This window comes from Salvia hispanica, chromosome 1 (assembly GCF_029641045.1).
Source record: "Salvia hispanica isolate PSC_SH4W2 chromosome 1, Shi_PSC_v1, whole genome shotgun sequence".
NCBI lineage: Eukaryota > Viridiplantae > Streptophyta > Magnoliopsida > Lamiales > Lamiaceae > Salvia > Salvia hispanica.
Genome location: NC_142692.1, coordinates 50,222,564 through 50,361,924, shown reverse-complemented (window position 1 = coordinate 50,361,924; position 139,361 = coordinate 50,222,564). Strand labels below are relative to the sequence as shown.

General features: G+C 35.1%; 19 protein-coding genes, 2 long non-coding RNA genes and 1 pseudogene across 34 annotated transcripts in view; 11 read left to right on the top strand and 11 right to left on the bottom strand.

Moving 5' to 3' along the window:
- The window catches only part of LOC125223283 (uridine 5'-monophosphate synthase), a 2,765-nt gene extending 815 nt beyond the window's left edge, over positions 1–1,950 (bottom strand). Inside the window, exons 1-5 of the mRNA XM_048126361.2 lie at positions 1,418–1,950; positions 719–1,061; positions 550–633; positions 126–208; positions 1–48 (exon numbers count right to left, since the gene is read on the bottom strand). The exon at positions 1–48 is cut by the window's left edge and continues 40 nt beyond it. Of these exons, the coding sequence (XP_047982318.1) occupies positions 1–48; positions 126–208; positions 550–633; positions 719–1,061; positions 1,418–1,884 (1,025 nt within the window). The 5' untranslated portion in view covers positions 1,885–1,950. The remainder of the gene's footprint in view (positions 49–125; positions 209–549; positions 634–718; positions 1,062–1,417) is intronic.
- A 4,468-nt stretch (positions 1,951–6,418) lies between these two features.
- Positions 6,419–9,441, bottom strand: LOC125218684 (E3 ubiquitin-protein ligase DIS1-like). Of its 2 annotated transcripts, none has more exons than XM_048120411.2 (4): positions 9,231–9,441; positions 7,861–8,092; positions 7,069–7,455; positions 6,419–6,912 (listed from the first exon to the last, which is right to left on the bottom strand). In XM_048120411.2, the coding sequence occupies exons 2-4, from the start codon at positions 8,068–8,070 to the stop codon at positions 6,592–6,594; spliced, it is 918 nt and encodes a 305-aa protein (XP_047976368.1). In that variant the 5' UTR covers positions 8,071–8,092; positions 9,231–9,441; the 3' UTR covers positions 6,419–6,591. The 2 variants fall into 2 exon arrangements, with proteins under 2 accessions (XP_047976368.1, XP_047976367.1); XM_048120410.2 differs by having other exon boundaries at positions 9,236–9,439.
- A 7,492-nt stretch (positions 9,442–16,933) lies between these two features.
- LOC125185109 (uncharacterized) lies at positions 16,934–22,162 on the top strand. Its single transcript, XM_048081593.2, has 10 exons — positions 16,934–17,153; positions 17,244–17,398; positions 18,390–18,677; positions 18,956–19,085; positions 19,922–20,029; positions 20,151–20,253; positions 20,330–20,455; positions 21,123–21,316; positions 21,543–21,670; positions 21,789–22,162. The coding sequence occupies exons 1-9, from the start codon at positions 17,101–17,103 to the stop codon at positions 21,631–21,633; spliced, it is 1,248 nt and encodes a 415-aa protein (XP_047937550.1). The 5' UTR covers positions 16,934–17,100; the 3' UTR covers positions 21,634–21,670; positions 21,789–22,162.
- Positions 22,163–23,495: 1,333 nt separating this feature from the next.
- LOC125185111 (ATP binding microtubule motor family protein) lies at positions 23,496–27,978 on the bottom strand. The gene is made up of 16 exons (XM_048081595.2): positions 27,847–27,978; positions 27,574–27,694; positions 26,822–26,924; positions 26,659–26,702; positions 26,391–26,420; positions 26,178–26,300; positions 26,056–26,081; positions 25,872–25,953; positions 25,250–25,291; positions 25,143–25,176; positions 24,918–24,993; positions 24,636–24,843; positions 24,465–24,556; positions 24,135–24,249; positions 23,881–24,060; positions 23,496–23,795 (listed from the first exon to the last, which is right to left on the bottom strand). The coding sequence occupies exons 2-16, from the start codon at positions 27,685–27,687 to the stop codon at positions 23,661–23,663; spliced, it is 1,404 nt and encodes a 467-aa protein (XP_047937552.1). The 5' UTR covers positions 27,688–27,694; positions 27,847–27,978; the 3' UTR covers positions 23,496–23,660.
- Positions 27,979–30,616: 2,638 nt separating this feature from the next.
- LOC125220078 (agglutinin-like protein) lies at positions 30,617–38,185 on the bottom strand. 5 transcript variants are annotated; one of them, XM_048122204.2, is made up of 8 exons: positions 37,865–38,185; positions 35,273–35,636; positions 35,067–35,196; positions 34,020–34,332; positions 33,782–33,868; positions 31,770–32,474; positions 31,535–31,686; positions 30,617–31,205 (listed from the first exon to the last, which is right to left on the bottom strand). In XM_048122204.2, exons 1-8 carry the CDS (start codon positions 37,886–37,888, stop codon positions 30,836–30,838), a joined length of 2,145 nt encoding a protein of 714 aa, XP_047978161.1. In that variant the 5' UTR covers positions 37,889–38,185; the 3' UTR covers positions 30,617–30,835. The 5 variants fall into 5 exon arrangements, with proteins under 5 accessions (XP_047978161.1, XP_047978162.1, XP_047978163.1 ...); XM_048122205.2 differs by having other exon boundaries at positions 31,770–32,456; XM_048122206.2 differs by having other exon boundaries at positions 34,080–34,332.
- Positions 38,186–49,267: 11,082 nt separating this feature from the next.
- LOC125220445 (annexin-like protein RJ4) lies at positions 49,268–53,122 on the top strand. Its single transcript, XM_089062355.1, has 6 exons — positions 49,268–49,366; positions 49,510–49,655; positions 52,022–52,243; positions 52,317–52,529; positions 52,618–52,707; positions 52,795–53,122. Exons 1-6 carry the CDS (start codon positions 49,294–49,296, stop codon positions 52,996–52,998), a joined length of 948 nt encoding a protein of 315 aa, XP_088918481.1. The 5' UTR covers positions 49,268–49,293; the 3' UTR covers positions 52,999–53,122.
- A 3,354-nt stretch (positions 53,123–56,476) lies between these two features.
- LOC148934075 (uncharacterized) lies at positions 56,477–58,768 on the top strand. 3 transcript variants are annotated; one of them, XR_016135106.1, is made up of 7 exons: positions 56,480–56,772; positions 57,195–57,250; positions 57,677–57,751; positions 57,824–57,892; positions 57,969–58,009; positions 58,253–58,308; positions 58,551–58,768. It is a non-coding gene; the product is annotated as an uncharacterized LOC148934075 (long non-coding RNA). The 3 variants fall into 3 exon arrangements; XR_016135107.1 differs by having other exon boundaries at positions 56,481–56,772; positions 57,707–57,751; XR_016135104.1 differs by having other exon boundaries at positions 56,477–56,772; positions 57,195–57,751.
- A 5,425-nt stretch (positions 58,769–64,193) lies between these two features.
- On the top strand, positions 64,194–64,903 carry LOC125220446 (uncharacterized). The gene is made up of 2 exons (XM_048122615.1): positions 64,194–64,586; positions 64,652–64,903. Exons 1-2 carry the CDS (start codon positions 64,194–64,196, stop codon positions 64,901–64,903), a joined length of 645 nt encoding a protein of 214 aa, XP_047978572.1.
- A 2,869-nt stretch (positions 64,904–67,772) lies between these two features.
- On the top strand, positions 67,773–71,359 carry LOC125222296 (cytochrome C oxidase subunit). Its single transcript, XM_048124818.2, has 7 exons — positions 67,773–68,465; positions 68,698–69,014; positions 69,515–69,667; positions 70,212–70,304; positions 70,427–70,485; positions 70,697–70,790; positions 70,959–71,359. The coding sequence occupies exons 1-7, from the start codon at positions 67,946–67,948 to the stop codon at positions 71,169–71,171; spliced, it is 1,449 nt and encodes a 482-aa protein (XP_047980775.1). The 5' UTR covers positions 67,773–67,945; the 3' UTR covers positions 71,172–71,359.
- On the bottom strand, positions 71,238–73,864 carry LOC125222297 (uncharacterized). The gene is made up of 5 exons (XM_048124819.2): positions 73,597–73,864; positions 72,580–72,685; positions 71,977–72,095; positions 71,778–71,899; positions 71,238–71,680 (listed from the first exon to the last, which is right to left on the bottom strand). Exons 1-5 carry the CDS (start codon positions 73,600–73,602, stop codon positions 71,386–71,388), a joined length of 648 nt encoding a protein of 215 aa, XP_047980776.1. The 5' UTR covers positions 73,603–73,864; the 3' UTR covers positions 71,238–71,385.
- Positions 73,865–76,391: 2,527 nt separating this feature from the next.
- LOC125218484 (uncharacterized) lies at positions 76,392–81,874 on the bottom strand. 3 transcript variants are annotated; one of them, XR_007175964.2, is made up of 6 exons: positions 81,555–81,874; positions 81,107–81,175; positions 80,933–81,008; positions 78,918–78,970; positions 77,105–77,216; positions 76,392–76,619 (listed from the first exon to the last, which is right to left on the bottom strand). It is a non-coding gene; the product is annotated as an uncharacterized LOC125218484 (long non-coding RNA). The 3 variants fall into 3 exon arrangements; XR_016137124.1 differs by lacking the exon at positions 78,918–78,970 and having other exon boundaries at positions 81,486–81,863; XR_007175963.2 differs by lacking the exon at positions 78,918–78,970 and having other exon boundaries at positions 81,555–81,861.
- A 1,659-nt stretch (positions 81,875–83,533) lies between these two features.
- Positions 83,534–84,825, top strand: LOC148934074 (uncharacterized). The gene is made up of 2 exons (XM_089062174.1): positions 83,534–83,793; positions 83,880–84,825. Exons 1-2 carry the CDS (start codon positions 83,534–83,536, stop codon positions 84,823–84,825), a joined length of 1,206 nt encoding a protein of 401 aa, XP_088918300.1.
- Positions 84,826–84,882: 57 nt separating this feature from the next.
- On the top strand, positions 84,883–87,187 carry LOC148934073 (uncharacterized). The gene is made up of 3 exons (XM_089062173.1): positions 84,883–86,107; positions 86,192–87,084; positions 87,182–87,187. The coding sequence occupies exons 1-3, from the start codon at positions 84,883–84,885 to the stop codon at positions 87,185–87,187; spliced, it is 2,124 nt and encodes a 707-aa protein (XP_088918299.1).
- A 20-nt stretch (positions 87,188–87,207) lies between these two features.
- LOC148934072 (uncharacterized) lies at positions 87,208–87,855 on the top strand (annotated as a pseudogene).
- Positions 87,856–89,347: 1,492 nt separating this feature from the next.
- Positions 89,348–90,115, bottom strand: LOC125220449 (F-box protein CPR1-like). Its single transcript, XM_048122617.1, has one exon. The coding sequence runs from the start codon at positions 90,113–90,115 to the stop codon at positions 89,348–89,350; it is 768 nt and encodes a 255-aa protein (XP_047978574.1).
- Positions 90,116–90,811: 696 nt separating this feature from the next.
- CHR24 (chromatin remodeling 24) lies at positions 90,812–99,884 on the top strand. Of its 2 annotated transcripts, none has more exons than XM_048120151.2 (25): positions 90,812–91,006; positions 91,110–91,214; positions 91,332–91,430; positions 91,680–91,760; positions 91,899–91,985; positions 92,105–93,132; positions 93,218–93,348; positions 93,441–93,495; positions 93,610–93,738; positions 93,865–93,972; positions 94,082–94,137; positions 94,230–94,320; positions 94,732–94,854; positions 94,943–95,020; positions 95,620–95,829; positions 95,910–95,981; positions 97,120–97,200; positions 97,287–97,405; positions 97,577–97,688; positions 98,118–98,186; positions 98,526–98,620; positions 98,700–98,834; positions 98,972–99,037; positions 99,131–99,260; positions 99,544–99,884. In XM_048120151.2, the coding sequence occupies exons 1-25, from the start codon at positions 90,913–90,915 to the stop codon at positions 99,667–99,669; spliced, it is 3,480 nt and encodes a 1,159-aa protein (XP_047976108.1). In that variant the 5' UTR covers positions 90,812–90,912; the 3' UTR covers positions 99,670–99,884. The 2 variants fall into 2 exon arrangements, with proteins under 2 accessions (XP_047976108.1, XP_047976106.1); XM_048120149.2 differs by having other exon boundaries at positions 91,899–92,012.
- A 1,456-nt stretch (positions 99,885–101,340) lies between these two features.
- On the bottom strand, positions 101,341–105,208 carry LOC125223474 (protein kinase STUNTED-like). Its single transcript, XM_048126639.2, has 9 exons — positions 104,866–105,208; positions 104,598–104,677; positions 103,410–104,172; positions 103,077–103,325; positions 102,805–102,971; positions 102,643–102,722; positions 102,419–102,566; positions 102,092–102,241; positions 101,341–102,013 (listed from the first exon to the last, which is right to left on the bottom strand). Exons 1-9 carry the CDS (start codon positions 105,068–105,070, stop codon positions 101,774–101,776), a joined length of 2,082 nt encoding a protein of 693 aa, XP_047982596.1. The 5' UTR covers positions 105,071–105,208; the 3' UTR covers positions 101,341–101,773.
- Positions 105,209–117,734: 12,526 nt separating this feature from the next.
- LOC125219677 (protein JINGUBANG-like) lies at positions 117,735–119,388 on the top strand. The gene has a single exon (XM_048121720.2). The coding sequence runs from the start codon at positions 117,912–117,914 to the stop codon at positions 119,151–119,153; it is 1,242 nt and encodes a 413-aa protein (XP_047977677.2). The 5' UTR covers positions 117,735–117,911; the 3' UTR covers positions 119,154–119,388.
- Positions 119,389–121,059: 1,671 nt separating this feature from the next.
- On the bottom strand, positions 121,060–129,037 carry LOC125219407 (O-fucosyltransferase 30-like). Of its 4 annotated transcripts, none has more exons than XM_048121376.2 (3): positions 128,528–129,037; positions 123,520–123,952; positions 121,060–122,615 (listed from the first exon to the last, which is right to left on the bottom strand). In XM_048121376.2, the coding sequence occupies exons 1-3, from the start codon at positions 128,568–128,570 to the stop codon at positions 121,571–121,573; spliced, it is 1,521 nt and encodes a 506-aa protein (XP_047977333.2). In that variant the 5' UTR covers positions 128,571–129,037; the 3' UTR covers positions 121,060–121,570. The 4 variants fall into 4 exon arrangements, with proteins under 4 accessions (XP_047977333.2, XP_047977337.2, XP_047977335.2 ...); XM_048121380.2 differs by having other exon boundaries at positions 121,060–122,540; XM_048121378.2 differs by lacking the exon at positions 128,528–129,037 and adding an exon at positions 124,597–125,018.
- A 390-nt stretch (positions 129,038–129,427) lies between these two features.
- On the bottom strand, positions 129,428–131,800 carry LOC125219408 (O-fucosyltransferase 30-like). The gene is made up of 3 exons (XM_048121381.2): positions 131,563–131,800; positions 131,011–131,425; positions 129,428–130,096 (listed from the first exon to the last, which is right to left on the bottom strand). Exons 2-3 carry the CDS (start codon positions 131,421–131,423, stop codon positions 130,063–130,065), a joined length of 447 nt encoding a protein of 148 aa, XP_047977338.1. The 5' UTR covers positions 131,424–131,425; positions 131,563–131,800; the 3' UTR covers positions 129,428–130,062.
- Positions 131,801–134,058: 2,258 nt separating this feature from the next.
- LOC125221933 (glycosyltransferase-like KOBITO 1) lies at positions 134,059–138,937 on the top strand. Its single transcript, XM_048124278.2, has 11 exons — positions 134,059–134,461; positions 135,147–135,296; positions 135,979–136,031; positions 136,208–136,316; positions 136,399–136,533; positions 136,706–136,750; positions 136,975–137,162; positions 137,315–137,456; positions 137,910–137,956; positions 138,095–138,182; positions 138,270–138,937. Exons 1-11 carry the CDS (start codon positions 134,141–134,143, stop codon positions 138,546–138,548), a joined length of 1,557 nt encoding a protein of 518 aa, XP_047980235.1. The 5' UTR covers positions 134,059–134,140; the 3' UTR covers positions 138,549–138,937.
- Positions 138,938–139,018: 81 nt separating this feature from the next.
- The window catches only part of LOC125221934 (uncharacterized), a 3,436-nt gene continuing 3,093 nt past the window's right edge, over positions 139,019–139,361 (bottom strand). The window contains exon 3 of the mRNA XM_089063824.1: positions 139,019–139,342. The gene's annotated coding sequence lies outside the window, so the exon portion shown is untranslated. The remainder of the gene's footprint in view (positions 139,343–139,361) is intronic.

Below are 139,361 nucleotides of genomic sequence, written 5' to 3'. Positions count from 1 at the left end.
ATATGAGCATTTACTATATCTGCCCAGTCCAGTATACGGAAGACACCACTGTACAAACCAAATAAGACTATTAACAAAACCACAAGATGAACTTTATTAAAAGAGAAATCAGTAGAGCTTCTTACCTTTCGTACTGCATGGTGACTGTGTTACCAATGTCAGCAAACTTGCGATCTTCAAAGATCAAGAAGTTATGTTTGTCTGCGAGCTTCAGAAGATAAAGAAGAATTAGTTCTCAAAATTTATTTAACAAGCACATGTAGCCACTCAAACCCTTTTAATCTCCATTAGAGATAGAGTAATGTACAAGAGGTTTCCAGATATTTATGGTATGTTTTCTATCTTCTTCTACCTTTTAAATATTTTTCTTATTTGGGTGGCAGGTGTGGGAGATTGTAACTATAAATTAGATAGCCCGTGGTTCACAGGTAAAGCATGGATGACAGGCACCCCGAGAAAAATAGAATCAGTCAATTTTTAAAATGTTTGCACTGATAGCTACAGTTATACGCTAAATGTGAAAATAGCACTTGGAGAGTAGGGATATACCAAGCGAAGTTTAGATCCAAAATCAGGTGTGAAATCAGGTAATATATCAACATGGGTTTTTAACATGCAGATCTCAGGTCCAACCTGCAAAAGTACCCAACATGCAGATCTCAGGTACAATAACCATATTTATTAAATAACTCACTGAATCATTCTTACGTTCCTTTACCTTGTCTGCAATATCAAGCAACTCAGCAGCAGTAGCAACATCAGCAGCCAAGCACAAGTTAGATTCTTTCGTCTTCATAATCTCAAACAACTTCCTCCCTGTAGGATTCTTTGCCAACTTTGCCCTCTCTTCAAATGGAGCTCTGAGTGTCAACTTTGTGTCAGCTACAACTGGTGTAGGAACCGACACTTGACGATTTTCCTCCAGGAACTTAATGACCATATTTTCTGTCTCCTCTGACACTCTCCCTTTCTCCTTCAATATCCTCACCATTTCAGTCAGCTTCACCATTGAATGAAGGGTGATTCCATTTTGTGCCAAATTTTCCCTGCCCCCTTGCTCTCTAGGTATAAGATAGACAAAGAAGAATTTATAAGAAAACCACTGAAGCAAGAAGCTCAAGCATACAAAATAGAACACTCACATCCTCTGTAACCAAAAAAGTATAGATGAATCAAGTAACATGAGAAGCAAATAACATCAAACTGAAACAAGTTCATAATCAGCAAATAAATACCAAGAATTTCACAGACAACTTAAAATCATGAGAAACAACAATAAAATATGTATACTTTCAAACTGAAATCCAGCCTCGACCACACAACAATTCGACATACAAAACACATGATCCAACAGTCCAAGCAAAGAATGCACAATTAAAGCCAAAATAAAGCAAATTAAACAAATCAGAATACTGACCTATCAATCATGACGACGGCGTCAGTGACTTTAAGGCCGACGGCACGGAGCGGCGCGGCGGTCTCAAGGACGGAGGCGCCGCTAGTGACGAGATCCTCAACAATGAGGCAGAGTTGATTTTCCTGGAAAGCCCCCTCGATGGCCTTGGCGGTGCCGTAGGCCTTGACCTCCTTGCGGCGCATGAGCATGGGGACATTGGAGGAGACGGAGATGCAGGTGGCGATGGGGAGAGCGGTGTAGGGGACGCCGCAGATGACGTCGTAGTGGGCGGAGGAAGGGACGGTGGCGGCGATTGTGCGGGAGATTTGGGTGAGGAGGGAAGGGTAGGAGACGATGAGGCGGAGGTCGATGTAGATTGGGGAGGAGATGCCGGACTTGAGCTTGAAATTGCCGAATTTGACGGCGGCGATATCGTGGAGCTGGAGGATTAGCGACTCCATTGATTGCGGCTGAGGAGGAGACGACATTGTAGTCCACTGAGGGTTTTAGTGCTGACTCAAGTGACGGCGACACTTTGTTTTCCTCTCACTAGATAATACTAATAGATTAGGGTATAAATATATTTCTTCTTTAGCACTACTAGCATCCTCTTCTATTAATTATCATATTGTAATAAAAATATGTATATTGAAAAAGTTTGATCAAATATAAATCCTATTTTTATATATAAATATTAATTTTATAATAAAATATTAAACCTATAAATAAAAATAGCATTTCACGATTGATTTCTCTTTTTTAGTTATTCCATTGTAAATGATTTATTTTTATTTTAACTAAAATAAAACATCAAATTTTACTTATTTTATTCTAACTCGTATTTTATTCTTTTTTTATTTTATTTTTTATATTATTTTATTCTTTTTACTTGAGTTAATAAGGTATATTGACGTCTAATATCACGAAACTTTTCAAAAAAATTGTTTTTGCCACAAATTTTGAACTTAGCATATAATATCACGAACTTAAAATGAGATGTATAATTATATAATCAAATCAATATCATTTTTCAGTGGTAACCATATCTAGGGGTGGAACTTGGGTATCCATGGGTACCAGACTCAAAAAAACTGGGTACCCTAACTAATGCACACCCAATATCCTACTCGATATGTTTTTCGGGTACCCAATCACCCGCCACGTGTATCCAAACCCGATAATTGGTTACCCAAATACCCGACTTTTTACACATATTAATATTTTTTTAAAAAAAAATTAAGAATGAAAAATGTAGTATTAAATTTTTTAAAAGAGTAAAGGTCAATTTTGGTCCTAAACATATGACCAAAATACGAATTTGGTCCAAAGCATTCAATTTTTGAAAAATAGGTCCATAACAAATGAAAATGTCGACGAAGCAGTCCTTTTTTTAACGGTTATAAAAAAACTAACGGTCAACGCTAATTGCACAGTGGCATGACCGTTAGTTTTTTTACGAAATCGTCAAAAAAGGACCACTCCGACAAGTATTTCATTGTTATGAATCTCTTTTTTCAAAAAGTGAATGTTTTGGACTAAATTTGTATTTTGGTCATATGTTTAAGACCAAAATTGACCTTTACTCTTTTTAAAACAAGAATTCTCTTTATTCACTGTGAATATTTTATTTTTCTTTTATTTTGTATGCTAATTATGTCTTTTTATGAACTTAAAAAATGTCAATTGTATTGCCGAGGAAGGCCAATGACCAACCGAAAAGAAAAGACAAAGAGGATTCGTAGACGGCAACGTAATAGATACAGAGACTTGAAGAAATAAATAAATGGAATGAGAATAGAGACTCTTTAATAGAGAGTCGGATGATTGACTTATTTATAAATGTTAGAGAAAAATAACCTAATTAATTATAATTGAATAATAATTTATCCAACACCCAACAATCCTAAATGGCTAAACCTAATTAAAAATTACCTTAAACAGTAAATTTGGTATTCGGGTAAAACCCGATTGGGTTACCCAATACCTGACTTATCTTAAATTTCACTACCCGATCTCATACTCAATCCCATTTTATTGGATAACAAGTGTCCAATATTCGACGGGTATCAGGTTGGGAATGGGTAAACCCAATATCCTTATTCTCACCCCTAACCATATCACATGTGATGTACTAATAAATAAAATATAGTTAGATTTTGTTGTCAATGGAAAAAATCTAATAAATATTTAAATCCGTGATATTATATGTCAAGTTTAAAGTCGGTAAAAAAATAATTTTTTAAAATTTTTTGTAATATTAGATGTGAATATCTCGTTATAAATATCATTTTTAAAATATATGTAAAAAAAAAGTAATTAAGTCATGATGGAAGGAGTAAATAATGAACATATAAAAACTAAATAAAAAATTAACGACAAATAACGTGGAACGGATGCAGCACTTATTCCTCATTAGGTCGATTTTACCAATGAATGAGGGCATTAATACCCATAGTTACTTTTCATATTTTATTCGATTTTGACAATGTTTTAGGGCATAATATTATTCCTCTTTTATTTATGCGTTTTTTCCATTGACTGAGGGCGTAAATGTGATTAAGAAATAAAGCCACCTGACGTAATCGAATTTAATTGGCCACACCAGAGGCGGGCATGGGCCACCTGCGCCCTAAAGCAATTTAGGCTCAACGGTTAATAAGGATTAAAGGTCAATCCATGTGCATTACGTGGGACATAATGTTGATTGCTTTATTTTACTTTTTCTTTACTATTTTTACCACTATTAGCAGTACTTGTTTTATCAATATTCGTTTCAATAGAGTCGTTGTAATTTCCCAACTCCATTTCTATAATTCAGCTCTTTCTTGATAAAATTTAGTCGTTTTTTGAAAATTCACATTTTTATATGGGATCATTTTTATGTAATTATGCAAAAGGGTATTACGTCAAATAACACAAAATATATTTAATTTATATACTTAGAGGAAATATTTAATAAGACAAAATGATAGTATATGAAAAAAATTTAAAAGATGTAGATATGGAATCGTGATTTTTTGCTGGAATATGAGTAATAGTTATAGAAAATATTTAAGAAGATAGTATATGAAAAAATTTAGGATATCCAAAAAGTTTAGTTGTCGAGATTTGGTGCATGTTTCACGGTCTCCAGCGGGCACAACACAAGCCTTGGGTATCCAAAATTTGGTGGTGGAGACTGGATAGTGATAGTCTCAATGGTGTATCAATGATAAGAGGGACGTCTGTAATATCTGTTAATTGTCGTTCTATTATTCAACGAGTACAAGGTTTGTTATCTGATTTTGATTCAGTGGTGGTTCAACATGTGCATAGAGGATGTAATTTTGTGGCAGACTTTCTATCACATTTGCCTACACATTGCAAAGGGGAGTCTATGTCTTAGAGGAGCCCCCGGTTGGACTTAACCCTTGGCTGCTTCATGATAGGGATGTTTCATGATAGATTAGGTGTTTTTTACCTTCGTTAGACTTTATTGTGACCGAGTATATCCTCGCTTTCTCTACCAAAAAAACTTAGGATATATGATTAAGATTACAGTGTGAATTTCACAATTTCATTTCTTTATTCATGATTTATATATACAATAAGATATTAGTATAAAATAAATATCACCAACTCATATCCTAAGGGGTATTCGGTTTGCAAGATTATATCTCAAGATTAAATTAATAATGTGTTTGGTTCATGAGATTTAGTCCATCAATTCAATCAGATGAATAATCATAAGATAATTAGTCATAGCTAATTAGTTATAGATAATTAGCCCCCAATTCAATTTCACAACACAATCCTAAATTATATCTTGGTATTGTTTTATTAAAAAACTGAACACCACCTAATAGATAAGTAGGGTCTGCTAAAGAATAAAATTATGAAACTCTCACTCCAATAAAAGAAAATCATGGTTCTATATCCAGATCTTTTTAAATCTTTTTCTATTAGTCTATAATTTCGCCGCGTTTTGTGTTATTTGAGTTAGTTAGAATGTGTTACACACTGATTCGGAATTTTTTTTTTAAAAAGTGTTCGGGTGTGATTTTTGAAACACGCCTAGTCTTGTTTTACACTCACAATTCTCTAAAATCTTGTTTGATTTTTTTTCCATTTCCTCACCATTTTTTACATTTATTTTATAATTTCTTCAACTTCTTTCAAAATTATGACCCCGCGAAAATGAGAATTTCATTAAATAACAGTGCCAACAATCACTCCTAAGTGTAGATTTCGAATTTTTGATAGTTTAAAATTTTTATATATATTAAAAAAATAGTATGAAATTTGAACTTAATAAAATAAATGATGAATTAAAAAAAAAGTGATGGGAGTGTAGGTTTTATTTGATTCAGCATCATTGCCACCTCTGTCATCCTATGTTCACTTTTGTTGTTGTATTCGCAATAGTGTACTGAAAATAATGGAGTATGTTTTTGGACCAAGTTTGAGTTTCAATGTATGGCCATAATTTTTTAGAGGCCATTCTACTAGAAATAGTTCTATCCTTGATACTTACTGTATTTATTTAGACGGAAGGTTGGAGAAAACAAGCAAGAAACAAATTCGTAATGAGATTTCTTTTTTCAAATAACACTAAACGCGCAAATTAACTCAAAATAATATAATGGGAAATTAACAACGCTAATCTCCATCATGAAACACATATCATTAGCAGGCTCAGGCTCGCCTCAAGAAATTTATAGTGAGCTCTTGCTTGGTTCAAGTTCGGCTCAAAAATTATTTGTTTATCTCGAGCCCGAGCATGAGTTTGCATATTTCTGGTAACTACTATTCGAGCTCACTGTAAAACTGTCAAACAACATGTTCGCAAACATATTTACCAACATGCTCGTTTAAATCCGAGCCAGAATTGGGAGGCTCAAGCTCAGCTCAACAACCTTATCGGGCTTGAATTCCTCCCGTTACTAAATGAACGAAAGAGATTTTCATCAAGTTGAGCTCCACATAGCTTGCAAGGTGTTGGGTTCGCGAAAGGCTCAGCTCTATCCACCATGACTAACAAAATTGGTGCCAATACACAGTGATGAAATTATGAATTACTACTAATATTAGTTTCTAGAAACAAACTCTTTCACCATGGCTTCACCAAAACAACAATACTACTACAAATTCATTGATGCATAGACAAGCAAAGAGAGTTTGCCTCCTAAACTTCAGACATAAACATGGCCTTTACACTACTGCTCCTTCCAGATCCTACCGGTGACTCTGAGTTTCAGCTCCTTTCTGTCGCCACCAGAGAAGAAGAGCGCCATGTTTCGTTGAACGATAAGACCATCAAAACTGTCGCGAACCTTACGGTGGCTCTCCCTGATGCTCCGGGGAACTCCCTGCCACACCACCTTCCTTCCGTTACCTCCAACCTCGAGGCTGTAGCTGTAGTTTTTAGCCTCGTTGTCATCACCCATGAACCGCAGAAATGCAATGTACGCTGGTGCCATTCCCAGCTGAAACGCTTCGAAATGCAGACAGAAATACTGCCCGAAACAACTGAAAACCTGCACGCCATGAGAGAGAGCAATTGAGTGTGAACTGCAATAATTCGTTATGGTCGAAAATTTATAACCAATCCCGAGTTTGGGTTTATTAATTCATAGTTATGATTTATTAATCGCAGTTATGATTTAAAGCATGTGGGGTAAAAAGGTTATTACCGTAAGCATCCACGTGGCGTTCTCGACCTCGTGAGGATTGGATTTGACATAGCGATGGTTGAAAGTGCTCCCGTTGTGCATGTCTACTTTGTGGTCGTCTTTGAGGTGGCTGACAAGAAACGGAATATCACCAACTGCAGAGCAGTCTGAGCCAGCGTAAGGGCAATTGTAAGGTCGAAAAGCACATTGAGATTCATGCTTAAGCTTGCTGTAGTATGGATGGATGCCGATACACCCAAAACCTTGATATTTACAGGGAAGCTCAAGAGACGCAGCTACCTTCTCCAAAGCAAGACATCTGATGTTTCCGAGTTCATGTCTGCACGTTGGACAGCGGTTGTGCATCCTAGGTTTGCACGCAGAACACAATGTGTGACCGTTGGAACACTGCACAACAAATACAAGAGTGATCAATTAACAAAACATGACAAACCAAATGAAAAACAAAAACACAGCACACTTGTTAATAATTAAAATTGCAACCAGGTACAGGAATATCCTGCATTTGTAAGTACCATAATGCAGTTTTAGTACTACAAAAGCTCAAAGCAATGATGAAGTTTGTTGAGACAAAAAAAAAATCATCATCTTCCCCTAACTAACATGTAAAAGGAAAATGACAGCATCATATTATCTTTGTCCTACTAAAACTGTAGCTCCCCTAATTAGTAATGATACCTGTCCAATTATTATTTCAGCAGTTCCAATCAAGGACACAGATGAGAGTATGTGAATAAATTAACTATTGATGCCACAATTTAAGTGTATATTTCTCCAATTATATAGCCATACCTGACTAATGGGAGGGTACATGGCGTTCAAGCAAACTGGACAGTCGAGGAGCTCACGAACACCGCTTGTAACAGCTGGATTAGGCTTTAGGGCGCTTTGAGCATTCTCATTCACATTCTCACGAATGTCTAACACATCTTCTTTTGGGGGTGGATCAATGACCTCGGGTTTATTTCGAGGGTCATCGAAATAGGAAGGTCCACTTGCCATAGGCAGCACACACGATTATAACCTACAAGCACAGCCAGATTATGTCAAAATCTACATCACATTACATTACATCTAGAGCTGTCATAAGTAAATGTGAAAATCCTAACAACACAAGGCAAGAAGCCCAATATTCGTGGTGTAAAAACCCAACCGCAGTCTCTATGCGGACCGTACAACACAAAATCATTGCAAATATATCTCAATTTCATGAGGAAACTGGCAGAGACTTGAGTAAAAACAGTCTCTCTATCTATTTCCAACCATTACTCAAGCACAGAGACATTGAAATCTAAGACAAGAACATAGACTATAGCAAATATAACACAGCTTCTTAGAATCAACTGCTAAACCCTTAACACAATCTCTTTGTTCTTAGTGCTAACAATTCCAGCTAAAATAGCCAATGAGTAAATCCCAAATAGTTAAGTACTAGTATATCATAAATTGTACTGTAAGAATTTCAAAATCTTGCTCCCACTTCACAAAGTAATGGAATTCAAAAATGACACCAGCAAAACCTTAGCTGTCAATGATGAATAATAATAATCATTATTAGCCCCAATACATAGTGATAGGGACTTAGACTTTTACCGTGAGCTGACAATCTCCATATTATCATTTAACTTATTTTATAATTTATTTGTTAGGATTTGATTTAGTTTCTATAGTTGTTAGGATTTGAGCTGTTTTACATATACTTGTTAAGATTTGTTTTGCTTTCCTAGATACTACTATCTTTTTATATCTCCACATATTATAAATTTGTGGGGGAATATTTGATTAGACTCAAGAATGAAGAATTAAAATAATTTTATCATTCTCACGGTTATCTCGATCTCTCCTCCTTTTCTTCAAACCTCACGTTTTTTTTTTTATCTCACATAGCTTCTAATAAAAGGATTTGAATGACTTGATTTTGAAGATCAGCATAAGTTACATTGAAATCCTCCATCTCAATTGTAAATGAAAAGAAAAGAGCAGTCAATAAATAAACAAATCAAGTCTGCATATTAACCTAGAGAGATGAAATTGAAAACCAGAGTTGAAACAGCAAGAACAATTAGCATAACCACTCACACACAAAATAAAGAAAATAAGCATATCTAAAGAGATTAAGGGGCAAACAATAAGAAGATGATACAAATAAAAAGAGAGATTACCTTACCTTGACTGTAAAAATAAACTGTTTTGAAATTAAAAATCTGTAGTGCTCGTTCTGGGACACCAAGATTATGAGAAATGTGAATTATGTTGAGAGCAAGAAGAAGAGGAAGAGGATTTTGGAGTTTTGTGGTGGGCTGGCAAATGGCATGTAAGGATGGAAGTTGGAACAAATGGGAAACGGACAAATGTATATTATATCGATAGCATTCATTCAGCAGCAATAAACACAAGGAAATTTCGATTCAAATTAAAGCAGCGTTTTCTAGGGGGCATTTAGCACATCTACACTAGAGACAAAATGCCGAATTCAAAGCAAGACTCCATTTTTTTACCTCTATTTTCAAAATCATGACTATTTAATCATCACTCACCTATAATAATAGTCAACGGAGTGTAAATTTTTGGGTAATTGATCATTATTATCACAAATTTTGGATTATTCTCATGAACTTGAAATTTAGTCACAAAAATTTTATTGGATTTTTCCCACAAAACCCCAAGTTAAAACAAATGTGGCAATTTAAAGCTAATACATCATTTAAATCTATCAAAATTGACATCATTTTGATACTAGTTCTTTTTTTTTTTGAATCCACCTCCCCTCCCAACTATCAATGCTCTATCAGCCCACCGTACCTAGCAGACCTTTTTTCTTGAATAAAAATCAACATCTACAGTAGTAATTGGCATTGTTTTCTCTGTCAAAATCAACACCGACTTTAATAGGATTCCTCAAGAGGGTAATCTTCTTCTTGTAATTCATTTAAGAAATGTTTTGAATTTTGGATTCTTTGTGAATCGTGTGGCTGGCTATCTGATGGTGGTGATGTGGAGCTTGCTTAGTGGGTTATAGGGTAAAAAATCTATAAGTATATACGAATATAATAAAATACTCCATCCGTCCGCAAAATGTTGTTCATGTTTGACTCGATGCGGGTTTTAAGAAATGTGAAGAAAATGAGCGTCAAAAGTTAGTGGAATGTAGGCCCAACATTTATATATTACTCCCTCCGTCCACCATTAGGAGTTTCGGTCACTTTTGCGCACCCGTTTTATAAAAATAATAAAAAAATAGTTAAAGTGGAAAAATAATAAAGTAAGAGAGAGAATAATGTTGACAAGAGTCTTCTCAATATTAAATACTCTTTACTTTACCATTTCTCCACTTTAACTATTTTTTATCATTTTTATAAAATGGGTGCGCAAAAGTGACCGGGACTCCTAATCGCGGACGGAGGGAGTAGTTTTATAATAGAATGTGAGTGTAATGAGTTGGTGGAAAGTAGGTACATTTACCAAAAATGAAAACAAAAACAAAAAAACAAAAAAAAAACAAAGTGAACTACATTTTGTGGACGAATCGAAATGGTAAAACTGGACAACATTTTAGAGACGGGGAATATCTAAAAATACCATTATCTCCAGGATAGGTGACGAGTTTGTTTGGTATAATAGCAATGGTCTGACCACAAGGAAGTTGTCAGGATGGAAAACTAAAAAAACGAGACAAAAAATGTCGTAAAATTAAATGACTGCAATAAAAAACAAAAACAGACCCATCACTAAAGGGATAAAAGCTACTTCTAATTTGATTTGGATTGCTAAATTCATGCATCCAATTTCCTGAACGAGCTTCTATATTCTAGGGATTCTAAGATGTTTTGATAAATTAATCACGTATCCTAGGCTTTGCTTCCCTCACAAATTTATTACCCAAGCTAGATAGGAAAACATGCATATAATTAGCTTGTAAACCGATCTAACAATCCACTCCTCCTAAACTATAAATATTAGTTAATGAGACATTGATTATAGGCTAATATTGAATTTCTTATAGTTTCCAAACTATAAATATTAGTTAATGAGACATTGATTATAGGCTAATATTGAATTAATTTGTTTGAAACAAACTAACAACTTTGAAAATTAAGCACTAAGAGGAACTAAATTAACACAAGAAAACTCAATCCAACCAATAAACGGAAAACAAGTGTATATTAATTCATACTACTAGATATGAGCAGTGGCGGAACCAGGATTTAAAAACGGAGGGGGCGGAATAAAATAATAAAATAATAAAATATTAAATATAACACTTCAATATGTTTTTTTTAGCAAAATGAAAGTCTATTACAATTCAAGTAGCTCTAGCATCTGTTAACCGAGACAACTGATTTCTACGGGTATCCATATCTTGAAAACGTTTCAAGATTCTTTCATTAGAAACACTAGCAAAGACTCTAGCATCTGTTAACCGAGACAACTGATTTCTACGGGTATCCATATCTTGAAAACATTTCAAGATTCTTTCATTAAAAACATTAGCAAAGATGGATCTTTCATTTTATACTACTAAACTGTCATTCAACCACTCATCTCTCATCCTATTCCGCAAGTCAGTCTTGACAAATTTTATTGCTGAAAATATTCTTTCAACAGATGCAGTCGCTACGGGTAAGATCAATACCAACTCAATTAGACGATAAACCAACGAAAAAACTTTATCTTTCTTGGTTTCAACAATCTTCTGAGATAGGATAGCCAAATCTTCAATATCATTCAATCGTGCATCTCTTCTCACAATATCAACAAAAGTTTCAAGTTGTTTAAACAATTCAGTATGTTGAGTCGATGTGAAGTCCTTTGGATAAAGAGTAGCAAAGTGAACAAGCTTGTCAACATTAAAAGCAGCGAAATCATTTTTTGGATCGAGGCATGATATACAACTTAGCAAGTATGTGGATGTTATTTCAATTGAGCTTGGGGCGGTAATGGTTATTTTTTTCGGTCAACGGGGCGACGTCGGAGGCAACGGATGGGGCGGATATGGAAAATATACATCCGGGATAAGGGAAAATTAGTCGCATGGTGGGGGCGACCGCCCCCACCTGCCCCCACCTGGATCCGCCACTGGATATGAGTAATCCGAAAAATTAGTCATACTCACACATGATTTGATAAAGATATTCTAAATACAAACACCAAGACGTACAAATATTTGGATCCAGATAATCTTTTATTTAACGACGTAAAAGATGCAAAATAAAAGAGAGAGAAAAAAAAACTTATTCTTCACGGGTAACCGTAAATTATCATATTTCAGACCATTTTTTATGTTCGTAATAAGTAGGATAAAAGGCCACATAGAAAATTATGATATTTAGTAGTGCCAAATAGGATAAGAAATCATTTAAGTTAGTCGGATATGATGATTGACCTGCCGTGGAAAATAACAACACAAATTGTAAAGTTTGTGATATTTTAGACCCGGCTTTGTGGGAAATACCAAAATTTTGTCAATGTTGATGGTTTTAGAGACAATATCCCTTTCTTTTTTTAGATTATCTCATTAAAAATGAAACATTCATTAAAATGGAAAGAAAATTATCTCTACTTTTTATCAGTTTTATTTTTTATTCATTAACTTACAAAACAACAATACATAAAAGAGTAAAAGTCAAAATTGGTCCTGAACATATGACCATTTTACGTTTTTGGTCTTAAACATTATCTTTTGGATTTTGTGGTCCTGAACATATGGAGGAAATTAATCTAGCCTTAAAGGATTGCGACGCTTCTAAGGCCCCGAGCTATGATGGTTTCAATTTCAAGTTTGTAAAGGAAATATGGCATGATATTAGGCAGGAGGTTTATGATCTCATTTTTGAGTTCTTTGATTTTGGAATCTTTCCAAAGGAGATTAATCAAACATGGGTTGTTTTGATACCAAAACTGGATGGTGTTGTTGAAATTAAGGACTTTCGGCCGATTAGTATGATTGGAAGTATCTACAAGATCATCTACAAAATCTTGGCTAGAAGACTCTCGAAGGTGCTGCCAAGCCTTATTGGGGAATCACAAACAGTTTTCATCAAACACCGACAAATTCTTGATGGGGCCCTTATTGCAAATGAGGTTGTTTGGTGGGTAAAGAAAAGTAAGCAAAAGGTGGCAATCTTGAAAATTGACTTCCAGAAGGCATATGATACAATAAGATGTGATTTCTTGAATGAGATTCTTATTGGCATGGGATTTGGCGACAAGTGGACGAGATGGGTGATGGAATGTGTGACCAATGCTTCTATGTCAATTCTTATTAATGGATCACCCACCTCATCCTTTCAGTTACAGAGAGGACTACGGCAAGGGGATCCTCTTTCGCCATTTCTCTTCATCTTGGTGGAAAAAACTTTCAACCGGCTTGTGAACAAAGGAAGAGAATGTGGGATTCTTGAAGGTATCAGCATAGAGAGGGATAGGATCCCACTCACACACCTCCAGTTTGCAGATGATACAAAAAGTTACTCCAATGCTTCGCATTGATGACTGGGCTAAGGATTAACTATGGAAAATCTGTCCTCATACCTTTGGGATGTGAGAATCAACTTATTGAAGAACTCTTAGCTACAATAAAATGTGGGCTTGCAAAATTACCAGTTACCTATCTTGGTATTTCGTTGGGAGCTAACCCGAGAAAGATCCTCACCTGGAAGCCCATCATCGAGAAGGTGGAAAAGAGGCTTGCAATGTGGAAAGCAAATACTTTGTCCAAAGCAGGAAGATTGGTCCTTATCAAGTCAGTTCTCAATAATCTTCCAATTTATTACCTTAGCCTCTTCAAAATCCCAAAGAACGTGGCCAAATGCATTATTCAAATGCAAAGGAGATTTTTTTGGGGGTAAAGGAAAACATCAAATGGGAGTAACCTGATTGCTTGGGATGTTATTCAGAGGCCTATTAATCAAGGCGGACTCGGTGTTGGAGACTGATAAGACCAATTTCATGCATTGGTTATGGGATAAATTCTGTAATTTCCCGAGTATAACAAGGTTTTGTAAGCCAGGTGTGTAAAGAAAATGATAGATCCATGAAGAAAGGAGAAGCTTGCCTGGAGAAGGAGGCTGGCAGAGAAAGTGAGCAGAAGAGAGTTTACCAGACGGAGGAGCATCCTAGATAAAGGGCAGAATGAGATATACAAGGAAGGATCTAGAAGCTCAACTCCTTATAAATAAGAGCACGCGGCGTACATGAATCATCATCCTTTTAGCTCTTAGCTCAGTTTTCTCACACTCTACACACACACTTGGGGGATCAGTTTGAGGGTTTTTAGGGTTCATGTTGAAGAATCAGTCTGTACGCGAGGCGAAGATACAATTTAGTTTCTGTTTTAAGTCCCATTCCCGAATTTCCCGAGACTTCGCTGTTCGAAGCTCGGCCTTATTTTGTCAAATCTCTGTTGAATCTGCACTTGTTTAGCTATGTAAGTTTTTGCTATGGTTTCGTTTCATGTTATTTCTGCTTTCATGTTTACTTTGGATGCTTTTAGCGGTTGATCTGGGTTGTTGAGTTGAATTGTGTGGAGATCGTGGTTGATCGGTTGAATCTGATTGAATCTGTGTGATCGGAGATGGGAATTGCTGTGGTTTGTTGTGGATGGCTTTGATTCAGAGCGGATGAAGCGTCCAGTGTTTGGATCTGTTCGTTTCTGCATGGTTTTGATGTTTAGTTTCTTTTCTCTCATTTACCTCGTCTAGCGATAGTATATCTGCTTAATTTCAGTAGTTAATCGTATTTAAATGGTTTAATTTAGCTTGCTCTGTTTCGTTTGATAGTTTACTCTGTTTTTCTCTGCATTTTGTGATCAAGGAAGATGAAGCTAGTTGTTAGTTGAACCTTTAGTTAGTTATTTTGCAGCTTTTCATTCGTACCTTGCTAATTTGGGAAATGGTCCCCACGATCTATCTTACCTCTGTCTAGGCATTTTTAGGAAAAGTTGTTCATCAGGTCTAGTAATATGTTATCGCTGGAATGTTATCTTGTTTACATCTTGTTTTTTGTCATGCATGTTTCAGTTATGTTTGCCTAGGTCTAGCCGTTAGAATAGATTATTACATTTCCCCAGTCTAGTAGTTAAGTCTGAACCCCACAAAATGCGTGGCAGCAACCAAAACCAGTGTCCAAATCTCTTGCATGTTTACTTACGCTTCATCTCCGTGGGATTCGATCCCTACTTCCTTATACTAGCTGTTAGTACTGTGGGTTGAGGGTTTTGAAAGGCAGGAACCGATTGTGTGCCCAACGACCGATGGTTTCAAAGGTCCTCTGAGTTCCTAGGCCCCGTGATCTAGCGGATTCTCTGGATTTGAGAAGTCTGATTTATTTACATACACACGAAAAAAAATTTGCGCTCTTCAGAGACATTTTGATCAGAAATGCAGCGCTACTATTTAAATGGTGGTGGAAATTCTCAGATAGTCAAAACCCCACGTGGAAGAAAGTTGTCAGCTCCATCCATAATAACACTAGGCATATTGGAGACATTCAACAGATTGGAGATAGAAGCGTCTCAAGCACTTGGGGCCAAATTATAAACTTCTCGGGCTTTAAGAACGAAGTGCGGGAAGTGGCAAAGAGAGGAATCCAAATCAAAGTGGGCAACGAAAGGAGCACTAGATTTTGGCTTGACAACTGGATTGGGTTTGATACCTTAAAAGATCTCTTCCCCAGGCTCTTCAACATTTCTACTAAGCAACATGACTTTGTTGGTGATATGGGTGGTTGGGAAAATGGTAGATGGAGTTGGAAGTTCACCTGGAGAAGGAAATTGTTTGTCTGGGAGGAGGAATTGGTTGAGCGTTTGTACCTTGCCGTGGATCACAACTCCTTGAGTGAAAGAGAAAGTGATACAAGGATTCGGACCTTCCATAAGTCAAACTTTTTCTCTGTCTCAGATTTTTACTTGCAGGTTTTCCATATCCTGGGAAGAGAAAGCAACCAGTTTCAGCTTGGGAGATTCGCGTGGAGAAATGTAGCTCCACCACGTGCAAAACTTTTAATTTGGTTTATTTTACAGGGCAGACTTAATACCAAGGATAGGCTATTCAAGCTCGGCTTCCCAGATGTTGAAGATAATCTTTGTGCCTTTTGCAAAGAGCATCCGGAAACGGTTTCCCACATCATATTTGGATGCAAATATTCAAGTAGCTTGTGGTATATCTGATGTAGCTGCTGGAACATCTCCTTATGCTTGCCTATGGATCCTATTTTATGCTTTCTCTCTTGGTTGAACACACCCTTTCGCAACTTTGATAAGAAGATTTGGACCTCGCTTTTTTATGTTGTCTCTTGGTCCATTTGGTGGCTGAGGAACAAGGTGATTTTTGAAAAGACGGAGCCAAATTGGGATGTTGAGAAGAAGCTTATCTTATGGAGATTGGGATCATGGACTAAAGCTTGGTGTCCGGGATTTCTATTTCTACCAAGTCAAATGAGCGAGGAGCTGCCCAAAGTTAGACGATGGACCGGAAAAAGTTAGGCAAAAAGGTGATGGCCGTTGCTAAGGTGACCTCTCTTTGTACTCCTCCCTTTGTTTTCTGTGTGAGCTTTTGTTGGATTCTTTTGTCCGTTCTTGTTAGTTTAGGTGTTTTGGCCCTATAGCCTTTTTTAGTTTTTTGTTTTAGACTCGTTTGTCTTTGACTTGCTCACCCATTCTAAGTGCGGTTTGAGCCTTTATTTTATCGAAAAAAAGAGAGGGAGTAATACTAAATAAATTCGATAGAAACTTACTGTAGTCCTCAAGTAAAAATCTCATATTTTTTGCACAAGTGGATGTTATCGGGTTCTAAACTGTGGTTGCTGTACCCGACCCGACCCGGCCCGGCCCGACCTGACCGATAAACCCATTGAAAGTGAAACCTGACAGCGGCACGGCACCACCTTCTTCATCATCCCCTTCACCGTGGAGCCAAGCCCTCATTTCTCTACGTAAAATCGATTGATTCAATTCCTTAAACCCCAATTATCCCCTAATTTAGCAACTAAATACGACTCTCTCTTTTTCTGGGCATTCCCTTACCCGACAGAATCATGCCGGACGTGCATTCCCTCGTGAATGAGTTCGTAATCAAGCTCAACAAACGGTATTCATGATAGATGAATCAAATTCAGTGATTCCCCTAACACGCCTACTTTTTTGTTTGATTTATTGCTCGATTTCTGTGCAATTGCAGCCAAATCGAGGGTTCGAAGATGACGGCGAAGCTTACGGCGGAATTGCTCCGTTCCTTTATATCTCAGCAGAGGCTGCCGCACAGTAACCAAGCTGGGGCTCTCATTGATGCCGTGAAGGCGGTTGGGGAGAAGCTCATCGCTGCTAAACCCGTTGGTATGTTAACTCTCCTTGTTCGATTAATTAAGTCACCTGTTAGTTGTTCTTCCGCTTCCTTAGAATACTGCTTTTTTCCATCAATTGTAAACCTGATCGAAAAGGAATAACTTCGGATTAGAAGAAGTTATGTTTAGATTATTGAAGCAAGTGTTAAATGTTCTGTTGCCTTTCTGAATGATCACAATGACCAGTTTCAGAATGATAGTGAATGGTTGTTGATAAAATGCCAGCAATATCTAGGCTCCTCTAGTGGAATATCTTAGCTTCTCAATTTTGTTAGATTTTAGTACTCGTATTATCAAATTTTAGGTTGCTGCTTGATCAATTCAATCAAACTGTATTGGAAGTGTTCTCCATTATATCTACGGCTGTAAGCTTTGAATATCTTATATTGCCACTCATATAAATAAAATCTGACCAGGATAAACTGGGATATGGAAGTGCAAGGTGATCCCTAGTCGGAATTCTTCAAGCGTTCTGTGTTTCTTTGATCTAGCTACCTGTTCATGGTGGCTGATTATGATATTCTTTTGTTATCTTCCAATCTGATTGTTTGTCAACAATGATACCATAATTGGGGACCTTTGGAATTCAGATGTACTCTTGTCAGATACATGCGAGTTAGTTTAGTTTAGATCTTCAGAGATTGCAGGAGTTGATTAGTAGTATGATGCATTGATCAATATGGCAGTATCATTGCGAGAAAATTTTTGTTATAGGAGCGCCTTTTGCATTGCTATAAATATTTAATGTTGCTTCATTGCTTACTTCTTGCAAATTGCATGGATAACACTGTTTGGCTATTCTAGCAGTTCTTATTGTTGGCTAGATAAAAATCTTTATTTGGCTATTTAAGCTCCTAGCTGCTGGTTCCCTGTGGATAGCATGGGAAGCTCTATTTGGTTATTCCAACATCAAGCAATTCTTATTTCCGTCTGAATACTTCCAGTTTTTGTACCTTGATGGCGATGAGCGATTTTGGTTGCAGAGTTGGCTGCTGGGAATGTTGTCCGCCGTGTTCTACATATAATACGCGAAGAAGATATTTCTCTTACTAATGCTGCTGTTGGTGGATTGAATTTGGCATCTGAAAGCGATGATGATGACGGCAATGATGAATATGATCGTCCTGTTCTTTCAGCTTCTGCTGTAGCTGCCGCTGCAAGAAATTCCTTAAGGCCACCTTCGTTGCAGACTTTACTTGAGGACATACCTCATTCAGCAGCTGTTCCTCATCCCTCTTCTTCTGGGGGTGATTCTGAAGGAAAAAGCAAATGTATATTCTTTCACTCTGATTGCACAAGAATCTTTTTGATTTTCAAGAAACATGATCTCTTTTTAAAAAATATATAAATCTGTGATTAGATTTATGTCATAAATTTCAAATAAATGAATGTCTTCTTTTAAGGGTATTGTCTTCTAAGTTTGAATGGGACGGAGTGGGGTATATGGTAAAGAAGGCAGTTTCATTTATGTCATAAATTTCAAATAAATGAATATCTTCTTTTAAGGGTATTGTCTTCTAAGTTCTTATTTATTGTTTCTTCCTTCCAGCTGCTGATAAGAACTCAATGACACGGAAACTGAAACACAATGTCATTGAGGTGGTTAACGAACTTATTCAAGAAATTTCCACTTGCCATGAACAGATTGCTGAACAAGCAGTGGAACATATACATCATAAGTATGCATTCGTATCCCTATACGACCACTACCTTCATATATTTACACATTACTTTATTCAGTGATCTTAGTTGGGGACCTGGAGTAGTAATTTTGCAACACCTGGCTTTTAATGCTTCAGCTAGTTTGGCTTAGTTGGCTTATTTAATAGTAGGGCAAAGATCAATTAGACTTACTTAATACTAGGGCAAAGATCAATTACTTGAGGCTTCAAATAGAGATAGATTGTTTGTCCCTTTTGTTTCTTTTGTAATCAACTGATCATGGTTATGAACTTAAACTAAATCCAAGTCTAGAGAAGTCATTAGATTAGGGTTTCTTTGGCCCTGCTTATTGCAGTTATGTAAACATATGCAGTATCAAGAGATAGTTAATACTAAGCATAATTCATTGTATAAACTATGAAGTTATGATTTCAAAGTGAAAACTGAAAATGTTGATCGTTATGAGTCAAAGTAAGCTAATATTGACAGTGGTGGCCCCAAAACTTCCACCTTATAATTCTGATAGTAATAATTAATCTCCATACTAAGAAACTAATGTTTCAACCTTTTATCATTTCTTACAAAAGACACGTATAATTTGTTTCATTTTTCACACATCTTCGTATTTTTTGCTCCATGGTTTTTTCCTTGTAAAACCCTATACTAAACTTGGATCACATGTTGTGCTGAATGTCTAGTCAATTCTAGTCTGTTTACCTTATAATGATCATATTAAGAAAGCTACTTGGCACACTTTCTGTTTTCTCCCACATCGTTTTGTTGTTGGCTTGGTGCATTTAATAACTTGAACTACAGTTAGCTCAAGTACTTGTTTTCTCCTTTCATTTTCCAGTGAGGTCATCTTGACGCTGGGCAGTTCACACACAGTAAAAGAGTTTCTACTTGCTGCAAAAGAAAAAAAGAGGTCTTTCCGTGTATTTGTCGCCGAAGGTGCTCCAAGGTAGAATGCTTGAATAATTGACTTCCCTTTGCAATAGTTTTTCACCTTAGGCAATTAAATGACTAGTATCATTGTTTTTATTTTAATTATTTATGTTTATTTATGTTTGTTATCTTATCAGATATCAGGGGCATGCTTTTGCAAAAGAACTGGCTGCCAGTGGCCTACAAACTACGGTTATTACCGATTCTGCGGTTTTTGCCATGATATCCCGTGTCAATATGGTACATATGATGATTGCATTAAACTCTATATGCTATTATTATTCTGCATTTGATTGGAAAAATCTTTCACTTAAAGGTTATAGTGGGAGCACATGCTGTCATGGCTAATGGTGGTGTTATTGCTCCTGTGGGGTTAAATATGGTTGCCCTAGCAGCTAAAAGACATGCTGTTCCTTTTGCAGTACTTGCTGGAGTTTATAAGGTATTGTGCTGTAGGTCTCTAATCTATCTCTATGATTTATTCTTTCCCCTCTGTGGATTTTCAGTAACTGTATCTATTTTTACCATGAATTGAATACAAGATTTGTGATTGGTATTTGAGCATAAGGTAAGGTCTGATGTCAGATGACATGACTATTGGAAACCGATAGGAAATAAATATGGCCTTGAAACTGGGTAAGGCTTTTACATAATGATCTTAGGAATTGCTTACCAGTCTTTTTTGCTGTAGCCAGCTCTCGAATTACTACTTTGCAAGAGGTTAGAGCAGGATAGAGACATCAATCTAAGTTCAAATCTTGTTTATCAACAAGGAAAACTTTTTGGTAGATTTAGATACGAATTTGGGTGAGACCTAAATTGTGACACTGGGAAGAAATTTCCATGTTCCTTGTACTCCATTGAAGCGTAAATCATCATGGGTACTGTGTACTATGTAGTAGGTACCTTTTTATTTTTGTTTAGCTCCACGATTCCCGAATCTACATATGATAATTGGATGTCACTAATATAATCAAAATCTGGTTGATGCTTGACATTTCTGCTTTATTATACTAGATTAATGTTGCTTTGCTATTATTTCCTAGCTTTATATATGGTGAAACAGTTTAAATTGCCTCTGCTTCCTTGCTAATTGTTTAATAATACAGCTGTGCCCTCTGTACCCTCACAACCCAGAGGTCCTGTTGAATGAACTGAAGTCTCCATCTGAGTTGCTGGACTTTGGAGAATTCTCAGATTGCTTGGATTTTGGTAGTGGCAGTGGTTCACCTCTTATTCATGTTGTGAATCCTGCATTTGATTATGTGCCACCGGATCTTGTTAGCCTGTTTATTACCGACACGTAAGTGCATCTTGGATAAAGTTCAATAACATGGTTACAGATCTGCAAACTTTAACTTATCCAATTTGAAAAATAAATAAATGAATTCTAATGCTTCAATGCAAACTGGTTTTATGATAGCATTCATGTATATCATGTGACAAAGGTTTTATGTTTATGCCTCATCTTGTTACATTATAAAATCTCTGTGCTAGACATCCCCACTGACAAATTCTTTTTTATACAGTGGTGGTCACAATCCTTCATATATATATCGGCTCATTGCTGATTTTTACTCGCCCGACGATTTGGTAGTGCGACGGATATCAGCTTCTTGAAGATCACTTTTTGCTAACCATGCTCTGAAACATGTTGGTAAGTCATAATAGATCGTCCGCCATCTTATCTTAGTAAAACAGATATAATCCTATTTTCATAAAATTGAGTTCAGTTCATTCTTCATATACTTTACCGATCCTATTCTATTTGCCAGTGAAATCTAAAATTTAGCAGATCCGGGTAAGTAAGAAATTCAAGCCAAGATGGGAGAAGGTTGATCTTGCAGTAGATTCGATTCAATAGAGCAGGAGTAAATACCCCTGAGAATTGAAGTCGTCGAAATTTTGATGGTCATGTTTGCTGTGACGAAGACAGTGTGACATGTCGAAGTATTGCATATGTAGGTCATTCCTGGATGGTGCGAGGAGCAAAACATGCCCTTTCAACTTGTAAACAACTCTGTAACTGAGTGAGTTTAATTACGTATGAACATCATATCGAGCCTTAGCCGTTTTCTTCTTCAGTGAAAATTTTGGGATATGATTTGGCCTCCTTTTTGACAAGAGTTGAAGCTGATTTCTTTAATAATTACTCATGTGTATGTGCATTCATAAGTATATCTGCACTCCCAAATTTTGATGATGTGTAGAATATTGGATTAAAAGAAACAAAAATACCCGACAACTATAGTTTACAAATGATTATAATTTTGATTTTTTTTTCTTTTTGATTTATAAGTATATCTGCACTCCCAAATTTTGATGATGTGTAGAATATTAATTGAATTATCCATTATTTTCACGTGTTTATCTAATGAAATTAACTCCGTCTACCAAAAATAGTTCCATGGACGACATGTGTTTTAACGTTAAAGTGAGATGAGAGAAAATAGTTTCATGGATGACATGTGTTTTAACGTTAAAGTGAGATGAGAGAAAGAGAAAAACTGAGTAAGAGAAAATGTGCATATAATAGAAAAATAAATTGAGAAATTTTCTGTTTTTTGGCATGGGATTAATCTCGGTGAATGAGCTAAAATGGAAATGTGAGACTATTTTTATGGAGGGAGAAAGTATTAATTTTCGATCTATTCATAAATCATAATTGTAAAAATATTGTTAAATGTATTTGTGCATGCACAAAGTTGTGGGTAGTGGACATAGAGAAATGATATGCTACCTATCTTATGTGAGCATCACTCTCGTTTGACACACATTTAACGTTGTTCGTTTTGATTTAAATATTTAATTTGATTCGAGTACATTAAAAAATGTTACTGAAGTTTTTAATTTCACAAAATTAATAAAAATCAAGGCTCGATTTTTGATTGTTTACTAATTTATTTGAAATTATAGAGAAAATGAACAAATTGAGCTTTGATTTTTATGACTTTTGTGAAATTAAAAGGTTTAATAACATTTTTTAATATATTAGAATCAAACTAAATATATAAATCAAAACGATTAACGTTAAACGTGCGTCAAACGAGAGTTGTGCTCACATAAGGAGCAAACATAAGGTATGTAACATATCATACATCAGTGGATATATGCACACGTATAATGTACTAAATGCTTAAGTTTTAAGATGCGGATGCACTTACTATAACAATTGTATCAAGCATATAGAGATATTGCAAAGCTTAGTTGAGAAGTATAGATTTTTTTAAATCAATACAGGGTCTGGCTAGTTTAGGGGTTTCATAAAGAAACATGACGTTGATTAAAAGCATGCACAACGATTTTTGCCCGCCCAAGAAGAATAAGAACTATGCCTTCCGTCATACTTCAGAATTTAAAATGAAATTAATAATAATAAAAAACTATTTATGATTGATGAATTGAAATATTTTTAAACTCGAAACTATAACTGGAGGCATTCATGAAAGGAAAACGAATTACTAACTTATTTGGTTGAGAAAAACACAAGCATGCATACATTTCTCACTAACAAAGATCATCAATCGAGCTATAGAAAGATTACCCAAGTCGTATAATACTATAATCTATAGACTTAGGGCAGATTCATCCGTTAGTTTGGAAAAAAATAATTCCAGATATTCACATACATCAATCATAGGCATTCTTTAAAGAATTTTGCAGTTGTCAAGGTTGGCAAAGTTAGGTTTCAAACTCGATCCACGTCTACCATGTTGAATAATGTCGGATTCAGCAGCATGTAGCTTTCTTGAGGCCTTAAGAGTCTCATTCTCCTTCTTAACCTGTCAACAAGAACATCATATCTCACAATATTTAACAAACTTAGTAATACATGTCTCGACTAGATTGAGCAAAAACGACGCTCACCTCATCAACCGTAGCAACAAGCTCTTCGACTGCTTTTTGCAGTGATGAAATTGTTATTGATGTAACATCTTCATAAGCTGACTCCACTTCTTCCACCGAGTTGGGATCAAAGAAAATTCCTTCGAGAACAAATAGCTGCTCGAGTAGTTGGACATCTTCTGGTTCCATTCTCTCAGCCAACTAGATCAATGAAGAAACAGAACTACTTAGATACAGTAATATATGCGACACCAGATATAGAGCACATAGCCAACCTTTGCTAATATTCGCTCTGAAGACTCGTTTTTGGTCGAGGACACCTCTGGAGAACTGATGGTATCTTCATCTTCTTTTACATTAAAGTGTGCCGATTGCTTTATGTGCTGTGCCCTGCTCAAGGAAGATAGAATAAGGCTATACGCATTACTATGTACTACAAAATGTGGAGCACACATACAAGTTATAGCCCAAAAATCATATTAACGACTTACGGATACCAACTATATTACGATCATGTTTCCTGAAGCAACAAATGCAATATCTATTTCTTTAGAACTGAGAGGATATTATTAGATAATAAAAAACATCAAGGAATATTTGCATACCTTGCACCAAAACGGAGAGTGGAGAGGGTTTCTGATGCATTTGAGGGACTAGGCGAGCAGCAACAAAGTAACGCAGTCTGAGAGTTTCCTCTCTGTAAGCTACTAGGTGAGTTTCTCTGTACAATAACTTGCTGCACTAACAATAAGACAAGGCTAACATGAAGAACTAACAAGAGCATCCTGCAGGATCCGTGTTAGCTTTGAATCACGATAAGGTATGTGGCTCCCTTTCCCTGGTAAGCTTAATGCATTTATCACATTACCAAGTGCTGACAATGATCTATTGATAGTTTTTGCTTCTTCAAGGACTCTTCCTTCAGCTCCAGTCTTCTCTGCTTTCTCTGATCCCGCCAAGTCCACAAGGATCAACTTTCCACACCTATGAGTTTATATGAGTATACATCAATAATCATGTCAATTATCTGGAAATTTAAATTTTGGTAGTATATTTACCTTCTTTCCTTCCTAATCTCCTGACAAATTACAAAAATATATATGCAATGACTTCTACTGCTGGCTATATTCATTTCTAGATATGTTAAGAGTTAACAAATTTCAGACTTGCATAACAGATGGCAATTATATCCTGAATTGAAGTGAAAACCCTCTCCTTTGAAAAAATGTAAGAATTAAACTTATGCACACAAGGACCAGAATTAAGTGCAAAAACAAGGATACGAGTTTCTCCCACAGCTCTATTTGCTATGCCAGTCTGCATAATGTATCTTGTCAGATTTGTTTTATACTGACCATGATCATAGGGAGTTGTGAAAATTTTAACTTACTGAAAGAGTTCGCAAGGCTTCTGCAGAATCTGAGATGGATACCTGCAAAGATCAAATGAAGGTTTGGAAAATGAAAACAGGAACAAAAATAGCAGCACAACAAAATAAAATTATTTTAGTTTCATTGAAAGTACAATGTATTCCCTCCGTCCCAGCCTAAGCGAGACGTTTCATTTTTTGACTCGTCCTGCTTCCAGGCAGTTATATTTGGGATTGTTACAAGTGCTTAATGCTTTTTCGTAGATCCATATACTCCATATTGGTATTTTTCCTAAACAATTAGTATATACCTTCTTATGGCCCATTCTGATCTGCTACTTTCCAACAAGGTGAGTGTCAATATTTATATCTATATATACCTAAACAGTTAGAGAAATTCAACAGAGAGCTATCCATCTCAATTAGTTGTCACAGTTAGCTAAAAATGTGCTTGCAGGCAATACAGCTGTTATGTAAGATTTGAAGGTCAAACCACAAATGCTTCTTTTTCCCTTTATCTCCTTCAAAAGATACCCCATCATAGGATGGGCATAGCACCAAGAATGCAACGTGAAAAAAAAGTTATTATGCTAAACCAGTTGGGAGTAGGAAGAGGGAAGAGGGAAGAGGGAAGGAATACTACCTCTGTAACCCCATTCACAAATATACCCTGCATTTTGTTTTCCTTGATCTGTAAATTTTCCTTTGATCGATCAAAAAGGTCCCTGAGTAATCAGAAGTACAGAATGAATGTGATTTTCATAATATATCCATTTTCAGGATGGCAGGGTTATGTGGTCGCTCATTCTTTGTGAAGTAATGCAAACCTTACTCTCTCCATGTATATTTCCACCTGTAGGTGTAATAGAAAAAAGAGAAGTAATTCATTAATAACATGACCGAGAGCATGTAGTAGTACTAAGAGAAATTGTTTAATCAGGATTCATACCATTGACAGTTTGACTGTGTACTTGATTATATCATCCGAAGACTTGATGGCATTGAAAATCCCATCCACCACTCTTGGTAGTAAACCTTTTTGTTTTTCATCACACTGAATGATGTTTGGTCCCTGAGGGGTTAAAAAGGAACAAAAGAGGTCAGAATAGTAAGCACTCTATCAAGCATTATTGGACTTTCTGTGCATTATCAAACATATTACCTCCATACTGTAAGTCTTTCCTGCCCCTGTCTGATAAGATACAAACAAAGATATAGTTTAGGAGCTATAGGGAGTTGTCGATTTTGAAATTTTAAAGTGTGTCATTCTGCTTTCCACCATGTCTTCTCTGCATTTAAGTACTTAACTAGAGATTAAGGAAACTAGAAGCGCGGGTCAGCCAAAAGCACAAAAAATTTCCATTATACCTTGACTAATACAAACAGAGAATTTCTTGGTAAATTTTCCAATATCAAAGCAGAAAATAAACCTGGCCATATGTGATAATAGCCCCATTCGCTCCACTAGCAGCAGCTGTTCATAAGAGTTAGTGATTCTTTTTTTAAAATCAGTTGTAGGCCATGCTCTAGACCAAGAATATAATACAATATATGAAGAAGACGATTTACTAATAATATTCAATCATAGATAACCTTTAACTATAGGCAATGCAAGGAATTCATATATGTCAGCTTGCTCTGATCCTGGAAAGAACACCTTGTCGAAGCGGAACTCAGTCTCCTCGTCCTTTTCATCCTACAGTGGATCAATTCAAACATATTAAATACCCCTACTCTCTGACACTTCTTTTTATTACTGAAAGCCAATTATGATTCCAATCCCCACATGTGAAAGCTTATTCTTACCAATTATGGACAAGTTTTTTACAGAATGCTGCATATATATTCAGCCATGAAACTGAAGCATATATAGCATGTCAATATCTGAAGCATAACAGCATAACCGCTGAACTACAAAACTTTCAAAACATTGTGGATGCATAAACACAAATGTATCACTACATAAATCTAATAAAAGCAGGCTTACATGATTATGATCCATTTTAGTCTTCATTCCAAATTTTATGAGACGCGTGAGCAGATGCTAACATGAACAATAAATGCAGTTATCATTCCAACAGCATCTGGTAACAGAAATAAATTTAGGTGCCTAGCTCACGCGATTTATTAAAACTGGCAAACAGTCTCTATACGTCTTTTAAGTCTCTATATCTCGTGTCTGTGTTATCTCATAACGCATTCTTCCGTGACATATAGATTACAAAGCTATAGAAGCATGCTAAAAAAGCTACAGAAGCAACTAAGAGAGGAAGCAACTAAACCCGCACTCTCACAATTAGAGAAAAATAATACAGAGCAGAGGTAAATCATAACAACCGATGTACCTTGAATACAAACGATTCAGGATCAATGCCGCGAATGCTGATGGAATCACCATGATAGGTCTTCTCCTTCGAATTCAGAGGTCTGAAGAGAGCGCAGACTCTTATACCAGACATTTACCTCCTTCATTTTCGAGATAACACATTTAGACATAGATTATCATCGATCGACGGCGATAAACTTGTGATCAACATGTTACTCAGAAATAAAACATTGACGCTTCAGTTGCTGGAAACAACCATACCTCAGTTCACTGAAAATCAAATCAGACGTACCGTTTTGTTGTGTGTGAGAGAGAGAGTTGAGGATCTGCTGGAGGAATTTGGTGAAGTTTCCCGCCAAAAGCTGGAGAAATCGTCTTCTCGAGCAATTCTGAGGAATGACGATTTCGAAGGCTTCGAAGTTCGATATATCAGCATAGTAGTTACTAGTCAGCATCCCAATTCGGCGCGGCAGATTTATCATTTTTTTAAAGACCATTCTGACAATTTTTTATTTTGGTCCAAAATATTATCTTTTGAATTATTTGGTTCTTAACAGATAAAAATCAGGCACATTTGATCTGAAATTGATGGAGCTGTTAAAAATTAATGGTCAATGAATTTTAAATCAATTTCAACCAGATTAAAAGTTTTAATTATGTTTAATTAATGTCTAATAACTAATTAACCAAAATCTGAAAAATTACAAAAGTTTAAGTAAATAATAATAATAACTATTGCAAAATTAAATTAAACATAGAATGATATAACAAAAGAAAATGAAATAGCGAAATGCCGAAATCTCCCAATCTCTCTCAATCGCGAAATCGCGTTCATCTCCCAATCTCTCTCACTTTGCACACCGGCGAAATCTCCCAAACAAACACCACAACAAAGAAACAAAATTCATACATCACAACACTACGTAATTTCTCAATTGCCCTATTATTCTCCTCGATTGATGACAAAATCAAACTAAAACTCTCACATTCGGTCTCCGACAGCGGCATTGAAGAAGTCACGGCGTCGTTTTCATCGATTAGCTCACACCACTTGAAAAATTGGCAATCTTTTCTCTCACAAACAAAGTATAGCTTCCCCCTTGTTGGTTTTCCATATGTGTTGACAATTCGGAGTGAAGCCCGATTCTTACAATGGCAAAATTCGTACCGGAATCGAAGGTCACGTCCACCGCCACTCCCCTGGTCTCTCTGATGTAGTTCGAACGGTCCATGGTTGACGAGTTTGGGTTACTTGATGTTCTTCCAAGAACTAGGGTTTTGTCTCCAAAAGAATTGATGAAGAAGATGAAAAAAAAAATAATAAGAATGTAAACTTATTCTAGGGTTTTTAGATGATACAAGCAATTCCTTTTAATAAAAATAATTTCAAAAAAAATTAGAATATATTTGAAAAAGAAAAAAAATTTCTAATTTTTAAAACTCTTAATTCTGTCAAAATTAATTTAAAATTCGCTTACCGTTAATTTTTAACAGCTCCATCCATTTCAGACCAAATGTGACCGATTTGTATTTGTTAAGGACCAAATAATTCAAAAGATAATGTTATGGACCAAAATAAAAAAAAATCGTCATATGTTAAGGACCAAAAAGAACCTTTACTCTTTTTTAAATTAAGTATTTTATGGTAAATGATAGTAGTAGTATTCTACTTATGTGAGTACCTCCCATTTCATGCTTGTCTAATGTTATTTTATTTTATGTATTTAATTTGATTTTAATACATTAAAAAATACTATTTATATTTTCAATTTTGCAAAAATTATAAAAATTAAAGTTTGATTTGTTATTTTTTTGAAGTTATAGAGAAAACGAACAAATCGAGCTTTTATTTTTATAATATATGTACAGTAAAAAATATGAATAACATTTTTTAATGCATTATAATCAACTAAATATATAAAACAAAACAAACAACACTAAACGAGCATGAAATGAAGATGGTGCTCACATAAGGTACGTAGCATGTCATTTCCTAATACTTAAGGAAAACATGTAAATTGTTTTCTATAAATAACATCACTCTCTTCTTTAACAAATTTCTCAGAAACGGATCCAAATGCTCAAGTAGGGTTCATAGCCTACGCATATGCACAAGTGTAGGATCTGAATGATTTAGATACATGGAACCAGCCAGGGACTCAAGTTTTGGCGACGCATGTTCTAGGGATACAACTCACAGTCCTAGCGATGGGTACCTCATATACTCATGGATGTTAGATTGACAATAAGATTTCGGACATCGAACCAACATGAGCGTTAAACCCATCCCCTCCGAAGGTCAGATTTGGTTACCAAGCGAAGGGCAAAGACAGTGAGAAGGTTCATATGGATGAGAGCTGTTGCACACATCCGACATTCGACGTTCATTCCATGGTCTAAAATTATGCGAAAGACAAGGCAATGACTACACCTTTCTCAACACAAAATGGACCCGAGCTGAACCCAAATATGAAATTTGTCGAGGAAGCATTTATACTGTAAATAAGCTTCTTCGTATATGTGTTTTATCCATCATTACGAAGAAATATTTTGTCACCCTATGTGTTTACTTATTGATATATTCGATTTTATAAACAAAACAAGTCTGAAAATAAAATTGGATTTTTTTAAAAAATAATTTTTATAAATAACAATCGAAAAATTAATTTTGAAAATGACCGAAAATGTTAGGGCACTCGCACGTCACTCACCACTGCACTCCATTGCACATCCATCCCTCACAAAACTGGACATAATTATAAATTACTACTTTCATCCAAACCGAGCAAGAGATGAAAATGATTTAGAACAAATTATAAAATAAAACAAGGAAGCTTCACGCAGGTTCACACACCATTGCACAGAAGCTACAAACAACAAAGGCATGTCTTTTGTGGTTGAAGTTTACTAGCTTCACAATCACACATCAAATCCTTACCAGACAAGACGATATACAAACTAAAGACATGCACACAATGCAAGCATGGCTGGCTCTTCAAGACGGGTGAACCAGAGACTAGTTTGTTGACAAAGGAGTAATATGAAAGCATAGACACAAAGACTCGTGTGAACGATATTTCCTGAAATATCGCACGCTATAATACATAAGTTCCTTCACTTGTGCCAAGTGCTAGTTATTCTGCAACCACGCTTGAATAAAACCAAATGGCTGACATGAGAAGTAAGCGACTCATTGCTAGAGTATCGATACTAAGGTATATATTACATACTACAATTCATGGAATAGATAAGGGAAGGAAATAACCATATCAAAATGGTTTTCACTCAGCTATTCTTCGGTTGGAGGTTTCAACCTTTGTCTGTACCCCAGTATTTTCAGTGTTCGGCACAGTCTCATGAGTGGCAAAAGCAGGAAAGTTTTTGGACTGGTTGCTTTCAGAAAATGTGCCTGCTGATTTTGATCCCTGTGGAGATGTAATCTGAGTGTTCCCAAAGCTCTCAGCAAAACGACCCTTGGTTAAGCTCACTGTCGGATTTGCTTTCTTTTCAAATGGTAGGTTGGGAGACAAAGGTGAGTCAGGTGCATCAGAAGGTTTTCCAGAAAAGTCAAGTGGCCTGTGGAAGAGCAAATGCGCCACCACCCGGTCTATTGGATTTGTATCCGTCTCCGCATCAGCTGTTCTAGAAAACCTGCAGTAGAAATGATTCAGAGAACAAAGTTCCTAAATGGTGAGAAAAAACTAGATGAACCAAATAAACCGAACCATGCTGATGCAATTTGGTTGGTTTGGTTCGGTCATACAGTTCATTCGTTTGCATTTTGCTTCAAAATAAAAAACCAAAATTTGTATGTCCCACATTTCCTCTTTGACCAATGACCCACTTTTGCTGTACTTTAACCTACCTAGTCATTAGGAAATATCCACCCCTTTGCCCCCCTCCTCTCTCTCTCTCTCATATTCCCTTATCATCTCTATTTTCCCACTAAAATCTTTCAATATCTTTGATAAGTTACTGACCTGTCATGGCCAACTAAATCTTTGTTACCGAGAACTTCATCTCTGCTGCTTGTGCAGGTACTGCTTGTATCATTATGGTTTTGCCTCTGCAAAGCACTTTGGGCAAGTCGAGATAAGCTGTCTCGGATGCAAAGTCTTATCTTATTGTCCAACTGTCAAAGAGTCAAATATTGTTGATAAGCTTTCCAAACTTGTCAAGAAAATGAGAGATATTAAAAGACAATCTGAGACTAACTTTAGCTATGATATCTTGAAGCTGATAGAGCACTGATTCCTCCACTGAGAAATTATCAAAGGTTGCGCTGATTGTATTTGAATCATACTGTTCGCCAGGCGAGCTTGGTTCAAGGGAAGGAAAAGACCCAAGACTTTCATTAACCTCGACTTCCCCTCCTTCCATGCCAGAAATTTCAGAAGCTGATACCTGGTTACCAAATTGCAGCTGCTGTTTCTGAATAGCAAGTATTGCTCTCATTTGCTGCCTCCTCCTTAACTTTTCAATTTTTTCTCTTGGTGTCATTGCTGGAGGCTTCCCTGCAGCATCGTCCGAATTCTTTATTGAATTTGAACTGGAAGGAGGGGCTTCATAGCTAGAAGACATTAAATCATGGCTTTCATCCCCAGGATGAAACTGTGGAAAGACAGAAGTCATAGGATGGTGATTCATACTCCCATACAAAGGAGTACCTAAAGGTGCACGTGGTAAATAATTTTGTTGAAACAGCTCAGGCCTCGGAAGTGAGCTTTGCTGAGTTAGCACCAAAGGTGGACCTGGGTTGATCACTGATGGTACACACTGGCCATTAACTTGTTGCAACGTGCTTCCAGATGAGGACCATGTGCCACTTAAGTTACGAAGGTTTCTGACTTCATTCTTGTTGTCCAACTTCTGACCCTTCAGTGACCTCTTTTGCCTGTTACCCTGAACACGCAAAAACAACTAGAACAAAAGTTTGATATTCAAGCTAGAATAGAATGAATATTAAAATGGACAAAGCAAGATCAGAGTGACACTCAGCGGGAGAGAACACCATAAGATAAAACTCAGTCTAAAGTTGAAGCCATGAATTTTTTTTTTTATTGAGATTGTTACTGATATGGAATTTCAAACTACTAAATATGTTCAAATTGATATACTATATTGTTTATGTAATGCTTTCTTAAACAGGTATGATGCTGAATGTATTCAAGCACTATATGATATCATTTCATGTTCAACCTATCAGAGAAAAAAGCTCCAAAATTGAAAAGTGTTACATGAACAAATGGAAATCCTTCTGTACTGCATATTAAATATAGAGTGAAATAGCTCAAAGAGAAAAGGGATATTGGTCTCTAAAACCATGAACTTCAGTCCAATTTTGGTATTTCCCATGAACTTAAAAATTGGTCTCAAATATCACAAACTTTACATTTTGTTCGTTATTTCCCACTGCAGTTCAATCACCATATCCGACTAACATACGTGCATTTTTATCCTACTTGACACTGCTAAATCAATGTGTTTTTCTATGTGGCTTTTTATCCTACTTACCACGAACTTAAAAGGTTATCTAAAATATCATACATATTTCACGGTTACCCATGTAGAATAAGTTTTTTGCCGATGATATCTAATTTGGATTGGGTTGGGAAATAACAAACAAAAATGTATAGTTTGTGATATTTAAGACCAATTATAAAGTTCATGAGAAATAGTACCAAAATTTTGCCAAAGTTCATGATTTTAGGGACCAATGTGCCAAGATAAAATGGATGATTAAAATTCACTGACAGAAAATAAAACTAAAAGTATTTCTTTTTTCTAAAAAAGAAATGGTCAAACAAAATTCATTCCGATCATAATAATTAGAAAAAGTTACAGAAATAAAAAACTAATGGCAGAAACATAAAAACTTTACAGTAACTGTTCTACAGTAAAAAATTATGTCTAGTTATTTTAACTTAAAGGGGACGATTAAACCTATGTGGGTTGGAAAGAATGACTATTCAGTCATAATTTGAAATAGGGATTCCATTCGAAATGGTAATACCCAATTTCAAACTTACTAATCATAGGAATAACCATTTACAATCCGATCTCATTCCATCACCAATTATTAACTCCAAAGAAAGTGAAAAGAAATAAAAAAAAATGTTTTGCAATGAAAAACAATAATGTTTGGAAACTTGCACAGGGAAATGATAAAATGAAATCTTAGCAAACTAAGAGTGCCATTCTACATGAAAATGTATGGAGAAAATTACTTTGCCTGGGAAGTTAGTGGGGGTAGCGGCAATTCTATCATTATGTTGTGCTAGGCGTGCTTGGATAATCCCACTCGTTGCTGGAGACTGAACAAAGAAACAAAAGGAGAAAAGTTAGTCCCTAAATAAGTCAAGAGTAATCATAAAATACAAGCTAAAGAAACCCAAAGAAGCTCATGAATTTGCGGAGAAAAGAGATAAATCTACAACATAATATCGAAGATTTAGTCCTTTGTACCTTTTGTTTCCCTAATAGGTTACTTTTACCTCCGAAATGTTCAATAATATCTAAGCTTGCCTGTACATCTTGTGGAGCATGAGATGTGATCTCGTTGAGTTTTTCGTACCCGAGCATCTGGCTGGTATCTGGCATGTATTCAGCCTTAACCTCAGATTGATTGATTGCGGATCTTAATGCTCCAAATGGAGAATCAGTGGAATCTCCAGATAAAGGAGTAGTGCCCAGAGGGCTGCTGGTTACATCTTTGGAAGAGGACCATAGCTCATCATCGTTTCCAGTGCCCATATTCCCAAATAATGGATCTTGATTACTGCAAAATATCACTTGTGAGGATACTAAGTTAGATGACATAGTTGGGGCAGAAAAGGAACCCATGATAACATTAACAGAGCTCTATGTAAAATACTATACAGAACGGTTAAAAGTATGATTTCACGTATCCTCAGGTACATAACCAATCCATTCAATAAGCCAAGAAATTGTGCAGCATGTTGAAAAATATACGACGCCAAATACTAAAAGATGGAGGCTTACGTATTCAGCCATAAAGAGGGGCATAATTGTAGTACATAATGTTTAAAAATGGCTAGAAATTATTTCAGTTTTTGTTAAGGAGCTAACTGGCATTTTCCTTATAAATTGGACATGCTGCCAGATAATAATGAGAGAACAATATATACACCGATACATATACACACACACACACATATATATAATAAGATGAGAGAGGATATGATCAACTTTATCCCGCACCAAACATGATTGCTGAGTCAAGACTCAGGAATGATCCTTTATATTTTCTCATCTCATTCTTTTTTTGGAGAGGGACTCAACTCTCAACTCATTCTTAAAGGTATACATTTGATGGGTCCACAAGCACAGATATTGAGACAATTATCTGCTTCATTCCTCAAGTAAAGAAATCTAGATGGCACACACCATATAAAATGTTAGAGCAACATACTTCAGTCAACAACAAGATTTGGCATATATGATTCTAAAAAGTGATCTCAATGGAAACATCAAAATAAAATTTCGGATTACCTAAATATCCTATCCAGATCATCAAAACTTCCAATGTTGGCCCAGCCATAGTCAACAAAGTCACCTTGTTCTCCATCTTCTGGGGGATTTTCAAATATTTCAGAATCTTTCTTGAATTGAGATGTCTCCTCTGTTGAAATATTACAAAATATCTCAGTATGTGGCATGCATGGATTAATCAAATCAAGATAATTATGATGTATCACCTATTAAGGAGCCACGTTCTGAACTTTTTGTTATGTTTTCTGATGCAATGTCACCTGCAGTATCCTGTTCAGCTTTTGGAACATTTGATGATGATGGATTAGGGCAATCAGACCATGAAGTATGATCAACTTCTGTTGTGCGATCACCAGAATCATTACAGCAATTACTATCTAGTTCAACCCCATGTTCATGTGTGGCAGGAGGATTTTTCACTTCAGGGGCGCTAGTATTTGAAGTATGCGGATTTTTTTCTTTCTTAGGGGGGTCTCCAAATAAAATTGAAGGTTTCTCCTCGACTTGGTCAGGATATGGAACAATATGATCATCACTTTCCCCAGCCTCACCCCATATGATGTTTGTTAACTGAAATGAAACGGAATAAGAAATAATGTAAGACCTCGAGTACCTAATCGTGAGAACGTAAATATATTGGCTGGACAGAAAGGATGCAGAATGGTTCGGTTTTTATCACGTAAATTTATCATAAGCTCAGTAATGCATGGGCTCGGGATCAAGTTATTAACCCAAGCAAGGACATGACACAGCAGTCCATTAGGCTAGCAACATGATCAAATCGCTCATTTATTCACAAGGGAAGAGAATGGCTACACTATAACAGAAAGGATCTGTTGTAATATGAACTATACATTCTTATTAGAAGACAAAGAGTTAGTACAATGAACGAGCTGTCCTTGAATGTTGAAAACATTCTCTCTCTAAAATATAGTACCAATATCTAGCTATCTTTGTTATAGGGAAGGATTTAAATCCTTTATGATTTCAAACGGAATTAAACTACCAAGCAACGCTGAACTTAACCCTTTCCAGCTGCTCCACCTCCTTCAAGTTCCTCTCTAAAAAGTTCTTCTGCTCCTCTCAAGCTTGGAACTATAACTCTGACACACATTTTCCTTTTGTTTAAAGGGTGGTGAGTCCACACTCCACCATAAGCCCAATGCTCTCAAAACTGTGCTATAATCTTGGAGAAATGAACAATGAAAAAGGACATGAAGAATTGATGATCTAAGCCTTTGGACTGATTCCTTCTTACTAAACCTTGAAAAAAGAGGCGTGTGAATTTGCAAAAGATGACGAGTGAAGAAGTTACAAAACCATCAGCCGTGAAAAGTTCTATACCATAGTAGATTAGTAGGTCCATCAAAAAGAAAGCTTGATACAGGAATTATATCTGATCGGAAAAAAATCAAAAGAGGGGACAGGTTTATGATGCCAATAACGGACCGGAAAGAGAAATAAGAACAAGAGTGCCTCACCTCAAAATACTCTGCTCGTAAACAAGCCTTTAACAATGTATAAAAAATCAAGTGAACTCTAGTAATACATTTCCTTAGGCTTCTAGAAGTTAGTCTAACTGACACAAAGACCCACATTATCCTCTTAAACCATGTTCACTTTAGGTAAATATGCGCCAAAATGAGTCCTTGTTCCTCTTGATCACACCACTGCAACTTCCCCAACAGAGTTTTATCGTTTAGCAACAACCTTTAACAATGTACAAAAAAATCAAGTGAACTCTAGAAATACGTTTCCATGGGCATTCTAGAAGTCAATCTAACACCAAGACCCACATTATTATCTTGCAACCATGTTAGCTTTATGTAAATTTGCACCAGATTGAGTCCTTGTTCCTCTTGAACACACCACTGCAACTTCCCCGAACAGAGTTTTATTTTAAGCAAGGCACCACAATTTTTAGACCAAACTAACACTCCACAACGAACTAGGTGAGAAATACTATGTCCATGAAACCATCTCACAACTTCAAGAGACCTCTTAACATAATGAACTTAAATCAATGTTAAACAACTATGTCCCGACAAAAATGTCATTATGTCCCTCTAGGCATATTAGAAAATTTACTTGCAACTCATTCCAAGTAGAAATCTTACGAGGATTAGCACCCAACAAGTCCTTTAAATACTAATGTGCGAATTTCTCACAATTAAAAAACCACACTAGCCAAATTTCCAACTTTTCTCCTCCACACTAATATCCAATAAGAAACGCATTCCCATGTTATTTTAACATGGAAAAGATGCTAGAGCCTTAGATAATCTTACTAAATTGGACTCAATTCCACTATGGAAAAACTAAGTATCATTAAAAATCTGTGAATTGACAACTTCAACCCTATCCTTTCCGACTACCAATGCTCTTAATAATGGTTTCTGGTTCACCATAATAGAGAAACTGGCCAAAGTAAGCATCATTGAACATATTCACCATCTATGAGTCTATGACTAAAATCTATACTGCCACGCCGTGAGTCCAGAAACCTCAGTAGACATCTCGAGCTACAATTAACAATTTCCCTTTTATTTCAGCTCATATTTTCATTCTATATAAGCTAACGCGAAATTGTTCTCAACATTGATGCATGGAAAAAGGAACTATAGTCTATATACTATAACAACAAAAGGCGGCGGACACAAAACTCCAACCCCCTCCCGGATCTCAACGGAACCATAACCAAAACAGACCGTACTATTCCAGATTACATTCAATTTTGACTATTCATTATCAACAAATGTAGGACTAAAAAATAATACGCAAGACGGAGAGAAACACACCTCCTCGTCGTTCCAATCAAACATAGCTACAAAAAAAAGGCGAAATCAAATCTCCAACTGCAAGCAAGCGCAACGTCGAGGGGTACTGGTTCAAATGTAGTCCAAACATGGCCAACTTGGTTCCCGCTCAAGTTTTCAGCAGAAAAACAGCGATGAAGTGGAAAGAGGAGAGCATGAATCAACAGAGGAGGGAGTAATTATCCTGTTAGAACGGTGAAAATTGGATAGGGATGCGGTGGATTGTTTGAAAATTGAAACAGGGAAGAGTCAGAGTGAGGAGAATTGGAGAAGGAGAGAGAAAGTGGTGGAAGCAAGTGGGAGGTGGGACCCAGACCCACGTGAAGGGGGTTAGTATTGAAGGTGGAAAATTAAGCTCGTGTGACGAGGCGTATCTAAAGTGGTGGCTGTAGTGCCTCCGATTTATTTGTGACTTCCTATTGGTCACATTTGATTTGTGGTCTCAAACTCCCATATTCTATATTCAAATCAACCAATTTCATTAATAACACAAACTCTTCTTTTGGGTTAAACTCGATTACGTAAACTTCATTATATAATTACTCCATCCCCTATAATCATATTATAAAAATGAATTTTTTACTGTTATTTTGATTTTGACAAGCATTAATAATAGTACTCCCTCTTGAACTTATTATGTATGACAAAAAAAAAAATTCAAATGTTTTTGGATAGTTATGTTTAGTAGTTAAATAAATATATAAAATAAAGTATGAGTCGAAAAGAATAGAGAGAGGATAAAGTAAAATAGATAGAGAATTGTTTTTTTGTCATAAAATAAAATGTACCTTATAGTGGACGGCCCAAAAAGAAATATGTATCACTTATAATGGAGCACCAAAGAGTACTTGTCTGACGCAACTAAGCTGAGTTGTATTTTTTTTCAGGATGTTCCAATTAAATTTGAGTTATTTTCTATTTTGACTAAAACCAAAATATCTAATCAATTGTACCTTGTTCTTTCTTCTATTTTATTTTCTTATCTTCATATAAACCGTTTAACACAATCTATTAATCTCTGGATTAAAAAGAAATATTTCGACCTAGTTTGACAGGAGGGAGAGAACTTCAAAGGGAGTATGAAAGTTAAGGCTTTTGCTAGTAAGGCGTTAAGAATATAAGTTGAAGTAACAAGGCTTCAAGGCATAATGCTTTTGGTGCGTGGGATTCGATAAACATGGTCCGGCTCATATATGAGGAAATATGGTTTGGTGTGTTGAACTTCGTAAAAAAAAAAACTATTTCAAGTTAATAGAACTACTCTTTAATTTATACTCCTATTTTAGACTGACAACACGATTAATATATCTATAAAGCTATATATAGATGAACTCTTAATACAAAAGAGTGTAAAACAATTCTATTGAACGCCGTGATTATGGCTTACAACAGATGCCACATTGGAAACACGATCGGTACATCGAGACATTACAGGTCCAACTCAAGCCATCCTGAGCATCATTCGAACAGGGTCATATAGGGCCCGACCCAAGCCACATGGACTCTGATACCAGTTGTTGGGATCGTCGACTGCCCATGAGTTTAATATTGTCCGCTTTAGAGTCAAAACGGTAAGCATTTATTTTTTGCTTATCCCAAAAAGTCACAAACTAATTGGAGTTAGACAACACGCTCCCAACTTCCCATACTCATTGATGTGGGAAGAGTAAGGTGTCAATGCAGCCCGCAACCCGTGGCCTGGTCCGAATATCCAGCCAATTTTATAGGGATAGGGTTCAAACTTTCTAACCCGATAAAATTACAGTCTAATTAGCCGCACCCTATTAACCTACAACCCGTTAATGTCATACCTGAAAACCTGATAAAATTTCTATTGTCTATTTGTTTGACTCTTAATTCCGACACTTCACTAATTGTTTTTATAATATAGATAACTAAAAAAATAAACTTTCAATTTTATATTAAATATTCAAATTATATATAATACTAATAGACAAATAAATTAGAAACATTAAATTTGATAAAAAAAAATATTTAAATTTCTAAAACATGCTTTCAAATTTTTCAAAATATGTTTATGTTTCATTTTGCACAAATCTCAAATATTAGTATTCCATCATGTTTATATTTGTGTTTAAGCATATGTAGCAAATTTATCATAATTAAGTATTTTACATTTTATAATTATAACTAATTTTTATCATTATTTATTGAATCGATCGCATGTTAATTTTATCGGTAGCAACCTGATTAACCCGCTGGGTTGGTCCGAAACCCGACCTTTTAGGGTCAAGATTGAACTTTTATAACTCGAAAAATCACAACCCGATTAGTCTGCACTCAATTGACCCACAATTCGAATGAGATTGGCCCGAAACTCGCTGGACCGACCCGATTGATATTCCTAATGAAGTACCTATACTTATAATTTTATTTCAAATTGTTTAATTAAAAATTTAGAGACTACTAATTAAACAATGTTGAAAAATATTTGACAAATGTAGAAACTAACAAATGACGTACCTATACTTATAATTTAAGTAAATACAATTATGTACATGAATTTTAAAATATTAGTACTATCCCCTGTGTCCCAACTTAATTATGAAGTAAGAGAAAGAAAATAAGAATAAAATAAGGCTGGAATAAAGTAAGAAAGAGAAAGAAAGAAATAATAAAGTGCGAATGATGATAAAGTAAAAAAATAAGAGGATATAGTGCGAGATGATTGAATTAATTATTGCCAAAAGAGGAAATGTTCCATTTAGGTTGGAACGTACCAAAAAGAAAAACTTATCACTTAGGCTAAGACGAAGAGAGTGTAATTTAATTTCGTATTCTATTTTTTTGAATAAATTATATTTTAGTTTTTGTAAATTCAACAATCGACGTTTCTAATTTTTTTTCTAACATAATAGTAATATGCACTTTCTAATCGTATAAAAATGATGTTTCATATCATAAAAGATTAAATAGAAATGATGATCTCAATTAATTTTGTGTTATTTGTATAAATTTTTGGTAAGTTTATTGATTTGTTGACATTAAACGTTATAAAGATTCAAAACTTGTATTCTATGAGTATATTTTTTGCAATCATATTGTATAGTACTCCATATGTTTAATTATTTCATCTTCCTCTGTCTATGATTAATTAATTGGCATCATGGGACTAAACTCGAGTATTAAAAAATGTAGGGGAAATTAAGTGAATAAAGTTAGTAAAATGTGAGTCTTACTTTTATGTACTACTAGTACTACTTATAATAAAATGTGAGTGAGATGAATTAGTGTAGTATGAGATGCATTATCAACAATAAAAAATAAACATTTTAATTAATTAAGTGGACGAACGAAAAAGAAAATCGGTGTCATTAATCGTGGACGAAGGCAGTATATGAAGTATTTGCTAGAGTAACATTGATGTAATTAATTAGCAGCCAATGCGAATATTATATTACATTACAATCATTTAAAAAATTACTAGGAAACACATTAGTGAAATAATAGTATAATAGATTTAATAGAAAAATATGATATGCATAATCGACAAATACAATGCTCAGTATTTGATTTAGAGTTAAGGATATATACCGACACAGTAGATATTAGCTCAATATAAACATGTGTAAGACATTATTTATCATCATATATTCAAGATTGCATAATTGAACATAAATAAAGCAAGATCTTCGAACATCATGTATTTCACGTAAAATCATAAATATAATAGGATCGAAATTACCTTGGTGATCCATAGCGGAAGCGATTGTGGAAGACAAAGAGAACTTCCTCGGACTTTCTTTTGTGCAGTAGCGCAGCTCCAACTCCAAGGATTTGTTTCTCTCTCTTTCCCTCGTTTATGTGTTCTCTTGATGTGTGTGATTTGATGGGATCACCACACTTGTATTTATAGGCAGAGAGATGACAAACCCTAATTATCAAACCCTAAAAGCCCTTTCCATCAAAGAGACCCAAAATAATTTATTCATAATCATAAACTTGATTCTCAAGTCTCACGTAAATCACAAACATTATTCCTTACTTATATATTCCTTTCCTTAATATATGATAGGAAATATATTATTCCCAAATCAGTGAATATATATTAGTCAACTAACAATCGGCCATATACAATTATATATAACCTCAATTTCCTTATTAGTCGTAGGAATCATATTGTGAATTACCATTAATTGACTAATTAATCACATGATTAGGAAACACGTCCCAATATCAATAATTAATTAGGGAAAAATGTGTCGTATACCAAGTTAATGTATTATATTAAATATCCAATTCTATTTAGGATTCTATCACATGTCACATATGTGAGACATAAAACTTACATTCTCCCACTTGGCGAACATGTGGGACACAAAGTTTTCGATTCTCCCACTTGTCACACGTGACAGAGCCACGATAAAATAGACATAACAAACATAAGGCGCGCATATATTGGAATTTATAAATACTTTCATCATTGGTAAACATAAGTATTATATTAGAGAGACTACTAATGCGAGTCATGGCGGGCATATATCATTCAATCGATACAGTTCCTTCCATGTACCACATCACCAATATCCACTCTAATATAATCTATAAGTGACACCGTGTCCGTAATTGTCTTATTTCAAGACCTCCTGCATTAATACTAAAAACGTACATATGCATTTCAAATAATAAGTATATGCAGGAAAAGTAGAAACAGCTTTATTGAATTCAAAATATCTATAACTTAAGTGTCTGAACCAACATGGAGACATAAAGGTTAGACGTTTCCATACCCAAGACCCATTATGTTAACTTATTCTATAAATGTCTTAGGCGGTAACGCCTTAGTCAATGGATCAGCAACCATAAGTTGTGTGCTTATATATTATATAGATATTCTTTGTTCCCAAACTCCATCTTTCACGACAAGAAACTTTAATTCCATGTGTTTAGCTCCTTGAATACTTGTCATACTTACAGAAAGATATGATTGCACTATCATCACAATATAATTTCAACGGCTTGGATATTGAGGAGACAATACCAAGGCCTGAAATAAAATTTTACAATCATTAATGCTTCAAAGCAAGCCATAAATTTAGCTTTAATGGAAATCCAATAATTTCTAGTTGATCAGATGTCCTTAATGTGAGCATAAAATCTTTTGTTCCCTTTAAGTATCTCATTATTATCTTTGCAGCTCTCCAATATTCAACACAAGGGTTACTTTGGCAACGGCCTAGCATTCCAACTGCAAAGTTGATGTCTGGTCTAGTACAGACTTGAGCATACATCAAACTTCTCACGTTAGAGGCATAAGGAATATTATCCATCTCTTTACGTTCCAATTCAGTTTTTGGACATTGATCCAAACTGAATTTGCCACATTTATGAATTGGAACAACACTTGGAGAACATGCACTCATGTCATATCTCTCTAAAAGATTCGATCTATGTAGCTTTTATGAGACAATCCAAAAGTCCACATGATTGATCACAAGATATTTCTATCCTATGACGTAGGATGTCTCACACATATCTTTTATGTTGAAACTTTTAGAGAGGTAATTTTAGTGTCATGTAGTAATCCAATGTCACTACTAGCAAGCAATATATTATCAACATACAGAACCAAAAATATGAACTTGCTCCCACTAACCTTGAGGTATATGCACCGATAAATGGTGTTTTCTTTAAAACCAAAAGCAGTAATAGAGTCATGGAATATAAAATACCATTGTCGAGAAGCCTATTTCAGTCCATAAATTGATGTCTTAAGTTTGCAGACTAAATTTTTATTCCATTTCTTAATGAAGTCTTCAGGTTGTTTCATGTAGACTTCTTCTTACAAATCATCAATTAGAAAAGCTATTTTCACATCCATTTGATGCAGCTCCAAGTCAATATGGGCTACAAGTACCAAAATGATTCTAAGTGAGTCCTTCTTTGATACATTAGAGAAAGTCTCTTTATAATCAACACTATCTTTCTGAGTATAACCTTTGGAAATAAGTCTGGCTTTAAATCGTTTGACTAAACCATCTATGTCGAATTTGGTCTTGATGACCCATTTACACCCAATATACTTTTGTCTATTAGGTAATTCGACAAGGTCCCAGAATTTATTATAATCCATAGATTTTAACTCTTCTGTCATGCATTAATCCATTTATTAGAATTATTACACTTAATGGCTAGTGAATATGAAACTGGATCATTACGTATTCATATATCACATTCGGATTCTTGGAGATATGCCACATAGTCATCAGAAATGGCTACCTTCGTTCTCATTAAGAAAGCATTAATGGCACATCTGGAGATGCTTCTTTCATACCTATGTTCAATGACTTTGGCATCATCATTAAGTGGTTGGTCATTCAAATATTGTTAGGTTGTTCAACAATATTTGACACACTTAATTCTTGAGGAAATAAGGGAAGAATGTTATACCCTTATTTCATTAATGACCGTATTACGAGTGTTAGAACTCCCACTGATCTCACCATTCTCGAAGAATCATATATTTCCAGTTTCCATAATTCTCATGCTATCATTAGGACAATAAAATCGATAACCTTTGGATTTTTGTAGTAACCCACAAAATAACCACTAACTGTCCAAAATCCATTTTTCGTTTCTTGCAAAGAGTATACTCTAGTTTCCGTTGGACAGCCCCAAATATGAAGGTGCTGGAAACTGGGTTTTCTATCTGTCCAAAGTTCATAAGAAAGTCTTTGGTACAACCTTACTAAAAACTCAGTTTAATACATAAATAGCGGTTCTAAGAGCATAAATTCACAACGTTATGGGCAAGGTAGAATTATCATACTTCTAACCATTTCCATGAGAGTTCGGTTTCGTCTCTCAGCAACATCATTCTGCTGAGACGTACTTGGCATAGTGTATTAAGCACAAATGTCATGCTTTTAATAAGTATTTGGCAAAAGGTCCATGTAATTGACTTATTTTAGTGGTGCGACCATAAAATTCACCACCTCTATCAGATCGAATAATTTTCACATTTCTATTTAATTGCCTTTCAACCTCAGTCATAAAATGTTCAACTGTGCCTGAGATTTTTCTTGCAATAAATAAATCCATAATGCGAAAAAATCGTCAATAAAGGTGATAAAATGTTTTTATCCACTAGAAGTCGAGACATCAAAAGGTCCGCAAATATCTGTATGTATAATTTTAAGGAGCTCATTGCTTCTTGTGGCATTTTTAGTACTGTGTTTGGTTTGTTTACATTTAATACAATCCATACAAACGGTAATGCTTGTAAAGTCTAAATTCGAATGAATATTATCCTTTATAAGCCTCTTAATTCTTTCACTAGAAATATGATCCAGTTCCTTTATGCCATAAGAATGATAAATTCGAATGAATATTATCCTTTAGACGCTCCTTCGGTTGCAATATGAGCATGAGATGCACCCATTCCATACTTCTTCATCTTATGCTCCTCCTAGACCAATACGTTTCCCAATTCTTTAAGAGTCCACTAATCTTTTATAGTGAATCAATTTGGAATGGTCTGAGGATATAAGGAAGTTAGAATGAATTGAACAATGAAATCCTTATCCACCTATAATCCTAACTTTTCCAGCTTAGAAGATATGTTATTTATTTCCATCACATGCTCGTACATAGTCCGAGAACCATCATATTGCATGCTCATGAGATCCTTCATAAGTTTTCCTACAATAGACTTATATGCAGTTGTGAAGCGATCCTCAACATTATGCAAATATTCTTTTGCAATATCAGTCGTTGAGAGACTTTATCTACAACGAATATTCTAATGAACTGTAAACTTAGTCCTGTTAGATATTTCCCAAGCATTATGGGCAATCAACCAACTACTTTGATCAAAGATAATTGGATTATCATTCAACAGTGTTAGGTTCCAAGTCCATTATTACAAGAGTGAACTTAAGTTTCTCTTTCCATTCAAAGAAGTTAGTTCCATTAAGTTGGGGAACGTTTGAGGTAAACATACTAGTAGCAAAAAATATATGTTTTTACATTATAAGAGCAATTAAGAAATGAATGCTCACATATAAAAGCTTTGAATAATAACACGAACATTAATTTGAAAACCCATATCATGAGGCAATTATGAAAACTCCTTTGGGTAGTCTTCATACAATTATAAAAATCATGCTTTTAATATTCATATCTTAGTTCAATAATTGAGTAATAATAAATTGGTGTTACCTTTGGGTAATCGACACCAATTTAAATTATTAACTCCATTAGTGTTTATTATGTCGCAAAGACTATTTCCTTTGAGAATCTAGACCTTTTATGACAAACAAACTATTTAGATAATGAATAGCCACAACAAGCATGATGATTAATTGCATGCATAGATTTTCATATTAATTTGATTATAAACTCTTCTCATTTTACCTCACTTTGGTGATTGCAAAATAAACATAATATAATCAAGAATGTATAGCTATTAATTGCTTAAGCAGATTTTCACTTAATTTGATTATAAACTATTATTTTACCTCACTTTGGTGAATGTAAAATAAACATAATATAATCAAGAATATATAGAGATTAATTGCTTAAACAAATTTTAATATGAGTTTGATTATAGACTCTCCTTATTTTGCCTCACTTTGGTGATTGCAACATAAACATAATATAATAAAAATACATGTTAAAACGAGAATTGAATTATGTAATCATTCATTCCACCGTCTCGGTAGATTCATAATCATAAAACATTTAATTGAAATCTCAATTCACTGATGCATATATTCAAACGCAATTTACATACAATATATACACAGTCAAAATACCAAATCAATTTCATATACATAAATAGAATCAATATGGAAACAATATATTTCAAGTATAATCGTATAAAATGAACGGCCTTTAATTTATAAAGCAATTAAACAAATGCAATTCACAATGAAATAATGCGAACAAAATTTAAGCAAACTAAATTACTAATTCAATCCCACTGTCTCGATTCATGAAAAACAATTTTCCATAAAGATAGTCAATCAAAACATAATTGTTCAACTAGTCAAATGCATATGTTGAATTCACAAATACGTACAAAATACGTAATACAGTAACCAATTCAATTTATTAATTTGAATTTGCAACATGCTGACCATATTAAAACAATCGATTCAATTCACAATAATTTATCAAAATAAATTCAAAAAATATGGTTTTCAATTATACGAAAATACATGAGTTCTCAACCATGCTCTGATACCACATGTAAGACATTATTTATCATCATATATTCAAGATTGCATAATTGAACATAAATAAAGCAAGATCTTCGAACATCATGTATTTCACGTAAAACCATAAATATAATAGGATCGAAATTACCTTGGTGATCCATAGCGGAAGCGATTGGGGAAGACGAAGAGAACTTCCTCGGACTTTCTTTTGTGTAGTAGCGCAGCTCCAACTCCAAGGATTTGTTTCTCTCTCTTTCCCTCGTTTATGTGTTCTCTTGATGTGTGTGATTTGATGGGATCACCACACTTGTATTTATAGGCAGAGAGATGACAAACCCTAATTATCAAACCCTAACAGCCCTTTCCATCAAAGAGGCCCAAAATAATTTATTCATAATCATAAACTTGATTCTCAAGTCTCACGTAAATCACAAACATTATTCCTTACTTATATATTCCTTTCCTTAATATATGATAGGAAATATATTATTCCCAAATCAGTGAATATATATTAGTCAACTAACAATCGGCCATATACAATTATATATAACCTCAATTTCCTTATTAGTCGTAGGAATCATATTGTGAATTACCATTAATTGACTAATTAATCACATGATTAGGAAACACGTCCCAATATCAATAATTAATTAGGGAAAAATGTGTCGTATACCAAGTTAATGTATTATATTAAATATCCAATTCTATTTAGGATTCTATCACATGTCACATATGTGAGACATAAAACTTACAACAAGTTGCAAAAATATAGGTATAATTATTGTAAATTGTTATACAGTAAAATGATTCTTTAACTTGATGAATTCAATAGCAAATAGGAGGTTTTCTTTTTAAAAAAAAATCTAAATTGGAGGATTATTGTTGAACTAGTAGCAACCAAATCTGAAATCTATATATGTTAATTTGTAAATCTGAAAAACATCTATATTCACAGACATATAAGACATTGTATGACATGTCAAATATAGGAGTAATAGTACATGCGTATATTATATTGCTACTATATTTTATTTAAACTATAAAGAATAAACGGCATGCGTGATCGCCAACATGGCAAATATTATTATATTATATTTAATTATTTTATCAAAGTCATGACACGTACATTCACTATTTAATTAGTAATTGTATCCCATTCAACAAGATTAAGCTACCAACGCCACCAACCAAAACATCACACACGACACACCCACAATACGTACAATTATACTAAGAACTTTGCCTTCCCAGCATTTTTAATTTTATACTATTCACGCACAATTATACTAAGAACTTTGCCTTTCCAACATTTTTAATTTTATAGTAGTAACTATTCACGCACACATAGATTATATATGTTGCTATTAATCCGAACAGAACTATATAATACAATATCAATAATCATCCTGAAATTTCATTGTAAATTCTGACTGTGACCCTCAAATAATCTACAGGTGTATATTATTCCGATCTCTGTCCTCATCCCAATAAATAAAATTTTCCAGATTTATATTTGGGATTATGCGATATGCTCCACAATAAAAAAGAAAGATCATACTTTTTATCCCAATGTATGAAATGTTTAAAAAAAGTAAGTTAATATTATCCCAATGTATTACAAATTTATCAGGTGTAAGAACATATTATTAGTATATATGGAGACGTTTATTTTGAATAATAGATGTATAAAGAATAAATTTTAATATGAAATTATTTTTTACATTGATAAGTTCCAAATTAATCGAATACTAGTGATAGGACATAAGACTATGTAAACTACAATAACTCCTAGAACAATTTAATTACTCCGTTCTCCCAAAAATTGTGATCACATAAACAATTTTATACGACAACCTAAAATAATACTACTACCTTCACCACTTGTTAAGTGAGACATTTATTTTCAAGCTTGATTTAAAATTGTGTTTTGTTTTCAATAAATAAATAAAGTAAAATAAATTTAAATTGCTGGTTTTTATAAAAAAAAATACTATTGATTAACTTTTCTTATTACAACATCTCAAAAAGCAAATAAAATCGGGATAAGGAGATTATAATTCAAAACCGTCTACCATATCTCATACTATTATTATAATAATTTATGAAATGGTGAAATACAACGGCGTTACGCCCAATATTAAATACATGGAATTGGTCATGCTCCTATAAATACCCCTAAAAATTAATGGTATAGGCATAACACTCAATATTTTTCCAAGCTCAATTAATATGTCTACCATTGTTTTCCCCGACCACCATTCAGCTGTTGCAGATGCTGAAACTCTTAAGAAGGCTTTTCATGGTAATATTCATTCAGAGTTCAGACCCATATCTACTTATGGTCTTAATATTATTTTTAAAATCATGGAGTATCATCAAAGATGGATCAAGTTGCATATTTTTGTTGTGATTTATGTTGAGTTTGTAAATTGTATGTATATATAGGATGGGGAACGGATGAGAAGGCGGTGATTGGAGTATTAGGAAGGAGAAATGCATTGCAAAGGAAACTCATAAGGCAAGCCTACGAGGAATTGTACCAGGAAGATCTTGTCAAGCGCCTTGAATCTGAGCTCGCCGGAGACTTTGAGGTTTCTCTTTATTTCTCTCATGTCATATCATAAGCATTTTTGGTATTGCATCTCTTATTTTAATTCGCTATCACCTTCGATATAGTATAGTAAATAAAATAATTTCATATATTGTTCTATTAATATTTAATCTTGGGCAATCTGAGGTGCAGAATAAGTAATCTGAAAACTATATGCGATAAGAGTCAAACTATGCATTTTTCCATGGCCAATTTTGTGTATTCATTTTACTAAAATCAAAACTAATTTCAGATTTGTGAAATGGAGAAAAAGGGTTAACATGTGTGCTGTTTAATGTTATTTGTTCTTGAAATCTCTCGCATCTATGCATTAAAATAGGCAAATTACACGACTTAATATCTAAATCTCTAGAGTAAAATTATAGAATTAAAGGAAAGTCTAATTTTTTTAAGGTCGGTCAAAAACATCATAAACTTTCCTAGATCTGCATATTCTTTTAAGAAAATGACTGTGTTTTTTTTTACCAAAAACATTACTTTATGTGTAAATTATAGTTGAGTGATGATTCAGAGACATAATGTCTCCAAGCCATAATACCCCTATGTCACTTTGACATAAATTAAATTATTATATGGACTAATATACCCTTATTTTAAATTATAAAATGAAAGACAATTCATTTATTATATCATTTATCTAAGTAATCAATCAAATTCATATCAAAAGTCAACTCATCAAATTACACTCTTTTATCAAAATATACTCAATCATCTAAATATACTCAATCAAAACTAACAAAATCTCAAATATATTAATTTCTCACTCCATAAATCATAAAAATGACTACATGCATATACATACTTAATTTCTTAGTATTATCATCCAACAAAATAGTTATACTCATTCGAATTAAATTATTTTATTAGTATTAAATAATTACTAAAATTCTAAGTCATAAAAATGACTACATGTATATACACTTAATTTTTAATTGTTATCATCCAACGAAATAGTAATAATTATTCGCATCAAATTATTTTCTTAGTGGTATTAAATAATTATTAAAATTCTAAGTCGTAAAAATGACTACATAAACACACATACTTAATTTCTTAGTCTTGTTATCCAACTTATATGGTAATAGTCATCCGCATCAAATTATATTATTAGTATTAAATAATTATTAATATTCCATGTCTTAAAAATGACGACATGCACATACATAATTTCTTCGTGTTATCGTCCAACGGAATAGTTATAGTCATCGCATCAAATTATTTTATTAGTACTCTATTAAATAATTATTTTTTAAAGAGAGTATTAAATAATTATTAAAATTCTAAGTTATAAAAACGACTACTATGTGCATACACTTCATTTTTAATTGTTATTATCTAACGGAATAATAATAGTCATTCACATCAAATTGTTTTATTAGTTGTACTATAAAATAACTATTAAAATTCTTAGTCATAAAAATGACTACATGCATATACATACTTAATTTCTTAGTGTTATTGTCCAACGAAATAGTAATAGTCATTCACATCTAATTATTTTATTAGTACTAAATAATTATTAAGATAGTAATAGTCATTCTTGTATAAAGTATTTTAATAATATTAAATAATTATTTTATTAAATCTATTAAATACCTATAAGTTTAGAATTTAAAAAATATTATATAAAGTATTATTTAAATACAGGTTAATTCATTATATTAAATTAAATTTTAAATAAACTAATACGTATTACGTGAAGTTAGAAAGAATACTTCAAAAGCATATTTATGTAATGAATTTAAATAAATTAATATTACCTAATAAGTTGTTTGGAAATTTATGAGAGATTGATAAGAAGATTTGAATATATATTTGCTTAAATCAAGCCATCCATAAATATACACATAACTTTCCTAAGCAAGTAATTTTTAAATACAAATAAATGTTTCATATGCATAAGGGTAGTATGGTACGTGTATAAAACATAAATTTAAATAAAAATTTAAAATAATCTAAAATGACTATTTTAACCTCATTATAGCATTATGGCTTGGAGACATTATGTCTCTAAAACATTTTCCATTATAGTTTTACCCTCTTATTAAAATACATAACCATTTCAAGTCAATAGATCCACCTTTCAAACTAGTATTCCTTGTGTCTCAATTAATTGAGAAATATATAAATGATGTTAAATAGATCAAATGAAGATGAAATAATAAAGTAGGAGAAATTAGAGAGACTAAATGGAAAAATACAATAAAGTTAAAGCGATTTGATGTTTTTTTAAAAGGAAATTACTCATTTTAGTTGTGACATTACAAAATGAATGCGACTCAACTTTTGTTGGGACTGAGAAAGTATACTATTTTAGATCATCATTTACTTGAATAACATGTACAGAAAGCTATGTATCGATGGATTCTTGACCCAGAAGACCGCGAAGCAGTTCTCTTGAACGTCGCTATCAAGAAAAAACCGGTGGTCGATTATCGCACTATCATCGAAATCTCAAGCATTTCTTCGCCCGATGAGCTTCTAGCTATAAAGCGTGCCTACCAAAAGCGGTACAACCACTCCGTGGAAGAGGATTTGGCTCAACACGCATCAGGAGACCTGCGCAAGGTGCCCTAATTCTCACTTAATTATCTATTATTTTAGTAAGAAAAATAGTAAAAATTTTATTTTGTGTGTGCAGCTGCTGATTGGAGTTGTGGGCACATACAGGTACAATGGCGAAGCGATCAACGCAAAATTAGCGAATTCTGAGGCTGCTTGTCTTCACAATGCTATACAAAATAAGGCTTTTAGTGATGAAGAAGTTATCAGAATCATAACCACAAGGAGCAAACTCCAAATCCAAGCAACTCTCAACAAGTATAAAGATGATTATTCCTCATCAATCACTAAGGTACAACAACTTTGATCATTATAATATTATACATCTTAAATTTGGATGAAGAAATTAAATGAGTTTTTGTATTAAAAAATAATTGCAGAACTTGAAGGTTGAGCCCTCTAGTGATTATGTAGTGGCTTTGCACACAACTATTCGTTGCATAACCGACCATCAGAAGTATTATGAGAAGGTAACAAATGTTGTTTAATTTTTGGGTGTTGAATTTCGTACTTTTATGTTTGTGTTTATTTATTGAATGTTGCATATGAATGTGAAGGTGATTCGTGAGGCTCTAAGAATGGCGGGGACGGACGAAGATTCGGTGACACGAGTGATCGTGTCGCGAGCGGAGAAGGACTTGGAAGGGATAAAGGAGGTTTACCTAAAGAGGAACAGCCACAGCCTTGAACAGGCAATCACCAAGGAAACTTCTGGACATTACAAGGCCTTTCTCCTCACTTTGCTCGGCAAACAAGATTGATCATTTTTGAATTTTCTGTTTCTTCTCTCTTTGTTGTTTTTGGCCTCAAACGACTCTCAAACTCTTATGCGTGTTTAATTATGTATTGGGTTGTACGTTGAATGACTTGCTGTTGTGTTTGTTAGGGATTATGTATTGCAAAGCATGTTTCTAACACTACAAAAAAAACACTGTTTCCCGACCAACACTTGCCAAGCACCTTACTTGTGCTCGGAAACTACCGAGCACTTTTACCATTGCTCGGAAAATACCGAGCACTTTTACCTTTGCTCGCAAAACTACCGAGCATATTTGCTTGTGCTCGGCAAACCAACGATTAGCTCTTACTTGTGCTCGGAAACTACCGAGCACTTTTACCTTTGCTCGCAAAACTACCGAGCATATTTGCTTATGCTCGGCAAACCAACGATTAGCTTTACTTGTGCTAGGAAACTACCGAGCACTTTTACCATTGCTCGGAAACTACCGAGCATATTTGCTTGTGCTCGGCAAACCAACGATTAGCTCTTACTTGTGCTCGGCAACCCAGCGAGCACTTTTAACTGTGCTCGGAATATTCCGACCACTTCTACTTGTGCTCGGCACAAAGCAAGCACATTTAGTTGTGCTCGGAAATTTGTAATATAGAATAAAATGGCAACACTATTTCAAAAACTACAAGTATAGAAGAGAATGAAGATACTTAAAGATAGAAAAATGTATTTAAATTATTTTTAAAAAAATAGCCAAGCTAAAACTGCGTGCAATAGCGCAACAAAACCGCCCGCTCGTGGCCGGTCCGAACGGTTGATACGGATTATAAACCAATTATTTGATTCAAATTTTCTTGAGAACGATTAGTTATATTAAAAAAATATTGTTCGTGGTATCGAACGCAATCGCATCACCTATTAAATCATCTATGAAACTAGCGAGCACCTTTATTTGTGCTCGGAAAATACCGACCACCTCTACGTGTGCTCGCAATATACCAAGCACTTCTACTTGTGCTCGGCAAAAAGCAAGCACATTTAGTTGTGCTCGGAAATTTGTAATATAGAATAAAATGGCAACACTATTTCAAAAACTACAAGTATAGAAGAGAATGAAGATACCTAAAGATAGAAAAATGTATTTAAATTATTTTTAAAAAAATAGCCAAGCTAAAACTGCGTGCAATAGCGCAACAAAACCGCCCGCTCGTGGCCGGTCCGAACGGTTGATACGGATTATAAACCAATTATTTGATTCAAATTTTCTTGAGAACGATTAGTTATATTAAAAAAATATTGTTCGTGGTATCGAACGCAATCGCATCACCTATTAAATCATCTATGAAACTAGCGAGCACCTTTATTTGTGCTCGGAAAATACCGACCACCTCTACGTGTGCTCGCAATTTACCAAGCACTTCTACTTGTGCTCGGCACAAAGCAAGCACATTTAGTTGTGCTCGGAAATTTGTAATATAGAATAAAATGGCAACACTATTTCAAAAACTACAAGTATAGAAGAGAATGAAGATACTTAAAGATAGAAAAATTTATTTAAATTATTTTTAAAAAAATAGCCAAGCTAAAACTGCGTGCAATAGCGCAACAAAACCGCCCGCTCGTGGCCGGTCCGAACGGTTGATACGGATTATAAACCAATTATTTGATTCAAATTTTCGTGAGAACGATTAGTTATATTAAAAAAATATTGTTCGTGGTATCGAACGCAATCGCATCACCTATTAAATCATCTATGAAACTAGCGAGCACCTTTATTTGTGCTCGGAAAATACCGACCACCTCTACGTGTGCTCGCAATTTACCAAGCACTTCTACTTGTGCTCGGCACAAAGCAAGCACATTTAGTTGTGCTCGGAAATTTGTAATATAGAATAAAATGGCAACACTATTTCAAAAACTACAAGTATAGAAGAGAATGAAGATACTTAAAGATAGAAAAATTTATTTAAATTATTTTTAAAAAAATAGCCAAGCTAAAACTGCGTGCAATAGCGCAATAAAACCGCCCGCTCGTGGCCGGTCCGAACGGTTGATACGGATTATAAACCAATTATTTGATTCAAATTTTCGTGAGAACGATTAGTTATATTAAAACAATATTGTTCGTGGTATCGAACGCAATCGCATCACCTATTAAATCATCTATGAAACTAGCGAGCACCTTTATTTGTGCTCGGAAAATACCGACCACCTCTACGTGTGCTCGCAATTTACCAAGCACTTCTACTTGTGCTCGGCACAAAGCAAGCACATTTAGTTGTGCTCGGAAATTTGTAATATAGAATAAAATGGCAACACTATTTCAAAAACTACAAGTATAGAAGAGAATGAAGATACTTAAAGATAGAAAAATGTATTTAAATTATTTTTAAAAAAATAGCCAAGCTAAAACTGCGTGCAATAGCGCAACAAAACCGCCCGCTCGTGGCCGGTCCGAACGGTTGATACGGATTATAAACCAATTATTTGATTCAAATTTTCTTGAGAACGATTAGTTATATTAAAAAAATATTGTTCGTGGTATCGAACGCAATCGCATCACCTATTAAATCATCTATGAAACTAGCGAGCACCTTTATTTGTGCTCGGAAAATACCGACCACCTCTACGTGTGCTCGCAATATACCAAGCACTTCTACTTGTGCTCGGCAAAAAGCAAGCACAATTATCGTGGTCGGAATTGACATTTATTCTAAACATATAATATTAACATTTTTATGCATCAATTCCGACGACGGTACTTGTGCTCGGAAATTATAAAAAAAAATTAATTTTTAATGATTAACGATAATAAATTAAAACATGTCAATATTTTTTATTAGTACATAAAAATATATCGGAAAATTTGCATACATGAAAATTCGTGGATCATTTACCATAAATATTAAAATTTATTTTAAACATAGAATATAAACATTTTTATGCAATAATTCCGACTACCGTACTTGTGCTTGGAAAATGCCGAGCACTATGTAAGTGCTCGGAAGTATAAAAAAATATACTATAATTTTTAATTATTTAACAACAATAATAAATTAAAACATGTCAATATTTCTTATTAGTACATAGAAATATCTCGAAAAATTTGCATATATAAAAATTTGTGGATATTTACCGTAAACATTAAAATTTATTTTGAACATAAAATATTAATATTTTTAAGTAATAAAGCCGAGCACCATATATGTGCTTGGAAAATGCCGAGCACCATGTAAGTGCTCGGAAGTTATTAAAAATACTTAAGTAATAATTATTTCACAACAACAATAATTTAAAACATGTTAATAGTATTTTTTACTAGTACATAGAAATATCTCAATAAATTTGTATGTATAAAAATTTGCAAATTATTTATCAAATATTAAAATTTATTTTGAATATAAAATATCAATACTTTTAACATTAGTTCCGAGCACCATACATGTGCTTGGTAAATTCCGAGTACCGTATAAGTGCTCGTTTAAGATTTATTTTGAATAATTACACATAGAAATTTGAGGTACACTGTAAGTAGTTAATTTCCCGAGCATCGTTAGGGTGCTTGGAATGCCAATTAAAACCGCGAAATATATCTCCTCTCTCCGCCGATCTGGAAAACCGCCCTATATTTATCCTCTCGATTTCTCTTCACATCGCTCAATCGGCAGTTTCCCTCTCGATTTCTCTTCCCATCGCTCAATCGGCAGTTTCCCTCTCATCTCTCTACCGCCATCGCGAGCCACATTATTCCACCGAGAGACTCCTCGCCCACCCAGTCTCTCTCCCTCACACTATTTCTGAGGTGCAATCCCTTTCTCTCTTAATTTTAATTTTTCTTTGATGAATTTGGTTCGATTTCGTGTAATTTGAAATGCAATTTTATGTAATTGTTGTATTTTTTATGCAATTTGTACGTATTGTTGTAATTTTGATGCAATTTGTATGCAATTGTTGTAATTTCAGATGCAATTCGTACGTAATTTTGATGCAATTGACCTTCCTTTTTCTAATTTTGATGTAATTGATGCAATTCGTACATAATTTGTACAATTGATGCAAAAAAAAAATTTCTATTTTGTGGTCCTACTGTTTTGTGTATGATTTTAGCTGTTTATTGTATAAATATGTAGCTTCTCTTGCAAATCCAAGTGGCTTCTCCAGATTTTCATACAGTATTGTGCTATTGGTTCTTAAAATAGTATTAAGGTTAAATATTTTTGGTAGGAGCTTTGGCCAAAGTTGGAACTACAGTTGCGATATATCCCCTTCTTGTTGTTAAGGTAACACTTATGTATGTAGTACTAGTAGTAGTATTCATTAGAGTGTATAATTTATTCACGTGAGGTTGTCCATAAGCTTATTCTTGGAATTATTTTCCTATGTACTCTGCTAAAGAGTGGTATAAATGTGCACTCAATGATTTATCATATTTTCTACTTTTGGCTATGCACAGAAGGAAGTATGGTCTATGGTGATGTATATAACACGCTTAAACTCAATGTTTACAGAATTGACACAGTCAATTATCACTGAATTTAATGTATTTGTTTTACAGAATCAATTGGAGTAAAGGTAGCTATTATTACCCTGATAATACATTTCGAAAGATTTAAGTTTAAAGTCTAACGGCGGATGTAACCTCAGAAGCTTATTAGATAATAGTTTATGATGTCTGTTAATATATTCTATTAAATGTTCTGTTGTAGCTGTGTGGATTTGATGTTGGTTAATTTCAGAGAGAAAATTAGACTTGGAGTTGAAGGCATGAGTGCTGGGGCTAGGTGAGACTCAGATCAATAATCTTCCACATGCTTTAAATTTGATTACTCAATGCTAGCTTGTGTTGCATGCAGAGACTGCTGGTTGTATTGTACCTCTTGAGGTAGCATATGGAAATTCCTCCCAATGCAACAACCATTGAGGTGAGGTTCTGTATCTTTATTACTCTGCATCTTTGAGACAGCCAAATATAGGATATTACTTATGAATTTTATGCAGCTGGACGTTGAGTTGCTGACTATCAAACAAAACTCATTCGGGTATGCACTTCCTCCAATTCCAAATGTGTTTTTATCATTTCATACAGACAGTGTTCCTCATTCATGCAGAGCTAATGCACCTTTAGGTTCTGGATACAGAGCTAGTCCCCGTTTCATATCTCGAACTAGCCAAGAAGCTCTTGAACCAGCATTTGCATATGCCAAGATCTCTTCTAGAAGCTAGCTTTCCCTTTCCATTTCTCAAACCATTGTGCCCTGATCCCTCTTCCCTTGCTTGTTCAGGTTGCCAAGTGTGTCAAAATCAGGTTGCCCGATCTAGTTCTTCTGGCTGTTGTCAGGTATAGTCTACACTGATTTTCAGTTTAATTTTCTTTTCGTTTTTTTTTCTCCTGGTGGAAATTTTCTTGATTTTGATGATAAGTTTGTGTCAAATCATATGTTTCTCCAAGTTGATGATGCATGGAGATAATAGGGGATTGTTGCCTTCATCTGTTTAGTATGTCATCTTTGTTTGCATTCAATTCCAGCAAGAATATAAACCTTTTTTCATATCTATGTTAATGTTTTGTCTATTGTGTAGATTTCTTAAGGAGCATCGACAGGACGCTCTATGGAGGATGAACGGGGCCGCAAACTCATACAACTTGCAGATTGGAGAAGTGCAAGCGGATTTAGATTAGCTTAACATAAGTGTAGATGGATCCGGGTAAACAAATTGTGATGTTGTAGGAGGAATAGTATAATAAAACAATTGTAAAACTATTTTATTTAATTTAATGTTATTTGAATTTTGTTTTCTTTATTTATTCATTAAATAATTTTGATTTTTTATTAATTTAAAAATTATAATAAAAAATATATATTAAAAAGAAACAGAAATAACCTGTTCCGAGCACTTATATGTGCTTGGAAAATGGAAATATTTCAATAACCTGGGTATGTGCTCGGCATTTCCGAGCACAATCGGGTGGTCAGATGTCCGAGCACCTTAGTATGTGCTCGCCATGTTCCAAAATCTGAAAATCATGTAAGTGCTCGGAATATTACGAGCACCTAGGTATGTGCTCGGCATTTTCCGAGCACAATCGGGTGCTCGGATGTCCGAGCACTCTAAGGTGCTCGTATAAAAATTCCGACGAAGCGAAAGCCGAGCACTCTCGGTGCTAGGAAAGTGCTCGGTATATCTCGATTTTCCGAGCACTTTGCCTTATATTTCCGACCACTTGGTGCTCGGGAAAGCCTCTTTTTCTTGTAGTGTAAGCAGCTATGTATGCAAAACTCTATTATCCTTTTTATTTAATAAATGAGAAGAAACAATTTTGTCACATTGTGTTTTAAATGTAATTATGTATAAAATCAAACGAGTGTAAAGTCTTCCGTGGACTAAGTAGTAGAACATGTCATCACAGTAGGTGACTTAGTCATTTTTTTGCAAAATTAAATATAACACATTAAACCATTGGTATGATATGCAGTACTTGGTTTTTATTAGTCTTTTTTAATTAAATTGATATGATATACTTAAACTGTGATTTTTATTAAATAAAATAATTACTTAATTCATATAAAAAACTTACTTAATTAAAAGATTATGCAATTAAAATAAAATAGAAATACATAAATGGAAAAAAAAACACCATTTTTCATGCCTACAAATAATTTTGCAATTTAAAACGATGGCCTAGATGTCAGTTGAGAGCAAAAAATGATGTCGTCGAATTTTGTTGATAAACAATTTGTAATTATAATGAAATTTTTATATGAACGGTTTGAGGTAATTTAATTTGATAGCCACTCTCTCTTCCTGCCACGTTATCAATACTAAAAATCCACCTGCCACATCATCATTTTAATCAAATAGGCTAGCCTAAGGCTAGCCACAGGCTAGCCGCAATAAAAATAATTCAAAAACAACTACATTTACGAAATTAAATTTACGATAAATTACGGAATTAAATTTACGAGACATATACGGGAAAATTCATTAATTTCATTTATAAAAAAGTACATTCATTTAAAAATAAAATTACATAATAAAGAAAAAAACTATCGCCATGCAGTCTTCCGTGCCCACAACTCTTCAAAAATAAAAAATAAAAAATTGCGTTGGCCGATCGCGAGCCTGCAATGGCGGCCAGCGCATCGGCGAGCGCTCGTCTATTTTCTCGCTGAAAAGGCGCTGGCCGATTCCAATAGTTCGGCTAGCCAACCGGCTAGCGACGCGAATCGGCTAGCCGGTGTGCTAGCCGCCATTGTGGATGCTCTAACATCATCAAATGCCAGATGACCGAAATGTATCACTTATATATAAACCATACAATAATGATTAAGCGTTTTATATGAATGTTGCAATTACCTCGTTTTGAGGTAATTCAAGCCGATGACGTCGATACCGTAATAGGCAATTGCTCGGATACTGTAATTCTTAATAATGTTAACGTTTACCAATACGATTGTATATCAAGAAAATGCTATATTAAAGTGAGTAGTACTTCAATCACTATGTTTTGTTAGTTTAAATCCTTTTGGGTTTTATTGATTAAATGCCAACGTGAGAAAGTAGTTATGCTCAACCAGTTTGACGTGCAAGGAAAAACACGTTAGTAAATAATTGTTCGTGGGTAATTGTAGCTCAAACGGATATTAAATGTCCATGTACAAAAAATAGTCATTTCTCTACAAGTGAGAAATGCACAAGCACATTTAATTTATGCTATTACAAAGGCGAGTTATAGTTTTTCCAGAAAACTAATGCTCCATTTTCTAGGAGACTCCAATTCTCAGAGCATGCTCCTGCAAATGAAAAAACCCATCAGCACGTAGTAATTTATGCACGGTAAATGAAACAATGTGAATAGTGATGCAATAGTGTGAATAGTGAATAGTGAATAATGACGTGAATAGTGTCTTGTTTGACAATTTCTTCCCGCATAAATCGAAGGCACGAGATGAATTCATTTTTCAAACCCTTCATAATGAGTGATCCCAAATATCATGCAAAAGGAGTCTGTGATGCTTGAAAGATACTTGCTACAGTAATGCATAGTGTGTCGAGAATAGTATAAATAGTGCTCAATAGTGCGATGAATAATATTGTGGTGTAATCAGATACATTTTTTTATAAAAACCCTAGTGATCGTCAATCTCCAAAAATCAAGCAAGGCATATATGGCGTTGAAATTATGGGTTCTCCATAGTCATCATATTAATTTTCCTTCACGTACATTGTCTAAAGAAAATACTCCATCCGTCACATTGAAGATGACTCACTTTTCTTTTTGATTTGTTCCCAATCAAGATGACTCATTACTAAAAATGGAAACACCTTTTATCTCTATTTTATTCTCTTTCTCTTACTTTACTCTCTCAACTTAACTCACAAAATAAAGTTGCATAAAATCTCATGCCGTCCAAGGAAGGAGTCATCTTCCTTGGGACAGAGAGAACATTATATAAAGGAGGTGACTCCTTATCAGTTATCACCAATCATCCCGCAAACACATCCATACTCTCTCACTATTCTTCATAAAACTCTCTCAAAGTTTTCAATAAAGTATTTTTTCAAAGTTTCAATTACGAAGGGAAGGAGGCTGCACATAATTAAAGTTTTCATCACACAATGTGAAGTTTTTTCTTCCTTTCCATTTGGGTAAGTCATCCATTCAAAATTCATTACTCCCTCCGTCCCACTTTAGGAGTCCCGGTTGAGTTCGGCACGAGTTTTAAGAAGTGTAAAGGAAAGTTGGTGAAAAAAGATGTGGAATATGGGTCCTACTGTTTTATATTAGTTTTATAATAAAAATGTGAGTGGAAAAATGTTAGTGGAATGTGGGGCCTAATACAATTTATGGAAAACTGAGACTCCTAAAGTGGGACATCCAAAAATGATAAACCGAAACTCCTAAAGTGGGACGGGGGGAGTATTATTTCAAGCATGCATTTTTTTTGAAAGAGTAAACCCGTAGCATGTTTAGAAAAATTCTATGGAACATAAATTATAGCCAAGCATGCTCACTTTAGTATCACACAATCCAATTTTCGTTCTTTCAGTTATAAGGGAAAACTATCATTGTTTAGTCATTTTGAAAATAAGCACCTTTAAAATGGAAGCACCTTTGGAAATTAAGAATGGAAGATCGACCTGTTCAAATTTAATTTCCTTCAGTGAAAATGAATTCGGATGAATTGTGTACCTTCCTTTAAAGTTTTAGAACAATCGGACAATGTTTGAACCTCCTACCGTGTACAAAACCGACGGTGCTACTGTTAAAAATGGCAACCACTTCCGATATCAATAATGGAAGATCTAACCTTCAACTTTGATTTCCTTCGGTCAAAATGATGTTTTATGAGTCATCCTTTGCTTAAAATTTCCTGATCATCGGATATTATTTGGATCTCCGACCGTGAAGGAAATCGAGACTATCTCTTGTTTGGCGAAAATGAAAAGAAAGAGAAAGGGAGAGAGAGAGAGATGTTGAGAGAGAATGAGAAATAAGAAAATGGAAGCGTGTGTGTTATGTAGTGCACACTCTTTACCTTTTTTTTGTTGATGGACTCATATAATTATTTTGCAGTGGGCTTGGATGAATTAATTTGTTAGACTACAACTATATAAATCTTGGGATAAAATAAGGTAGTATGTGAACCCATGTCTTTTAATTAACTTCTTGGGCTTAAGTTTCTTTCGACTAATTTAAATAAGTGAGCTTGCATGATTTGATTCAAGTATATCCTCGGATTTACTAAAATAATTAATCTCTCGATTAATTAATGTCAATAATTAAATGTTCGGATTTAATTTAAATGAAATAGTTAATGTTTGACAGAATGAGAAGATATGGTGCATGTCATAGGCGCATATCATCCACTTTTTTCTATTTTTCTATGCTAAATAGATTATTATCTTTAATTGGACTAGGTCCATCGCATGGAATTTAACTCCATGTGAGTTAATATTGTTTTACGGAGTCGGGAGCATACGTGATGAACTTTTCTATCCTACATACAAATGTGGATAAATATATGAAGTAAATTTGAGATGTATTTATTTATGCAAATGATGTTGTCTTGCCATAAATGATTTGTTTTATGTGATGTGATACCTATCTGTTTTGTCTATATCGAATGTGCTATGCCAAAAATTTATAAATCGAATTTGGGTCCAGCAAGGGGAGAGTCCCTACTCGGACTAGTGTACACGTGGACTGTGTGTCATCGAAAGGGTTGGCCAGTCCGATGACCGTGAAAAGTGGGCACTTTCCCGTCATAAGATGTTTCCTGAGTATTACTGTGACTGATGGCTTGATAATATTTTAAATGTATAATTGTATCTTTTGGCGATGTGTTCACTGAGTACCTTTGTACTCAGCCCTGAATTTATTTCTAAATGTGCAGGTTGAGCTGTGATGGAGTGGAGGGTGCTGATTCAAATGGGGCTTCTTCTTGTGTCTATACAGTACTCTCGGAGGTTCACGTCTTCATACATGGAACCGCATTCAATAGTTTCTGCCGTATTATTCAAGTAAGTTAAATCTTGCTTTCCCCTTGTGACTCTAACATAATACATAGTATTGTATGAATCTTTAAGTCGAATCTTTATGATCGAGCGTACCCTATTCAAGTATTCCATTTGAGATGCTTCATAATCATATGAATTGTCCATATGTCTCTTCTTAATTTCCACCCCTAATCACAGTTAACCAAGTTTTACTATTCTTAGCAAAATGCGACCGTGATAGATACTCTGTATATCATAATAAAACTGAATGCAAACATTCTATGATTAAGAATGTCATTTTGAAACATAATATGAACATGTAATAATGTGACATTTTTTTAGTAATTAGGCTATTATGCATATTCAGAGCATAAGCAATAGCGGCTAGAGCGTCGCGGACGTCTGCTATTGGGCTCGGCGAATGACTACGATAACGGGAGGGGGGACGAGCAGTCGGGCACGGACGAGGGGCGTTAGTCGATCGCTCGCCAATCACTCGTCCACTATTGTGCGGCGTAGATCACTTTAAACTCTTGTAGATCGCTCGTTCACTTTAAACTCTCAGAATCAAGAAGATTATCTTTACGTAGACTGAGATAATTACAAAATATTATTGGTAATTCAACTCTATATACGGGGCTCGTTGCACTTCATTTCATTCGCATCACTTGTATTAACGAGTTTCTCTTCCTCCTCTCTTCATTTTTCATCCGTGGATAAAAAATGGCTAATGATGGTTATGTTGATTCATCGCGGCGAATTGACGAAGAGTTGTGGGCCCATACGTCCGCGGAGATAAATCGGTTGGTGCAAGAGCACTTGCGCCAACAGAAGCAGTCGGCAGTCCCTCGGCCCATCCATCATCGAGTTGTAGTCCCCCGGGACCATCTCGGTGCCCACCAACGGTTGTTCGACGACTATTTTGCTGAGGAGTCGTGGTTTGGGGAGTCATTGTTTCGGTGGCGTTTTAGGATGCACCGACCGCTATTTTTGCGTATTGTGTTGGCTTTAGAGGCTCGGTACAAGTATTTCCGGTTCAGGGAGGATGCAAGTGGTAGACCTGGTTACTCGCCGATACAGAAGTGCACGCCGCAATTAGGCAGTTGGCCTATCGAGGTGAAGCCGACATGTTCGACGAGTACCTTCACATAGACGAAACGACTGCCCGCGAGTGTCTGCAGCATTTCTATCGGGGCGTCGTTCACATATTCGGGGATACGTATCTTCGAAACCCTGCCCCTGACTGCCAAGGTCTGATGGAAATGCACGAGAGGGTGCACGGTTTTCCCAGAGTGTTGGGCAGCATAGATTGTATGCATTGGGAGTGGAAGAACTGCCCCACCGCTTGGATAGGGATGTACACGACCGGCTTCAAAGGCAAGAATTCCACAATGATCCTCGAATTCGTAGCTGACTACCGGCTATGGATTTAGCAGTGCCTGGGCGTTGGTCTGACCATCAGTATCGTCGCCAACGACTACCAACACGATATGTGCTACTATTTGACTGATGAGATATTATAATCAACATGTTGTATAATACTTGGAATGGAATATTATAATCAACATGTTGTATAATACTTTAATATAAATTTTTGTTATAGTACATTCTTTTACTTTATTGGATAATACTCAATATGTCGTTTTTTTTTGCAAAAAGATTAAAAAAAAATTACTCATGCAACTTTAATTGTGATAAATCTCAGAGTCCTCGATTCCAAAGCTAAAACGATTATGATTTTTGATAGCTTTCAATAAATTTGATTGGATTTCATCATTGTCAAAACCACACATATGAAACACGTCAAATGAATCTGATTCATTTTATCATTGTCAAAAGCAAAGATATGAAACACGTCAAAGTATTAATTTAGTCGTATTCAACGGAACAACTAACTAACTTCTTCATCAATAAAAGGAAAAAATTCAAAATTATAAGTTACTAATAAATTTCTTAAACACCCACCAAATTGGGGTTACAATACAAATTTGTAGATTAAGGAGTAAAATATTAGTAATATAAAAAATATATTTATAAATTTTATTTATTCAAGGATTTTTTTCAAGTAGTCCTCTTTTAAGGCAAAACTTTTCAAGTGATCATACCTTTAAATTTTAACAATATACACAAAATATATGAGATAAACAAGCCCTGTGATCTTATATTAGTATGTTAGACCCAAAAAATGAGCATTGTATTTGAAACTTCTTTTAACAATATACCAAAACAAAGATGATATAAATAAATTTAAAATAAAATTCTGATTAATTGAATGCGCTCAAGAAAAAATTTCAAAATAAAGGGGAAAGAACAGAACAAAACAAAATAGGAAATGAAAAACGGACGAACCAAAATTGTAGAAAACAATATAAGGAAATAAAAACACAAAATATAATGTAAAGTGTATGTATATACATCTTGACATCCTATTAAAATTGATTCACTTTAAACTAATAGAATCAAGAAGATATTTTGAGCCTCAAAATACGCAAATCTTATTCATTCACTTTAAACTCTCAGAATCAAGAAGATTATCTTTGCGTAGACTGAGATAACTACAAAATATTATTGGTAATTCAACTCTATATATACGGCTCGTTGCACTTCATTTCATTTGCACTACTTATGTTAACGAGTTTCTTTTCCTCCTCTCCTCATTTTTCATATGTGGATAAAAAATGGCTAATGATGGTGATGTTGATCCGTCGCGGCGAATTGACGAAGAGTTGTGGGCCCATACGTCCGTGAAGATAAATCGATTGGTGCAAGAGCACTTGCGCCAACAGCAGCAGCCGGCGGTCCCTCGGCCCATCCATCATCAAGTTGTAGTCCCCCGTGACCACCTCGGTGCCCACCAACGGTTGTTCGACGACTACTTAACTGAGGAGCCGTGGTTTGGGGAGTCATTTTTCCGGCGGCATTTTAGGATGCACCGACCGCTATTTTCTGCATATCGTCTCGGCTTTAGAGGCTCCGTACAAGTATTTTCGGTTCAGGGAGAATGCGAGTGGTAGACCCGGTCACTCGTCGATACAGAAGTGCACCGCCGCAATCAGGCAATTGGCCTATGGAGGCGCAGCCGACATGTTCGATGAGTACCTTCACATTGGCGAAAGCGAAACTACTGCCCGCGAGTGTCTGCAACATTTCTGTCGGGCCGTCATTCACATATTCGGGGATACGTATCTTCGAAAGCCTACCCCTGACGACTGCCAATGTCTGATGGATGTAAACAGGAGGGTGCACAGTTTTCCAGAAATGTTGGGCAGCATAGATTGTATCATTAGGACTGGCTCCACCGCTAGGAAAGGGATATACACGACCGGATTCAAAAGCAAGAATCCCACGATGATCCTCGAAGCTGTAGATGACTACCGGCTATGGATTTGACATGCGTATTTTGGGGTAGTCGGGTCGAACAACGACATCAACGTCCTCCCGTCGTTGCCACTTTAGAACGAGCAGTGCATGGGCGTTGGTCCGGCCATCAGTATTTCATCGCCAAGGGCAACCATCACAATATGGGCTATTATTTGGCTGATGGGATATACCCTAGGTGGCCCGTCTTTGTGAAGATGAACAGATGCCCAACATACCCAAATAAAATTTACTTTGCGCAACTACAGGAGGCTGCGCGCAAGGATGTGGAACGGACATTTGGTGTGCTCCAGTCTTGATAGGCTGCGGTGAAGGGTCCAACACGTTTGTGGTATGAGGACTGCATTGCTGATGTCATGTATGCATGTATTATCATGCATAACATGATCGTCGAAAATGAAGGTCCAGAACTCACTGATTGGGCCGCTGAAGATGTTGTCGTACCAAGCCACGATATGACCACCGTCTCTGTGCGAATGGAGATACCCGGGGGGACGCCGAAAGGGTCCGAGCATTTGCTGATATGCGCTAACAAAAAGCTCATATTCGACTTCAGCATGATATAATTGAAGAGTTATGGGCTCGTAGGATTGCACGCTAATATCTAAAGTAATTTGTTTGAATCGTTGTTTATTTTTATTTTTTTTAAATTTACTAGTCTTTTTTTTTTGCAATTGTACTAGGTTGATTTTTTTATTTAATGAAATTATTATTGCACTTTTTCCGTATTCGTGTCCAATTTTAGTTCCGTATTTATTACTTTGTTTGTTTGGCAGGGTGTGGACTAGTCCTAGTGCTAGTCTATTACTGTGCTGTGGGAAGTCTTTATAATGTAGCCGGCGGTGGGAAGTCCTTGATGATGTGGCATGAAGTGTATTTAGCTAGTCCCTAGTGCTAGCCTTTTGACTAGTCCGTGCTATTGTGAATACTCGAACAACGAGTCATTTTTTATGTGGTGTTCAATGGATTATTGGCCCAGATTTTCTACTTCTCTCTGTGGCTGAATTTGCTCGTGTAATGAGCTGCTTCTTCACTGGGAATTCTACCGCTAATTTGTTTGAAACCAGTCATCATTCATCATCTTCGTGGTTAATTCAATGGCCTCATTCACACAGCCTCAATTCCTCTCCTCCCTCACTCCAATCAACAAGAACAATTTCACTCCCTCTCTGCAATACAAGAGCTTCACAACATCTAAAACCTCAAAAATCCAATCCTCAAATGCAGAATCTTCGCCAAATTCTGAACAAGATCCTGTTAAACTTGCATTGGCCAAAGCTAAATCATACAAAAACTCTGTAAAATCCGGCGTTCCAGCTCCGAAGATCGTCCAAACGCCTGAAATCGGTGATGAGAAGGACAATTTCAAACAAATCGAGGATAGTGATGTGGAAATGGATGCAACTTTGGCTGTAGATAACGCAAAACAGTATCAACAAAGCAAAATTCTCGTAGAGAATGAAAAGGTTGCTTCGGATGCAGAGAGCGGTGGAGATTCGGCAGGAGGGAAGGAGATTCCTCTATCGGTTAAACTCGCATTGGAGAAGGCGAAGGAATATAAGAAGAAAACAGGGGATGATAATGGCGGAGTTGCAGACAACCAAAACTTAGTTTCAGGTACTTTTTCTGTTGCTGGATTATTGAATTAGGGTTTATAATCAATCCCTAATTGGGGTTATTGATCTCCACTAGATGTAGTTTGGGCTTTTACTTGATTGATTTAATTGGCTGCCATTAACAATTTGGTTTGAAATTAATAGGACAAAACAAGCATCTATTTTGTTGTTGTATTTGATCAAAAGCAATCATTTGGTTTAGGCCTCAATATTTGATCTTCATCTGATTGTAGGGCTTAAAGGAGGGGATGAGAGAAGTGGTGGAGATAAGAAATCTGGTAAGAAGGATGAGCTCAAGGTTTCAAGTACTGATTTTATGGGACTAGGGTTTGCGGATAAGAAGAGTGGTAGAGGCTTGCCGGCTGGTTTAATTCCGTTGTCAGACCCTTTTCCGGGAGGGAAGTTGCCTGAGGTAGAGATTATTGTCGGAGACACGAGCAAGTTTGGCGATAAATCAGCACCCCAAGTCGAAGAAAACGATGTGGATCTCTATAAGCCAAAGGTTTCCACTTGGGGAGTCTTTCCAAGACCAAACAACATTTCAAAAACAGTACGTATGATGCCTCTTCAGTTTCTTACATTGGTGATTCGAATGCTCAAGTTTAGTTATTATGATAATGAAGTAGTATGACTTATAGAACTAGCCACAAAATTAGGTTGAATACTTTACTAAACAGTCACAGATTTAGAGAGAAAAATGTTTAGTGGCTTTATCTAATTTATCCTAATTGGTGATACTTAACTTCCTGTAAAGCTTATGAGTACTGATAGTCGTTAGTGAATATTTTCCATCAATAAACTATTTAATCTATTTTTAGGTTGTATAAATAGGACCAGTTTACTTTTGATGATTAATTTAAATAAATCAAAATATAGGTTAATCTTAATCTTAAGGTCTGGTAATTTGAGCTAATTTTGCTTGATTCATGTCATTCTAAAGGTTGGGTTAGAGACATCTTAGTAATAAGAGTAAAAAATACTCGACCATACTATGTTTTATCAAGCATGAAAGTAAACGCCCATGATATATATAGTCGAATATGTTTTCAGTTTGGTGGTGGGAGAACTTTACGGCCTGGGGACGCACTTGAAACTGCGGAGGAAAGGGCTGCCAAAGACGAACGAACAATGCAGTTGCTAGCTGCTTACAAGAGACAATATGGTCTAAACATTGATCCGGAACTAAAATCTGAATGTGAGAAGGTATGATTTAACATGGGAAGAACTTTTCCATCTTGGAACAATTATTGGCACAACTAGATTTTTATGATATTATTAAGTTCTTGAAGTATTATAGTTTATGACCCTAAAATTATGCTGTTTGTCTGATTTATGATCTCAACTTCAATTTATGTTGGAAATAGTCTGAACTCGGCAAAGTTGTGTAATCATAGCCAGACGAAATTACAGCATTAGAAATCTGGCTAGACTCACCCGTAAAATGTGTTTCTCACATCCTAGTTTTATTCTTTCGACATCAGCTCAAGAAACATGTTTTTAAGAGTGAACCTGTTTAGATCTCAGATGTAGGAACTTTCAGAGGCAAGCTGTAAATCATAATTAAAATTAATTTGCATTCTTTAGGCTATTTATTCTTTCACAATTCCTGGACTGTGTAGCAACTAGCAAGGTAACAAAAGCATGCATATATTAATAGCTAATGTAAATTTTGGCATGATTATATACCATAGTGATGAATTGTGATTATAGTTATAACACTCCTTAGTTATAGTGCGATCATACATAGGCATTGAAGGATGGTGACTCATTGATGGATCTCGGCAAGCTGAAGGAGGCGTCGCCCTTTTATGAAAGAGTCATGGAGAAGCTGCCGTTCAAGGTGACTGTTTTTTGTTAATTGATTGTGTTCCCTCCCACAAAAAAACCACCCAATGTAAAGAAAAAGGTGTTGGATAAGCGTTTATCTTCCACGCTCACTGTTAGCACACTTACATCTTGCAGAGCGAACTTCATGGATTAGCAGCTCTGCAATGGTCTATATGTCAGGACTCACTCAACAGGTTGTATTTTTATTCCTTTCAACAAATACTATGTTGAAGAAATTCTTTGAGCCCAATTTACATCACTTCATTTAGTTTCACTTGAACTTCATTTTCCTAAGTGAAAGCAGGGTATATCCGCATTCTATTATCAGAAAACTCTTCTTTCCTTGTTTTGTGCTTAAATTGATGTTTAGTACTGACACCTTGTGTGTGAAATAATGCACGGCAGATCCAATGAGGCCCGTCTCATGTATGAGAAGCTTCAGTCTCACCCCAGTCCTAAAATAAGCAAGAAGGCTCGGCAGTTCGCCTTTGGCTTCCAGGTAAATAATTTGTAAAATTTAAGAAGTTTGGAGTAGACAATCTTTGCTAAAATGCAAGTCATGATTTGTAACTATAAGCATAATACCACCACTTCTTTTAGCTGATTTATTATAGTATAGATGCATATGATATACTCCATAACCTCAGTTTACCTTTGCATTTTGCAGGCAATGGAAATGATGAAGGTTAGAAGCATGGCTCGTCCTTCGCTTAGCTCGGGTTATCAAAGTTATTTCAACGCATTTATACAGCAGAAGACAAATTATCCATTAAAAGAGGCTGAAGCGGATGAAGGTGGACTCAATCAAGCCATCCCCTACTTTATTTTTCTGGCTTCTCCCATTTTAATGGTGCTACTGATTGCTGCATCTAGGCAATAAATGAGTTTTTAGTTGTTGGGAGAGGGTGGGGGTGTTTCCACATTAGAATGTAAATAGGAAAAAAGCTAAGTAAAAAGCTCGTTAGATAAACTTTGAAGCAGTTGCGCAATATGATAAAATCTTGGAGGAATTACACTTTGCCTGTAACAACATATCAGTTTTTCACTATGTGCTAAGATCTTTCAATATACTCCTACTTCCTATGGAAGCAAAATTAAGGATTTATTTTCAAATGGCCTTCAACCAGAGGAGCTTCGTGAAGAATCGACTGAAGCTGTACCTGGTAATTCTCAAGAACACCTGCATCCGAGCTTTGATTGGTTTCACTCGAACTGGGTTCAGCTATTTCCTGCTTCAGTGATTTCCTTTTCTGTTCTTCATAGAACAGCTTTAAAGATTCTGCTGATGAGATGCACTGCACAGACTCGTGCAACTGTTGGATTCTTTTTCGAGTTTCCTCTGTTTCAACCAACTTTTCCTTCAAGGCACTGGGCAAGGAAGCCATAGCACTTCAAAGATAAAATCATAGGCATCAGATGTTCATCTTTTCTTTCTGTAAATAAAAGTGACAGGTACAAGAATTTCAAAAGCTGGGCATAAAGTTACCTACTAATCCCTCTCACACAACCCCAATTGTATCCAGTAAGCACAGAATCCTTGAACCCGATATTGAACCCTTCTTGTAAGGCGGTTTCCTTGCCAGCAATGAGACCATCACGGTAGCCCAACTACAAAAGATAAATAATGATGAGAAAAATTGGGAACTTCAGGCAAAAGGAGATGAAGTATATTATTATAAGGATACCGTGTGGAATTGATCATGCCTCCTATTCCACTCCCTGTCCATATCGAGTGCGTTACTCGATTTTTCAACAGAATCTTCACAAGAGTCGTCATCATACCACAAGTCATCTGCATCGCTTTCTGAGGCCAAACAAAGAAAAGCAATAAGAACATAAACATACAGGCTTGACCATCAAGAAAGCAAATGTCAAGTGATGCAACGAAATAACTTACTGTCTTCCTCAATACTCAATAGTTAGAATTTGTCTAATCTTAGGAAGAGTTTATCAATTTAGGGCATAAAGGGTATCGTAGCTATTAATATAGGGCATAAAGAATGAAAACTATCAATTTTATACTTGCAGGTAGAAGATTAAAGAGTTGTCTAGATAGAGAACAATGACAATATGAGGCTTAACGGATAGATAAACATGGATGCAGATTCTCAGTCTGGTGCGTTGTGAATGTGAATCTAGTAACCCAAGTTGCAAGCTGCATATAAGTACTTTGCCTGATCTATTGTTATTCTTTCAAACAAAATGAGAGTTTTTATTAAAAGATAATTAAGATAAGCTCCTATTTACAAAAACAAAGAGTGGCAAATGCGATAATAATATTTTCATACCATGGAAATTGTCATTCACTTGGACTGCATTCATTCTTCTATCTGAATCAACAATTGATGATTCCAGGATATTTGAATAGAGATCATTAGCAATACTCCCACGTGTCTGTATATGAAATGAAAATATTTACATGTTACGAGCTATGCCACGCCCACGTGCATATTTAAGAAAAATAAAACAACTGAAAGTTTTGATTCTCCAAGGCTGATGAAATAAAATCACAAAAGAAAGGGATGCAGAAGCTAGTGATACAAATGTATTGCATTTATTCTGCCTCTGTCATCCCAACCATATATCAACAAAGCCTTGTTTGACTGTCACTGCAAATGGAAACTATTTGTTGCTTTAAAATGCATAAAATTACTCACTTAAATTGGCAAGGAGAAGTGTAGTTTCTTCCAATCCCACTTCCATAGGCATATTTATATATGATGGGTTTGTAAATAAGCTCCAAAAATCATGTAAAATAACAGTATATTGCAATAACTGGAACAATGAGGACTTGCAAACACATTTATGCACGGAGGTGGATAAAAAATCAATGACTAAATGAAAATTAATTGCAGAAATAATACAAGAAATCTAACATTTGCCAAAATAATCATCCTATAAAAGGACCACAGATAACACTGCTTATTCAACCACTTCCCTAATTAATCAAATCCCACGAAGCTCATACACAATCAATAGATCGAAGAATTTCAATTTTAAAAAAGGTCTTTAACAGCACGCGATTGGTTTTTGTGATTTCTATGGCACCATGAAAACGCAAACTGCGAGCTTGAAAGCTTCATAATCAAACACCAATAACCTAGTACCAATTTAGTTTCGAACGTACATGGTATTAACAGCGCTAAAAACAACCAACATAAAGGGCGATTAATAAACTCAATAACCTTCTCACGAATCTTTGCAAAATTCAATAAAATGAATCAAATTAGGCTTGTAAACAATCCTATCAGACCAGTAATTTTGTGATCGAACTTGAGAACTGAAATTCATAGAGAGCAAATTACCTCCATGGTAGCTTCGAAATGATGATGGAAACGCTCGCGGCGGTTGTGTCGGGTGCTAGTGGTCCGGCGAGAAGGAGAGCCGGCAAGATAGGGCAGTGGAGCGGCGAGGTAGGGCGGTGGAGTAGCGGGTTAGACAGGCGGTGAGGGTTTCGCCGGTAAGGGAGAGAGAGGGATATGGAGGCGCCACTGGGATGAGATCCCCTACTGTTGGGGAAAAACACAGCAATTGATGCTGTGCTTGAAACGCATAAACTTGTTAATGAAACGCAAATAATCTCCTCTTTATTCCTTTTTAAATTTTGTTAATGAAACTCAAATAAAGCACACTCTTGCTAACGTCCTTCCTTTTTATTTATTTTTAGTTATCAAATCTTTAATCAATCCTACTTTTCATTATCTTTTTATAAGCATTGCAAGGTCTTCTTATATTGCTTATAGATCATATGGTCATGTTAAAATGTATATAGTATCCGTTAGATCTTGAAGTGGGTGAATGAGATTAAAGCTCACGTATTTTAATAAATATTTGATAAAATATCAATAAAAGGGTAAAAATAGTTAATTTGTTATAACATAATAATTTTCATAAATTTTTTTATATCAACGTAGTGTATTATTACAAACATCAACACACTCGACATGAAAATCTCTACACAAGTACCAGAAAATATCAACACAGTTTTATTGATATTGTACATGCATCAATTATTTGATATGCTATTTCAACAGGTGTATTACAAATATCAATGCAGTGACAATGAAGCCAAAAGCTTCCAAAGTTTCAGCATCACTAAGACGACCAACCAGAGACGGACTCAGGTGGGGTCGGGCGTGGTCGGCCGACCCCACCGCGGGTCCATGTTTACACCGGAAAACTCTATCTGTGTGTTCGGCGCCCCGCGGAAGCCTCACTTCCGACCCCACGGACGCTCCGAGATCCGACTCTTAAGAGAAATTAATAAGAAAATAAACTTGGAAAATTAAAGAAATAGAGAGAAGAAGACAAAAAGAATTTCGGGAGTTTGAATAAACCGGCAAAGTTTGAATTTCGTATGAGTCAAGTTTGTTTTGGTAAGAGAACTTTGAAAGAGAATGGCTGAACTGTGTAAGAGAGTGCTAGAAGAGAAAGAGATGTTGGCGTTAGTTTGAATTTATTTTCGTAAAACAACAAATATAATTTTTAATATATTCTTAGCATGTAAACTAGATTGAAGAATTCTTTTTGCTTTTGGATAATTTTTTAGTACTTAATGTTTATGTTTTAAAAAATTATACTTTAAATTTAATTAATAGTGTTATTTAATATGCGTGAGTTGCTTAATATTTATGTCCATTGCTTTTTTACGTTTTTGAATTTATTTTCATTTTTAGTTAATACGATTAATAGTAATATTTGCAAATATAATTATATAATACATTGAAAATATTAACAAAGTTAGCCAGAATAAAAGTAATGATAAAAAGTACAAGGAATTTTCATTAATTAAAAATATGAACATTTGCTAAACAAGTCAATGATATATATTTTTTAAATAATAATTATTTATTTTATTTAAAATAAAATAATTATTTTAATAAATAGTAGTATATAATTATTCTTATTAGTATCCGACCCCACGAGTTTAATTTTCTAGATCCGTCATTGGACCGACCGACACAACTGATCTTTTGTTAACCTTTTTCCCTCTGGTGTCTTTCTCCATAATCAATCGTAGACGGAGCCCCCACAACCACAAAACACGAATTAAGAGAATCATTCAATGAAGACATTGATCTATATGGCAATGCTCATGTTAGCATCTATTCACGGTTAGACTGAAGAGAATCAGACGATTTCTGCACATAAACCATACAATCTACTTCACCAAGTAACACAAGTTTCATAATATATCCATTTTTAGTTACTCAATCTATGCATTCGGCGAAGCCACGTGGCGGTTTAGTAGGTCTCTAAAGATTCAATCAAGGGAGGCCAAAATCCAAATCCCTACTTTTCAACTCCCTCTCCCCCCGAGCAACTCCATGCGACGCCTTTGTTGCAACGTCGACTCGATGCGTCTCGCTGAGACGCGATTGAGCCAGCAACGCGCCGCATTATAGGTACCCTAGAGCAGTGACGGAGCTAGAATTTCAACGATGGAGGCCTCAATTCATTGTTGAAATTGTAAAGTTTTTCTGGCAGCGACACTATCGAAAATAGTTAAGGCATGAACGTTAAATGATTGACTCCAAAATAAAGATAAGTGATAGAAACTAGAAATACAAGGAAAAAAAACAAAAGGTATTATAAGCGTCTTTAAAACACAAAATGAAAAATAAGTGAAGGTGAAAAATAAAAGTTATGTGTCTGAGTAAATAAAAAAAATTGAGAATAAATAAGTCGCAACCCATATGCAGAATAGGGCTACACGGGCTGATCCGTTTGGGTCGGCGGGTTATGCAGGCTGGCCCGAGTGGGTTACGTGTTAACTCATGGGTTGAGCATTTAAAATAAAAACATAACTAAAATTTTGGGTTATATACCTATATGAAGTATATATGGTAATTATATTATTAAACGCAACATCTATACATATATAAAGCCACAGTTTTGGCTGGCCCACTTTTCCCTCCAACTATAATAAAATGTGTACTGATCATATCATATAAAATTTTCTCATATTATATAATTATCTTTATTCCATGTTTCCATTGTTTTAATACAAGAAAGCAATTTCAAATGATAAAAACAGCTTTAAAGAATGATGTAAAGGAACAAACATTTAAGATCCAATAGATATATAAATAAGTCCAAGTGAAACAGCTATTAAAATTACTTCTTAGACAATAGATAAAAGACTTGAACTGTGTAAAGTGGTGCAATATGAATGACAAACTATGTAAATTGGTGCAATATGAATGACAGAAGTTAAGCTGTCAGATTCTGTGTAAAGTAAGTGGTACATTTCATATTCCCTTATACATCTATAATCTAAAATAAGATATCTTTGGCTTAGTCTTTAACAATTCAATCCACTGAATTCCTGCACAAAAACAAACAAGAGGCAGGGAGTAATAAGACCAAAGTAATAAGATCCAATAGATATATTAATTAGTCAAAAACAAACATGAGGTACGAGTAATAAGAAACATTATACAGACCTTATTATAATTAACTAAAACAATGATATATTTAAAAATAAATCTCAAGAAAGAAGTTAACAGGTATACACCTTAACAATTTCACAAGTACATACTAATTGTATGTAGTACAACACTAAGTTTTACATGATAAATAATAAGAGCAAAAGTTGCAACAAACCTAAAAACATCACTAAATCTGAGGTTAAACTATGAGCTCAACAATAAACAGTGCTTATTACACATGATTCTATTGAAAAACTAATTTTAATCTAATTATCCAAAGGATATATGTAAAACCAGATTCAAATTCAAATTTCAAAAAATGAGCCAAAGCACACACACTCCTCTATATATAGAACAAAAGACAAGGACCAAATGCACTCACCATTTCATATTCTAAATTCCAACAATGCCTCTGTTTACTTTGCTCAAAGATCTTCAACCACACACTTCAAAGTGGGTAATCAAAACTAGATGTGTTAGAGCATATGAAGTTTCTGCAGGAAGCAACAAGACAAATATAAGCTCTCTTGATTGTGTTCTTGAAGATAAGGAGGTATGCATCGAAATTTACAGATTTACAGCTTCATTATCAGTAATAAGATATTCTAATTTTTACATATTTTTATTGCAGGGGACTCAGATTCATGCAAGTTTCCCACGTGATATAATGCATAAATTCAAAGACCAAATCAAAGAAAACAAAGTGCTATGTATTCGCAATTTCTTTGTGAATAGAAACCGTCTAACAAACAGAGTCACTACAAACGAACACCGCCTATTTATGAACCCAAAAACTGAAGTTCTTGAAGTGGAAGACCAGAAATTTCCAGAACATGTCTTTCAGTTCAAAAATTTCAAAGAAGTGGCAGAGATAAAAAGAATTGACAAGGAGCCACTATTTGGTATAATTCCTTTAATCTTTTGTGGTTTTTGTTAAAGCTTTATACAAATTATATACAAATATAATTTATTTATTGACACAGATATAATGGGTGTTGTGGTGGATACTGGAAATGTGGTGACACAAGGAAACTCTAAACTCCTAGAGTTGCAGATTATGGATAAGTAAGACATCTTTGCTTTGATATATGTTTTAAACACATACTAAGTAACATATTATATTTTCCATGACTAGGCACAAGAAAATTTATTGCACATTGTGGGGAGAACATGTAGACTCTTATTTACATCAAATGGAGACTTTTAAAATTGAAACCATTCCAATCATAATTGTGAGATTCTGCAAAGTCAACATGTTTAAAGGTAATGATTTGAGTACAGTAACATATAGCATTTTTTATATATCACAGAAACTATATATTTTGTATTCTAATATTTGTATGATAAATGCAGGTGAAAACAGGGTTGGAACATATTTTAATGTCTCTAATGTGCTACTAAACTTTGACTGCAAAGAAGTACATGATCTACGCAAATGGTAAACAACACTTATTAGAAAAACATTTTATAGACACAAGTTACAAAATCTATTCTAATAACCATATTACACAGGATTTCTGGAGATACAAGGATTAGTCTTACAAAACAGAATGTTGGAAAAATTATCAAAAAGGCTCTTGATGAATATGAGGATCTAAAAATAACAAGCCTTGAGGATGTACTCTGCTTAGAGGTTCTTTGCAATATAACTTACACATTTGCAATCTTCTAATTGCATAGTAAATGAAAAAAATTATTATGTAATTAAGTTTGTTGATGCATGGACACAGGAAGGAAACTACTGGATTTGTGGAAAGATAGAGACAATGCTTCCTCACTATGGGAAATGGTTCTATTTGTCATGCAAAATATGTGGCAAAAAAGTTGATAAAAAAGGAGAACAATACTACTGCACCAAATGCACAAAACACTATCATGAAGCAATTGAAAGGTACTCTTTCTTTTAAAACAGTTTATTTGTTTCATATTTGTATTTCAAAAAAGAACTACTAATAAAATTGTTTATTACAGATATAGGTTTGTTGTTAATGTAGTAGATCCAACCTACAATGCATCACTATTGATATGGGACAGAGAGAGTCGCCAAATGATGGGAAAAAAAGTTGGAGAAGTTGTACTAGCAGATAATGAGGTATATATATAAGTATTATATAACAATATTTTAGGTTTGTAAACCAATATTATTTATTGAATAATATAATTTTATTTTCAGATAGGAAAAGAGGACTTCATACCATCAGAAATTGAAGAGAAAATCCTTGGAAAAACTTTTCTATTCAAAATAATCCTGCGTAATGACATGGAATACAGAGTGAATTACCCTTTTAGTGTTATCAAAATATGCACTATACCACATGTAATAGAGAAATATGTGCCAGCATCTCTTAACTCAAATAATACTGAAGTAGGAGAATCAAGCTTAAGTTTCAGTGACCTTCTCTTTGGATCAGACATTCTTAATGAGGTATATATTCTCAAATACAAAAAATTTATATAATAAATATTTCAAAGGGCTAACATAATTTTTGGCTGTTGTATTGGCAGATGGGAGATGATGGCATGCATAAACCAATTGCATCAACTAAAACATGTGCAAAAGGTGAAGAATGGATTATGAAAGCATCACTCAAAAGAAACTTGGAGGAAGATTTTGATAATTGCATGCAGGAAAAAAAGCTTAAGAGTAATGATGAGCAGGAGGGTTGAAGATAGATGCTTAGGGTTTAAAATCAAGGAAAGGCCAATCCTTTTGTTTTTTGGATCTGATGTTTTATTAAAAGCATTAGACTGTAAATAGAGGGTATTAGTAATACCATCACTTAGATGTAGTGAATGCAATTAAGATTGGCCTGTTATGTATTAGGATGTTCCTGCTGCTGTTTTAGTATGCTGTTTTAGTATGTGGAATATAAGTAATGTCTATTAGTATTTTAGTTTCAATTGCTAAATATAATTAAAAACTATTTTTATATATCGATCTATAAATATAATAATTTTATAAAAGCAGAATTTAAGGGAACAAATAAACAATAGAATAAATATTATGTTAAGTAGTTAATTAATTAATACACTTAGGTATTGTGAAACATCCAAAACTTGAAACAATGCAGTACATAAGAGAAAAAACAACTCACTCAATAATAAATGAATTTAATTTATTTATTAATACATTAAGGTGTAGTAATTTATTTACTAATACGCATCCAAAAGTGGAACTAAAGCAACACATATGATAACAGATAATTCAATCAGTAATAAATAACATGTTGTTTAGTTTATATACTAATACACTAAGGTGTAGAAATTTATTTACTAATACACTAAGGTGCAATGTTACATCCAAAAGTTGAACTAATGCAACATATAAGATAACAGAAAATTCAATCAGTTAAAAATAACATGTAGTGGAATAAAAAAATAAATATTTTAAACATGAGTTTAATTTGTTTCAGAACATAAATAGACCTTTGAGGATTCTTATTCTAAATGAACGGGTCATTTTAAAGAAGAGAGTATTAACTAAATTGAGTTACATATTATAATAGAAAAAAAGTTTGAAAGTAAAACAATCCTACATAAAAAGAAATAATATAAACAATTAACAAATAATCTTAATTCTTAAACTTACAAGCGTACATATAGACTAATTACTAAAATTTAAGTGGACTCTATATTCACCTAATAAAAGGTGATATATGCAGATATTTTGACCATTAGTTATCTAATAAGTTAGAAAAATTGTTTAAAATTGAGTTAACTCTATATTACACTAAAGAAGCATTCATTGACCAATGGTTATTGGTCACTTTTAATACAGTTGCATTGTTAACCGTGATCTGTGATAAACCCTAACTAATACCTATATCAACTAAGAATTACATAGGTGATCACAATTAAAATTTAAAATATTTATTTATCAGTGGACAACCATAAATACTCTCAGAAGAAAATTTTTAAAATCACATAGAAGACTCAACCCTCAGTTAATCATTTAGATATTCTGCTACTCCTTTATTTCGTAATAATAATACCATTACTAAGTATGCGCATGTTTGTTGTTAACAGAAATCAAAGATTGAGGAAGAAGACATTATATGCCACACTCTGCAACTATGAAAAGGCTTACAAAATCTACAAAGCTTACTTCATCTATTGAAGCCCAGACACAAAACAAGACAGGTATTTTCAATATATGTTTTAAGCTTTGTAAAATGAAAATTATGCAGTTAGGAAGAAGTTTAGGACATACCTATTGCAGCATATTAGCCTGAATTTGGAAGAAAATCGATACTGATCGTTTTCTTATCTGGTGGTTTCTCTTTAAGCTGCATATATGTAGTTTGATGTCAATACCTAAATGTTAATGAAATAGTTCCCTAATAGAGAGTAACTATTAATGAGTAGAAGGAATAAGAAACTTAACTTATTGATACAATAGCTTGTATGCACGGCAAATTAGTCTCCAGATCATCTTCTTGGCGTTGTTTCAATCCTAAAGAGACATAGATTAGATTGAGGTCAACATCCATATGTGCAAAATCTTAGAAAAAATTTAGAATGCGACTGGATATTCAAAAAAAATTCGTAGTATTTCGCAAAAATTCCAAGCGGAATGAGCATACTTTACATGCCCATATAAATCACAGCTAGAATACGACCGAACTTCCATCGCATAATCAAGGAAGCTCTAACAATAGTTGTAGATTTATGCTTAAATGATAGATCTACAGCCGAGATTAATGTAGAGTAAAGTACAAAAAGGTAAAAATTACAGATCTGGAGTATGAATGTTAGATCCTAACCATTGAGGGGCAGGAAATTGGCAATTCCATCATTTCTAGAAAAAATTCAAAATTATAACAAACACTTACAAGTTCAATATAGATCTAAATGTGATGCGCTACAGTCAAGCTAACAATCGCAGTTGTCATAGATCTATGGTTATAAGGTAGATCTAGAACCGAGATTAGTGTAGGATGACCTTTTCTTCACAGATCAGGAGCATTTTTGTGGAATCCTACCCAATGAGGTGTAGGAAATAGCCACTTCCATCATTTCTGATCAAAAAAATCGAAAACTATAGAAAAGCTTCAACTCGATTGTTCTTAAAAATAAGCAATCTGGGTTAATCTTTGAATACTATTTTAAAATAAATCTAACAAAAATAAAAAAGGATGCATTTCATATAGAGTGAATGTGAATATTGCAACAAGACCTATATTAAAAAAAGAGAGAGAATCCGTTTGATTTGAGCACTGGAGAAAATATGAATCGATATTATAAATGAAGATAAATTTAGGGTTTGCTCATATTAATGAGCATTTATTTTGTGGGCTTTTGGTAGATGTGGCGATTTTAGTCCATTAGGGTTTGCTCATATTAATGAGCATTTATTTTGTGGGCTTTTGGTAGATGAGGCGTTTTTTAGTCCATTACTAGATAAAAATAATGCCTAATTGTTTGCATTCACTTCTCTCTCATCATATGTGTATAATATTTTTGGGGAAGAATCCTATGCTACGGATTAGTATAGGTGTAGTATGTGTATCGATTATTTTGGGAAGTAATATGTGTATAATATTTTGGGGAAGAATCCTATGCTACGGAGGAATTCACAACACCCTTTCCATTATATTTTCCATTTTCCTTTTTTTTTTTTTTTGACATATCAATCAATCAAAATAACAATAATATTCAGTGTTTTGATTTATAATTAGTTATTTTATTCTTTTAGTTTTTTGGAGGTTTTATGCATGTTTTATTAATTATATATCTTTACAACATGTCTATTGCAGAAAAAAATATATTATGCAATGTATATAGTTGGTATTACTATAATTTAGCTTACATAAAAAACATTAACTAATGTCAAATTTGAAAATTAGAGTTTACGGTTATATTAATAAATTGATCAAATCTAATGTGGGAGAGAAAGTGTGAGGGGGAATAGATATTTAATGTAAGATAAATTAAAAAAGAAAAAGAAAAGAAGAGAGCGTTGGTTTTGTGTCGTCGGCTACGGCAATTTGGTGGTTGTGTGTTGGGAGAGAATAGCTTTTATATGGTTGTATAGATTATGGTTTTAATCACAAGTATATTAATTTAATTAGTTATAGTCTAATTCATTGAATTAATTTCGTACTAATCTAATGTAATATATTTGGGCTCATTATTTGAACTATACTATTAAATTTTTATAGTTAATAAGTTTGGGCTCATAATTTTCTATAATTTGGTTTATAGAAGTATTCCTTGAATTATTTTTTGTTTAACTCAAATGTACTAATATTATTATTTTTTTGAAGTTTATGTTGGTGGATCCGTTGAAAGTCCTATTATTATAAGTGATGTTGTTCGTGATGATCTTACGGAAGAGAGCACTATTGTTTCGTCTTCATTGTATCAATGTGGAGGTATTTTTTTATTTCTATTGGGATTTAATTTTATTATTTTTTTATTTATGTAAATGTAATGCATATGAGTATACTACATTTGATAACTATTTTTATTGTTTATCTTTGTTAATATTATTATAATAATTGAAAATTAAAATTATTATATTGAACCATTTCATTGCTCCTAACGTTTTTATAAGTTTTTGTTTTCTATTTTCATTTGTAAATATGTTAATAGAAGTACAAATTTAATGATATTTAATTTTTTATTTGTAGATTATTGGGATATTGGTGATGCTTTGTTCTCCTGTTCGTATTGTGGTGCGTTGTTTTGGTATGAGGAACGTCTTGGCAAACCGAATAAACCCAAGAGTCCGAGATATTCCCTTTGTTGTATGAATGGGAATATTGAGCTTCCTTTGATGATAACTCCTCCCGAAGTTTTATTGCGTTTGATGTTCTCTAACGATGCCAAAAGTGTTCACTTCTTGAAAAATATTCGTTCATATAATTCTATGTTTTGTTTTACTTCTTTGGGAGGTAAAATTGATAATAGTTTGAACACCGGTCGTTCTCCTCCTGTTTTTCGTTTATATGGTCAAAATTACCACTTAATTGGTAGTTTGCTACCACTGCATGGTGCACCTCCCAAGTTTGCTCAATTGTATATTTATGACACGGATAATGAGATCAATCATAGAATGAAGTCTGTGAGGTATGTATTTATATTTATATGATTTCAGTGTTAAAATTTAGTTGAATTTTTTATATTTAATTTTAATGTAGTTATTATCTTTGCAGGGAGAGAAATATTGTTAATGATCTTCACTCTGAGATTGTATGTGACTTACAATTTATGTTGGATGAGTATAATGTGCTGGTAAAGTCATTCCGTTTGGCTAAAGAAATGATCAATCAACAAAATTCATCAAATGTGAAATTGAGGTTGCTTGGTAAAAGAGGTAGGGATGGAAGGACTTATAACCTACCTTCTGTTTCTGAGGTAGCCATGCTTGTGGTTGGGGATTTTGACGACGCATTGGGTGATAGAGACATTATTGTTGAAAAACAGTCAGGGAATCTACAACGCATTAGTGAACTTCATCCTTCTTATCTTGCATTGCAATATCCGTTGTTGTTCCCTTATGGGGAGGATGGTTATACAGAATTCATAGGTTTTTCTGATTCTTCTACTTCCTCATCGACCAATAGAAAGAGAGTTAGCCCTAAAGAGTTTTTTTCGTACCGCATGCATGATAGAGTTGCTGAGTGTTCTATTATTTTGTATGCGAAGCGATTGTTTCAACAATTTATTGTGGACGCATACACTATGATTGAATCTGGACGATTGACGTTTGTTCGAACCCAACAAAAGAAATTGCGTGCTGAAATTTATAGCGGGTTGGAGGAGGCCGTTCTACGTGGTGAAACTGATAGTTCCAGACATGGGAAACGAGTTATCTTGCCTTCCAGTTTTGTTGGTGGTGCCCGGTATATGATTCAGAATTACCAAGATGCGATGGCTATATGTAGATGGATTGGATATCCAAATCTTTTTATAACATTTACGTGCAATCCTAAGTGGCCTGAGATTGGGAGGTTTGTTGGGCCTAGGGGTCTAAAATCAGATGACCGTCCTGATATCGTTAGTAGAATGTTTAAAGTGAAGTTGGATGGTTTCATAAGGGATGTTAAGAGTAAAAAAATATTTGGAGCCGTTAAAGCAGGTTCATTTGCATTTTTTTAAAGTTTTTTTAAACATGAATTTAAGTACTTTATTTTATAATTAAACCATATTCTTTTTATGTATTGTGATGCAGTTATTTACACCATTGAGTTTCAGAAACGTGGATTGCCCCATGCACATATTTTATTATTTTTAAGCAATGAGGATAAACAACCTCATCCTCGACGCATTGATGAAATTATATCTGCTGAAATTCCTGATCCATTGATTGATCCTTATTATTATGAGTGCGTCAAAGAACTTATGATGCATGGTCCGTGTGGTGTTGTTCGAAAATCATCCCCCTGCATGCGTGATGGACGTTGCACTAAGTATTATCCCAAGAAATTTGTTGCTGATACAATCTTTGATGACGATGGTTATCCCATTTATAGGCGTAGAGATAATGGTCTGGTTGTGTTGAAGGATGGTGTTTCTTTGGATAACAGATATGTTGTTCCTCACAATCGTTTTCTCCTTATGAAATATGGTGGTCATATTAATGTTGAGTGGTGCAATCAGTCCCGGTCAATCAAGTATTTGTTCAAATATGTACATAAGGGTTATGATAGGGTGACAACATCTTTTTTCCAATCTGGAGTTGATGGTGTTGAAAAAAATCTGGATGAAGTAAGTTTGTATTATGATTGTAGATATGTATCATCTTGTGAAGCTGCTTGGAGAATTTTTGGGTTTGAGATTCAATACAAGGATCCTTCAGTTGAACGGTTGAGTTTTCATCTTCCTAATGAACAACATATCATTTTTGATGAAGCCGATTCGTTGGATAATGTCCTGAATCGTAGGACAATTCATGAGAGTAAGTTCTTAGGTTGGATGGAGGCAAATAATATATATTCTGAAGGGAGAAATTTGACATATGGCGAATTTCCAACCAAGTTTGTGTGGAAGAAAGATCATTGGCAACCTAGAAAACAACGTTATTCGATTGGGAGGTTGTTTTATGTTGCTCCTGGTTCTGGTGATATGTATTACTTGAGATGTTTGTTGAATGTCGTTAAGGGAGCTACATGCTATGAGGATCTTAGATTTGTTAATGGTGTTCAATATGATACATTTAGAGATGCATGCTTCGCTTTAGGATTGTTGGATGATGATAAAGAGTATATTGATGGAATTGTTGAGGCTTCTTTTTGGTCATCTGCCCATTCACTAAGATTGCTGTTTGTAAGTCTGTTGTCATCGGAATCTGTTTCTCGACCGGATGTTGTATGGCAAAAGTGTTGGAAACATTTATCCGATGATGTTGTTTATAACCAAAGAATATTAAGAAATCAACCAGGTAATTTTTAACTGAATATTTTTGTTGTATTTATTAAATATTTTTTATGTCGGCCTAATTACATACATATTTTCATTACTCCAGGTTTGGTGCTGAGTGATGATGAAATTCAGAATTTTGTGTTGGCGGATATTGAGAAATTGTTAATGAATGTTGGTAAAAGTTTGCGTGATTACCATGGTATGCCGTATCCAGAATCGCAGTATTTTGAAACATCTCAAAATACATTGATCAGCGATGAGTTGTGTTATGATCGTGAAGCTTTAGGAAGAGAACACTTGGAATTTCTTTCAAAGTTCACGGATGAGCAACTTCATGTTCATGATACGATAATGTCGTCTGTGAATTCGACTGAAGGAAGAATGTTTTTTGTTTATGGTTATGGAGGGACTGGAAAAACATTTATCTGGAGGTCTTTGTCAGCAGGGATTCGTTCGAAGGGAGGTATTGTGTTAAATGTGGCGTCCAGTGGCATAGCCTCTTTATTGTTACCTGGAGGTAGAACCGCCCACTCACGCTTTAAGATTCCTATCAATGTTAATGAAGATTCTATGTGCAATATAAAACAAGGTACGGATCTTGCCGAGCTTATCATAAGGTCGAAACTCATCATATGGGATGAAGCTCCGATGATTCATAAACATTGCATAGAAGCCGTTGATAGGACTTTTAGAGATATTCTTCGTGTGTTTAGTGAGTCCAGTATGGACAAACCGTTCGGTGGAAAAACTATAGTTTTTGGTGGTGATTTTAGACAAATATTACCTGTTGTTCCTAAAGGGAGTCGACAGAATGTTGTGAATGCCACCATTAACTCTTCATATCTTTGGAGTAATTGTACAGTGTTGAGGTTGACCAGAAACATGAGACTGTTGAGTGTTGAATCTTCTTTTGAAGCTTCTAAGTTGGAGGAGTTTTCATCTTGGGTTGCTTCTATAGGTGATGGAGTTGTTGGTGGTCCGAATGATGGTGAAGTCGTAATTGATCTTCCCTCTGACATTTTACTGTCTAATATTGGAGATCCTCTTAAAACCATTGTTGAGAACATATATCCTTCTTATATGGATCCTGAAGAGTTGAGCAATTGTTTGCATGATCGTGCTATACTTGCTCCCACGCTTGATGTTGTTGATGAGGTTAACCAATTCATGATTTCGATGGATCAGTCTCAAGGTCGGGTATATTTGAGCTCTGATAGCATTTCAAATTCAGATTCCACATCGAATGGTTTAGCTGAGATACATTCAGTTGAATTTTTGAATAATTTGAAGTGTTCAGGTACCCCTAATCATGAATTGATGTTGAAAGTTGGAACTCCTGTAATGTTGTTAAGAAACATAGATCATTCTAATGGTTTGTGTAATGGCACCAGATTGATAATCACCCGGTTAGGTGATTATGTTTTGGAGGCCCGTGTCTTGGGGGGGCATAATATTGGTCATAGAGTTTTGATTCCGCGAATGTCATTGATACCGTCTGATCCAAGGCTACCTTTCAGATTCCAACGACGCCAATTTCCTTTGGCTGTATCATATGCAATGACCATTAACAAAAGTCAAGGCCAATCTCTGTCTCATGTTGGATTATTTTTGAAAAAACCGGTCTTTAGTCATGGACAACTTTATGTTGCTATATCTAGAGTCACAAGTCGTGAAGGTTTGAAGATTTTAGTGTGTGGGGATGAGAATGATAGTAGAAGTGATTCTACTCTTAATGTTGTTTACAAATAAGTCTTTCAAAATGTATGAATTATTGGTGTTAGAGAGATGTTTGTAATGATTTTATCGAGAAGATGTTTGAATTCTATGTTGTGTTTTGTTTACTTTGGCATTTAGTATTTCTCAGTCTTTTTAATGTATATCCTGTTTTATTTCTATTTTTTTTCCACATGTTCTTTCGCCACAGTGGTTTGACAGACTTATAGATATATAAGTAAATGTATGATTTTTAAATCTTCATAATCTTATGAATATAAAATTTAAATAGTTTCTATTCTTGATTTGCAATAATTTTTTTTTTTTTTTTATATAATTTTTTATTTTGATTTAATTTGTTTTAAATATATTTTCTTATTTTTTGAAAATTATTTGGCCCGTGCATAGCACGGGTGGTAATACTAGTTGATATAAAGTACTACATGGTAATTATGTCTTCTCTCTCAAATTGGAAGTTAGGGTTATATGGAATATAGATGTTATTAATATGTACTCATATTAAAAGTTATTGATGTAGAAGAATGTCATTCAACTCCATAAAATTTGTATTTTGACATACTACTATCTATCATATCTTTTTCACTACTTAGAATTCATTTTTTTGGGTATACAACTAAGAATGTCATTCAACTACTTTGAAATGCATGATTTCCATTTAATTATAGTCAGATTCACGTGTGCTACTAATTTGCGATATGTTTATGTATGTTGTTTAAATTTTCAATTGCAATTATTTTATTTCTCTTGCTCACTTTGAGAATACTTTACTATTTGCGACAATTTTTTTTTAAAGTTAGAATATTGGAATGGATAGAAGTAACACATAAGATCACTTTGACCCGAATAGCTCGTGGGTTAGCTCGAAACCCGAAGATTTAGAGTTACAGTCGAAAATTTACAACCTGGATAACCCGCACCTATATAGCCCAAAAACCCGAGTAAATTGGTCCGAACCCGAGTGGGTTAGCCCAATTGAATCCCTAAGCGGGAGCCATGGAAAGAGAAAATACTAACTACTAACAGCAAGTTTACATGACTAAATCGAACCCGACTCGTAACAAGATAAGTTATTCGACATAAGATTTGTTTTGATCGAATACCTTAAGTGTCGAATCCAACTTTAACCCATGAGACAAGAAATACAAATAAAAACCATTTGGTGTTAATTAAAAAACATAGATAAATAAATCAGTGCAAGTGAGCTAATATTAAAAAAAAATTCTTGACCTCACTTCAGCCACACGCAACAACGACACCTTCACTAAGCTCAACCAAGCTCTCAATGCAAATAACGGAATGCTCGAACTCAAATTCTGGAAAATCAATCTTCTCAGTTGTTTCGTTGACCACATCATACCAATAAAATATCTTGTGATCTCACCAAAAAAGAATCATATATATTGCTATCTTTTGAATACGTCAATGACAACATCTTAATTTCAATATGCTTACTCACATGGTACTCACTGGTGCTAATAGCGAGTACATCTATCCAGGAATCTATCATTCCATACTCTTTCATCACTCACACCACAACCTTGTCATGATTGTGGCAAACTAGACACATACAGCCATCAAGAACAACTAATCTAATACCGAAACCTTTTATTTGAATTGAGAGCGGAAACATTATCTCACACTCAGATAATGTACTCAAATTAAAAGCCATTATCACTCCCGCGCAGGGATCCAATTCATATTCCCATGTTCCATCAGATTTCATATCCAGAGTATGCAAAGTACCATTAACGTGCTCACGCGAATTCCCCGGAACTGGATAATGGAATTTCAGAATTTTAGTCCATGTATTTAACTTTAGACTATAAACATACTCGGTTGAACGTTTGATTCTAACAACCTGGTAATTGTCATTTTTTAAACCATATCCGAAACCAAATGAATATCTAACTCGCCCATGGTCCGGATGATCTTCCAGTATATCGGGCAACCTCCGGTACATTGCGTGAAAGGGTTCCACAAACAAGGTGGCCGGTGGATTGGACTGCACAATCATAACTCCATTGCAAGAATTCGAGACCCCGTCGACGCTTTCGTAATATGCAGCCGGAAAGATGCCGGGAGTCTCGTCGAGCGCCTCAAACTGGAACTTGTAAAATATGCCATTGCCGCCGACGAACAGAGATCGCTGATGCGCTTGGCATAGATGCTTCCTAATGAAAATCCCACTTCCAATTAAAGTACCCCAAGTCGGTGCGACATCGTGGAATCGCTTCGGATATTTCACCGACAGATTGCAAAGGATTTCCTTGACAAAATCGAACGGAAACACCATTTCAGTTTACTTGAATAGAATTGTTCTTGCGGCATGACCTAAAATCTAAAATCCCTAGTTGGGGAGCTAATAAAGTTTTAGAAGTAGCATATTATATTTTTTCTAAATGATTATTAGTGGTAGTTAATATTTTTTTATAATGGAGCCATTGGCTTACATGGAAAGCTATTGTTTTAGGAATTCATCGTAATTTCATTTTTATCAAATTACAACTATCTTGATAAAATAGTACTCCCTCCGTCCTATAAAAATGAGTTAAATTATTTTAGGTCATTTTAATAAATGATGAGTTAAATGATCTAAAAATGACATCCGAATTTTATAAATTGATCTGAACTGATTAATAATGACTTCCGTGTTTTTAGTCAATTATCAGATCGCATAATTTTTAAGACGCAATTTGAGCTCCATTTCTATATTAAGATGCTTTTGATATTTTTTCTAATCTAACATCCAAAACGGCTATATATTAAGAAATCATCGATTCAGGTATACATTTTCCAATTTTATTGGTATCCTTTTCATTTTTATATATTAAATTCGTGTTTAATATTCATTGTTTAATTTAATGCTATCTAGCCTATCCCAATCTCAAATAAAACCTCAATTCTCTTAAAATTTGTTTACGGGTATTTTCGTAAAAATAGGGATTTTTTCTCACTATTTAAGCAGCAGTGGCAGAACACCACCTCCAACTTGAAATTCAAACACCCACAGAAACTGGGCTTCGGTTTCTCTCTCCAAATTTCAAATTTACATTTCTAAGCGGGAAGTGAAGCGAAGACCACCTGCCTCTAATGGCGGATGGCAACAAGAAGCCGGCGATGAGTCTCAATCAGCTCCACAATCGATTTCTATCCGCCTCTCAAGCTAGACCCAAACAAAAACCTGGTAAGTCTTCTCCCAATCATACGCATCTACCGATTAATTAGTTACTCCTCCGCTCACGCATACTCTCCTGTTTCCGATCGTGGTTTCATTTCGAAATCTGCAGTTGATCATACTAGTGCCTTGCCAACGGGGAAGCCCGCCCACGCACTTGATGATGCCCCGCGGTTTGATTTTGGTTCTCCTTCTCCTTCTCCTCCTCCTACCCAAGGTTTTTACCTAGATTCTACTTTTTTTATATATTAATTACTTTGAAGGATTTAGGATTTTTCATTTATGTGTGGATTATGACATTATCTGGTTGTTTTCCCCCTATTAAATTGTGCAGGAGAGGTGGATGTCAAGGAGCCTGTCTCGAGGCTTAACGATTCATCTCCCCGGCTATTTGCAGGCTTTGATGATTTCGATTCGCGATCTCCCATCTATGGTATTACTTGAATTCGATGATGCTGTTTTCTACAAAAACCATGAAAAAAGTATTTTCTCAAGTACTCTGTATAACTTCAATACATCTTCAGAATTGGTCTAAATTAAAGAACTAGAAATAAGGATGACAGGATGCGAGTGTTATAGTACTATGTTTTCCCCTTCCCATGATGTGTGGTGCATACTGTTTATGGTTTATTTGTCCAGATAAATTGATACTTTTTTCTGAATATTCTGAACATTGTTAAAGCCTCCAAACCACCTGAAAGTTGCAAGACAACTGAAGAAGAGGAAAGTTCTTTTAAGAAGAATTCTGCTACTTCTGACTCAGGTGAACATAATACTGATCTTCAAGGCCAGTAATTTGCATTTTTCTAAGAGTTTGATGAGTCATTTTGTGATTTTCCCTGTGTCTTCTGTATACTGTTTTTCTGTCATTCTAACACATTTATGTCATTGTATCATGCAGTTGGTGTGGATCTCAACAATATTCAGCTGGAGAGCAGTAAAATACCTGCAGAAGCTAATGCTGAGGAGGGAAAATCTTTGTTATCTGGTGTTACTGATAATTCCGATGTTCCACGTATTGTTAATCTTCTTGAACCAATTATATTGATTATCTTAGTAAGCATTTTCTGCAATTTATTTCACTCACTTGATTTGTGGATTCAACAGGAGAAGAGAAGCAAAAGAAGGTTAGAATGGAAGGCAGACGTCGCCTCTGCAAAATTTCTGAGAACAATGAAGACACCACTGGTGCTGGGGAAAAAGCTAGTAGTGCTCAAGAACCAACTGTTGATGATATTTGGGATTTCGACTCACCATTGCCAGTCAAGAAAACATGCGAGAGTAGTGGAAATGAAATCATGGATATACTTAATGACTTGAGCTCCAAACTTGAGATCCTTTCCATCGAGAAGAAAAGGATTCCCAAGAAAGTAGATACCATGGATGGTTTTCAGGGCTCATTGAAAAGTAAATTACATGATGTAACCATCAAAGAGGGGTTCCATGATTATAAAGCTGATGTTTCTTCACACGTACCACACTCTTATTCCCAAGATGAAACAGCTGGGACAAAAGGTGCTGGTAATTTCACCAATAAATATCAGAAGAACAAAACTAGGGGTTCTGATGCAGTGGCTGAGAGCTATGTTGGTAAGCCCAGCAGAAACATGGATAAGTATGAAAAGATAATGAATATTGAACCAGCGAAGGAACATGCAAAGACAGGGTCAACTAAAGAATTCCAAGATTATAGTTACAGAAATGAAGATGAAGATTATGTGGCTTTGAGTAAACGACCCCCCTATAAAATGGATAAGTATGAAAGGCCAATAAATATTGAACCAGCGAGGGTTCATGCAAAGTCAGGGTCAACTAAAGAATTCCAAGATTATAGTTACAAAAATGAAGATGAAGATTATGTGGCTTTGAGTAAACGACCCCCCTATAAAAAACCGGATGGTCAAACAAAGTTTATTAAGGTGTCTGATGAAGAATCTGATGAGGTGACTACATTTGACAATCATGTAGACGAATTCACTCTGAGTGGTCTGAGGGGCACATACAAGCTACCACATAAAATAGCAAATATGCTGTATCCTCACCAGAGAGAAGGACTAAAGTGGCTTTGGTCTCTTCATTGCAAGGGTAAGGGTGGTATTTTGGGTGATGATATGGGCCTAGGAAAGACAATGCAGGTAGATGAAAGTACTTATGGTAATAGTCATTTTCCTTTTTACATTTAGTCACAGTGTATGATTTACCAGTTACATATCTTTTCAGATTTGCAGTTATTTGTGTGGACTATTCCATTCAAATTTGATCCGGAGAGTCTTGATTGTTGCACCTAAGACCTTGTTAACCCATTGGATAAATGAACTATCAACAGTTGGACTTTCAGAGAAGACAAGAGAGTATACTATTCTAGCAACTTTTTATATATTGTTTTTGATTAATTAACTAACTTTTCTCACTCTTAGTATATTTGTTATATGAACACTCACAGGTATTTTGCAACTTGCCAAAAGACTAGGCACTATGAGCTCCAATATGTACTTCAGGTTATCTTTCTTGTGAATTCTATATACAATAAAAGGCATGTAAACTGCATATATTTGCATGAATGGATTATTTATTACTTTTGGATTAACAATTTTATGTTTTGTTAACCACAGGACAAAGGTATTCTTCTCACAACATATGATATAGTGCGGAACAACACAAAATCCTTATGTGGAGATCACCGTTACAATGTGGATGGTGAAGAAGATGAATTGACATGGGATTATATGATACTTGATGAGGTATGCACTCTATGTTATTATTCATATATACTATATATACTATATACTATTTGAATAGAATATTTCGAGAAGGATCTACTTGCTTGGTTTTGTTGTCATCATGTTCCCAAACTATAAAATCTGTAGGGCCACCTGATAAAAAATCCGAGTACCCAGAGGGCGAAAAGTTTGCTTCAAATACCTTGTCGTCATCGTATCATTATCAGTGGAACACCACTCCAGAACAATCTCAAGGTAGCATGGTTTAATTTCACGTCTTCATATAATTGGAATATAATGTTTATTTTCTTTCATACAAGAAGCATCGGAAAACTATTTACTTATGAAAACTCTATCTCTCTAGGAACTATGGGCTTTATTTAATTTCTCCTGTCCAGAGCTGCTGGGTGACAAAAAAGAGTAATTGTCTTACCACCCCCAATTCCATAATTTTGTTGAATATATGTGGCATTTGCTAATCTCTTCTACCATTACTCTTTTTTTATTTTTAGGTTCAAGGATAAATATGAGTACTTCATCAGTCGGGGAAATGAGAAAAATGCTTCTGATAGGGAAAAGCACATTGGTTCATCAGTTGCAAAGGTGATTTTAATATTGGTGTACTAAAAATGACTTGTTTGTGCAACTGTGTTTGTATATCAAACTGTAATTGTTAAAACTTCATGAGACCTTTGCTTGTGCTGTTCTTGAGCCTTCTTCTTGTTGCACTTGAGTACTAATTCCCTTTAGATTTTCATTAGCTAGAGCCCAGAATATGCCAATGCATTGGTGTAAGAATTTGCTAGAATGCTTGAATATTATATACATATATATCTGTATATATATATACTACCTCCGTCCCTTGAAAATAGAAACTATTTCCATTTTGAGGCGTCCAAACTTTCTCTACTTTCTATTTTAGGACGTGGACCCCACAATCCACTAACACTACTTCCACTACTTGAAATAATTTCATTGTCATTTGTCTCATCTCTTGGCATCTTTTGATGATAGAAACTGAGAGATTGCATTCAGCCATATTTCTTGAGAAGAATGAAAAGTGAAGTTTTTCGTGATGATGCCTCACTTTCCAACAAGAATGAACTTATTGTATGGTTACGGTTGACACAATGCCAGGTAATATTCATAGTTGTAATAAAAAATGGTTGTTTACTTTGGGAAAAGTTCACTAAAGAGTCCATATTCTTTATCTTCGTGAATTCAGCGCCGACTGTATGAAGCTTTCTTAAACAGTGAGATTGTTGTCTCTGCTTGTGATGGCTCACCTCTTGCTGCACTTACGGTAATATCCATCATGTGTTTTCAATTTCTGTTTAAATTTATGTGTTTTCATTAGGCTTTGACATATTATTAAATATGTGCTTCATCTTGCCATGTTATAAACTTTTGTTAACTAACTAATTGTTCTTGATTTCTAACGCATTGAGACTGATACATCTTTTAATAAACTAAAATCCTTTCATGTTGCAAGAACACACATTATGTCATTTGAACATCCTTTATAAGTATTTCACAATTTTCCTTCCTAAGTGTAAACTTTAACTGCCATTCACTGCATATGAAATGTAAGTGCAAACTCCCATGATCTCTCTTTATGTTGGCATTGTCTTGTGTGCACTGTCAACACACTGCTGCACTGAATAGCTCATGCTCTGATATTTACCATGAATCTGCCATTCATTTTTAATGGAGTCCATTGAAAGTTTCATCCATTTCAGAGTTGTTAAGTTTGATAACACTTTGGCTTAAAAGCTGGCAATCTAGTGAAATAGGTTAGAAAACTAATGCAGACAAGCATTATCCCGGGAAGATGCTTGGACTAGCTTATTGACAAAAAGAGCAGAGTATGTTTTGACAAGCTTTGTTTTTTCATTGAATCAGATCTTGAAAAAAATATGTGATCATCCGCTTATATTGACAAAAAGAGCTGCCGAAGACCTTCTCGAAGGGATGGATGATTCCATGGCTGAGCAGGAAGATCATAAAGTTGCTGAAAAACTGGCAATGCACATAGCAGATGTTGCAGATAGATTTGACATTGTTGAGAATCACAATATCTCTTGCAAAATATCATTCATATTGTCTTTACTGGTAGGCTCATGATTTGCACCACGGTTCAGTAATTTCATATTGGTTGATATTTTTCGCCTGATATTTATGTTTGGTTACAGGGAGACTTGATTCCAAAGGGACATAATGTGCTTATATTTTCTCAATCAAAGAAGATGCTTAATCTAATTCAGGTTATTCTATGTTTAGATGTTTGATATTCAATTCACGATATTGTTGAACACAGGAATTGCTTTTGTAGCTTGCACACACTATTTCTTACCATGATTTGTTCTGCTTCTTGTTTGTGGTCTCTAAGTTTAGAAGGAAAAAGAAGCTGAATTAGTACACCTACTCCCTGTTTGCAACCATTTATCCTTAGTAGACTGTAGATATGAAAGATATCATTTTTTCTTTGCATGATGCTCTGACCAGTGCTTCAGATAAAGACCTGATAATACTCCCTTAGTATGGAACTCATGTTGGACATTGTGAAATACTTTTATGATTGTTCCTGTTGGAAATTGTTGGCTGAGAATTTGTTATTTCACATTATTAAATTTAAGTAATGGGATTAAGGGGTCAAAGATTCTCATGCGAGGAATGGTACTTTAGGTGGAGATCACGAGATAGTTAGAGGAGTGAGAAATTTAGAGACTTTGACTCTGATATGCATACTTACTTTCGAAATGAAATACCTACAACTAGAAACTGTAACCCATGAAGTTAGATATCTTGTCAATAAAGAATATTTATAGGAGATATGAACTTAGTTAAAGTTGGACTCTCATACATATACATATGAGAAGGTTGTCACTGTCAGGATTGGTTAAAACACACAACTGTAAGTAATGCTGATCTTTAGATCTTCTCATTGGGTAAATGATACTTACATGCAACATGATCAGGGCCTTATTACTGGTTGTTTCATCACATGATCTTGACACTGGGTAACTGCTAGCCACTTTCTGCCCAGTAGATATGTAAGATGCTAATTTTAATCAGTCTTGTCGATGTCACAAGTTACTCTGATCAAAGTGTGAAATTCCATTTTGTACCAAATAGTTTCTTCAAAAGGAATATGGGTTTCAAACCCTAACATAGAAATACGATTGGATCGTTTCTCATTTTACAGAATAATGAAAATTGTCAGCAAGCCTTCTTCATAGGAAGGTCATTCAGTTAGTAGTACTTCTTGTGGTTTTCAGTTTTATGTTGACTCTCTCACACTCCTTCAACTGCCATCAGAGACATGCAAACGAACATCTCCCTTGATTTTGTTGGAAAACATGTTTTCTATAATTCTGTTCTTATATTACTCTTGTTACTCAGGAGTCACTGACATCTAGTCATTACAAGTACATGAGAATAGATGGTGATACCAAAATCCTGGACAGAGCTAAAGTTGTAAAGGTATGCTTTTCTATAATGAATTTGTTTGAATACACATATATAAACTGCTATTTCCAATATGAATATCTGTTTTTCATTTTGTAAAGGATTTTCAAGAGGGTCGTGGAGCTCCAATTTTTCTCTTGACTTCCCAAGTTGGTGGTTTGGGCCTTACACTCACTAATGCGGATCGTGTAATTGTGGTTGATCCAGCATGGAACCCAAGGTGCATTATTATTATTATTGAATGATCTGGGCTTTAGAGTAATTGATAAAAAAAAATGCTATTTCCTTATTCTTCATTACATGTGAATAAATGGCTGATTAAACTGTAACAAGCATTGCATCTGTTCGGAATAGTTCTTCCTTAATGATTAACTCCACTCAACTTTTACAGCACTGACAATCAGAGTGTAGACCGTGCATACCGAATTGGGCAGAAGAAGGATGTCATAGTGTACAGATTAATGACATGTGGAACTGTGGAAGAGAAAATTTATAGAAAGCAGGTTTGTGATGTGTTTTTTTCTCAAGTTATGGTGGGGACTGTCTATAATATCTCAAACTTCAAATTGATGTACTGATGGAGGTCAAGATTAGATTTAACGTCCACTCGTGGTCGATTTAATATTATCAAATTTTCCATGTTAGATAAAGGTTTCACGGAATGTACTCTGTTTTAGATTTCAATAATTATGTAATAAAACTGCTCCTTGTACTTTATCTTGATAATGCTCAATGCACATTTTAAAACAGACATGAAACCATCTTCTGCTATGTGATGCGTCCATGTAGTCCAAAAAGATTCCCATGCTTGAAATAACTTGTTTATAAGTGACAGAAGAATAGAGATTTGTGCCATTATGTCTCAATTTTTCATGGTCAAGTTTGAGCCCTTACTTACGTTCAGTTATATGCTTTATTTATATGTGAACCAGGTATTTAAAGGTGGCTTGTTTAGAAGTGCAACAGAACAAAAGGAGCAGATCCGATATTTCAGCCAACAGGTATTTGTTTATGCATTTGTTTCACAAGAAAAAATGTCTAATATCTGTTCTGACCATGCTCTAATGTCCCCTAGAAGCAAGTTGTCATCCTTAGAATTGATTTATCTCAAGGGAACGAAATACTAGTAAATTTGATCTACATATTATGCTGCTGCCCACAATCTTTTCAAGAGTGAATGCAAAAATTAGTACCTGGTGCAAACAACAAGTGACATGCTATTTTTGTATAGTTCTAATATCTTTGTAAAGTTACATTTCTGCAGTCAAATTATATTATCTTTTTTCTGTGCCTGCGGCATTCATTTAAAACCCTTTGTTTTGTTGTGTTTGAATTTCCAGGACTTGCGGGATCTCTTCACTGTGCCCAAACTAGGATTTGATGTTTCTCCCACCCAACAACAGTTGCTTGAAGAACATGATCGGGAGCATACTATGTAATTCTTTGTTTCTAAGCAATCATCTTTCATACGAATAACTAATCAGTCCAAGTTCTAATGTTTATGCTTTATCCAGGGAAGAATCTCTTAGAGGCCATGTAGAGTTCCTTGAAACTCTCAACATAGCTGGAGTCAGCCAGCACAGTTTGCTCTTTTCTAAGGCAGCCCCTTCGAATGAGGTTGAGATACTTGATGTCGAGGAACCGAAAAGGTCAGTCCCTGTTGGATTTCTTAAAAGTGCACATTACAATTGAAAATTTGGTTAACCTAGTGCTCACTTTGACTAAACATCAAGCATATCCTTGTTGTTGGTACTGGTGATATGGATTTCCATTATTTTAAACACAGGTCCAGAGGGACTACGTACATGGGGAATGCATCTACACGATCACCACTTGAACATAATGTCGATGGGTAACTCTTGAGAAAAATATTACTAGCTCTTCATCTTTATTATAAAAGTTCATTGGTCGTAAAATGAATACATATGTCACTTTTGTTATGCAGAGCACAGTACGCATTTAATCCCAAGGATGTAAACAGAATGCGGAGAAACTCAGTTCCTGATGTCACCGAACCATCTGAAGCTGAAATCAAAGAGAGGATAAGTCGCTTGTCTCATATATTCTTGAATACGGTACACACTCTTGTGATTTATTATTTACATTCTACTAACCTGAAGTGGCTAACTTTGATCTTCAAAACTTGGACATGCATATTTCTTGTATTCAAATGGCTTCTATCCTTCTATCGTTAAATTACTTATATCTTCATCTAGAATTTTTATCTTGTCATATAGACGTTGGCAAATAACATGGTGGTGGGAGAAAAGATGCATGTTTGTATATCAAATAGTAGCATATTTTCAAGACATAAGTAAATCAATCTTGTTAATTTTATTTAGATTTATTATTATCCAGGCTGCAGTGTCGAGACTACCTGATAAAGGAGAGAAAATACACAAGCAAATAAATGCATTGGAAGTTCAGCTGAATAACCTGCGGATGTCAAAAGGGGACAAGGTTAACGTAATTGAATTATCGTAAGTGTTCTGATTGTAAACCATAATGTAAATTTTGGTGCCATGCATTGTTAACATTTAAGTATGTTTCCCATGGCACCTCATTTCAACTAGAAAACAAAAACAAGTATGACTCCCATGGCACGTGCCAACTTTTTGGACTCTTTAACTCTGAAAATTTTTGAAGTTGCTATTTTCTAGCAACTATATTTCCTTATTTTACTCGAGATTTTATCTTAATTTGCGGATGATGATTTATTTTGACACTTAATTTACATTTTAAATTTTACTACTCCCTCCATCCCTAAAGAATATGCACTTCGGGTTTGGCACGAGTTTTAATGTAAAATTGGTAAAGTAAGAGAGAAACACAGAAAAAAAGTAATTAAAGTATTGCTAGTGGAGAATGAGTCTCATCTCATTAGAGAGAAAAGAGTTTCTAAAAGTAGAAAGCATATATTCTTATGGGATGGACTAAAAAGAAAATAGTGTATATTCTCGTGGGATGGGGGAGTATATTGTAAACTACATATGTGATCCGTTGCTAACTTATCAATGCAGTGTATTAAAAATGTCAACACGATGATATTGAAATGTCAACATAAACTTAGTTGATATTTTAATACATTGTGTTTACATTGATATTTAAAATGTTTGTGTTAACATTTTAATGTGATCGTGTTGACATTTTTAATATATTGCGTTTATGAGTTAGCAATTTAAGAAAAATTAGCATTATAACCACCCTTGTAAACTAACAGTAGTAACTTATAATAAGTGGATTTCTGAGTCAAGGGGGGTAAATTTTAAGCTTTAGGTGTTGTTATCGGTCACTCTAATCTTAGTATCTTACTGTCTACTTTATTGGGGATTTGATTATTATCATCAGGTTTGAACTTGTAGCATTATGAATCTGAATTCAATTCTGTGTCATCTTTGTTTGCGTTTTTTTCATTGAGGTATTTTATGTTTTTCAGCACTACGCGAGTGTCTATTTTAAACTAAATAAAAAATAAGCATATGGTATTGGTAGCACTTCCTTTTCGTGGTCCGAACGTAGTGCTTTATTTGCTATGAATTAAAAAAGTAGTACTAGTACATTATTTGTACGTTGATGTCACCAAAAATGTTGATTTTTTAGGTTGGAGAAAAACAATTACATGCGATTAATTTAAATATTTAAATTTAATCACTGAGAGCGACGGGTATGAAGGGGATAGCGGTAGGAACACCAAACCAAAGGCATAATATTATGAGCAATGTTGCATCAGTCATTAAAACATGATACTACAAGTATAATAGTCTACAGATCACTACTTGTTATGAAAATTCGACATACGATACCTCCAGAATATAGTTTCTTTTTAAAATAAATCAACATAATATTTTTTTATAAAACACTGTTTCAAGATAAATTAACACCGTGGATAATCGAGGCATGTTCTTATATCAGTTTTCCTCCAGTTTTCTACTTTCACATTGATTTTGCAGTTTAGTTGTTTACTCGTACGAAATCTAAGCAACTTAGTTTGCTCTAGCAAATGGTTCAAGTTGTCAAGGTAATCTATCTCGTTACCGACAATTTTTTATTGCACATTGAAGAAGAAAAAGGAAAACCTTTTTTTCAGAATAGTAGTTGGGATGTGTACATTTCTTTGTGTGCATACACCACCTACCCATCTAATCACTGCAACTCTTAAAAGTCAAAAGTGATCCGACATAGACAAACATATTGAACAAATCTTAATACAGAATCAGATTCCACAAATATGGCCAAGAAAAGGACCATCTAACTACCAGACATAAACCAGAGAAATAGCATTCGCCCTAATTAATTCCCAACTAAAGAGTAAGTATCAATAACAAATCCTATAATTAAAAAGTAGACAATTTCTCGCCTAAGTAGTAGCTGTGAGAATTCAATGCATTTGTACCCATAAACTGCAATGCTTTGGCAATCTTTTGCGCTGCCAATTATGAAATGTAGACCAACACTCTATTTGACTAGAAAAAATTAGGCAAGGAGGAGGTTAAAAAGCATCGGGGATCCTCTCGTCCAATACCTCGCCATACACAACAACTCTATAACTATGTACAAGCTCGGCTCAACCCATTATGCTCTACATTTTTCAATCAAAGCTTGATGAACGGCTCCATCTACCCCCTAAATAATCCTCCACCGAGATGTTCAGCTCGGTGCTGCTAGTAGAGGCGCAATCATCTTCTAAATTAAGTAGTGCGAGGTTAATGAAGGACTGGATCACTGTAGCTGATTGTTCGTTATAGATTATATTTAAGTCCTCACAAGTCTTGGTTTCCTGCCTAGCCCACTCGATCACTGCTGGATCACCTTGAAGGAGTTTGAGGACCTGTTTTGACAATGTAAAGAATCATAATTGAGATATAACCATTTTTCAAGCATAAAAACTTGAGTTGCTAGTACTTACAAGGCTAATTTCAGGACGAGATTGTGGTGCGTGTCTGGTACACAAGGTTGCAGCTAAGACCATAAGATCAAATTGTTCTTGGTCATAAGCATCAACTAACTCTGGGTCTTGGAGTTCTGAGGTTTTCCCCTCCTTTAAAATGTCTTTTGCCTGTAAAGCAGTTTTTAAGTACAGCCGCATCAGTCTTGCTTCTCTTTTCTTGGTTATACAGAAAATAAGAAAATGAAGAGGACTAAAAGAAATGGGTCGATATCTGACCATATTCCAAAATTATTTGAACTAAAAGAAAAGTTAATCACATCCAGACTTCAGGGAAAAGATACTTACCCACATTACCAAGCTTTGTTTGCCCTTAGGAGATCCATCATTAATTGGCTTTCTTCCGGTTAATAGCTCCAGAAGCACAACTCCAAAAGCATAGACATCAAGTTTCTCGTCTAGCTTCCCATTCAAAAAATATTCTGGAGCCAAGTATCTGCAAAATAAACATACTCTTACAAATCTGCATCCTCTTTTGTCAATTACTAAGTTGAGAAAGTACAAAATCTAACCCAAATGTGCCAGCTACATCTGAGGTACGCATATGATATAAACAACTTGAAGCCCATGTTGCAAGGCCAAAATCCGACAGCTGCAAGGGAAACGGTAGCAGAATGAATATTGCACCAGAAAATCACACCAAGGCAATGAGTGATAGTTGAATTTTCTAATACCTGTGGTTCAAAATCATCCGAAAGAAGAATATTTGAAGACTTCACATCTCTGTGAATAATTGGTTCAGCTGAACTATGTAGGTAGTCCAGTGCCTCAGCAACTCCCAAGGCAACCTTATACCTCGTGTCCCAATCAAAGAAGTTTTTGGACTTTTCAGAACCTAATTCTGAGAGCAGTAACCAAGAGGCAAAATCAAGAGACAAACAAGTACAAGTTGATCCAATTATGCTAGATGATGCATAAAACAAGAAGGAATAAACAAATACCATACCATGGAGATTGTCTTCCAGGCTCCCTCTTGAAAGAAGATTATAAACCAGTAGCAATTTGTCCTCCTCAAAACAGAAGCCAACCAGAGAAATTATGTTCTTGTGATGCACAGATGAAATTATTTCAATTTCTGAAACAAATTGTTTCAGTACATCTTCCGTTGGTTTTAGTATCTTGACAGCTATTTCCTGGCCTCCTGGCAAACAGCCTCGATAAACCCGGCTGCTTCCACCCTTTCCAATCAAATTTTCTGAAAAGATAACAGACATCAATAATTACACATGAGAAGAAAGAGTGAACTAGTAAATTGGTGAATCAATAAAACAGAACGAACCAGGTATGAAGTTATCTGTAGCTAACAAAAGCTCCTGGTAGCTAAACAATTGGCATGTAGCTGAGTACTTCTCTGTAAGAGCATTAAGTTCTTCCGAGAACGTTTTAGATGAATAAAGATTAGAGTCATTATCAACTGAGTACAGTACAATAGCTCCCTCATCTGGGTCCAAATTTGTAAGACATTCAGATGTATCAGATGTACTAGTCTGTTTCTGATCAGGATATATAGCTGCATCAGATTGTCGTGTCGGTAATCTGAACATCCATCGCATCACGGATGACTTCTTACTAGATGGAGATTCGGGTAATTTCAGCCCGTTAAAAAACGACTTGCGTAATACTGTCCAACCTGATTTCGATTCAGGCATTTCTCGGGTTTTTACAGGTACCAGCGCCATGGAAACATTCTCCCTTTCATCACTAGATGATGTTAAAAGTCTCTGGGGCGGAAGACTCAGAGGGCTTTTGGACAATTTCTTCTTCCTTGATCTTGTTCGCTGGACATCAGCACCTCGAAGCAACAAGAGGCAGGAAGCATTTGATTCTGTTGCAAAAACAATCTTGCCATTGTTGACACATATAACGGATGCATTCTTTTGAAGATTCTTGGCACAATACTTGGCAACTGAGGTCCTTGATCTAACTTTGTGATCAACTCCTGAAGTGCCAACAATTAAACTCGTTGCTCCACATGATTTTGCTTCTCGGAGAATGATTTTATGAGTTGGAGAGCCTTTACACACCTTGAGCTTTAAATCCACCTGCCAAAATTTGCTAAATTCATTAAAACTGACCGATGAATTTGTAGCTCGCACTCACCAAAACAAATTATACAGGAATAACGAAAGGAAAATCTAAGTCCCAAACATCTAGATACAGTTTGAACTTAGAATTTGTAAAACACAAACAAGACACTCCAGCAATTTATATGAATAAATTCCTAAAAAAAAGAAGCAACGAAGGAAAAATCCTGTAGCGAGTCAACTTTACTTGATGTTGCCTAAAACTGATAGTGTAAAAGGTAGTAGTACAGTACTAACAATAAATATACACTCAAACTAGAAGCGAAAAATGCAAACAAATGAACTTGTAGCAATAACTGTATACCCCTCAAAAAATAAATTTACAAAAATGCACATCTAGATACAAGTAAAAACAGTAGAAGAGTAAGTTTAGGAAGAATCACCTGCTTTAGGTTGCAGAAACCTTCATAAGCAGCCAGCATGGAATCAAATGTCTTCACCAGCGAAAGCAAATCCGATTTCTCTTCTCCGCCCAAATTTAAACCGCAACAAAATCAGAAACAAAAATATCCAACACAGAAACGCAATTGCCAACAAAAGCACTAGAAATTGAACAAATTACACTTGACAATTCCTGAGATTTTCGAAACACAGCACTAGAAAGTGAGCTCAAAACACAGTGCGCAGATGCAATTCTGTAAAATTACTCACCGACGTTGGGATTGAGGACGTGCAGAGCAATGACGCGATCGCCAGTCTGCGCCACCTTCACAAGCGCCCAAGTCAGAAGCTCTTTACTCCGTGTGTCCACCTTCACACCAACCACCACCACAGCGCCGCCGTCTTCTCCGGCGGCCGCGGTGCTCTCGCCGCCACTGCATTCCACAACTTCAGAACTCTCGGCCGCCAGCCTCATTGTCGCGCAAAAACGCAGATCAAGCCAGAGACGAGGCCAGAAATGGGAGACCAAGCTCTGAACTCTGGAATCTCTCCTCTCTCTCTCTCTCTCCACTCTCTCCAAGAGACAGGTAGTGGATTTATTATCCCTTTTCAATTACCTTTTTGGAATTCTTTTTTTTTTCTTTTCAATAAATACTACTGCGACGAAGAAACAGGTAATTGTTTTTTAGAATTAAAAAGATTTAAAGATGGTAATTACTCGGATTAATTACTTCATCATTTCATTTGTATTTATTGGATTTACGAATTTCGACCGTCGGAAAATAGAAAATGGGAAATGTCACTCACTCAAATCTTTATGGATGAAAATAAATACAATCAATTAATGGAGTACGTTATAAAATCTAACAGAATTTAGAGTAGATTGACAATGTCTAATCTTGTATTCGAGTTCATTGTGGCGTGTATTGTATTATATATTTATAAAAGATTTTTACATATTTCCAAAGTAATACTATCAATTTATATGATAAGTTGCAATTTGAATAGTACTATATGTTTTGAGTTCAGTAAATTAAAAAGTTTATATTTTGCAATTAAAGGTCAACGAAATTTTGCAGTAAGATATAGGTAGAACAATGGCATTTGTTGTAGTAAACAAATTTTCAAACTGTATTAATCACCCAAATGAATTGTCTTAATTTAAAACTGTTACTATAGTGACAAATCTTATACCAATTAAAAACACTTAGGTACGGAATTGACATTCCAATGAAATTTGTGACATTTTAATAATCAGTCTCTATTTTAATTTTTTGGGTATTTTTTGCTTACTACTATGTGCCACAATCATAGTTGTTTACCACTATACTACAAATATGATTCACAGTATGATTAATCATTTTATATTATTATCTCTCTGTCGAAAAAAGTAACGACGATCGACATCTACATAATCTAAATACCATTATAGTAATTTATAATATCATTATATATAGATAGTGGATTTGGTTGATAGAAGTATGATTTTTGTTTTAGCATACAACATAACAACCAAATAAATAGACACGCATTGATTTTCTGTTTAATTTAATTTAGCACACGAATTTGAACAACCAAAACATCGTTTTCCAATATAACCGCAAATTTAAAAATGTATATGCAACAAAATATACACTATTATCTTAAGGATAGGAAAAACAATTAGGTATAATTAGGCAATATATAATGAACTAAATTACGTGTGAGCTATTCAGATATCGAATAAGCATCAAAAGTTAGTTCGAACTAGTTTAGCATTATTCATTACCTAAACAAATCAAATTTTAATTTGTCAATACTCTCCACCTCAAATTATTTGGTAATATAAACTCGTGTATTATAAATTTCGGCTTGAAAATTAACAAACAAAACTTAAAACATCCACAATTTTTTGTAAATATTTTAAATACGAAATATATACTGTGTTGTCAATTTTCAATGGCAATGCAAAAGGTAGCAATTTAATTATGGGTAGTGTGGAGAAGATGGTAACAATGATTCTCAATCGAGGAAAAAGGTTTGAGTGCATAGTTTTTTTGTTATTTGAAGTAATTTTTACTCTTCCACTAATATTGTATAATTATTTTCTGCTTTTATTATGTAACTTTATTCTTTTATTCGATGGACATGGGAGTGGATCAAGTAACAAGGTTCCATAAAGTAGAATGATTAGCACAGAATAAAAGCAAAGCATCTAGCTATACTAAAAACCTCTTTACTGATAATTCGTGTACCAATTATGACAGTTTTCCCCGTTGTTTACTGCTCCCTCCGCCCGTCCTCTCGTCGAATAGTTTGTTATATTTTTCTATTTTCATTCGTTGAAAAAATTTGTCATATTTTATATTTTATCATTCGTAACCGTGGATCCTTTATTCCACAAACTCATTCTCACCCACATTTTATTATTAATTTACTAGTATAAAACTAATGGTAGTACATAAAAATAGGACTCGCATTCCATTAATTTTTTTAACTCGTTTTCCATTACAATTCTAGAAACTTGGGCCCGATCGAAGTATGATAAAATTTATGGGACGAAGAGAGTATTTCTTAGAGATGGCATAAGTTTTAATATACTATTAAGGGGTATATTATTATTACGACATGATGCTATAAATGAGAAATTTGCCACATAGTAGTACATTTATGGAAAATAATGAGACAAATTATAAAATATTGTCAATTTATTAAGAACTAAATTGTATAATAAATAATCAAGTTTGATCAAATTCTGATTAATCTCATATTTTTCAAAAATGAAACAATAAAAATTCGCAATCATTCCATTTATAGTATTTTGGTAGACCATATGTACAAATCTGAATGACAATGGTACGTGTGTACTAATTTAAATGACCTAATTCATTTAAATCACGAAATATGGTCGAATTTTGGCATGTCCGCAAGATTTCAAAATGAATTTCATAATTGATTCGAAAATGATATCTTTGTGAATGACCAAAATGACATTGTTTTTATTAAAATAAGTACGTATTTATTTTTCTTTTCATTTATATTATTTTAAATAAAATTGTTACTTTCCCTCCAGTCTCCACGTCTCTTCTCTAACTTACCCTCTAACATGATTCTCTTATCGACATAGCAGAAGAAAGAGAAGTAGCGGTGAAAGGCAGAGATGTACGAGAGATTAAATGAAAAAACCAAAGGAAAGAGAACCAAAACTAAAAAAAAGACTTATTGTAATAATGTAATGTTGTTAAATAGCATTATCAGATGACTTCATTTTGTTCATATAGATATTTCCAGTTCACATCAATGAGTATTTGCCCAAATTAAAAAAGTTGGGATGGTTGCAAATTTGTTATGCTTGGTATTTTAAAAAAAAAAAACGTGAGTTCGATCAAAATTTGACCAAATAATATTTTTTATGATAAATGTGTAGTCATTTATAACCCCACCTTAGTTAACATTTGTTGTTGGGTTTTTGGAAATAATCTCATCTCATGCAAGCTTTTATATTCTCAAAATCTCCTTTTCCTCCCAATATCCATAACTCCATAACAAACTATAAACTCGAATCCTAGTGTGTTGCCTACAACAATTAGATTATTAAAACAATCCTGAATTAAAAATACGGTGAAAAAAAAATGATGAATTCTTGATTTCGAAATTTATGAACTTGAGGCCCTCTCCTAAATTTCGAAAGAAAAAATAAAGATGAATGTAAAAATAATGAAATTCTGGATTCCGAATTGGCTAAAATCATACTCCCCACACAGCTAAATAAAACACGAAACATTTGCTTGGTTTGACTTTCTATTAATTAGTTTATGTACTCGTATTTCATTTGTTTAATATCGAAATCTATAATTTTCTTATATTAAATTTGAATATTCGTAAATTAAATACTGATGCAAGTAATTAATGTATGACATGAAGAGTACGTGACGACAGCGGGCCCACACCTCTCCACGTTGTATAGCGGCCGTTAAAACAGAACGGTAACGGCGGCCCCCACATGAAGATGCGGGCGGAGAAAATGGTAGGTGTGATTTTACTAGTCTCGAACCATAGGTGGTCCCACCATTTGGACGGCTGTTATTGCTAACGTCTCTCTCAATGTCTGCTCATAACTAAAGGAACCGCACGTAACGTCATTCTTGCTCGGAGCATCCGCAATGGTGCATAGGCCAGTCATAGGTCAGCCATTCTCTCCTCTGCCACGTCAGCAACACTAAAAAAACGCCTGCCACGTCAGATTTAGGCCAGCCATAGGCCAGCCGCAATAAAAACAATTCAAAATATACTATATTTACGGAATTAAAATTACGATTAAAATACGGAATTAAATTTAGACACGTGTACGGGAAAATTCATTAATTGCATTTAAAAAAGTTACATAGATAAAAAAAAAATACATGCATAATAAAGAAAAAAAACTATCGTCGTGCAGTCCTCCGTGCCCACAACTCTTCAATTATATCCTTTTGGAGTTGAATATGAGCATCCACTTGGCGCATGCTGGCAAATTCCTTGAGTCGGCCGGCTTCATCGAGGGGTACCCCCTGTCGTACACTAGGGGTGGCCGTTCCGTGGCTTGGACCGGCTTCATCGTCACTGACCCAACTAGTCAGTTGTACGCCTTCGTCTTCGACGATCATGTTGTGCAGGATAATGCAGGCGTACATTATCTCGGAAACGCATCCGACATCCCACAAACGCGTTGGGCCCTTGATTGCCGCCCATCCAGACTGGAGCACACCAAATGCGCGCTCCACGTCCTTGCGCGCCGACTCCTGTCGTTGCGCAAAGTAGGCCTTCTTTTCATCACTTGTTTGTCGGATCGTCTTCACAAAGACCGGCCACCGAGGGTATATCCCATCAGCCAAGTAGTAGCCCATATCATGCCGGTTGCCGTTGGCCACGAATGAGACGGCTGGACCAACGCCCTGGCACTTCTCGTTGAAGAGGGGAGACGAGTTCAGGACGTTGAGGTCGTTGTTCGACCCGGCTACCCCAAAATACGCATGCCAGATCCACAGCCGGTAATCAGCTACGGCCTCGAGGATTATCGTGGGGTTCTTTGACTTGTAGCCGGTCGTGTAGGCCCCCTTCCAGGCAGTCGGACAGTTCTTCCACTCCCAATGCATACAGTCTATGCTGCCTAACATCCCGGGGAACCCATGCTTCTCCCCGTGCATCTGCATCAAATTCTGACAATCTTCGGGAGTAGGGCTTCGAAGGTACTGCTCACCGAAAATGCTGATCACGCCCCCACAGAACTCCTTCAGACATTTCAGGGCTGACGACTCACCGATGTGGAGGTACTCATCCCACATGTCTGCCGCGCCTCCGTAGGCCAACTGCCTGATTGCCGCCGTGCACTTTTGGATAGGGGTGTGGCCGGGTCTGCCAGCCGCATCGTGCCTGAAACGGAAACACATATATTGACGCTCCAATGCCCTAACGATGCGCATAAACAACTCCCTGCGCATTCTGAAACGCCGCCGGAACATGTTGGCGGGAAACCGCGGGTACTCTGCAAAGTAGTCCTCGTACAGCCGCTGATGTGCAGCTACGTGATCCCGATCAATCACTGCTCGGTGGTGGACAACTCGTGGAGGGCGAGGTATCGCCTGCTGTTCCACCATACGCATGTACCGCTCCATCCCGCGGTTCATGTGGGCCTCCATAGCCTCGTTCATCCTCCGTTCGTACTCCTCAGGATCCCCACCACTACCGCTGCCGCTACCACCCGCGTGATCCATCGCTCGATGATGCTCTTGAACAGAAAGTTAGAGAGAGAGAAAACTCGTTAAAACAAGTGGTGCAAATGAAAATGAAACGAAAATCGCGTTTATATATGATTTAAAAAAAAAAAAAAAAAAATCGAAAATCGGCGCTGGCCGATCGGGCCTCCACAATGGCGGCTAGCCGATCAGCTAGCGTTTCGGCCAGCGACGAGCGATCGGCGAGCCCACGCCGATCCGCTCGCCGATTTTGCGCTGGCCGACTGCAATGGTTCGGCTAGCCGATCGGCCAGCGCGACGAATCGGCTAGCCGGTCGCTACCCAACCATTGCGGATGCTCTCTGCTGTTCGGGCCTTGCGCACGCTGCACCCAGCCACGTCTAAGGTACGCTTTTAACTTATAAATGTAAATACTAATTAAATAAAAATAACTGTAATCAATTTAATTCACATATAAATTATTTAAGATATACATTTAATCAAAAATATAGTCGCGTCTTACCATTTTGGTCTCTCTCACAAAATTGGTTTATTTTCTATTTTTAAAATATTAATAATGCGAATCTCACCATGCATTAATATTATTTCACTTAATGTGAATCTCACTATCCATTAATATTATTGTCTCATAAAATTGGTTTATTTTCTACTTTTAAAAATATTTTTATGCAATTAATAATGTGAATCTCACCATCCTTTAATATTCTTTCAATTAATGTGAATTTCACTATCCATTAATATTATTTTAATTATTTTTTTCCCTCTCATATTTTACTAACTTTAAATTAAAATACATGTTGTCCCCAAAGTCATAGCATAAGTATACACAATTGCCAATTAAATTATTCATGCAACAAATATTTTAAAAATTAAAAACGAAATCCACAAATAGTGAAAGTGATGGAATGAGTAAAAGGATTATGGATATTAAAGGATGAATGAGAAAAAAAATGGTATGAGTTCGCCTAAGGGAGTACTTATATTACTCGAATGCTATAATTATGCTAGTGTGTGGGAAAATATCATGTTTACTTTTTAGTACTACTAGTATTTGAAATTTCTAACTTCAGCATTTCAAACAAATATATGGCTAAAGCTTCATCAGATAATTGCGTTGTAATAACAACTGAGTTATGAAACAGGTCTATAATTAAAGTATGGTGAAAATTGATGAATTTTACCCTTATCCATATGCAGGAGACTGGATTTCAATTACTCCATCATTGACCTCACAGTTTTGTCATGTTATGAATAAATATTCCAACATAAACAAAACCAAACAAAAGAAGGGCCTCCAAGGAATGTCATTTTTCTCAAATAAAACGTACGCATCTACCTACTCGATTGGTATGACCACAATATAAATCTATGACTTTAGTCTATATAGTCCCATTAATAAATGCTCATTTAATGTAGTTTTACATTTATGTGGTAATCTATATTAAAATATGTACTCACTCCGTTCTGCTGTAGTGGAAATATTTCTTTTCGGCATATAATTTTAAAAAAATTGTATTATAAGTTAAATAAAGAAAAAATAAAGTAGGAAATGAAAAAGATAGAAAGATAAAGAGAAAATAAAGTACTTCACTAAAAGGGATTAAAGTAAGTGAGAAGAATTACTAAAAAGAGAAATGACTATACTACTATAAAACATACCAAAATGAAATGACTCTACTATTATGGAGTGGATGGAGTAAGAAACTAAAGAATATTGTTCATTTATGCATAGATAATTTCTTTTAAATTAATGTATGCAATGTCCACTTATAATTTTACAGTTGACATATCAGATATAATTTCACTAAAAAACTCGTCATGTGATAATTGCAAACAAATTCAAAACCTTATACTCCCTCCGTTCCATAGTAGTAGAGTCATTTTGCCATTTTGGTACGTTCCATAGTAGTAGAGTCATTTCCTTTTTTGTAAAAGTCAACACATTTCTACCCACCTACTTTACTCTCTCTTACTTTATTCTTTCTACATCTCTTTACCTTTTTCATTTCCTACTTTATTATTTATTTACTTAACTCACCTAACACAACTTTTCTTAATCTCCGTGCCGAAAAGAAATGCATCCACTACTATGGAACAGAGGAAGTAGTTTTTTAGGCTAATTTTTAAAATTACGGAACAAACTAGAATTTGTGTAAAATTCATGATTTTTTCGATTATTTGCATAGTAGTAAGTTTTTAGGGAAAGAGAATAATTTCTAGCTGTATATGTTTGTAGGTGCAATGCTTGAGAAGCCAAATAAAAAAGCTTGATCACACAGTATTATTCACATATTCAATATAGTGGTGGAGCCACATGTACGAATTGTTTTCCACTTAAATATATTATTATATCACTGTTATTATTCAACACATTCCTAAATATCCCTACATTAGCACCGACGATCTAACAATATATCAAGACCCATTTAAAAAATTACACTTGTGATACTCGAGGAGGTCAAGTTCAATCGCACTAAATCAGAGGATATGAAAATGAAACACATGCATTCACATTCAATCAAATTAGTGACATCCCAAATATAATTCCTTTTGTTTAATCGTAACAAACACATGATCAAATAAGAGAAAAAGCAAATTCGATCCTCTCTACAAATAAGAAAAGTGAGAGTATGCAAATTAGTGGTGATGAAAAGGAAGGTTGAAGAAACATGGTGGAACATACATTGGTAGCCCATGTTACTTAGATCTATGTCACTAAATTAATCTTTGTCACTAATTAAAGAATCGTAACCCATGTGTGGGATGTCGTTAGATCATGTGTGCCATGTCGTTTTGTAGCTTGTTCTCCTCCTCAATTTCTTGAATTGCCACCATGTGCAACCTTTTAAATAAATTGTGTTATGTTTAATTACTTGGTTTATTTTATTTTTTTTATTTTAGGAATGCGGCTTTCGACAAAAGTCAACTCACACATACTATATTAATATTGTCATATAACGTAACGTACTCCTCAAAACCGGTATATATATATATAATTATATTGAGGACAAAAATAGAGTAGTTTGTTCACGCTTCCTTACGTTGCCCAACTCAATTTGAATGAGATGCTATCAAAATCCAATTTAATGTGATGTTTCAATTGTCCGAACGTATTGATTATTGTACTCCATAGTATTGTATATTCAAATAATTTGAAAGTGAACCAATAATATATTTATTTGCTATTTAAAAAGATAAATATAACAATTTTACAATTTTATTTTTTGTGCCATTTATTGTAGTTTGGGTCCATTAGTCCAAATGTTTTTAGAATTTGTGAATCCATATTTAGTTTAGAAAGTGGGCAAACCATGATCATGGTCATGCCACTTCTTGTGGCCCATATTTCATTGTCTACAAAATATAGGTAAAACATGTGCCATCTTTTCTCTCGTGCTACCCAAAAAATTGAAGTGGTCCACGAATTTTTTTTTTTTTTTTTTTTAAATGTTAGTATTACATAGGAAATGAAACTATGATGTTTTTTTTTTCTTTTGTTTTATTTAATCAATTTAGTTGTGGGCAGATTCAAGTCCATTAGATATTAAAGCCATCTGACTCATGGGCTTGAGTCTACTAGCCCAGTAAGACTAGTTAGATTTATTTTATTTTATCTATGGGTAAAATATTATTAGAATATGAGTTTGCATATAAAAGTGGTAATGTGGAGCTTAAGTTATCATAGTTAAGAAGATGACAGATCCTCTACCTGCTTTTTGCATATAATTAAATGGATTTCCACTTAATTCAACTACTCTGCAAGTTAAAAAAATCATAGAGTAATTAGAAATTACTACTCCTAATCTAAGTAGAACTCATGAACCTCCTCAAAAATATATACAGATACTGTTTGGAGAGACAATAAGGAAGAATCAAGCATTTTATAACATACTGTCAAAGTTAGGTCATTTATTTTTTTCTTTGTTCCAAATAGTATACTCTATCAGCCCTTAAAAACATGCAAATCTTCTAAAAAAGATACTAGTATTAATTAATATTGAAAAGATTGTATCCAAGAAATAAACCATCACACTCGCACCCAATATCATTATTCGACCAAATCGTTGGAATTCTAAGCAAAGCAAAACAAAATGTCAGAAGCCAATTCCTCAAGGCTCAAACATAATGAGCTATATGTCATCACAATTTTCTATGTATAACTAACAGAGTTTCAAATTTGATAAAATAACAATGGAACCAGAAGACGAGAAAAATTAGCAAATGGGAGAAATGAGGAAATGAGTTAATGGAATATGAAAGAATCACGTTACATGCATTTGGAAAATCAATATATCCAAATCAACTTGGCATCATAGCAGCTTAGATTCAGAAAAAAATCAGCATCAATGATTTGGGATGTACCGTGCATTCCGATTATTAAATCCTAACCAAAATTGAGATTGACTAATTTTTGTTTATTGCGTGCCTCTTACGTTATTATTAAATTGTTAGCCTAATTAGGGAATAATAATCTAGACTCACCCACATTTTTGCGTTTAACAAATATTCTTTTCAATAGGCCAATCCAATTGAGAGTAGAATTATATGGAGTACCTCCAAATTATCAAATGAAGATGTTTTTTTGTGTGTGTATTTGGTGTATAGAAATTTAGGCCATAAAAAAACTGGGCTCAGAAGAAACCAAGGTAAATGGTATAGAGCAAAAATTGGGCTTTTAAGAATTGAGTTTGAAAAAAATGAAATTAGAGTTTGGACTACCGTGAACTGGATAATTAACACACCTAAGCCGTGCCTATGAACTATAATAATTAATTACTTATATTAAAATATATAACCTCCAAAAAGGAGTTAAAATAGCTTTAAATCGTTAGATCAGCGGTCCCACCCGTGTCTACAAATAGATATGAGTTCGTTGGTGGATAACCTTGATCTAATAATTAGAAAATAATAAGCAGAGTTAAAGATTATGTGGAGTTCTTTTTGAAATAGTGTATGCAACATAAAACTTACGCCATATAGATAGATTTCAAAAAAAAAAAAATCCATGATACATATAAATGCTTTGTGGAAATATTAATAATTATACCTACAAATATTTTGAGCCTTATATCATTTAAGCTTCATAGTTCCGAAATAAGATGTTAGGCCCAATAAATTAGATCGTAGGGAAATTAAATTTCACATTAAACTTTGACAACCGTAAAGAAAAAAGAATAAATTGACGATGTGATTTGTGTGTCCAAATATAAGAACTATTTTCATCAATTTCTACTTTTGCACAGGAACAGAAAAATAAACTTCTAAAAAGCCACAAAATTTAAGTTTTGTTGTTTTCCACATATTTTCCGATTACCTCCAAATTAATATTGAAATTGATACATGAAATACTTCTGTGACTTAAATAGTCGAATACTAAATGATATACTAGTATGCAACTTCAAGTTTCAACTAGCCAAGATGAAATGAATTCGTCGAAAATTAATTGCAAATAAAAATAGATCTAAAACATTAGTATTACAACTTAGATATTCACAAATAACTTAATCACAAAAAAAGTGTGCCTTTATTTTACCTTAAAGAAAAAGTCTCCAAAATCAAGAAACACGCGTGAAGAAGGGGGAGGTTAATTTTAAAATACAATAGTACTAGTTTTTATATACATACACAATGTTTGGTAACATTGGTCCACCATACTAGTACTAGTATAAAACCATAGAATTGTACCTTGCAAGTAAAAATGTGTGCATTTCAATTCAAGTTTGTACGTGGTCCAGTTAACCAAACCAAAAGCTTTGAATATAGTATGGCACTTTTGCACAACTTTTTTTTAAAAAAAATAGGTGTATTCAAAGAAAGTGTCTAACCAAAATTTATATAATTACTTTGTTGTCTCACCAACTTGATAGTATTATAAATTGAATGAGAGAATTCATGTCAGTACTTTTGACTTGAATAAAGAATGGGGAATTTTGACTTAATATTATTCTAAAATTGATAGAGGATATTCTCAAAATGGTGCCCTACTGTTATTTATGTACGGTATAATTTATTCATGATATGTTTCCCACTGTTCTTACTGATAGTACAAAATTATTTCGAAACATTATATGAGTAAAATATAAGAATTCAGGGGCAGGGGCGATGGCAGAAATTTTAAAAGAAACTTTTGTAACAAAATACTCAGATTTCGAATTTTGAACACCAAATTAAAATAGGAGTACTAAACATGTGAATCCATTTTAAGTTTCACGGTATGAGCACGACAAGACAACATTTTAATGGACTACCAAAATCGCTCAAGATTAATTTATGAAATTCATTGAAAGATGAAGATCTTCCTTTTATTTTGAATTTTCAAATATTTTAAACTCAAACCAAAGCTCAATCCACAAAATATAACTAATTATATTAAAAAATGTATAATAAGTACTCCATATATGATTATGCATAAAATGATATGTATTGTAATTTGTACACTAGTGGAATCATGCACACACCTCACTATTCTTTAGATAGTACTAGTATAAATTCAAATATGAATCATGCATTTTATTCCCGTGGCATGCGACACTTAACAAAGGTTTACAAGACTAAAAATGCAGAGTGACAACGTAGACATAATAATTTTATGTGATAAAAATGCAATGTGTATATCATTTAAATTCACGGGATGCGAGACTTAGTATATTCGTGTTTAAGCATATGTATATTTTTGCTTTACGATAAACAAACATATTTTATTTTTTTGGGATGGACACAGACGTGAAGTGCATAAGTTAAGTATGGCCACCACCCATCGTCTGCTTTATTTGTACTAACTCCACTGTACAATGTACAATATATGTGTAAATAAATGACTTAGTCGCTATAGTCGGATCAATGTAGTTCATGCCTCATTGCTTTAATCCTAGATTTGCCAACATATGACTTTGTGGATATAGTTGTCAAACCTCATTACTTTAACCTTAAACTCTAAACCCTAGATTAGAACTCGATCACCAACAATCTAACATCTTCATCACCACCCTGAACTCTGGCATCTTATATAAATATTCTTTGCACTCAAACGTAAAAATAACATTAACAACAAGTCAACAATGATACGTTAATCCAATCAAATCCAAATAATGACATGTTGGACTCAATTCGACTTAATTACAATTCACAAGACTACTAACTCCATAAGTATTCGTTTCTTTGTCCACTTCCTTCCATAAAACCCCAACTCAAAGTAATCCCACATTTCAATTCACTAATTTACCCCCACACCATTAGCTGGCAGCCCATAATTGGTCAGTGTAGCCTATACTATATCAATGTTAACATCCCAATTTCTTTATTAAACGATTATAGTGAGTTCTTTCCAGCTTAAAAAAGAAGGAAATACAGCGGAATCCCCAAAATACCCCTTTTTCTAAAATTCGGTAGTTTTCAAAGTAGCCGTTGCACCGCCCCCTCCCCTTTCCCTCTCGATTAAATTACAGCCCAAAAAACCCATGAAAATTCCATTTTCTCTCCCATCTCCGCTCCTCTCTCTCTACATATACTTGGAAATTCCCTTTCTTCTTTCTCTCATTTCATGCAAAACAAACCACTTTATTGATTCAATTCAATTCGTTCAATCAACAAAAAAGGGGGGAAATGATGCTTCAAGAACACACGCCATTGCTATCAACAAGCTCGACGCCGAGCAACACCAGCAGCAGCAACAACAGCAGCGACGCCGAATCAGAAAGCCCCGCGCCTTCATTCCGATACAATTTCCAAGATTTCAAATTCAAGCTCACCGCCGCCTCCGCCCCAATTTCCTCCTCCCAATCCTACAAATCCCTAGCCGTCCTCTCCGGCCACGTCGGATCCGTCTCCTGCCTCGCCCTCTGCGGCGAGTTCATCCTCAGCGCCTCCCAGGCCAAGGACATCATCGTCTGGCAGCACCCCGATCTCCGCCAATTCACCAAATTCGGCCAGGGCGACGGCGCCGTCAAAGCCCTCGTCGCCGCCGGAAACAGAGTCTTCACCGCGCACCAGGACAGCCGAATTAGGGCTTGGAAGGTCTCCCGAAGCTCCGAGAATGTGTTCAAGCTCATCGACACGCTCCCCACCACCAAGGACTACTTGGGGAAATTCATGAAGCAGAGCAACTACGTCCAGACGCGGCGCCACCACAAGCTCCTCTGGATCGAGCACGCCGACACCATCTCCTGCCTCGCCGTCTCCGTCTCCGCCGGCCTCATCTACTCCGGCTCCTGGGACAAGACCATCAAGGTGTGGCGCGTTTCCGATTTTAAATGCCTCGAGTCCATCAAGGCGCACGACGACGCCATCAACAGCATTGCCGCGAGGGGAGGCTCGGTCTACTCGGGCTCGGCCGACGGGAGGATCAAGGCGTGGGCGAGGGGGCCCGGGGGAAAGGGGCAGCATTCTTGCAGAAAGGTGTTGGAGGGGCACAAGGATGTTTCCTTCAATGCTGTGGTGGTCACTGAGGGTTTTGTGTACGGGGGTGGCTCGGACGGGAGCTTGATGGGGTGGAGCTGCGGCGAGGGGTGGAGGGGGGTTTGTGACGTGAGGGCGCATGAGACGGCGGTGCTGTGTTTGTGTTTGATGGGGGAGAGGATGATGTGCAGTGGGTCGGCGGATAAGAGTGTGTGTGTGTGGAGGAGGGAGGTGGGGGGTGGGGTGTGTAGGCATATGGTGATAAGGGGGCACCAAGGGCCGGTCAAGTGTTTGCAGGCGTCGCCGCTCAGGGTTGGCGGCGGCGGGGGGTTCATGTTGTATAGTGGGAGTCTTGATAAGAGCTTGAGGGTTTGGTGGGTTCCTGCTGCTGCTTCTGATCATCATCATATAAATGGAGACAATGACAATAAATTGAGGTTTCTCAGTTGAATGTTTTGTTTTTTTGTATTTATCCTGTTTTTTAGATAGGATTTTCATGACAGAGTGTGATTGTTTTTGTGTTTTTTTGGGTTCTTGAATGTGTAATTACATCAGTTAGTTGGTTTTTGTATTTGAATTTTTTTGTTTTTTGGGGGGATACATTTTTTCTTGAAGGTGTCAGTTAATTGGAGATTGTATTTGAATTTTGAAGGTAAAGGTTTATTTTTGTTTTCCTTTTTCATAAGGATTGAGTAGAGAAATGAAGAATAATGTTGTTGCTCCACACAAAAAAGTCCAGAAAACAAGGGATTTTGCTAACTGCTGAACATGCAATTCCACAGACCACGATTGTAGGTTTGTTTTACTTTATGTATGAGATATTGACGACACTTTCTAAAAGTTTATTTGTTCCCACAAATTTTCAACTCGCCGTATAATATCACAAACTTAAAGAGTTATTGAATTTTTTCCACTAGCAACAAAATCCGGCTACATTTTATTTGTTATTACATCACATAAGATATGGTTACCATTGAAAAATGATAGTTACTTGTTACTACTATGCGATTACTTAGTCACTAGAAGCTAGATATGGTTATTCACTTCATTTTAATGTAGTTAAAGTTTATTGCTGGTGGAAAAATTCAACAATTATTTAAGTTTGTCATATTACATGTCAAGTTCAAAATTGGCGAAAAAAACAAATTTTTGAAAAATTTTTGAGGCAATATCCTTTATTTTTTAAGCAAAAAAGATATCAATAAACAATGCTAAAACAATATTATGAAAGGAATAATTACTTTAATGAGCTCTAAAACGCGGTATTAGTCTAAAAATGAACCCAATAAACTATGCTAAAACAAGATTATGAAAGGAATAATTACTTTAATGGCCGCGGTGTTAGTCTAAAAAAGCACGCAACAGAATCCGAAGACTGGTCTTTTCCAAAACCATACAATAAAATTATATGCCATTCAACTTTGGTTGATATAAAGTGCAGTCAAATTACAGGGGTGATTCTCTAAGAAAAAAGATGAAGAAGCCAACAAACTGTTGTGATTTAATTTAATGGATATACATATGAAGAGGGTGTGTCTTGGATCTCACCTAAATCGTTAAAAGTCACCAGAATAAGCTTTGTCAAGGAAGGAATAAACATTGCAAGAAGCAACCTAAAAAGTGTATGTCGCCTTATATTATAGTATAACCATTCTGCATATAAAAATATAACTCACTCAACCACTCTGTATCTTACTGCATAAGCTCATTCCTTCCACAAAAAGGGAGAGTGGAACGAGAAAGAAAACTCGTAATTCAACAGACAACAGCAGCAAATTGCTCTCTTCCACACTGCTTTTAGATATTAAGGGACCATTTGGGGAGGCAATGAGCAATTTAGTAGTAATACTTTTGCGACAAAATATATAATAATATTTCATCCAATAAAAATGTTGTAGAAAAACAATAAACAATGGCCCTCTTATTTAACTTTGGATCCACTACGCATACATATAACATATATGTGGCCCCAGGAAAAAAGTAATACTCCAGGCAAGATATTTCAGATTTGATTAAGTTGATGTTTACAGCTCAATACTTTGATATGGAAACCACTACATAGCTATGTCCTGTGCTAAAATATCTCTGTTAATATGTTTCTTTAATATTGATAGTTTACTTTTGTATAGTAATAAGAGTTTCTCAATTTCATAGCATGTGGTCCAGAGATTAAAAAAGTAGCAGTTTAGTGTGCCTTGCACTTCAATAAAGTATGACACCGAAACATTATTTATGCATACACAAAAAAGGATCGCTCTAAAGGAAAATATAGGATCAACTGGACATGAGTTCTACCTTTTTACCTACTGAATATCACATTCCATTGTCATGGCCCAGAGACAGAGAGACATATATCTTAAGAATTAATCCTCTTTTTCATTAAATTTGAAGGAAGAAACACATGGTAACAATTAAGAATGTTTTTCAACTAGTTAAAACCTATGTATCACGAATGCTAACAGAAGAATTATAAGCACACAAAGATGTATTACCTTCTCATTTGACTCTGGCAACTATCGGAAATCTCTTGTGATAGTAAGGATGACCCTCAGTGAGGAGCTTCCACTTCCATCATCTAAGTTTTGTGGAGGAGGTCATGAGAGAGTATTTGAGTGACTACAAAAGGGAGATGCCTGCCATTTTGTTGAGAACTGGAAATTCATGTGGTATCACTTTGGTTCTTCTTCAAGTCCTGCAACTCAGTCACTGCATCATGCCTTCAGATGATGGGGTGATCTCATATTTCTACTGTCTGAATTGGAGACCTTATAGGATCCTTTATACTTTGTTGAGTCTTGCTTCTATCTCTGATTCCATCAATGAGGTTTAATCAACATTTAATACTGTCTCACATTCTTCTATCTTCATCATGAACATGCATGATTTTTTCTCATCAATTCTATGCTATTGGCAATGGTTGAACCAGCAGTCCCAACGAAACCTAGAGAAGCACAACCACAGATAGTTTCTTCGACATATAGTAGTATATCAGGTAATGATAGAGGACTGCAATGTTGCTCTCTTCCATCAAAACTGCTTGAAACATATTGAAGCTTCAATCCATATGCTGCATTTACAAGTTTCTTAGCAGTTTTAGCTACTAATTCGTCGTCTTCTCTCAGAACAAACAGCTTAAAAGCATCAGAGTCTTTTTCGAGATCCCCCAGATAACTTCCAGTCCAATTAACCCGGGGAAGATCTGTCATTATGAATACATGTATTGGGAGAGTGCCCTTCTGTTTCAACGAGTCTAGGGTTTGCTTCAATACTTGGAAAGTACCGTCCCAGTGGTTCTTAAACTGACCATCCAATAACCTAAGCTGTGCACAAAGAAACGGAGCGCTAATCGTCTCGTGTGCAAAACTCTTCCCAGCATTCAAGATTTCAGGCACAAATTGAAGAAATTCAATCTTCTGAATTACTAACTGTACCCTTTGATCGTTTGGAGCTTCATGGATGTCAATATGCGATTCAGATCCCTTATATGGTCCGGTAAATAGGCTCCCAAAGGCCAGGACAGTGGCTGATCCAGCTGTGGATCCAGGACCAAGGGCCCTAGAAACATCTTTCCTTGTCCTCGAAAATGAAAATTTCCTTTTCTTCTTGAATTCTTCATCAGCTTGAAATGAATCCAAAACCCCATCATCAGTTTGGTATGTCCATACTGTTGTTCTGCAATCTTCTTGGGAAGCAACAAAACATGCTTCCACATTACCATCGTATCCAGATAGTAAAGATCCACATTGTCTTAGTTTCTCAAGCATCGATGAATGCATACTTGAGTCTGCAGTGCAAGCCAAACTGAGATTCACGTCACACCACTTTGACACAAAAATCCTGAAATCCATAAATCTGACAGTTGAAGTGACCACTAGAGATGAAAGATCAACTATATCCGCCATGGATACGTACCTGCATCCATATAGAGAAACATAATGCTCCATATAATATGTGGGCATATTAAGTTTTTGGGAACAGGAAATTATGAGAGTATACATACTCAACATATCGGATCAAGATAAGTTTAAAAATATAAAGACATAGTAGAAACAAATAACTCGGTTTCCAGGCAAAGCTCTCATTAGCCAAAAATAGCTGTTGGATAAGCTAATCGATATCAAATGGTTTAGAAACATAAACCTAAGGTGAAGGGAAATATGACAACCAGGGTTCATCCAATAAAACTGCAATAAAGATGGAGGTACCTCTACCTTGTGATGGATAATCATATTCATATATAACACCGAACACTTATTACCAAAGGTTACATATGAAGCACGTGTCCTAAATACATGTATATAGTGAATTATGAAGAATAAGAATACTACTAAATGGCAACAACACACTTGTTGTTGTAAGCATAAGGCCAAAATTAGAAACACAACTCGGATCATTAATAGAGATCTCTCAACATGCACCTACTAGCAAGAATGTCTAAACTGATATCTAATTTGATATCTAATTCAGCTCGAGGAGCAGTGTTCTCTACCTAACTAGGTTGCTTCATGTGTTCCTCTAGTTCATTCAGCCTACGACTTTATCAATACAAGCCAATTGTATCTTGCATAATGTCATTAGATGCAAGTGACTCGTGAGTTGGAAGGAGATGAATTCATTTTGAATTGTGAGATCCCCAAATTTAAAGACCATATCATTAGAAATCACAGATCAGGAATCAAATCAAATAAACAGATATAAATGGCAAATCATCGTAAATTGAGCCTCCAGGGATCCATCAAACACAATAATCCATATTGTTATATAAACTTGAAGTGAATGTGGAGAATTAACAATGATTTAAGAAAACTGGACTTGCCTGCGATCACGGATTAGCTGAATACTGTGGTTCCATACTCTGAATCTCAATTCATTCGGATCCAAAACCCTAAATTTGGGGCAACTCCCGAGGGCGACCGCGTGGTGATCGAGAACAGGAGGCACAATCAGCGTGCGATTGAGAATGGCGGCCATCAAAATAGCATTCCTGAATTCGGAGAGCTGGTTGCTGAAACCGCTGTGGGGCGCATACCAGAGGTACTTGTCTCCCGGAGTGTGGGTGCATTGGGGAGGGCGTGAGTCTGGGGAAAGTGGAAGGAGAGAAGGAGAGAAGGAGATTTTGGAGGAGATGAAGATAGCGATTATTATGAAGGTGAAGAGGAGGAGAGGTGCTCTGTAGCTGGTGAAAATTGTGGGCCTCTTATTCCTTTTTCCGGCAACTCCGCCCCCGTGACGGTGTCCAAAATCCATCTCTATAATTTAATGTCACGTATTAATGATTTTCCAATTGAAAATGAAGTGTTAAATCCACTCAATTTAACTACTCTAAAACAAGATGAAATTTAATGGTAAACTACAATTAAATGTTCAAAATGCCAATTACAAAAATTAAGAGTATTAGTAGTGGGAGTTTGATATTTTTAGTTTCTAGGATATGAAGAACACTATTCACACAAGTAAATTATAATCCCTTGCGATTGTTGATGTAGATCAAATAATGTAAATCAAATTATAATTTGTTTTGTCTTAAGTTTTCCGAGTTTTTGGCATAAAATGTTATCAAGCTGACCTCAAATTAACAAACTGACCACAAATTTTGCCAGCAGTTATATGTCTGAAATTCATTTTTCAAACTAAAATCAGAAATATTAAAAGTATTGCAATCTATACTACTAAAAGGCAATATTGCCCTTTTTGGAGGGAAAATGTGAAGCTATCATTTTGAGTAATGACAAGCATTGGATAGAAAATTGGTCCAATTAAATGATAGCTTACCAATCAAGATTTGGAAGAATTATAAAGCAAATTTGACCCCAATTTTCGTGATCAAACAATAATCCATTTTCATAGACAAATAAAAAATTAGCAGTCCAGATTTGTGATGTGGAGAATCTACCATGGAAAGTGAAAGCTCAGAAGGAGAAAACCTGGCGAGGCGGGCGGCGGTGGGCAGCTGCTGGCCGAGAGAGCCGCGGGATATCACCACAGCTAGGCTGGCGAATTCGGCGGGCGGCGAGGAACGAAGAAGCCACCGGTCTGGCAGCGCCGATAGGGAGAGGAAGAGAGAAATGGACGATATTCCAAGGGTTTAGAAAATCGTTTGTCATCAAGTATATTATTTGGGCTTTAGTTGGGCTTCTAGAGTTTTACATTTTTTTAATTATATATGTATACCATAGATTTTAATGGATTTTTAATGAATTATAGATTTTATAGTTTAACTATTAATAGGATATAATTAAAATATAATATAGATTTCTTGATTATGACTCTAGGAATTGTATTTAGAATAACACTAAATATTAGTAATTTATTGCGTTGGCCAATTTTAATAGCTGTTGAAAACGGCGAAATTAATTAAAGTTTTTGTCAACTTTAATTAATAAAGAGAGACGTTATATTTGGGTTTGGGCCATAGAAAATGATACAAGTCCAAATCAACTAAATAAATTACACCCTCTCAACTAATTGAGTCTAAACAATAAAAATCTTTTGTTTCAACAGAATTGTTTTCATTCTTCAAGCTCTGCTCCAGAAATCCCTTCAACAGTGCAGTCTGATAATTAGCCACATTAATCATAATAATTAGGATTAATCACAGATTTTAATTCAGCCACTAATGATCCTTAAAACACCCAATTAATTCCCATCCACATCATAATCACAATTTGATTTCTAGCAAACCAGTAGAGAAAGAGAGAGGGAGCCGAGAGAGTCAGAGAGTAGGAGAACGGTAATTCTTGCTCTAATTATCCAGGTTCATAGGTAATCCTCTCAACAATCCATATCTCAATCTGGTTTCACTTCTGTCGGAAATAAACGAATATACAATGTTTGACAGAAGTCGATTCTGCCAAGCACAAGGAGTTTCCTTTTTTGGGCCTCCTTCCTTTTTTGCTTTGGGTGTTTGGGCTCAATTTTTTTAATTATGGAGAAATAAGGTGGGCCAAGTAAAATAATTAAGTCTTGGCCCAATAAATTAATTTAAATCATGGGGAATTATTAAATCCCAGAATAATTTGCGATGCACGAATGATCTTCTCCCGAGCCCGAATAAAATAAATGAGAAGGAAAAATGGTGCGATAATTTAATCACGCGCTTAAAGAATTTTGAGAATTTATTTCGACGCCGTGGAGGAAAATACGAGGACCCAACGGAGGAATTTTAAGCATGAGCGGCCGACCGGCCGAATAATCGAAAATATGCGAAAGATGAGAAGCGAGATAAAAGACTTTAATTAGGGTGCATGCATTCTAATTAGTAGTTTCTCGCGCTGATTGTTGTGTTACTACCTTGTTATTTAAAGGGATTTGTTCTGTGAGACTCTAATCCAGAAAGAGGAATACTCAAGTTGCGATACCATTTTAAGCGAACGAGGTGGGCTTTCGAACTAAAGTTTTATTGTGAGATTTCGGTTTAAATACGAATTAAGTGCTAAGTCTATCTTATATTGAAATTGGTGTGATTGAAACTATTATTTTTAATCCATGATGATGTGATATATGTGCTTAAAGTCGAAGTGATTGCCATGTGTTGCTATGTATAACTTCTTGAGTGGATTGTGAATCGCTCGGCCTGGCCAATATGATGTTATACGATGTTCGACTTGGTTAATATGATGTTATTCGATGCTCGGTGTTGACCGATAAATATGAGTTATGTTTCAAACTGGTTTTGAAAGGAAATGAGGATAGAAATATTTTGTCATGCCATATTTTATCTTGAGAATGTTTATCTGTTTGTCTAGCAAGGGGAGCGTCCCTACTAGACCAGTTATTTTATAATCGAATTCGGGTATGGTGTGGAGAGTGTGTCCACCCAGGCTAGTTTACATAACATATGGATCGGGAGCCATCCTTCGATTTGGCCGGTCTAGTGGACTCGGAATGTGGCCACATTTCCAGTCCATGTACAGTTCAGATGTGGTCTATGAGACCTATCTAAAGTGGTTGTTGCCATGTATGGTTAATCGAATTCGGGTCTCAATGTGGGTAGTGTCCTTACTTTGACTAGTGTACACCAGAGACCGTGAGTCACCAAGCTGGTTGGCCGGTTATTGTGACTGTGGGAGGTGGCCACCTTCACGGCACCAGAAATAACAGATATGACAGTTTTTCAAAGAAAACTAGGAGAAATGGTTGTGTTTTGAAATAATGTTGAAAAGGACTTGGAGATGAGTCAAAAGTTTGTGCTTGAAATGATTTTAGTGTTTTCTCGATATTTTAAAGTAAAGACCGAGATTCACTCAATGGTGGCATGACATAAGTGTTTTATAAAATCGTTTTGGCTTGTGTTCACTGAGTACATCAAGTACTCAACTCTGCATATGTTTTCCCTATGTGTTGGTTGAGCAGTGATGATGATGAGCGGTGTTGAGCAGAGATGGAGTATGTTCTTTGATAGAATGATGATTGGATGCATCGTGTCTCCATATATGATGTCATTCCCTCTTGAACGCTTCCGCTAAAACAGTTTTTCTATTGCGATCACATACTATTGATCGAGTTTATGTACTTTTTGAGATGACACTCTGATTATATTCAAGTTATTTCCATTATTTCGAGCCAAGTCCAATTATTCCTTTATTTCCCCCTTTCTTCCCCGCTTCTTATATTCACCCCAGTCGCGATCAACCGTTCTTTCTATCCTTAGAAAGGGCGGGCGTGACACTTTGATTACTCATATTTCTCTATTTAGACTTTTCAAAATATTTGTGGAATGTAATATATTATCAAGTATTGAAATTAAACTTGGCTAAACCAAATAATAATTATAAATTACTACAAAATAATAATGATAAAAAAACGAAACTAAATTAATATCAATTTCAAACCAAGAACGATATTGCATCACACTAACATTTTTTTTAAAATTTTGGTGTTACTTCAATTCAAGAGGGAAGATAAAATGTATAACTACCAATATTGCATAAAATTAATTGTTGTTGTGTGTAGTAATATACAATTTTATATACTATAATATATTAGTTTAATTAAATATGTTGAAAATACTTACAAATATATATTTAAATTACTAGAAGTACACATAGTTATAATTGAGTTGATTTTGTTAATCGAAATTGGTAAACTATTTATTTCTTCTAATAGTTTGCTTTTTTTTTATTCTTTTGTAAATAGCAGTATTACATTTTTCTTTATTTGTATGTCTTATTGTATTTCATCCACACATCTCCTCTTTTGTTTTTTCTTATATTTTATACTACACTCATATCAAATACTAGTATTAAATTGTATACAATCATCTGCTAAAATATGAAATGTTTCATTGATAGTGGGTTGACAGAAGTACAATTGTACAAATATTTTTTTGTTGTTGTTTATAATATTACAAATACTTATTTTAATTAGTTCTTATCTGTAAATATATTTTTATACTTATTTACTTTATATTCTTTATTTTAAGTTAATATATCTTAATTATTTAAAAATCTTTTGTCTTGTGCATGGCACATGTGTTAACACTAGTTCCCTTAATGCAATTATGAAATAATACTATTTGTCATCCAAGATTTACTTCCAATTGCAATTTGTCCCTTAAAAAAATCCGCATAGTGTGAATATGTGGCCACCCTAAGTTCATATTATAAATTTGTAGACAGTAGGCAATATATTGATCCCTATAATTCGAATAAAAAATCATGTAATGTCAAGATGTGTCAACCCTAAATTCAGATACATGTATTTACAGATAGTATGCAATATATTGATTCCTAAAATTTATTTGTCTAATGAAAATGGACTAATTAATAGAAATCTGGGTCCATTTAATTTAAAAGGTTTTGGAACCTTAAAGAAGAAAATTTTACCTTTTCTAGTGTTGGTGAGCATTTCGTCTCCGTTTTGCGGCATCTGTTTTTCCGTGGTCGTTTGTCCAGGCGTGAGTTTCAGAGTAATTATGGTTCCTTTGCTGGATTATGTCTGAGGCCGTGAGTTTGAGAGCAGGAGTGAAAAGTAAGCGTTGGCGACTTAGATTTCTCTAATCTATCGGAGTAATGGCGAGATTCGAGAGATTTAGAGTTTCGTCGGAGAATTGGTGTTTGAGATTGTGAATTGATAGCACCTGAACACAGATCCTGCGAACACAGGGTAGATTTCCTCGATTCTGTCGGAGAATGGCATAAAAGTTGGAGACCGATTTAGGGTTTTTTGATTTTGTGGTGTTTACGGAATTAGGGATGGTTTTTGGTTTGAACAATCGGAGAGAAGATGTAGAAGCTGCCGATTTTGCGTCGTTTGAAGGGGGATGGATCCCATCCCACCATGCTGTGCCTCAGAAACAACGACGTTTCTTGTTTACTGCTGCCTCTTTTCTCTATTCTTATTTATGTGTGTTTTATTTAATAAACTTTAATTAGCTTGGAAGCCAACGACGCCGCATTCTTAGTATTTATATGTTTCTTTTCTTCTTTACTAGTATTTAAATGTCACGTATTAATGATTTCCAATTGAGAATGAAGTGTTAAATCCACTCAATTTAACTAATCTAAAACAAGATGAAATTTAATGGTAAACTACAATTAAATGTTCAAAATAGCCAATTACGAAAATTAAGAGTATTAGTAGTGGGAGTATGATATTTGTTGTTTCTAGGACATGAAAGAACGCTATTCACACAAGTAAATTATAATCTCTTGTGATTGTTGATGTAAATCAAATAATGTTAATTATACTCTAAGATTTCTCCTACTTTGTATATTTAAATCATCTATCAATTAATCATTAAAATCAATTATTATATATTAGTTGATAAATGTACATGTGGAATGAAGGCATAATGAGCCAAATTGGTGGGGTCTGATTCAAAGTGTTCGTTGCCTATCAATACAATGTCCAAATTCTTTTATCTTACCACCGTTATGTTCGTATTTGAAATAGCTTCGCGTGAGTACTTTGTACGTCTCAATCGGTGCTCGGATGAAGAAGTTATGACCATTTGATAAAGGCTGCGCGGAGCAGTGCGAACCTGGCGAAAACGCCCGACCCGGGTGTTTTTGTACTAAAAAGGGCCCAGGCCCAGTAGAAACGCCCGCGTGGGCACAATACATACATCATCATCATATTTTTCTCCATTCCAACACTCCTCTGTGTATGTGGTATTGATCAGCTTGAAATGAATCCGAAACCCCATCATCAGTTTGGTATGTCCATACTGTTGTTCTGCAATCTTCTTGAGAAGCAAATAAACATGCTTCCACATTACCATCGTATCCAGATAGTAAAGATCCACATTGTCTTAGTTTATCAAGCATTGATGAATGCATACTTGAGTCTGCAGTGCAAGCCAAACTGAGATTCACGTCACACCACTTTGACACAAAAATCCTGACAGTTGAAGTGGCCACTAGAGATGAAAGATATCCGCCATGGATACGTACCTGCATGCATATAGAGAAACATAATGCTCCATGTAATATGTGGGCATATTTAGTTTTTGGGAACCGGAAATTATGAGAGTATACATACTCAACATATCGGATCAAGATAAGTTTAAAAATATGAAGACATAGTAGAAACAAATAACTCGGTTTCCAGGCAAAGCTCTCATTAGCCAAAAATAGCTGTTAGGTAAGCTAATCGATATCAAATGGTTTAGGAAAATAAACCTAAGGTGAAGGGAAATATGACAACCAGGGTTCATCCAATAAAAGTGCAATAAAGATGGAGGTACCTCTAACTTGTGATGGATAATCATATATAGCACCGAACACTTATAACCAAAGGTTACATATGAAGCACGTATCCTAAATACATGTATATAGTGGATTATGAAGAATACGAATACTACTAAATGGCAACAACACACATGTTGTTGTAAGCACAAGGCCAAAAATTAGAAACACAACTCGGATCATTAATAAAGATCTCTCAACAGGCACCTACAAGCAAGAATGTCTAAACTGATATCTAATTTCAGCTCGAGGAGCAGTGTTCTCTACCTAACCACAGTCTGCTTCACGTGTTCCTCTAGTTCATACAGTGAAACAGCCTACGATATTATCAATACAAGCCAATTGTATTTTGCATAATGTCATTAGATGCAAGTGACTCGTGAGTTGGAAGGAGATGAATTTATTTTGAATTGTGAGATCCCCAAATGTAAAGACCATATCATTAGAAATCACAGATCAGGAATCAAATCAAATAAACAGATATAAATGGCAAATCATCGTAAATTGAGCCTCCAGGGATCCATCAAACACAATAATCCATATTGTCATCACGATGTCAGATTATATAAACTTGAAGTGAATGTGGAGAACTAACTATGATTTAAGAAAACTGGACTTGCCTGCGATCACGGATTAGCTGGTTCCATACTCTGAATCTCAATTCATTCGGATCCAAAACACTAAATTTGGGGCAACTACCGAGGGCGACCGCGTGGTGATCGAGAACAGGAGGCACAATCAGCGTGCGATTGAGAATGGCGGCCATCAAAATAGCGTTCCTGAATTCGGAGAGCTGGTTGCTGAAGCCGCTGTGGGGCGCATACCAGAGGTACTTGTCTCCCGGAGTGTGGGTGCATTGGGGAGGGCGTGAGTCTGAGGAAAGTGGAAGGAGAGAAGGAGAGATGAAGATTTTGGAGGATATGAAGATGGCGATTACTGTGAAGGTGAAGAGGAGGAGTGGTGCGGTGAAAATTGTGGGCCTCTTTTTCCATTTTCCGGCAACTCCGCCGCCATGACGGTGTCCAAAATCCATCTCTATAATTTAAATGTCACGTATTAATGATTTTCCAATTGAGAATGAAGTGTTAAATCCACTCAATTTAACTACTCTAAAACAAGATGAAGTTTAATGGTAAACAAGGAAGAAAGAAATGTAAGTCGAATTTTCTCACCTTAATTCTTCAAATATCGACTTCAAAATTCAAATATTGAAGGCGAAACAATCCACGCCGGGGCAAGGTTGGAGACGAAACAATCGCAGACGGCGATGGCTAAATCTCGGCGGCAACGACGGTGGCTTAAGCTCGCCAGAAGCGGTGGATGCAGCTCGGTGGCGGCGGTGGCTGTAGCTCGTGGTGATTGAAAGAAAAACGTATTTTGAGAGTTAGGGCTTCAAAAGTGAGTATTCTGCTATGACTAATTATTTTAATAAATTCTTAATATTACTGACGGATCACATTCGCTCGGTAATGTTGTCTTCGCCCTCCACTGTATCGGGGCGACGACGCTGTCGGTGATGATCGAGAGGTATGTTTTTATTAATTTAATTTTTTATGAAATTGAGTAAGAATCGTAGTTATTTTCATCTGATTATTGTTCTCATACACGCCTTTCAATGACTTCACGTGAGTATAGGGCCGTTGATTTCTTGCAAAAGAGAATCGGGAAATCAATCCTTCTCCAACTCCTATAACGGATCACGTGAGCATAGTGAACGTTATGTTAATATGATGGTACTACACCCTAGACTCATGAACTACTATACCCATGATAATATCATAGGTATATCGTACATTACTTTCCGATTCATGAATTTGTGAATTTGTGGATGCTATATCCATCCACAAATTCATGAGTCGAAAATTAATGTACGATATACCCATGATAATGTATACATTAATGTATATACGTGATTGAATAATGCAATCGAACATGATGTACAGATATAGCTACATCATGTAGCAGTAAAACATATTTTGAAATCATGTACAATTGTGATCTACCATTCTTACCCTTTTTGAATATTTTATTAATTTATTTAATTACATGTGGCTTCCAGATCAACCATCAGACTGTACCTAATAAATGGATAGAATTAGTTTTCTTGTTTAACGGTTTTCAGCACAGTAATATGAATACATCCCTATATATGTATTATCAGTATTTCACAATTAAAAAAATATCACCATATCCAAACTTTATTTATTTTTCTTTAAAATGCTTGAATCCGAGTGATCAAACGCATGAATTGCACATTCATGAATTCGATCACAGAAGTTTACACATTCGAATATTCATACAATATTAGTGGTGAAGGGAGAAGTATGGATGTTGATGGCGCAATGAATGAACAACATTATCGTATTAATGCCCTATCGTGGCGATTGTCACTCTATTTCTCAAATAGTTAATATAGTAAAGTATCAATAACACATCTCAAATATTTATTACTTGAGTATTGATGTTGCAACAATTTAATAGATGCATAATCAAGAATTCAAGTTGAGTATAATAGCTCGAATATTGATTTTCGATTCGATTTGACTTGGATATTTGGGGTGGTGATGGATTTGTAGCCAGATGTGGTGGTGAGATTGTTGTTGTTATAGAAATTTATATCATCTTCTAATGCTTATACGTCGGATTCAGATATAAGTAATATGAATAGATCAAGATTCATGACCATAATTTTAGTTGAACAATAAACACAATGGGTAGGGTCTTGTTCATCGAATTCATCCCTAGATGAGTTATCTACCCTACCAAACATCCCTTAGTAATACCTTGGTTTCATGTCATAGCTCATTTATAGTAGCTCGCAATTGTGACCAATTTTTTAGTCTATTAATATTTCTCACTTATCGGGAATCGGTTTAGAGAAAATGAAAATACCATGATCGTCCACTCCGAACGTAGATTGACACTATATTATTTAATTTTACAAAATTAAATGTTTCGTTACATTTATAACTCGGATAAACTCTTTGACCCGTCAAGATTCCAACAATAATCATTTTGTATAAGGTCATTTTTTTTATAAAGCTATCTATTTACTTCAACAAAAATAACCATCACTTATGCAAAATGTTGTAGTATTACAAATTGTACTCGTAATAATTTTCTTTATTCCATACTCCTATTACAATTATTATTTATGGACGTGATCAAATGCAAATTTATATATTGTACAAATTCAAAATTATATTGTGGACCGTTAGAAAATGTCAACAGATGACAAAATAGTTGAAACAGAAAATATCAACACAGTGTCAACGGTTGATGCTGTGCTGATATTGTGTTGATATTTTCTGTTGCTACTATTTTGTCATCTGTTGATATTTTTCAACGGTACAGATCATATTTTTAAGTTTGTATAATTTGAATTTGCATTTTATCATTAACCTCCGTGATCATAGAAATATAGTACTCCTACTCTATAATTAATTGAGAAGTAGTACTAGTACTTGTACTTGTCAGTTATGAATTTCATCAATTTGTATTGATGAGACAATGAATGTAGGTATCTCAGGACAACACTTTCCCCATTTCATGAGTACGAATTTCGAAATTCCAACCAAACCTGATTAATGTGTGTGTATAATCTAATTTGCCAAATATTTATATAGGCTAATGGTGCTTAATAGTTTTACACAACACAATTAATTAAATTTGGTTTCAAATAAAATACAAAAAACCGTCTCCCATCAGAGTTGAGAGTCTTGGATCCAATCCTGGCCCAGCCTTCTCACAATGGCGGGTCTCCGGCAACAACCACCGTCCTCCTCCGCCGCCGCTAAGCTCCTCCTCCTCCTCACCCTCCTCCCCCTCTCCCTCGCCCTATTCGCCTTCCTCCTCCAATGGCGCGGCGGCGGCATCGATGATCCCATTTCCCGATGGTCTCCCGACGAATCTCACAAGTTTCCCGGCATGGATTCCTCCCCTCTCGCCACCGTCGGCCATTCTTCCTCCAATTCTCCCGATTGCACCTCACTCTTCGGCCACTCCTCCACCGCCTCGTTTCCCTACTTTAAGGACTGGAAGTTCAATTTTCACTCCGATCTTAAGCCCAAGGTTTTTGTTTTTTCTTTTTCTGGATTCTGATTAGGGTTGATCTGCTATCGGGTTTTTTTCATTTTGCTTCTTTTATAATGGGTTTCTCTTTTTTTGGCTTTCTTTCCTCGAGATGACGGAATTCATGTTGATTTGGAGTTTTGGTTATATCTTTCAGAATGTTGGAACAAATTGTAACGAAAAAGAGCTACTTGTGATTCGGTTTTGTTCGGCATTGACTGTACATGCTTTTGAAACATTTCTTTCATGGAATCTTGGATCACTTGTTATAACACATATCTGCAATTATGCCACAATATACAATTTTTACATGATTTAACAGTTTAATTTGTTTCAAGGTTTGATTTGATTTTGCTTAGCTGAAGAGATAATGCATGAGTTTGGACTTGGGAAGTGATTGCTTGATAATCTCGATAGCAATAGTCTCATTTTTCTTGTAGATTGACTTCGGTTTTAATGGTGGTACTGTGCTTGTTGCGTTTTATGTTAACAGAGTTATAGGATTGTTTGTAGCGGAACTGCATTAATGTAATGTGGTTGGATTTATTGGAAATTATCTCAAAATGGAATTTTGTTTAGATGTAGCTAATGCAGATTCTTGAAAATCTATAATTGTTTAAAGTTTTGAAATTTTTCATCAGATCTTATTGTATTTTAACTGTTGCGTTCATGATTTTATATGCAGATATGTGTTACAACTAGTACATCTGCTGGATTGGAGCAGATTCTTCCATGGATGTTCTATCATAAAGTTATTGGGGTTTCAACTTTTTTCCTTTTTGTTGAAGGGAAGGCTGCATCTCCTCAAGTGTCCAAAGTTCTTGAATCAATTGCGGTGAGTTTGTGTTTGAGTCTCTGGCTTCTTTGGGCACTGCAGTCCTTCTTCTGCTCGATATACTACACCAAAAATCATTCCTTTTCTTTTACTCACTTATTAAACTGGAAAATATTATTACTAATTACTTGATAGTATATTTTGCGATCTCAAAATATCTTGTGAAGGAAGCACTAAACACAAAAGGTAGATGAAAACAAAACATTAATCCATAGTTGTACTTAAACCAGCATAAGAATGTTTTACGAGCTCTGTCACATTTTTTTTAGATCTCTCAGAGTCTTGGATATATTTTTTTTATGGTAATCAAAACCGCTGGTATCCTGTGTACATTTGATTGCATTCAGTTTATTAAACACATAATTTATCTTTGGGAGAACAATATGCTGCATTCCCCAACCATAGCAAAGTTAAACAATTTTCTTCTGGATCTGTTCTCTCATCTTGTTTGTCTTTCAATTATTAGACTCATGTTTTAATTTCAGCACCTTGATATAACCACTACATTAAGGACTATATAAAACATCTGCGAATTGGTCCTGCTATACTGACTCTCTGCGGCTCTGCCTGATATTGCACCATCTATCTCACAGCATAAACTTATTTCCTGGATTACGTTTGCTTTCAACTTTCTGTCTTGCAAGTAGCAATCATTGAGTTGGGTCTTTTTCTGCTATTGCAGGGTGTGAAAGTGATATACAGAACCAAAGAGCTGGAAGATCAACAAGCTAAGAGGTTCATCACTTCAGCTTTGTTTGTTTGTTTCTCACATCTATTTTATGTATTCCTTGTTTGATTTTTGTTTGTGTATTTCTTATCTGGGTTCTTTGTTTGTACTGTGCGTGCAAATAGATACAACTAAGATTTATATATGATTATGATCCTTATCCTTTTCATTCTTGCTGCTCCAGCCGGATCTGGAATGAAACTTGGTTGTCAAGTTTCTTTTACAAGCCTTGCAACTATGAGCTTTTTGTGAAGCAATCCCTGAACATGGAAATGGCAATAGTTATGGCGAGGGTATTGATCATGACAAAATTCAGACAAGTTAAATAATTTTCCCATTGAAGATTTAGTAACTTTTTGTGTATTGTGTTTCCAGGATGCAGGCATGGACTGGATACTTCACCTCGATACTGATGAATTGATACATCCAGCTGGTGCTCGGGAATATTCTTTGAGACAACTGTTGCTAGATGTTCCTAAGAATGTTGACATGGTTGTCTTTCCCAACTATGTAAGCAGTTTGTGTTCTGTGCACGACCTATTCATGAGACACTTAAACATGTCTCATGTGTTCTATGTTACACTAATATTCTAGTAGCTGAGTAAATTAAACTATTAAATAAGACAGGAGAAGATTGATAACTTTGCTCGTCCTTGCATTTACCATAATATATCCTTTTCAGGAGAGCAGCATTGAACGGGATGATGTCAAGGAACCTTTCACTGAGGTAATCATGTAAATGTGATCATTGTTACCTATGAAATTTGAGTTTTTTTTTGTGTGTTTTTTTTCTTTTGCGGGACAGGAAATGGATCCTAAATTCATCATTCTGTTGTACTTCAGAATCAGAATAACGTTTTCTTCGTTTTGAAAATTTTAACAGTTTAAGGGAGAGTATTTCCTCGATTTGTTGGAAGAGGTTGTCATACTTACTTTTTATCTGTTATTCAGGTTTCAATGTTCAAGAAAAACTACGACCACCTTACAAAAGACACGTACTTTGGCATGTATAAGGAATCAACCCGCGGGAACCCAAATTACTTTTTGACCTATGGAAATGGGAAATCTGCAGCTAGAATACAAGATCATCTTCGGCCTAATGGTGCGCACAGATGGCACAACTACATGAAAACTCCCAAGTATAATTTCCTGCTTTATAAAGCAAACCTCTTAGTCATACGTTCCTGATTTAAAAATGATATATGTTCTTCCATACCTATTTTTGTCATACTTGTGGCATGAAAAACCACACAGCTATTCACAGCATATGATTGTTCTCTATGGTTGACAGTGAGATCAAATTGGAAGAAGCCGCTGTCTTACATTATACATATTCGAAGTTCTCCGACTTGACTTCCAGACGGGATAGGTGTGGTTGTAAGCCTACAAAGGATGACGTGAAGCGATGTTTTATGCTGGAATTTGATAGATCAGTGAGTTTCCTTACACTTGCTTGCATCTGTATCTGTTTGAGACTGAGTCCAAGGATACAACATTAGGATAAACTTTTCTGCTACTCCTATTTATGGTAACTTGAGCAGAATATATCCTTGCAATACCCTGAGAACAACCAATTATTAAGAAAATCTTAATAAGCGTTTACAAAAGACGTTTTCTGTAATATCTAACATGAAATTTCTCTGGAAAGATGTTCTTGCTTGGGAGAGCACACCTTACAACCATACATGGAGAAGTGATTTCATATAGAATCGCGTAAAATCCTAGATATTATTGTTTAAACAGAAGTTTCTTTCAAGAATATTGGTCAGCCAAATAATTTTGATTGTTGAGTCCCTAGATCTCAGTAAGAAGCTATAATTGAAAAATATATTCCTACATTTTGCTGTCCAATTTTATTTTGACAGAATGCTGTTAATTCCTTACAGGCTTTTATAATTGCTTCAACAGCAACTGAGGAGGAGATGCTAAACTGGTAATGAATTTTCTTAAGCATGTCTATGCTTTTCCTATTATATTACTTGAAGCAAACTGATTGGTTGGATATAGCTTTTGTAGTTTTGCATAACAATAAGTTTTGATAGAATGCCAACTGCTTGTATTTCTGCAACAGGTATCGTGAGCACGTTGTGTGGACTGATAGGGCTCTAAATTTGAAATTGTTGAGAAAAGGAATCTTAACACGCATCTATGCTCCCATGGTAATCTTTCAACATGGTGCAGAGGTCTCCTCAACAACGACTATTTACTTAGCATTCTAACTTGGTTTATGTTTGCTCATACTTCAGACGATCATCCAAGGGTTGAGAGAATCTGGCATCTTTGGATCCATCATTGCTTCTGCTCAAGGATCGTTATCAAAGGACAATTTCTTAGCTTCCATTGAGAGCAGTAATTCCTCTAGGGCTTCCTCATCCATAAAGCTCGACTCAAGAAAGATAGGCAGGGATAGTGTCTCTAAGTCAGCAGCTAGAAAAGCCCTAGACATAGACATCTCTTCCGATGAATCAGCTGTCCCACCATTGTCTCCCCCATTAATTGATGAAGATGCCCAGAAAGAAGAGTGACTTCTCCTGCACGATTGCTGCTTTTTTCTTTCTGTAAGATGAGGCCGTAGACTGTCCTTCATTGGTTTGAGGCATACAAGTAGGGAAAGATTTGAGCAAGCATGTCAGTTGCAGAGGTTGTGCTTAGATCTCTGGCTATTCCCGATCATTACCCAAGCGGAGGTGTATATTGTATTGTAGACACAGGGGAGAGATGAGGCGAGGAGGAGAAGGGCTCTCACTAATTTCATGCTTCAGACTTCGACTGATGTGTAGAAATGAGCATTCATCACCAGATTTTCTTCTCTTTTTTTTTGTTGTTGTATAGTGTAGTGCTATAGCATTTTGCATGAATCTGACTATTTTTGGAGCTCCCTTTTGATCTGCTTAATTCTATACCAGCTTCTTTATGTGCATTGCTCACTTTTACAAAAACAAAATTCACAGCTATGGTTTCACACCATATCTTGTTAAATATTTGAACAATCTAATAAGATCATAATAACAGCACATGGTTGAATTACAACTAAGTAAAACAGCAGTATTTCTTCTCTCTCCTATAAAATGTTTCTTACAATTTTCAAGTCAGTCCAAACTTAATTGACAAACAAAATTGTACTATTTCTGTCTTCTATAAGATGTTTCTTACAATTTTTCCTAGTATGCAAACTAGGAGCTGTTTCTTTAGAACCCAGGACAATCATACGTTAGTCTACCATAAGAATCAAAATCTTCGGAAGTCCACAAGTCCGCATTTATGAATCACAAAAGAATGAGTGTGCAGCTAGGGGTACCATACTTCACCAGCTAATTCCCTGTTATAGAAAGTCAGAA

What these genes read in the sequence shown, in the direction of transcription:
- LOC125218684 (XM_048120411.2), bottom strand. Translation starts at nt 8,070, where the DNA reads ATGGCAAGTGGACCTTCCTATTTCGATGACCCTCGAAATAAACCCGAG. An exon ending in TGTACCCTCCCATTAGTCAG is followed by an intron (nt 7,456 to 7,860) that starts GTATGGCTATAT and finishes TTTGTTGTGCAG; the next exon opens with TGTTCCAACGGTCACACATT. An exon ending in ACGCCACGTGGATGCTTACG is followed by an intron (nt 6,913 to 7,068) that starts GTAATAACCTTT and finishes CATGGCGTGCAG; the next exon opens with GTTTTCAGTTGTTTCGGGCA.
- LOC125185109 (XM_048081593.2), top strand. Translation starts at nt 17,101, where the DNA reads ATGCCGGACGTGCATTCCCTCGTGAATGAGTTCGTAATCAAGCTCAAC. An exon ending in GTAATCAAGCTCAACAAACG is followed by an intron (nt 17,154 to 17,243) that starts GTATTCATGATA and finishes GTGCAATTGCAG; the next exon opens with CCAAATCGAGGGTTCGAAGA. An exon ending in TGATATCCCGTGTCAATATG is followed by an intron (nt 20,254 to 20,329) that starts GTACATATGATG and finishes TTTCACTTAAAG; the next exon opens with GTTATAGTGGGAGCACATGC.
- LOC125185111 (XM_048081595.2), bottom strand. Translation starts at nt 27,687, where the DNA reads ATGTCTGGTATAAGAGTCTGCGCTCTCTTCAGACCTCTGAATTCGAAG. An exon ending in ACTCTCCGTTTTGGTGCAAG is followed by an intron (nt 24,250 to 24,464) that starts GTATGCAAATAT and finishes TTCCTTGAGCAG; the next exon opens with GGCACAGCACATAAAGCAAT. An exon ending in CAGAGCGAATATTAGCAAAG is followed by an intron (nt 24,061 to 24,134) that starts GTTGGCTATGTG and finishes TCATTGATCTAG; the next exon opens with TTGGCTGAGAGAATGGAACC.
- LOC125220078 (XM_048122204.2), bottom strand. Translation starts at nt 37,888, where the DNA reads ATGTTTGATTGGAACGACGAGGAG. An exon ending in AGAACGTGGCTCCTTAATAG is followed by an intron (nt 35,197 to 35,272) that starts GTGATACATCAT and finishes ATATTTCAACAG; the next exon opens with AGGAGACATCTCAATTCAAG. An exon ending in CCACTAACTTCCCAGGCAAA is followed by an intron (nt 32,475 to 33,781) that starts GTAATTTTCTCC and finishes CTTTTGTTCTAG; the next exon opens with TTGTTTTTGCGTGTTCAGGG.
- LOC125220445 (XM_089062355.1), top strand. Translation starts at nt 49,294, where the DNA reads ATGTCTACCATTGTTTTCCCCGACCACCATTCAGCTGTTGCAGATGCT. An exon ending in TCTTAAGAAGGCTTTTCATG is followed by an intron (nt 49,367 to 49,509) that starts GTAATATTCATT and finishes ATGTATATATAG; the next exon opens with GATGGGGAACGGATGAGAAG. An exon ending in ATTCCTCATCAATCACTAAG is followed by an intron (nt 52,530 to 52,617) that starts GTACAACAACTT and finishes AAATAATTGCAG; the next exon opens with AACTTGAAGGTTGAGCCCTC.
- LOC125220446 (XM_048122615.1), top strand. Translation starts at nt 64,194, where the DNA reads ATGGCTAATGATGGTTATGTTGATTCATCGCGGCGAATTGACGAAGAG. An exon ending in TAGGCAGTTGGCCTATCGAG is followed by an intron (nt 64,587 to 64,651) that starts GTGAAGCCGACA and finishes GAGTGTCTGCAG; the next exon opens with CATTTCTATCGGGGCGTCGT.
- LOC125222296 (XM_048124818.2), top strand. Translation starts at nt 67,946, where the DNA reads ATGGCCTCATTCACACAGCCTCAATTCCTCTCCTCCCTCACTCCAATC. An exon ending in TAAAATCTGAATGTGAGAAG is followed by an intron (nt 69,668 to 70,211) that starts GTATGATTTAAC and finishes GATCATACATAG; the next exon opens with GCATTGAAGGATGGTGACTC. An exon ending in AGTTCGCCTTTGGCTTCCAG is followed by an intron (nt 70,791 to 70,958) that starts GTAAATAATTTG and finishes TGCATTTTGCAG; the next exon opens with GCAATGGAAATGATGAAGGT.
- LOC125222297 (XM_048124819.2), bottom strand. An exon ending in GGCATGATCAATTCCACACG is followed by an intron (nt 71,900 to 71,976) that starts GTATCCTTATAA and finishes TATCTTTTGTAG; the next exon opens with TTGGGCTACCGTGATGGTCT. An exon ending in TGTGTGAGAGGGATTAGTAG is followed by an intron (nt 71,681 to 71,777) that starts GTAACTTTATGC and finishes TTATCTTTGAAG; the next exon opens with TGCTATGGCTTCCTTGCCCA.
- LOC148934074 (XM_089062174.1), top strand. Translation starts at nt 83,534, where the DNA reads ATGTTCTCTAACGATGCCAAAAGTGTTCACTTCTTGAAAAATATTCGT. An exon ending in CATAGAATGAAGTCTGTGAG is followed by an intron (nt 83,794 to 83,879) that starts GTATGTATTTAT and finishes TTATCTTTGCAG; the next exon opens with GGAGAGAAATATTGTTAATG.
- LOC148934073 (XM_089062173.1), top strand. Translation starts at nt 84,883, where the DNA reads ATGTATTGTGATGCAGTTATTTACACCATTGAGTTTCAGAAACGTGGA. An exon ending in AATATTAAGAAATCAACCAG is followed by an intron (nt 86,108 to 86,191) that starts GTAATTTTTAAC and finishes TCATTACTCCAG; the next exon opens with GTTTGGTGCTGAGTGATGAT.
- LOC125220449 (XM_048122617.1), bottom strand. Translation starts at nt 90,115, where the DNA reads ATGGTGTTTCCGTTCGATTTTGTCAAGGAAATCCTTTGCAATCTGTCG.
- CHR24 (XM_048120149.2), top strand. Translation starts at nt 90,913, where the DNA reads ATGGCGGATGGCAACAAGAAGCCGGCGATGAGTCTCAATCAGCTCCAC. An exon ending in CATTCATATTGTCTTTACTG is followed by an intron (nt 95,830 to 95,909) that starts GTAGGCTCATGA and finishes GTTTGGTTACAG; the next exon opens with GGAGACTTGATTCCAAAGGG. An exon ending in CATGATCGGGAGCATACTAT is followed by an intron (nt 98,621 to 98,699) that starts GTAATTCTTTGT and finishes TGCTTTATCCAG; the next exon opens with GGAAGAATCTCTTAGAGGCC.
- LOC125223474 (XM_048126639.2), bottom strand. Translation starts at nt 105,070, where the DNA reads ATGAGGCTGGCGGCCGAGAGTTCTGAAGTTGTGGAATGCAGTGGCGGC. An exon ending in CGTCCTCAATCCCAACGTCG is followed by an intron (nt 104,678 to 104,865) that starts GTGAGTAATTTT and finishes TGGGCGGAGAAG; the next exon opens with AGAAATCGGATTTGCTTTCG. An exon ending in GATGTAGCTGGCACATTTGG is followed by an intron (nt 102,567 to 102,642) that starts GTTAGATTTTGT and finishes TTTATTTTGCAG; the next exon opens with ATACTTGGCTCCAGAATATT.
- LOC125219677 (XM_048121720.2), top strand. Translation starts at nt 117,912, where the DNA reads ATGATGCTTCAAGAACACACGCCATTGCTATCAACAAGCTCGACGCCG.
- LOC125219407 (XM_048121376.2), bottom strand. Translation starts at nt 128,570, where the DNA reads ATGCCGCAAAACGGAGACGAAATGCTCACCAACACTAGAAAAG. An exon ending in GCTCACCAACACTAGAAAAG is followed by an intron (nt 123,953 to 128,527) that starts GTAAAATTTTCT and finishes ATTAAATTATAG; the next exon opens with AGATGGATTTTGGACACCGT. An exon ending in CAGCTAATCCGTGATCGCAG is followed by an intron (nt 122,616 to 123,519) that starts GCAAGTCCAGTT and finishes ATATGGATGCAG; the next exon opens with GTACGTATCCATGGCGGATA.
- LOC125219408 (XM_048121381.2), bottom strand. Translation starts at nt 131,423, where the DNA reads ATGGATTTTGGACACCGTCATGGCGGCGGAGTTGCCGGAAAATGGAAA. An exon ending in CAGCTAATCCGTGATCGCAG is followed by an intron (nt 130,097 to 131,010) that starts GCAAGTCCAGTT and finishes ATATGCATGCAG; the next exon opens with GTACGTATCCATGGCGGATA.
- LOC125221933 (XM_048124278.2), top strand. Translation starts at nt 134,141, where the DNA reads ATGGCGGGTCTCCGGCAACAACCACCGTCCTCCTCCGCCGCCGCTAAG. An exon ending in GAAGATCAACAAGCTAAGAG is followed by an intron (nt 136,032 to 136,207) that starts GTTCATCACTTC and finishes TTGCTGCTCCAG; the next exon opens with CCGGATCTGGAATGAAACTT. An exon ending in AACTACATGAAAACTCCCAA is followed by an intron (nt 137,163 to 137,314) that starts GTATAATTTCCT and finishes TATGGTTGACAG; the next exon opens with TGAGATCAAATTGGAAGAAG.